The 133046-nt window shown below is 44.1% G+C and overlaps 18 protein-coding genes and 1 non-coding gene across 19 annotated transcripts; 8 read left to right on the top strand and 11 right to left on the bottom strand.

Moving 5' to 3' along the window:
* Positions 1-19491: 19491 nt before the first annotated feature.
* LOC122319767 lies at positions 19492-21995 on the bottom strand. Its single transcript, XM_043207494.1, has 2 exons — positions 21606-21995; positions 19492-20597 (listed from the first exon to the last, which is right to left on the bottom strand). The coding sequence occupies exon 2, from the start codon at positions 20507-20509 to the stop codon at positions 19535-19537; it is 975 nt and encodes a 324-aa protein (XP_043063429.1). The 5' UTR covers positions 20510-20597; positions 21606-21995; the 3' UTR covers positions 19492-19534.
* Positions 21996-45870: 23875 nt separating this feature from the next.
* On the bottom strand, positions 45871-46386 carry LOC108095492 (calcineurin subunit B-like). The gene has a single exon (XM_017196599.1). The coding sequence runs from the start codon at positions 46384-46386 to the stop codon at positions 45871-45873; it is 516 nt and encodes a 171-aa protein (XP_017052088.1).
* Positions 46387-54184: 7798 nt separating this feature from the next.
* On the bottom strand, positions 54185-54924 carry LOC108095509. The gene has a single exon (XM_017196619.2). It carries the CDS (start codon positions 54801-54803, stop codon positions 54231-54233), a length of 573 nt encoding a protein of 190 aa, XP_017052108.1. The 5' UTR covers positions 54804-54924; the 3' UTR covers positions 54185-54230.
* An 11317-nt stretch (positions 54925-66241) lies between these two features.
* LOC108095615 (RNA-binding protein pno1) lies at positions 66242-67167 on the top strand. The gene has a single exon (XM_017196780.2). The coding sequence runs from the start codon at positions 66340-66342 to the stop codon at positions 67051-67053; it is 714 nt and encodes a 237-aa protein (XP_017052269.1). The 5' UTR covers positions 66242-66339; the 3' UTR covers positions 67054-67167.
* LOC108095614 (syntaxin-16) lies at positions 67076-68499 on the bottom strand. Its single transcript, XM_017196779.2, has 3 exons — positions 68306-68499; positions 68106-68239; positions 67076-68041 (listed from the first exon to the last, which is right to left on the bottom strand). The coding sequence occupies exons 1-3, from the start codon at positions 68384-68386 to the stop codon at positions 67192-67194; spliced, it is 1065 nt and encodes a 354-aa protein (XP_017052268.1). The 5' UTR covers positions 68387-68499; the 3' UTR covers positions 67076-67191.
* Positions 68500-69126: 627 nt separating this feature from the next.
* Positions 69127-88514, top strand: LOC108095531 (probable E3 ubiquitin-protein ligase HERC2). Its single transcript, XM_017196658.2, has 11 exons — positions 69127-71447; positions 72386-72954; positions 73019-73567; positions 73763-74715; positions 74779-74935; positions 75005-76791; positions 76853-77226; positions 77916-85785; positions 86469-86952; positions 87381-87557; positions 87624-88514. The coding sequence occupies exons 1-11, from the start codon at positions 69527-69529 to the stop codon at positions 87774-87776; spliced, it is 14994 nt and encodes a 4997-aa protein (XP_017052147.1). The 5' UTR covers positions 69127-69526; the 3' UTR covers positions 87777-88514.
* A 750-nt stretch (positions 88515-89264) lies between these two features.
* On the bottom strand, positions 89265-90448 carry LOC108095513. Its single transcript, XM_017196623.2, has 3 exons — positions 90044-90448; positions 89460-89949; positions 89265-89326 (listed from the first exon to the last, which is right to left on the bottom strand). The coding sequence occupies exons 1-2, from the start codon at positions 90325-90327 to the stop codon at positions 89823-89825; spliced, it is 411 nt and encodes a 136-aa protein (XP_017052112.1). The 5' UTR covers positions 90328-90448; the 3' UTR covers positions 89265-89326; positions 89460-89822.
* A 545-nt stretch (positions 90449-90993) lies between these two features.
* Positions 90994-92738, bottom strand: LOC108095629. Its single transcript, XM_017196796.1, has 2 exons — positions 92557-92738; positions 90994-92077 (listed from the first exon to the last, which is right to left on the bottom strand). The coding sequence occupies exons 1-2, from the start codon at positions 92611-92613 to the stop codon at positions 91208-91210; spliced, it is 927 nt and encodes a 308-aa protein (XP_017052285.1). The 5' UTR covers positions 92614-92738; the 3' UTR covers positions 90994-91207.
* A 36-nt stretch (positions 92739-92774) lies between these two features.
* LOC108095630 (putative 60S ribosomal protein L33) lies at positions 92775-93336 on the bottom strand. The gene is made up of 2 exons (XM_017196797.2): positions 93137-93336; positions 92775-93071 (listed from the first exon to the last, which is right to left on the bottom strand). Exons 1-2 carry the CDS (start codon positions 93197-93199, stop codon positions 92943-92945), a joined length of 192 nt encoding a protein of 63 aa, XP_017052286.1. The 5' UTR covers positions 93200-93336; the 3' UTR covers positions 92775-92942.
* Positions 93337-94253: 917 nt separating this feature from the next.
* LOC108095501 (general odorant-binding protein 19a) lies at positions 94254-95295 on the top strand. The gene is made up of 3 exons (XM_017196607.1): positions 94254-94327; positions 94396-94563; positions 94999-95295. Exons 1-3 carry the CDS (start codon positions 94259-94261, stop codon positions 95200-95202), a joined length of 441 nt encoding a protein of 146 aa, XP_017052096.1. The 5' UTR covers positions 94254-94258; the 3' UTR covers positions 95203-95295.
* A 202-nt stretch (positions 95296-95497) lies between these two features.
* Positions 95498-96623, top strand: LOC108095500. Its single transcript, XM_017196606.1, has 3 exons — positions 95498-95710; positions 95776-95998; positions 96400-96623. The coding sequence occupies exons 1-3, from the start codon at positions 95527-95529 to the stop codon at positions 96482-96484; spliced, it is 492 nt and encodes a 163-aa protein (XP_017052095.1). The 5' UTR covers positions 95498-95526; the 3' UTR covers positions 96485-96623.
* Positions 96624-96918: 295 nt separating this feature from the next.
* On the bottom strand, positions 96919-97798 carry LOC108095506. Its single transcript, XM_017196615.2, has 2 exons — positions 97464-97798; positions 96919-97398 (listed from the first exon to the last, which is right to left on the bottom strand). Exons 1-2 carry the CDS (start codon positions 97764-97766, stop codon positions 97186-97188), a joined length of 516 nt encoding a protein of 171 aa, XP_017052104.1. The 5' UTR covers positions 97767-97798; the 3' UTR covers positions 96919-97185.
* Positions 97799-99214: 1416 nt separating this feature from the next.
* Positions 99215-100575, top strand: LOC108095597 (general odorant-binding protein 19d). Its single transcript, XM_017196762.2, has 4 exons — positions 99215-99414; positions 100033-100121; positions 100178-100314; positions 100374-100575. The coding sequence occupies exons 1-4, from the start codon at positions 99264-99266 to the stop codon at positions 100450-100452; spliced, it is 456 nt and encodes a 151-aa protein (XP_017052251.1). The 5' UTR covers positions 99215-99263; the 3' UTR covers positions 100453-100575.
* A 271-nt stretch (positions 100576-100846) lies between these two features.
* Positions 100847-103545, bottom strand: LOC108095596 (serine/threonine-protein phosphatase 4 catalytic subunit). Its single transcript, XM_017196761.2, has 3 exons — positions 103403-103545; positions 101687-102581; positions 100847-101620 (listed from the first exon to the last, which is right to left on the bottom strand). The coding sequence occupies exons 2-3, from the start codon at positions 102478-102480 to the stop codon at positions 101491-101493; spliced, it is 924 nt and encodes a 307-aa protein (XP_017052250.1). The 5' UTR covers positions 102481-102581; positions 103403-103545; the 3' UTR covers positions 100847-101490.
* Positions 103546-104085: 540 nt separating this feature from the next.
* On the top strand, positions 104086-106839 carry LOC108095607. The gene is made up of 4 exons (XM_017196771.1): positions 104086-104369; positions 104430-104574; positions 104632-105638; positions 106440-106839. Exons 1-4 carry the CDS (start codon positions 104193-104195, stop codon positions 106623-106625), a joined length of 1515 nt encoding a protein of 504 aa, XP_017052260.1. The 5' UTR covers positions 104086-104192; the 3' UTR covers positions 106626-106839.
* On the bottom strand, positions 106823-107833 carry LOC108095608 (putative hydroxypyruvate isomerase). The gene has a single exon (XM_017196772.2). The coding sequence runs from the start codon at positions 107702-107704 to the stop codon at positions 106907-106909; it is 798 nt and encodes a 265-aa protein (XP_017052261.1). The 5' UTR covers positions 107705-107833; the 3' UTR covers positions 106823-106906.
* Positions 107834-108331: 498 nt separating this feature from the next.
* LOC108095505 (serine-rich 25 kDa antigen protein-like) lies at positions 108332-112140 on the bottom strand. Its single transcript, XM_017196614.1, has 3 exons — positions 111985-112140; positions 109427-109645; positions 108332-109355 (listed from the first exon to the last, which is right to left on the bottom strand). The coding sequence occupies exon 3, from the start codon at positions 109267-109269 to the stop codon at positions 108595-108597; it is 675 nt and encodes a 224-aa protein (XP_017052103.1). The 5' UTR covers positions 109270-109355; positions 109427-109645; positions 111985-112140; the 3' UTR covers positions 108332-108594.
* Positions 112141-113748: 1608 nt separating this feature from the next.
* LOC108095620 lies at positions 113749-131820 on the top strand. Its single transcript, XM_017196786.1, is given in 4 exon segments — positions 113749-113918; positions 117038-117743; positions 127290-127475; positions 130913-131820. Coding segments are annotated over 3 exon segments (1512 nt in total). The 5' UTR covers positions 113749-113918; positions 117038-117073; the 3' UTR covers positions 131569-131820.
* Positions 131821-132498: 678 nt separating this feature from the next.
* Positions 132499-132709, top strand: LOC122319792. The gene has a single exon (XR_006245331.1). It is a non-coding gene; the product is annotated as a small nucleolar RNA U3 (small nucleolar RNA).
* The last annotated feature ends 337 nt before the right edge of the window (positions 132710-133046 follow it).

The raw sequence follows: 133046 nt of genomic DNA, 5'->3' as shown, positions 1-133046 counted from the left end.
AGTTCGATGGAGCGATGGCTGTTGGCTTCTGGCTGTTGGCTGTTGGCTGTGCGAGAATATGTGGTCATCTGCCGCACGAAAGTCAAGATAATTTATTGAATAACGTTATCGGATCACTTGGGAAGTTGTTGGCCTTGGTCGAGGGTTTTCATTAAATAATGAATAATTAACTAATAAAGCGGTCCTTGGCATTCACTGTCCGATTCAAATAGTCTTCCACTGGCAAGAGTTGTTTAATTTGTTAAAGCCTTAAGGTTAGTTCCACATAAATCAGGCATAAGCCAAACTGGGCTATTAAATATTTTAACTAATTGATACTTTCAAAAGATATAATTTGGCCTTTGCTTGTTTTAGTTTAGGAAAGTCTGCATTTAAAATAACAATTTTTATATTAATTTATCTATGTTTGCTACAACTACATGGTTTTATGTGAGACGAGTTGCAAATTTCATTTGGTCATGAGTATCTTGCATTTATTTTAAAGAAAATATGTGTTATGTGATTTAACTTTTACTTTTAGTTAAATAAAATGCATTTATTTAATTTCTGCAATTTATAAATACAACTAAATTTTAGCAGGTTATTATTATTTATTCGACTTTTCGAAGATATTTATAGAATTTATAGAAATATATTTTTAGATATATATGAACATATATATTTTACTTAGAACATTTTCTATTAATTGAATAAATATATATATAATATAGCTGTCTGCTTTTATCCGAATGATACTAAAACACTGACTTCGTGAATACATTTAATAAACCTATTTAAATTGATATGAGAAGGAATAGATTGAATCCTTCCTAATGCAAATTACACTCTGAAAGATGCTAAACAATTTCAATTAAGTTCACCGCTGATGGAGCTGATGGATAACCCGAAACCCCTGAGACATTTGCAATATACTCGAATGCCATTTGGAAGCTCCCTTCGATTTGAGGTGGCCACGATCGGTTTTGCATTTATGCCGGTCCAATGTGCGGCCTAATGCGCTCAAAATGGAACCGCAGGGTCGGCAAATTGGTCAAGTCGGTTCTTGGCCACGTAGCCAGCGTCTTGTGGCTGCAATTCCCGTTACCAATTCCAATGCCAATGGCAACCCAGACAACATCGATGTAGTATAGATTTGAATGTGAATGTGAATTTGGATGTGAGTGTGAGTGTGAATGTGGATGAAGACGACGATGGCGATGCAAATGGCAGGAAATGCGTGATAACGACCGGCAGCACACATAGAAAATATTGAAAATTTTTGAATGAGCCACACAGACAGACAGGGGAAGCGAGTCGATTCTCGAGATGGAAATGAATGCAGGACGAGGGGTAAAGGCTATATCCTGGTCATGCCTGTGATGTCTTTGTCGCCGGCAAATGTGGAGAGGGAATGGGGGAGGGGGAGGGGGAATAGGGAATAGGGGATAGGGGATAGGGGAAGGGAAAAGGGGATGTGGATGAGGATGAGGATGTTGTGAAAGTGTCGACACCAGTACACCGGTTAGGCCAAACACATTGCAAATGGCACATGGCACATGGCAGACGCTTCTCGTCCAGTGTCCTGCCTCATCCCATGCCAAGCTATCCCATCCTATCCAATGCTATCCCAACCTATTCTGCCACGCCTACCAGTCCACGGGGCTACCGCCTTTCCCGCAGAAGCTTTCCCAGTTTGTGTCGCCGTTCCGTAGTGTAAGGGAACGAGCATAAAGAACCGCAAAATCATGAAATGCAATAATGAAGGCTTCATGGTCGATCGCTCAAACACTCGCTCGCACACACACACACACACACACACACACTCACTCGCACACACCCGTTGCCCGATATAGTCACACAAAAGCGGAGCTCAGGAAGAAGGACGCAGGACGAATGAGGAAGGACGAGGGAGATGCGGCTGATGCATAGGCAGCGAACCCAGCAAGCCTCATGGATGAGGGCCAGGCAAGACGTGCAATCGACACGACTGTCAATACACTCAAAGAAAATGTGGCACTCAGATATATACATTGACTTTTTACGACTCAGGAACTACTTTCAACGGGTTTTCTCTTCTTTTGATTGCCTGTAACTTTTGAGAACCTTACAGTTCCGATTTATTTATCGCTTGTCATTAAAAACTTCTATGTGCAAGAAAATCTAAACATGGATCACATGTACATTAAGAAGCTCAACTTTTTGTAAGGAGAGTATCATGTTTTCTTGAATGAATCTTTCTCAAAATTATTATTTAAAAAAAAAGTTTATAAAATGTTATTAAATTAGTAAGGAAAAAACACTTGAGAATTATAAGGAGGGAATTTCAAGAGTTATGCTTACCCTCAGAACTTTATAATAGTGCCCTTAAATTATTTTATTTATCGCTTGACTTATAAATAATTGTACACAAGTTTTTTTTTGAATGCGTGGCGTGCGGCTGTGTGCGTGAGAGTATCCGTGGGGCGCCTTGCGAGTGTGCGAGTGTGCGAGTGTGTGTCTGTCGACACCACAAAGTTGCCATATTTAAAGCATAAAAGCAACATTTCCGTTTGTCGCATGCCGATGAAGCGACAGGAAAACAGAGCAGCAGGCGAAGCTGCGGGCAGGGTCGTTTGGGAGTCCTGGAATCGAGAGTGGAGAATGGAGAACGGAGAACGGAGAATGGAGAGTGCTGAATGCAGGACGAAGGATTGGAACGGGGGAAAGGGGGGAAGGTGAGGAACCAAAACTAAGCAGAGGTCGAGGCCTACCTCCTTTTGGGGCATGTGTGTATGAGTATGTGTGTGTGTGTGAGTGTGTGTGTGCTCCTCAATTTGTGTGCGTGCGCGTTGCAGTCATGTACAACATGCAACAAACGTGAGAAACTAAAATGAGTGCAATTTGTATTCCACGTTTACGTAGAAAGGCAGGAGCAGGAGAGTCGGAAGGGGAAGGGAAGGGAGTTCGGCCGGATTGGTTATAGGATATCTGGGATATGTGAAAAGGAGCCTCATCAAATCATCAGGCTACGATTCCCGACCACAGAGCGCATCCTTCGCCCATTTTCGTTTGTTGGGAAATTCCATTTTTGCCTCAATTGTCGCATAAAACTTACAGATTTCCACACACAAAACGAGCAGAGCGGAGCGGCTCTTGTCCTTGTACATCATTAAATTATATTGGGGCAGTTTCAAAAGAACAAAACTCAACCTGTTTGGGTCACCAGCAGCAGCAGCACCAGCAGCACTTGGGTCACCAACCATTCTCTTGGCTGTATTTCTTCCACTGTTCGTTGCAGCTGTTCGTGTGCCTTGGTAATTGTTTAAAGTAACTACAACAAATTGAAATGGAATGCCGGGCTGAGAAGACAAGCAGCCGAAATGAAAGAAGGCCGGCTCTGGGTGAAAACTGGAGGACCAAGTCAAAGACTGCATACCCTTCACCGAGTTGCGGTGACTCAGTGGCTTCAATTAGCCGAGGGAACTTGGTCGGGCTTGGCAAAAACCATCTCCACCTCCCAACTCTCTCTCCTTCTGTCACTTGGCAGCGTGGCGAGCATCATTTGGATTTAGGAATCATTGTCTGGCCGGCGTCGAAAAGAAAGTTCGAGGACTCTGCGCCGCTGCAGTTAAGGAGGAACCTCTCAACGAGGAGGAGCAAAAGGAGCAGGAGCACGAGGAGGAGGTGTCGCGTTGGGGCATAATAATTTCGAGCATTGTTTCCATTCCGTTCGGTGGGGCGGTGGCCTTTCATGTTATTTCGCTATTTTGGTCTTAAAATTAAAGGCCGACCCGGAGAGGCCTTAAACCACTCTGGGAAGCCGTTGGCTTGCCGTTCAGCTTGTTGTTGTTGTTGTTGCTGTTGCCCCCCCTCCCAAAAAACGGGCAGATCCTGGGCCACCGGAGACCGTGGCAGCCAGTCTACAATGCACAAAGCTCCTGCTCCTCCTCCTCCTCCTTCGATTCTCTGCAGCGCATTCATCCACGTGGGGATGTGGGCAGAAACGAGGGGATGCGGAGGAGGAGAGGGAGGGGTTTGGGAACGGGGAGTGAAAAGGGGAAGGGGGAAAGAGGAGGGGGTGGCAGCCAGGAGTCGGGAGTAAGGAGCCACAGGCGCTGTGCGTGCGATGAACATGAGCGGATCGTGCCCCGAGTTGAGGGAACCAACGACATTAACGGCAGCGCCGCGGCATCCCTCTACACTCGAAACAATTCGAATAACCTTCACCAAGAAACAATAAATATATACATATACAACTTGTACGAGAACATTTTCTACATTTTTAAAGGCAAGCATTCAAACCTTTTTCAAAATCATTAAACAAAAAAAACCATTAAATAAATTATTCTTGAAGTTCTTTATTACCTCTTAATTTGAATGGAATGGAATTATTCAAAATTTGAATTTATTTATGTGAAAATTAAAGACTGGTTTAAGCTCTAAACAAAAAAAGGTATTTTTACCAAAGGTTTTGAAAAATTAAGAATACAGAAGATAAAAATGCAGTTGAGTATAAATATTGATTGTTAAAAGAATTTTCTTTTTTTTATTTAAAAAGCAAATAAATTATGATAACAAAAAGTGCGTGAAAAATACGAAATTCATAGTGAATAATTAGGATAACTGCAAGTGGCAGTTGGACGTTAATAAATCAACCGTTGAACTGCTTTTTCGCTCAGTGTGCGGCGTGGTTTTGTGCTGGTCCAAGTCGTGGCCCTGGCATTCGCCAAACCGAAATCTAATTTAGTTCGTCAGGAGACAATGCCTTGTTCTCTTGTCTGTCACGCATCCTTTCCGCGTCTCCTTGCCGGATGGCTGGATGGCTAGATGGTTGGATGGCTGCAAGGATGCCAGTATAGCAGGATGCAAGGATGCCAGTACAGTAAGATGGCAGGATGCTAGGATGCAAGGATGCAGTTAAGCCAAAGACAAGTCGCCGGCGCCTTTCGCCTTCGCCTTTCTTTTTGTCCGTGTCGTCTGGCAAATGCCATAATTAAGGTGTCGCCTCAGTTAGACAAGCCGAAGCGATCTATTTCCCAATCGTCTCGATGGCTCTGGCTAAAATAAGAGGGGGAGAAATGGTGAAAGGGGCAGGTGAAAGGGGAAAGGGGGTGGTGAAAGCGGAAGGGGATGGTGTGTTTTTGGCCATGGGGCCAGTTTCAATTCCACTTATGCACAGCTGGGAGATTAAGATGTCGACTCGATGCGACTATGAAAACGGCTGATGGAATCCCTTAGCTAACCGCAGAGCCTCGAGCTTCAGCTCCTCCTGCTCCTCCTGCTTTTCCTGCTCCTCTGGCTAGAGTGCTCCACCACCTGGCAAGTGGTAGAATGGTTTTCGGGGCGGATGTAAAAATATACTAAATATAAATGCACATAAAAATTCAATTTCTCTAAAGTGTAGCTAAGCATGTAATTGAATTTGTAATGGGGAACATCGTTGAGAATATTGCTCCCACCCCTTTCTCCTTCTTATTTCCCCCATTCGAATTCACGAATTCACGTTAGCGAAATGTCTGTCCCATTGACAGTCGTACTAACTGACTAACTGACTGACTGACTGACTGACTGACTGAATGACTGACTGTTGAACCAACCGAGTACCTCTCGTATGCATGGGAGATCCCTGCTCCTGTTCCTCTGACGTTCCGCTGAGTGTGTGCGAATGAGTCATAGAATCGAGTAGGTCTGTGTGACATTTGACATAGGACTCCATTCAAATGCTCCACTTGGCCCCTCGAACGTTGCCATTATGTCTGCGTGGCAATTTTTCGCTCCTCCTTCGATTACAAAGAGGCCAAGGGGAACGCAAACCAAACACCGGCTCACTGAGATATAGATGTGTCTGCGGATGACAAAATTAATTTGTATTTTGTATGCACATCAATTGCTAATAAGAAAAGGGAAAGCGGAGATGCTGCATTGACTGGGAAAGGGGAATTGGGGGCTTAGGCTCCTGCTTTTTTCCCCTTTTCAGTATAAGTGATATATGGGTAAACAAGTAATGACATCGCAGCCGACAGACAGATAAGAGTAGTGCTAACTGACATGCTTAACTACTGAATTATGTGTATTACAAACTGAATTGCATTTCAATTTATGGCTTTATTGATAGATTACTGGACGTTGATAGAAAAAGAAATGAGAGCAGATGATTTTTTTTAATTAATGACTAGATTACAATTAATTACCAAGAGATTAGTTTTGTATTTCATCAAATTATAACTTCTGATTCTGGAGTAATCTTTTCTTTCACATTTAAAAAACATAATTTGTACTTTCGATGGCTTTTAATATGAGTAAATCGAAAGGGGAAGAAGCAGCTAAGTTCCATCCCTTTTCGTCCTTTTCCCAGCGGATTGCGCGCGTTGGGCGCCACTTTTTCATTTCGTGCCTGGGAATAAGCACCGAAACGTACTCATTAAACGGCTTTTCCGCTTTCGGTCATCCGGTCCGGTTTTTATTGGTCAATTAAATGCGACTTCTGTGGCGGCGGCTGCGGGCGAGTCCGTTTAAGAGCTGCACAACCAATCTCGAGGTCATCGCCGTCGCCATTGAGTCGCACTAAAAGTAGCAGCGCACAAAATGCCCGGGGACAGACGGGTCGATCCGGATGAGGATGAGGATGTGGGTGTGGGTGTGGATAAGGATGTAGATGTGGATGTGGATGTGGATGTGGATGTGGATGTAGATGTGGATGTGGGCTGGTCACGCCCCGTGCATCTGTCAATCAGGCAGTCAGTCGGTCAGTCAATCAGCGACATTGACAGGCCATAAAATTGGGCAGGTCAATCAATTAGTGAGTGACCCCGAACGACACCGACTCACTGGAGGGCCGGCGAACCAGGGCGAGGTGGGTCGATGGGGGCCTCGACGATCTTCGGCCTGCATCATTATCGCCTGTCGACGCCAGTCAGGACATGTCAGTTCGAGGACGAGGACGACGACGAGGACGAGGCACATCTCCACATCCACATCCACGTCGAGATACAGATACAGATTCAATCCAGAGACTGGCCCCAACTGCTCCATTGTCCATTGTCGACCGGCCATTGTCCATTGTCCACTCGCTTCCACTCGCCTGAGTCGGCATGTAAATTTCAGAGGGCCGGCTGCACGGAGCCCGAAAGGAAACAATTATGCTGAGCCAATGAAGCAAACTTCATCCGCCCTGTTGCCGTGACACGACTCCTGTCAGGCCGTGACACGCCGGTCCTGCTTCCTGCTTCCTGCTTCCTGAAGGCCTTCCCGCCTTACCTTACCTACGGCCTTACCCTCTGCAGCCATTTATTGAGGCACTTTGCAAAATAAACAAGAAAGAAAGTCGCAGTGGAGTAGCTCAACTAAAGGATATCCTGCACTTTTGTGCTATGAAATCAGAAATAATATCACAAATATTACAATAAATTACTGTACAGAAATTGAGACAAAAGGAATTCAGCTTTTCTGGCAAGAGTATCAAAGTATAAACACTTCTGCCTTCCATTGGAGGGAATGGGGAAACTCTTCCTTCTGCACGAACACACTATACCCCGTTCTTTTGGTCGGCGTGCAACGGGTATAATAAAATGAAAATTTGCTGCTTCCGGTCGAGGACGGGGTCTCCCAATCTCCTTTGCAGCGTATCCGAATCAGCCGCATCCGTGACCATGTCCGTGTGTTATTTCTGCTGCTCCAACTCCATCTCCATCTCCAACTTCAACTGCGACTCCAACTCGCTTCAGTCTGCTTTCTTTTCAACATAATTTTTAATGGGACGCAACGAAACGAAAAGTGAGAAGGCAGCAATGCACATTGGTCGCCATATGGTTAAATAAATCTATTTTCCCTTAAAGTAGATAATAATGTAATAATTATAGTAACTGGGACATATTACTACGCTTTTAATAACGAAGTCCATATATTCATGATTTATTTTTCTGTTAGGTTGTTAGGCTTTAAAAACTTTTAACCAGTATATACTTCTTCATTTTTTATATACCACTCATAAATCAGATATAAATTAGCAACTTTAAGGGCTTTTTATTTTTATTTACGAATCCAGAAAATGTTTCCATTTCTATTCTGAATAATTTAGAAACAGAAATGACTTTCTGGTTTCCACTGCACCTCAACCACTGTACGACTGTCACCAGTAACCGGTACACCCACTCCAGGACCTTCCGTCACCCACTTCCGCAGCCCAACTAACTGTTAACGTGCGTGTGGGTTGGGTGGTTGAGTTGGGTGGTTGAGTTGGGTGGTTGGGTTGATGGGTGGGTTGGATGGATGGGTGTGCGTGGAAATGCAAATGATGCTATCTGTGCCTGCCTGGTTCCCCATCTCCTCCAGCTCCTTGAGGCTCTCACTTATCCTGCCGGAGTCCTCCAGTTCCTCCTCCAGCTCTTCAGTCCTGATGTCCCGATGTCTCCACGTCCTGGCGTCCTGGCATTCTGGCATACTGGCATTCTGGCGTTCTGGCCTGCTTGACATTCCGCAGCCGTGCGCTCAGCTTACTTCGCAGAAAACTTTTCATTGCCGTTAAGAAATTGATCAAGTGAAAAGGTGAAAATTGATTTTGCTACATGTGTTGTGTGCGCCCCGCAGATCCGCCCTGCCGTATAAGTGTCAATTGTTTATCAAACAGAGACATGCGAGAGCCCAAGTGACTTTCACATGTACGCCCTGCTGACTTTTTACCGACTTACTTCGTTTAACTCTTACGATGAACATAAGGATGCGGATGGAAATGAGGATGGGGACACCAACTGGAATGGGGAACAAGAATGAGAATGAGAATGAGGATGAGGATGAGTCGGCCGTCTACGGGTGACTGCCTCTCTGGATGACTGACATATGGCGTGTCATTCGATTACGTTAATCAAATGATGCACAAACACAAGGCCACTCCCCATCACTTTCACCTTGGCCACATTCCCCTTGGCTTCAGCTTTCCTACAATCGCACTTGGATAACATGCGGCATGTTGCCACTTAGCAGCATAATATTCCTTCGGGCGGATGTTTCAGGACCTGTTATCCTTTTGCGCAGCACGCAGAAATTAAACTTGAATAAGACAGGACCCTAACTAAAGGTTAAGTTTCAGATGCCCACTTGGGAGCATTTTTATTTGGGAATATATATCTATATACGAGTATCTATCATTCCATAAATGTCTAATAGGCTTAATTTATGTTAAAAAAAAAAAACACATAAAAATCCTAGTTAGAATATTTGGATGCAAAGATTTGTTCATTTTCAATGCCATTTAAAATAAAGAGCCTTAAAAGGAAATGCAAAGCGTACTTAATGAGTACTAAAACTTTTAAACATTTTTCTCCAGAAAAGGTATTTTTTTTTAGCTGGCTGACTGACAGTAAAACTTCTTCACCACTACACATTTAATTTTTTTCAAGCTAAAATCTTATGTAACCGCAGAAAAAAGAAACGAAACTCGTAAATGAATCCCAAAATTAGGTTTTTATGTCGCTCGGGTATGAACATTGATGTGCGCACTCCAGTAATTACCTTTTCGCATTAAATTTAAATCAAAGCCTTAATATATGTATATTAAAATTTATTCATGTGTCTGAATCGGCACTTTTATAAAAAGCATTTTCGCACCATGTGCATTGAAGCGTAGTCCGCATAAATAGTGAACACCCTCCGAGAGCCATACATACGTCATCCGCCCAAAAATAGGAAAAAGGAAGAAGGGAGGGGAAAAGGGGGGGAAAAATGTCCTGGAATAGGCGTTAAATAGTTGGCATTTACCATAAACTTTGACCATGTCTAGATGGGTTCCACCATTCGATATAGACGCATTTATGAGGGCAACGGAACTGGAACTGGAAACCGAAACCGAAACAGAAACACATCCAGGGAGTCCCTCGTCCTTCATCGTTCATCGTTCATCCTTCGTCCTTCGTCCTTCGCATCCGTTATGATGATGATTATGGCCCAGCAGCTGCTGTGGGCAATATATGAAATGAAAATCTCAGCACCCGCACTTGACTCACTTTGGCCGCACAACTCATTGCTCCTCACGAGCCCGAAGTCTCAGTCCCCAAAACCAGAAGCCAGAGAACCAGAGAACCCCACCACCCACAACTTCCCCGTCCTCCATTGTTAAACGCTTTTTTATGGCCTGCCAAAATCATATTGAATACAAATGAAAGCGTGTCGGCTGTCCCTAGTCAAAAAGTGGAGGAGGAGTAGGAGGAGCAGCATATGGCCACCAGTATGGTATCGTTGTGGGTATTCCAGAATTGTGGGTTGTAAAAAAAAAAAAAAAAAAAAAAAAAGAAAAAAAAAGAAAGGGGAAAGAAGAAAGGGGAAAGCCCAGAAGAGAGCAATCAATTGCCATCCACATGCAGCCCTAAATGCAAAGTTCAACAACTGCGGATTGTGAATGGAAATCTTTTTGCCTGTTCTTTTTTTTTTTTTGTTTTTGTTTTTATTTTTATTTTTGTTTTTGTTTTTGTTTTTGTTCCACCTCGAATGGCAAATTGCAGGGTAAAACTTTATCGTGTAATCATTTTAAGTTCGCTTCCTTATTATTTTTGCACAACAAGTTGCAACAATTGCAGTTGCCTATGTCATTTTCCGAGTGCTTAGTGGTCCTTCGTCCTTCGTCCTTCGTGGCTTGTAGTTTCTCCACCACTTGATTCCTCACTCACAGTGGGTAATTGTTGCTGCTGCCGCTGCTGCTGCTTCAGCTGCCGTTGCAGCTACTTCTTAAGTTTTGTATACAACTTTTATGACACTTTGTCGTATTGTTTTTTGTTTTTTGTTTGGCTTCTGCCGTACTTTGCGGCGAACGTGTCATATTCAGTTATGTATTTATTTCTTGCCCAGTTCCTTGCCTCCTTGAGTTGCAGCTTCGGCTTCAGCTTCAGCTTCAGCTTCAGCTTCAGCTTCACATCCAGTTCCAGTTCCTTCACAGTTCGGTCTTTGAGTCTCCGCTTTCGGATTTGCCGCTCTCGAAACTATGCCCCCTTCCCTTCCCTTCCCTTCCCACGCCCCCCAAAAAAAAAATCGCCCACGCCACAAAAGGGTTGTGGCACAAACAGAGTTTGGGAGGCAGAAACTGAACAGAGTTTGGGGCAAAGGCAGCTGTCAGAAAAACGCTTTGAGCACGAATCAAATGCTTTGCCTCCACTCCTGATTCTTCACTTGCCAGCATTTATTTGCCTCGGAGAGGAGCGAGTTGAGCAATTTGGATCACAACAGCATGAAAAAGTGGGGGATTCCACGGATAGAAATGGAAGGCTGACACTCGAAGGTATTCATAATCGATTCGGTGTGGAAAATAATGCTTTTATAGTTCATTTGGTAAGGCATTTCTGGTTTATTATGGAAGGACAATACAAATTTAGGTGTATTTCGGGTAATGAAATAATGAAAACATGAGTTTGGTTCAAATAAATAAACACGACCTCTGCACTTCTTTTCTAAAAAAAAATCTCTTACTAAATAACTTACATTCGATACATTCATATATCATCAAATGTTATTCAATAAACATTGACGATCTTTTAATTAGTTGGACAGTCTAAAACACCTTTACTAGTTTTAGCAATCTTTCAAAGAGTTTCGGTAAAGATTTTAAATAAATTTTAATATAAATGTTTGCTATAAAGATTACAATAATTTATTATACACTTTCCCTCTCTCAGAGTTAATGTGCTATTAAAAGGAATTGTTTTAATCTGCTTCACATGAGAAAGAACTGCTGAATCTGTAATCCACTTATGAAATTGCATATGCAAAGCTTTTATTTCCACGAAGAGATTTGCAAAAAAGTGGTTCATAAATCTGAGCTCTCTGCGGTTGTAGGACCAATAGGTTGAAAAGCAGAGTGGCACACAATCAAAAGACTTTTGCAGCACTGGAAACACCTTTAACGATGTGATTACATCCTAAAGCTTCAATTAAGCCACAACTCGCATACCCTTGAGTTATTTAAACAGGGGAGTCGAGTCAGGAGAGTTAAGGGGGATGAAGGGGGATTGGGGAGTTGAGGGGGCTAAAATTCACTTACCAAAAGCGATTACACAGAAACAATTCAATCGAGCTGGCTGCTCAGTGCCTATCCGTGATCTCAGTGGGTCATAGTTTGCCGACCTGCGAACTCACAACTCCGAATTGAGAACTCCAAACGGCGAACGGCGAACGGCAAACGGCGACCTTTCCCCCGGCAAATCAGTGCCACCCTTGGGGATTTTGGCATTGCGATAAGGAGGTCGTCGAGTCAGCTCCCCAGTTTCCCCATCTCCTTTCTGCTCCTTCTCCTCCTTTTCTGCTCCCTTTCCTCCCTTTTGCTCCCTTTCCTCCTTTTTCCTCGTTTTCCTGCACTGTTGTGTCGCCTGTAAGTGCTCGAAAGTCAATTTTGAATTTAAAATACACCACGTAACGCAATATGTTGATCTTTTGAATACGAATGCGGCAGCCACATTTCGTTGCGGGGTTTCCAGTTTCACCTCCCGCACCCCCCGAAAAATGGCAGCACAAGCACAAATATCCAGACACACACATCTTTAACGAATTTAAATAAACTTTACTAATAAAATGTCGTTTACAAGTGGCAAGTGTCGAAGCTAACTGAACAACTGACGAACTGAATGAGTGACTGACTGAGTGACTGAATGAGTGACTGACTGACTGACAAGGTGGATTCCTGGCAGAAGTGGATGCATGAGTTGATGCCAACAACGTATTAATTTTGTGTATCAAAATAAACTTATTGTTCTGGCATTCTGCCCGCTTCCGTTGCTGCTCCTTCTCTTCCTTCCCCCTTTCCCCTCCCCCTTCTCTACCTCCAATCCCCCATCCGTTTGCCCCAAAAAAAAAAAAAAAAAAAAAACGAGACCGGCAGCAGAGAGACAAACAATGCAAAGAAGCTAAGGGGAAAATCTGGAGCTGGTTGGTTGGTTGGCTGCTTGGTTTACTGGCTGGTTGGGGTTACATCCGAAGCTATAGCTATAGCTACAGTTACAGCTTCCGACTACTGGAATGGAACTACAACAACAACAAAAACAGTAACAACAAACTACAACAAAAGCAAAAGCAAAGGCAACGACAACGAAACGGCTACGGCATGTATAAATATCTACATCACGTTCCAAGCTCGGAATGCCAATGTAAATATTTTCAAACTTTGATGAAATAATCAAGGTAAACAGTAAATGTCGTCGTTGTCGTTCTCGTTCTCGTCCAGGCTCTCATCTCCCCCAGCTTTGGATTCAGTCCCAGAACCGAAACCAGATTCAGAACCAGGCTCTTCCTTCGCCCGCCGACTATACACTGTGAAAAAAGAACACACTTGGTACATAACTATCTAATAAAATAAAATCAGATTTCATTAACATAATAAGATTTTTTTAAATATTTTTACAAGGTACAAAGTACATCCTTGATATTTTGAAATTCTATACTATCAAAAGAAACAATACATATTTAAAGAAAATTAAGAATAAGAGTAAATTGGGGTTGCATATAAAATCTTTTTTTTTTTTTTGATTAAAATGACTTTCACTTTCCGAATTCAAGGGTTTTAAAGAGTACCCATATATTTTTTACCTTTTAAAATATTCTGTACGTAAAATGTATTTTTTTTCTTCTTCATAGATGAATTTATCAGGAGCTAATTAAAATATTTTTTGATCAGAAACAACTATTAAAGAGGTTTTAGTTTTGAATACAAGGATAAAGACGGTTCCACTACGTCCCTTTGAATATGCTATTATTTCTTCAAGTGTACTTCCTTACGGGGAAAAGGGGCTTGGTTCAGTTGGTGGGGGAGGGAAGTGGGGTAGCGTCTGCGGCTCGTGTGGAGCTCAGTGTTGCAGGCGGATGCTCGCTTTTAGGCTCTTCCCCTGCCGACCGACCGACCGAGCGACCGAGCGACTGAACAGCAATTGTTTTCCCAGTCCGGCGGGCATGTGGCAACCGCCCCGAACTGACCATCCTGTTTGCTTGGCAGACATAAATGTTTAACTGCCGGACGAGATTCGGAACAGTGCCGACCGCAGCTGGGACAACTGCTGATGCAGGGAAAGTCACCGGAGCTGTGGTCATCCGGAGCAGATCCTGGCAGCCTGGAAGCATGGCAATCTGGATGCCTGGAATCCTGACCCAGTCTCCAGTTTCCATTCGGGATTCGTAGTCCCAACTTTCGGCCACATCGTCAATCACCCGGCTGACTACCAGACTTATGTTACTCCCGATGAAGATTAAGACGATGATGATGATGATGATGGTGATGCTGGTGAACATGAACCCAGCACAACCGAACCGAACTGAACCGAATCGAATCCAATCGAATCGCATCGAACTCTGAACTGCTGCTCAGTCGGGCGTGAGATCGTCAAGGCTGCTGGCGATAGCCCTTAAATTGCCACCTTCACACGGACTGGCCCACACATGTATGTGTGTGTGTGTGTGTGTTTGTATGTATGGATATATGAGTGCAGGTGGGCGGGAAAGCGAGGGAGTGACAGGCCAGAAGTCTGGCCAAAAGGGTGGACCTCAGTTGCTCACCTACTCGTATATCTGTAAAAATGAAAAATACTTGTGAGAAATATTCATACCTTAAGAGCAATTGTATTAATTTATAATTATTAATATTTTATAGACCTAGGGTTACAAAGTTTATTTTGAGTTCAACAAATTTCACACTCAAAGGCAGCCAAGTACCAACAGGGTTATGAAAGATTAATTGAGATGCTCTTGAACTTGTATAGTTTCAAAATAAAAAGCACTAAATCCTCTGCTTTAACATGAAAAAATAAGAGTACAATCTTCATTAAATGTGTTGCACTTTATTTGCTTTGTTTAATAGTTTATTGTATGTTAAGGTATAATAGACAAATGACATCCTATTGAATAATAGAGCTAAGTAACTACTTTATAAGCAAATAAGAAGAAATCCTTTGAATAGTACTACAAAGAGCAAAGGAAATGGCTCCGTATGCCTACTTTATTTAGTTTGTTTTCATAGTTTTTTTTTTGAATCTGATTAAATACAAAAAAGAGGTAGAGAGTCCACCTCAGCGGAAAACCAGAGCAGTTCGGTTCAGTCTGTTTCCTCGGGGGTCCCGGCGATTGTCACCTTGGCGCCTTCCAGCGATTGGGTCGCCGGGGTCAAAGGTTGGTGGGAAGGGTGACTGCGACTGAGACTGGCTAAACGCTCTCGCTTGCCACCTGCAACAGCAGCAGCAGCAGCAGCTATGCACACTCCAAGTTCACCGAGATAAGCCACCATAAATCTGTTGCCATCATTTTAAAGCGATTACTACAAATGGATGTGCACACGGCGTTGGCGAGGAAAACGGGAGGAAAACCCGGGGCGGGGGAGGGGGTAAACGGGGAAAAGCCAACGTAAGAGCGGATGTATGGAAAAGCATGTGGAAATACATCTGCCTCTATTTTCTCACGCTTTTCATACGTTTGCTTTTAGCTTGGCTTTTCCAGCGTTGTCATCGCAGTGGTCGAAAGGTAAGCGGAGGAGACCGATGGCAGCTCCATCGCCACACTAAAACAAATATCGGGCCAAAGCCCTGAATACCCAATATTCCGAAGTGCCAATACACATTTTAAATACAAAATAAAACAATCAAAATATTGTTGCAGTCTCACCCAAATGCCGAAAAGCGCACTTGGTTATCGAGCTCTTCTGTTGAAAATCTCCTCGTATGAAGTGTGCTTGAATAGTTGGTGGCTTGGAGTCTCGAAAAAGATAGTAGATACAGATAGTTACGTATATATATAGATAGATAGATAGCAGATAGTATTATATTGTAACACTTTCCCCTAATTCTTGCTCAACCTCCCCAAGCTATAAAACTTTGTATTGAAAGATGTTTATATTTTATGGCAGTAGATAACATTAATATACATTTCTAACCTTTAAGGTAGAGGTAGGAAATACCTGTAGTCCAAGAATCTTCCTTCGCTTAGTGTAATGATAGTAGAGGGAACCGAGTCCTGCCGCAGTAAAGTGTCCTGCAGAAGGGCAGCAAGCGAGTCTGGCTCTGAATATTGGCTCTAACGAGAGCACAAAACCGTGGGGCAACTACAATGGCAGCACCACTGAACAGAACTAAAAAAAAAAGTAGTCACAAAATGGGGAACCAACAGCAACAACAACAAAACCAACGATATCATCGGCAGGAGCACGAAAAAATTCAGCGGCAGCCAAAAAGGATAGAAAAAAGGAAGTGCAAGGAGACAGGAGCAACAAAACAACTGCACAGGACACCAAAAAATACAAAAAAAAAAACAAAAAGCGGAAAAAAAAAAACAGAAAAGCTCGCGAGTAAATTGCTCTGGCGAGCATGTGAGGCGTTCCGATTGCGGTACGTTGCGCAAACAGGGTGCCTCGAGTTGCAAGGACTCCTGCCAGGATGTGCAAATTTAACGGGAGTTGGGTGCCCCATGCAGAAGGTGCGACACTGCAACGCAATTAACACACTTTTTGCATTTCATGTGCTTATGTGTTGACACCTTGAAAATTAGGCGACTTATGTAGTTATTTTTTTGAAAACGATTTGCCTAATATCCAGTTTTAGGATGTATTCAGTTATTATTAAATTTTCAATAAGAAAACATATTAATTTTGGTAATTTCTATGACATTATTAAAGCGTTAAAAATGTTCCCTTTAAAAATAGACCTAAACCTTTAAAAATCGAAAAACGACCTGTCATACAACTTTACTTAATTGGAATTGGTTCTTGAGATAACTTAAGTTGGAAATATTGCTCCATAATATCATTTAAATTAAGATACTTCTTATCTTTATAATATTTTTTTATTTGATTACTTCTGGTGGAAATATATTTTAAATTTACTGCAAAAGTGGATAACGAAAATTCAAAACAAATTTGATATAGGCATGGCTATTGCCTGATTAATCCTAGCTAGCTTTTACACCATGTTTGATTATTGTAATATCAAAGTTGTAAAATTAATTCTATATTCCAGCAAAAGAAAGAAAGCAGCACTCACTTTAAATTTGTACCTTAAAGGTTAGGATCTAAAAAAGCAGGGAAACATAGGGTGAGACACCCTATTTGTGCGTGGTCAATTTGTCAATGTGTCAATGAAATTTAATGAGCCAATTTAAAGCTGCGCCATATTTATAAACTATCTGAAACGCAATTAATTGCCAGCTTCGGCTGCAATGAAGTGACGGGGCTGCAGGATCGGGATTGGGATTGGGATTGCGATTGGGATTGGTATCGCAGATTGGAATTGGGATCGGGATCAGGATGCCTTGTTTGCGCCAGTGCGATTGTCCAATTATCGTTCAAATCTGCAGCTAATTGTTGGGGATTACCAGTCCAAGTACAAGGCACAAAACAATTCCTGAATCCTAAAGGGAATCTCCTCCTCCCATCCACCAAAAAACTAAATGAAACGAAATCAAGTGCAATCGCACAGAAATGATGAAAACGGCGGCAGGCGAAGGAGGAGGAGGAGGAAGTGCGGCGGGTTGAATGGAAGCTCGGCGGGATGCGCTGCTTTCTAGAATTGATTCAGTGCAACAAAGTGGCAAAGTGTGCGGTCAGGAGAAGGTTGCACCAGGTGGCCCAGTTCCCAATAGGAGTGGCTAAATCCACCCACCACACCACCATCAACTAACCAACCAAGCAAGCAACCACCCAACCACCCAATCACCCAACCACCCACTTCTGTCTTTGAGAATGTCCGTGTCCGTGTCCTGGCAGTGCTTATGTTTGCATTCCTTTTTGGCATTTTTGCACTTGAATAACTTTGAAATATGGGATTAAATCGTCTCTTATGGGATTTCCTCGATTACAGCTATCATGGCCAGCGAGGGAATAGGCACTGGGGCAAATGGGGATGGTCAAGGGGGGGGAGGGGACTCTTGGGTGGGTGAACGCCCGCGCGAGGGTCGCCACTGAACCTGAACTCCGCTCCCGCCGACTTCCCCATCGAGAGCCCCTCGTCCATGGGAACCAAGTGTTGGGAATCTCGCCAAGCGTGTGGCCACTGGCCAGTCACGTCTGCGGACTCAGAGGGAACTGCACTGAGAGAAAGTTACAGCATGTTGCCAAATTGCAGTGAAAATATGCAGAAGTTAATGGGAAAGCTACAATGTTAAACAATCTGTTACCATTTCAATTTCACACATTACAAATGATCTAGAAATTCAGAAAGCCTAACTAAAGATTGATGCACCCTAAATAATATATTTAAAACTTGCATATATTAAAACCACTTTTTCAAAAATAAGACAGTTTATTGCTTAGTAAAATGATTTTAAAGGTTTCAATTAAAATATTTGTGGTACAAAAAACATTTCTGTGGAAGATGTATTCACTTCCGAAATGTGCCATAACTATTTTCTAAATCAGTTTCTTATGTTTCTTATGGCCATTAGTATTTCTGTTTTAATATACTTTTTTGAACCTCGAATCCATTAACCCCATTTCTCTCAGTGTAGAGCCTGCTGAGCCAGTGGAAGAATCAGCAGCAGCAGCAGCAGAAGCGGAGGCGCATCCCCAGACTGGACTTGACCAAAGCTAAGCAGTAAAACAAAGCGTCGAGCAAAAGCTTAACACTCGCACACTCACACACTTGCACACAGATAGAGACACACACACACTGGCACACTCACACATTTGGAATCGTAGTACATGAAGTGCGGGCAGCAGCTGCGGACTTTTCACTTGAACGCGTTGCCGCCGCTGATGTTGCTGCTCTTTCTGATGTTGCTGTTGTTGCTGCTGTTGCTGCTGCTGCTGCTGTTGTTGCTGCTGTTGTTGCTGCTGTTGTTGCTGCTGCTGCTGCTGCTGCTGCTGCTGCTGTTGTTGCTGCTGCTGATGTTGCTGCTGCCGCTAAGCTGCAACTTTCATTGCTGCCCGAAATGATGGAGGGTAATGCCCAGCTCGCCGTCTGTCAGTGGTTGGAGTAGCGGGGAAGTGGAGTATCGGGGGTATTGGGGTAGCAAGGACCAAAAGGATAAAACGGACTGCTGGAAAAAAAGGAACTCACTCAGAAGCGGACAAGGAAAGAAATCTGCTCGACAAAAAAATCGCACCATATATTCAACAAGAAAGAAACTTAAAGGCATTTCCAAAACAGCACTAAAAAGCGGGAGGTGAGGGGAGAATCACAAACCTATTGAACATCTAAGACACAATTCTTTATTTTGCCGACATAACTCATCAAAGTTAAAGGTAAATCCAGTGCCACTCACTTTATAAACTGTTTACTTGACTGCACAATTATATTTGGAAACGCATGACAATTAAAACAGCTTTATGTTTTATGCAAAAATTGTAGATTTTAAATAGTATGTTTTGAATCATTTTATACGTATTCAATTACATTAAAAAAAAAAATCAATCACAAATTAAAATATGTTTAGTGTTCCCTTAATATTCAAATATTTAATATTAATATTTAAAATACAAAGAAAAAGAATAACAATAGCAACACAAATGTTGATTCTGTGAGCCTGATTTAAAAAATGGTTATTACCTTTTATTCCCAATTAATATAATATACTAGTTGACCCGACAGACTTCGTCCTGTCAAAAAGATTTGTAATGTGGCAGTTTTTGTGCCTACGTATTTAAAAAAAATCTCCTAAACAGAACCGTCACCCTGTAATAGGGCGTTGTGAATAAAAAATAATTTAAGTGAACAACAGAAGGGTGTCTCTCATGAATAGGGAAAGAAAATATTCGCCAAACTGCTTCATTACTACTGACATAGCGGCCCATTTGGTATTGGGTAACTTCATCATTGGAATTCTCTGCACCAATTCCAATCACAGCCATATCACTCCCTTTGGTTACATATTTGCAAATGTATTTAATAGATTTCACTGAATGGCAAGATTCAACGTTGATGTGTGCTTTGAATGTCTTTGATAAAATGGGTGAATATGGAACAATCCAACGATTATCTATTTCAATATCTTGTTGATTTAATTTGACAATTGTTGATTTTCCATTGTCTGCTGTCGATCTGCGACGATACAATGGATAACCGTCATTACCAGTAATTGTTTCCGATATGAATGTCCGTGGATATCGTTTTGAACATTTACCATCAATCATACACGGAGAATTTTGATTAAGAGTTCCACAGGGACCATGTATCATGTTTTTGATAACTACCTCATGCAATCCAGGATCTACTTGTACATTAGGGATTTCAGCTGATATCACTGCATCAACTTCATTTGGCCTTATCTTTTCAACCAACCAAATCAAAATGTGTTCATGTGGCAATCCTCGTTTCTGCCACTCCACAGAATACATCCAGCAGCGTGTCTCACCAAACACATTATGTTTTACGATGAAATCCATTAAAGATTTTAACTTTTGTCTAAAGACTCTGGCTGTAATATCATGACGATCAATGGGTGATTGCCCAGAGAATAACTCCTGCTTGATTTCTATCCATTGCGGATTGCATGTAAATGTGATGAACAAATCTGCTGTACCATAATGACGAACATACGACATGGCATCTTGAGCATATTCGTGCATATGCCGTGGGCTTCCGATGTATGTTGATGGAAGAATAGTCATCCGACCGACATTCTGTGCATTTCCATCAGTATTAATCGCATCTCGAAGGTGAATATACTCTTCAGATCGAAGTTTGGTTTGATTCAACCTGATGAATGTTAATCTCTCCGTTTCAATTTTAACATACATGTCAACAACATATTTGTGATATAATCGCCGACATTTCAATTTGTGATTATCTTCATTTTCCCGAATCATTAGGCGGTATGAATAATAGTTCATTGAACTGACTTTTTTGTTGGTTTCAGAGCCTGTAAATAGATTTTGTTTTAATAACATCAATATAATGACTGAGATATTATCGCCAAAGCTAAACTAATATTTTAGTAACCTGTAATGGGATTTATCATTTTTATTGAGAAATCGTAGCCATCTTCACCTTGCCAAAATATAATGGGATATTGCAGTGCATCATATGAGCGGTGTGTTTCCTTTATACGTTGTAATTGATCATTCCGACGATGTAAAACAATATCACGGGATTCCAAGTTTTCTCCAACTACAATGATAGCAACTTCGTCAATAGTTGGTGCATTAAAACGTCTTGTATGTTGACCTGCAGGTGTTTTATCAGCTCTGATTACAATTTTGTGATTATCGGATGGCATCAGATCCAAGGCAGTTTTAAACAATATAATCAATTGATTTCGTTGATGAAATAAAGTTTGTAATTGTTCTACAATAGACCTCTTTACTAAATTGTTATGTGCGCAACGCAGATCAATTTCTTGTGGTGAGTTGCCCATAAAATAAATTTGCAAGAATTTGTTGTCGCTATCTGACACTGGTAACAGTGAACCTGCTCTGTGATATATTTGCCCTTGTATCTGTAAAATATGATGACTAAGTGATATATTTCGTAATGATTAAGAAATTGAAAAGATTAGTGACACATCTTAACTTTGGTGTATACATACCTTGAAAGTTGGCATAAAATTTTCCCGAACTACATTTGTTGCCCCAAATGAAGTCATTTGAAAACAATTGTTATATTGTTGGATATGTGTCAAAAAGTGTATAGATTCTGTTCCTATTCCTGAAACCAATGAGTACAATGGTTCTGGTGGTGGATCCAATGGTATCAATTTCACTTTACCATTTGCGCAACACAATCCTTTGGCTTCGTTTTTGTATTTTAATGCCTTACAGTTTGAGCAAACGTAGTTCATAGAACCAATAACAACACATTGGTAGTTACTGTAGTCAATTGACACATCGTAACTGAAAGCAGCTCGATTCAAACTTGCGCGATTATTAGTTGAATGTCGCGCTCGCGCTTCACGCGTTTGTGATATCCGAATTCTTTCACGTTCAATTACGTATTCACGTTCTTGTGCAGTACGATTAGATCGGTAATTAGACTGGTTTGTAGCATTTCTGGTTCTTCTACCTAAATTGCTTCGTCTTATAGCAGGCATTATTTTTTCACTACTCACAAACAAAACACTTTTTTTTATAAAAACTTTGATAAAGCAAACCTTTTTACTTAAAACCGAATGCCTACTGCCTACCCCATAAGAACGATTGCGTAATTACATACAACATTGTGTACATCTGTTAAGCCGCTAGCGACTTTTCCAGAAGGTTTTCCCATAATTTTCTTATGCTACAACCTTCTTCTTGTTCTAAGCTATCTCCCTACCAATTTTCAGCCAAATCGGTCAAGCCGTTTTCATGTGATGCGCTTACCAACACATTTTGCGATTCATTTTTATATATAAGATAAAGAAAATATTATACCTAACAATTGTTCTCAATTCTGATCTGAAGCCACATTTTCTGTTTACTTACAGCAATGTATTGTTTTGCGCGCACTTCGGATTAAACCTCAATTGCCACTCACTTGCAAGAACTTTTGCGAATTAAAGTTACGGTGGGGAAACTTGGGCTCGTAGTTCGATTTCCCCATCAAGTGGCAGCAGCAGAAGCCCGGGGGAATCGGGCACACTTTCGGCCAGGACGCGTGGCAAAGGTCAGGCGACTTTCCATGCGAATGCGAAAACTAACACATTGCCATTTCCTGCTCGGGGCACCACCCACCCACATCGCACCACCCACCGCCCACCACCCACCACCCACTAGTCTGTTGATATTGCCATTGCCTGCGGCAGCAATGAAAATAAATTTCCACCAAGATGACGACTATGAGGCGAGACATTGCACAAAGTGCTACACCAGAAGACCAGGCATCCTTCCGCATATGCACTGAGAGAAATTCGATAGAACAAAACTTGGCTAAAGCTAACAAATTAAATAATATAAATATATATAATTATTTGCCGGCAGTTAAAGGATATTACAATTTAATTACTTTTAGTTTTTTTAAATATTCTATGTGGTGTTAAATTTCGCGAAAAAAGAAATATCTACAAAAGCTGATCTTTTGGCCTAAAACAACTTATACATAAGTACAAAAAGAGTCAGTAGATTATTAGTTTAATAGGCAAAAATCTTTAGCAAATTATGTATAAATCAATTTTATTAATTATAATTTTTTTATTTAAAAACTCACAAATAACTAAAACACATTTTGGAAATTTCAATTTGATTACCTCAAAAAGTACACGCAAAAATACGAGTTCCTTCGATTTCAAGGACGTGATAAGTAAACTCAGCAATTCTCTCTGTGTATCTCCTCTCACACACACGCTGACGGAGAAGGAGACGAAGACGTGTGTGTGTGTGTGTGTGAGTGTCCCTTGGCATGTCCTTTAGCATGTCCATCTGGTCGTGTGAGTGCATTTGCCATTTTGGTTGCCGCTTTATGCGCAAACATTAAGTCAACACAATTTCAAATTTAGTTTTTATAGAAAATTGTCTCTGTCTGCACTCTCTTCCTTTCCCCCGCTTCCCCCTTCCCCCTTCCCCTTTCCCCTTGGACTTTCTCCCCCACTCTCTGCGCTTTTCCTAGCTCTCTGTGCTTTCTTTCAATTTGCAAAATCGTTGCCCGCACCAATTACCGTTTGATTATGCCCCCAATGTGCCGGAAAAGCGAGGAAAACCAAAGGAGACCGACGACGGGAAAGAAGTGGAGGAATGTCAGAGTCAGAGTCGGAGGAAAAGCGTGAGGAGTCCACTTCATAAACTGTTGACACTCCGTTTTCCCGTTCCCCCTTTTCCTATTTTCCCATTTCCCTATTTCCCATTTCCCCAATGCAGGACCCCTTTCCCCTTCCCCCGCCCACCGCTCAATTACCACCCCCCTTTTGCGACGCCCCTTTTTCCACGGGCAGCATGCCAGGCAATAATTAAGGCAAGTGCGCCTCCAGGAATAGCAAGATGCACACACCCCCACCCTCCCGCACACACACACGCTGGCTCACACACGTACGCACACCCACACACACACATTCCACTGGTGCTCGACTTAATAAATCCGAGAAGCCAGCATCGTTACACCGAGGAAAAATCCGGCACTTTTAAATATCATTTGAATCTGAATGTTCGGAACAATATTAAAACATTATTTTGTAAATTAACTAGGTTCTTTTTTAGTTGCTTAAAAAACTTGTGTTTATTGGAAGCTCATGATGATACATTTTTGTATTTAATTTTTAAAAGATAATATAAAAAAAAAATAAAAATATATATGTGTTAAAAGAAATATAACCCTTTGCGGACGATTCCTAGCATTGCATTATTCAAAACAAGAACTTCGTGTTTTTTTAAGTATGAAACGCACCAGTTCTTTCACTTTTTCGGTCTTGCAAGTCCCTTTGCCTACGAGTTTCTCGCAGTGCAGTGGTGCCGAGGAGTCACCAGTTCGAAGCCAAACCCAAAGCTGCCACATCAAACACTGCAAATATTTATGTCGCCCCCAGTTCCACTCCCCCCACTTTCCACTTCCACATCCATTTCCACTTGAGGATCCAGGCGACTCCCTTTCACCCGCAGAGGCATCAAAATGCAAATGCCTAAACGCTCCCAGGACGAAGGAGTTAGCGGGGGGTGGTAAAGGGGGGGGAAAGGGGAAGAGGGAGGAAAGAGGGGGAAAGGACGAACGTGAAACGCGAGGCCGCTGATTGCGCAACGCTCGAGCTGCGTTCAGCTCGAGTGTTGAATTGCAAATGCGTCAATTGTCAACTATGTGAGGCGCCTTTCCACCTCCTCCCCTTCCCCTCCCCCTTCCCCTCTTCCCCCTCCACCCATGGCCACGCCCCCTCACATTTGGATGTTGTAAAATCGGAATGGGAACGGAAATGAAAACGGCCTTTTGTTACAATTTCTTGGGCACTTTTCTTGTTCTTTGTATGCAATTAACGCTGCAATTTGTAGGAACAGATACCCCGCACAGTTCCCCTTCGGAATTTTTGTCTCACTTTCAGCCAGCTTTTGAGAGGAGGGGCGGGGAGGGGGAGGAGTCTCCCCCTTTTTTTTTTTGGCAATCATTATGGGATTCTGGCAACGGAGTGCCTGTTCGGCTGGGTCATCATTTTAACTTGCCTCCGTTGCAATGGCCAAGCAGAACTGCTGCCAAGTCGAGACTTAATTATTATTAAAGCGAACTCCGTCTAGCTTTAAGTCCCTAACCCTTTCGAGCCACAGGACACACACATGTTGCATTCGCGCCATTCAACAACCAACCCGGCCAAACAGACAAAGTTTTCCACTCAAAGGGCAAAAAAAATGTAAGGAGAGATATCCCATATCCCATAAAAAAAAAAATAGATTTTCTTGTTCCTCTGGCTGCAAAATAAAGTATTCGTTAAATATTTACGTTCCATGGGTTTTAATATATATGAAGTTGGCCCTCCGATATTCCCGCCTGCACCTTGGGGCAAACCACACACGCATATGGTGGAAAAAGTCGCTTGGTGGCTCAATCAGTGGGTGGTTCGGTGAGCGAGTGGTTGGGTGGTTGGGTGGTTGAGTGGCTGACTGATGGCCAATCAAAGGCCACTCACGAGCGGCTTAGCCGGCGACTTTTCTCCCCAACACACACACGCACCACTCACAGATTAGACTTGGTCCGGAATCTGAGTACTGAGTACTGAGTACATGAGTACATGAGTACATGAGTACTCTGCCCACTTCAGCCGGCAAACAATATGAGAAACCTAAATGATAACCGATGCTAACAATAGAAAAGTTCGCGGTAACTGCAGCGGTCAAGAGCGATAGTTAAACGGTCCATAAAATTGCTGAGTGACTTCACTAAACTAGAAAAGGGCAGACAAGTCGTGAACTTTGACCCAAAGACAGCTTAGCAGAATGAAATTAGTTCAACTTAATATAAACATCAAAACATAATCCTATATAATCGCTTTCTAAATATAATATTTAATCTATTTATAAACGAATAAACCCAATAAGGAAACTTTTGCCCAAAGAGAATTTAGCAGGTTGTAAATATATTTTTAATTGATAAATACATGAATATATTATCGTATTTCATTTATATCTAAACATATAACCTTTTAATATACATTCAATACTTAAATTTATATTTCTTTTAAAAAAGGAAAAGGTATTTGCATTTAAATTCAATATTCTTTATGAGTAACTCTCCGTTGAATGTTTAATTGGGCCCCAACAGCCCGACAATCATTACAAACTAATCCTATTAATGGAAAATCTTTTAGCTGTGCTTTAATTCCAAATATTAAATAATTGTTTCCCTCTCGCAAATGCAACTGATAGCTAAAAAAGTATTTGCACAATTTGAGCAGACATAACACACAGAGATAAACGGATTTGGTTGTTAATGCTGATCATTACCCATTGGCAGCATAATTCTACGAGGTCCTGCAGGTATTATCGATATATACTCGTATATAATACACAACATAGGCAAGCTGGCAACTTAACCTTCCTTTTGCCAATTGAATCCGTTTTCCCCTTTCTTGACCGCAATATGCATATCCTTACGCATACATGTACGTATATAAGTCCAACTCGGCATCCGCTTATCGCAGCTTAATAAAAAATCCAATCCAATTGATGGGATTCAATCTTTTGTTTGTGCCCTACCTTTGCTTGGTCCTTGCTGCAATTGATGTCCTTGTAACCCTTGTTTCATTCGCCATTGTTGTCCTTGTTGTCGTTGTTGTTATTGTTGTACATTAAGCTGGTAATAATTGTAAAAAGATTAAAGGGAATTTTAATTAAAAATTATATTTATTTGATTTAATTTTTATTGGCGCTTTTTAAAAAGCCATTTAACGACTTGGGGCACACACACAAAGGGATTGGATTGGCCAGAAGTGGTGTGGTGTGTGGGTGGTTTTTGGGTGGCTTGTGGGTGGGCGGTTTGGTCGCCTGCAGTCGAGTGGGTGGCACGCTGGGCGCCACATAAGTGTGAATTCAACAACGCAAGGAAATTAATCTTAAGCCGCAGACAGCGAAAAGCCAAAAATAAATCAACAATGCAATAATTTATCAGAAAATATGTGTCCATTGCAGTCTCTCTCTGTAGCTCTCTCTCTCCATCTCTTTCCCGCCTTCTATGTCCATCTCGCTCTGGCTTTGTTCGTGTGTGTGGGCTTGTGGTGTATGTGTGTTGGTTGCAGCGGGCAAAAGTATGCAACAGTGTTTGCGTTTGAATTTGGAGCGTCAGCAGAATGAGTCAGCCGAATATATCAAGCGTACGCACACTCACTCGCATTCCCACACACACACACACAAATACACAGATGCCAACACACATACACACATACAGCAGCAACCGGCACTTAAGTATCTGTAAAATCCACTGTCATGGCAACGCAATGGACAAAAACAGCATCCACATTCACACTTACACATGAGCATCATGGGCCCAACGGAAACGAGACTGTGGGAAAACGAAATATGAGCACCAGTCCAGGACACTCACTCTGTGTGTGTGTGTCAGTGTGTGTCCCTGTGTGAGTGTGTGGGTGAGCGAGGTGCTTGGTGTTGGTGCACACGCATGTCAGAACATGTTGCAGCTAGTGCGGCGCTCAGGTTCAGGTTGGTGGCCAGGCCCGTTGCCAGTTCATGAATCAGTAGCAGGACCAAGTCAGTTAGTCACTCAGCCTCACGGACGGACAGACAGCCATACGGACGGACAAACGGACAGACTGCCAAACGGACGGACAGACAGTCATGGGCCGGCGTTGGTCGTCAGTTGGCAGTCGGCAATCAACACCAACTCACTCACGCCATGTCCCACCAGTTCCGCCAGTGGAACACCCGTGCTCCCCGACTCTTGGACTCCTGGACTCCTGGATTTCTGGATTCCTGGATTCCCAACTCACCACTCCCAGCTCTTTACGCCCGTCTCAAAGCTGCCACCCAATGTGTTTGCGCATTTGCCTGGTTAAAATGTTGCTGCTTCATTATCTGGCTTGGGCAGCGCTGGCTCAGCTCCGCCGGCTGTTGGCTGTTGGTTGTTGGCTGTTGGCTGTTGGCTGTTGCCTGTTGGATGTTGGCTGTTGCCTGTTGGCCGTTGCCCACTTCCATTGCCCGTTGGCTGCTGGTCAGGTTGGGTGATGAAGGAGTCGCACCTACACTCGCCAAAAATAGAATTTGCAGCCCAGCTTGACCGTAAAGTGGGTTAACTATAGCCATTAATAGCAGAGTGGAGGGGTTCGTAGGATTTTTAAGCAGTGCTGAATCCTTACGAGTTATAGGTTTGCTGGTATAAAAGAGAGTTCGTGTATTAATATCGAATGTATTATCTTTATATCGAATTTTGATGCTTAAATTTAACAATTCTTGCAACAAAATACTACTACTTTAGTACTAGTACTACTTTAATTTTCGTTATGCTCTGTATTTAACTATTTCGATTATCTTAACCTAATAGTACCTTTTACTGTTATCATAAACTTGAAGAAGGATATCATAAAAGTCATTATCGCATTATAATTATAGAATTTAAATTTAATACACCCCCATTAGGCTTTAAGCCATAAATCTTCTCTAATAATGAGACAATTGTAGCTGAATAGATGTTCACATGACAGGTGACTAATGTTTCACACATATAACTAAACATTTATTACTGTACATGAAAATACTTAGAAATGATAAAGGTGTGTAATTTATTATTTCTTAATTATTACATAAATATTAATAATATTAACTAAGATGTTTTTGTATTCATCAGCCAAATTAAGCATTCAAAAGTTGAACTTCGCAAAGTGAATGACTAAATCATTTTAAATATGCAAAAAGATTGTTAAGGAGGATGGATTAAAAGTAATTGTTTTTAAAAATAATTAAATAGTATTAGAGTTGTTTTTAAACGAATTAACGAACGAAGCAGTTGGCTGTATTAATTTTACTAGTTACACTAACCAGTTTCCAAAGCTTTCTTCTGACCACGGAACAACTTATCATAATATTTGACATATTTTATACACACATTTTACTTCTATTAACGCAATAGAAAGTGATGACATCCTGCACTGGCTTGCAGGACATTTTGTTCTCGGTGTGCAATAATGTGGGAACAATTTGAGCACCTTGCCAGTTGCCACGGTCCGTCATCCCGTCATTCCGTCATTCCGTCATTCAGTCATCCAGTCATCTAGTCATTTCGTCATCCAGTCCGGTTTGCATCGCTGTCGTCCTTGTCTTTGTCATCGAGGGGCGCATCCTTGTCAGCGGTGTCCGTGCTCGCATGTTCATTCACCGTTCTCCATTCTCCATTCTCGATTCTCGATTCTCCATATACCCATTCTCCATGCTGCGATTCTCCATAACCCATTCTCCATTCTGCGATTCCCCATTTCGCATCCTTTTCCCTTTCCGCTGGCGTTGCACAAATTGCTTAAATTATGCAAAATATGCGCGCCGCATCATTCGGGCGGCTGCCGCTGCTGCTTTCGCTGCTCCAAATGCTCCCTTTCAATCCCTTCGATCCCTTCGATCCCCAAGCGTATCCTTGCCACACAGACACAACACCAGCAGCAACAACACCAGAACAACCAGCAACAACAACAATACCAAACAACAACAATGGCAACACTTTCAAATTCATTTTCGAAATTGATGAAAGTTGAGTGCCAAGTGTTAGAATGTGTGTGCGTGTGTTTGTATGTGTGTGTGTGTGTGTTCGTATGAGTGCATGTGTGTGACTATGTGTGTTTGGGGCCGACCACAAAATCCATGACGAGATCTCGACTTTGAAGTTGTTAATGGGATCGATTGGTATAGCAGGTGTGGTCTCCAATTCCCCCCTTTCCCCTTTCCCCCTTCCCCCTTTATCTTTTTTCCTCCCCCTTTCGCCCCTCCCCATTGGGGTGTTACTACCGCACTGTTCGTCCTTGTCGACGCCACGCTTTGTATTCACAAATCCAATCCAATTTGAGAGTGTAATTACATCAATTAAACTTAATCAAACTGTTTCAAAGTGAGAGCGCGACGCAAATGAAAACGAAAAGGAAAGCCGGCATTGGCAACTCGAATCTGCCAGCACAGTGGCACCGAAACTGTGCTTAAAATACGTAAATATTAAAAAATATATATATAAATATATTCTATATAATTGTATATATGGAATAATAATGATACCATGGCTAAAGACTTACAGACCAATCATTGAAAATACTACTTTTTTGGTGGGATAATGTTTTAACAATCCATTTGTTTTAAATTTTTGAAACAAAAACTAACCCAATCAACAAGATATTAAAATTCTATCACTTTGTTATAGACTTTATAGACACTTTATTTATTTATTACATTTATTAACTTCATTTTAGTGAACTATTGTACAAGTGACTATTTGTTAATGGTAGCAATTGGTAGTAAATCACAAAAATTTAATCGTACCATTTAAATTGTTTTATTGACACTAAGATAAGTATTTTATAATTCTCTCTATCTCTTTTGTATTTAATTGTGATTTATAGAATTATTTGACTGAGCTTGCGACTAATTCCAATTTATATAATTTCATACACTCGACGTGACACCTCCATGGAATTTGTTGTTGTTGCCGCTGAAGGTTTGTGCAAATTTGATTAATTAAGAGAGACGGAGATAAATGCCAGATGAGAGTGGCTGCTCAATAATGCAAATTAAATAATGTGTCTCAAAAATGGGTTGAAAAATATATTTCATTGATGGTTTTGATTTCTATCCAATGTGAGAATGCATTAATATTTAAAAAGGTGAAAAACTAAATAAACATTTTAGATTAATTACTGCTGATTTCCTTTCTAGTTTATTAACTGAGATGTGGCATTTGGTTATTTATGATTGCTCGGTTAGTTTTTGCTGATTTCTCTGCTCCTTTCCAATCAGTCTCAGTCAAAGTCCCCTTACAACCCAACCAACCCCCTTACACCCCCTTTTACCTCCTTTTACCCCCTTTTACCCCCCTCACACACTTATGAAAATTCACGTTCTCGAAATTTGCGCACACTAATTAAGCGCTGGCAACTAAGTAAAGTAACTTGCCGGCGACTGCGGCCCAAAAAGGCTGGCATATGATAGTGTCGAAAAGGCAGAGCCCATCCGAAAAGCCCAACAGAGAAACAGGAACAGGAGGGAGGGATTTGGGAACTGGGAACTGGGAACTGGAAACCCACTCGTCACCTCTTCGTCCTCGGGCATCAGCTTCCTTCGCCTTCGCCTTCATATAATTTATGTTGCATTTGGCTGGCTGGCATAACTTTGGCTCGACGCTCCTTCTTCGTGGCCTTTCCCCTCGACTCAACTGATTTTTACCCAGCAGACGGAACAGGAGTACGACTGTCAGTTAGTCAGTCAGTGGCGGGGCCAGTCACTTTGAGTTCCATATCAAGTTGCTCCCCTCCTGCCACCCGCCCACTTTCCACCCACTTTCCGCCCAAGTTGAGGCCACCTTCCACCTGAAGGAGTGGCGTGCGCCCGAGGTGAGATGGCAGAGAATATGGCACGTGACTTAAATAAATTGCAAAAATCTTTCTCGCTTCTCGCAGCATCCTTCGCATAGTTTGCCATTTTCCTTCAGCTTTTCTTTATTTTTTTTTTTTTTTTTTTTTTTCGGCAGACTCTTTTGCTACCTGCTACCTGCTCCTGCTCCTTTTTTCCTGCTCCTTGGCCTTTGTTGCTCGCCAAACGGCGGCATTTATGTAGACCTGTGTGTGTGTGTGTGTGTGTGTGTGTGTGTTTTGGTTGAGGAGAAGGCGTGTGTTTTCATGACTTTATTAGCAAGCAGCTTGAAAAGTTCCCTCGTCGCCACCTGTCGGCAGTCGAAAAGTTTTTTGGCACAGACACACATAATCAACACCTAATCAAAGTAATAGAAACTTATTGGATTAATCGCCGTGTAGAATTTCTATTTGCCGATCAAAGGCGTTTCCGTGATTGAGTGTCGAAATGTGGGGGCGACTTCGATGGCGATACTAATTATGCAGAGCTTCTCGTAGTCGCTTTCCCATTTCCCCTTCCCCCCCCCCCTCTAAAATCTCGGTAACCCCATTACCTTCCCCCTTTTCCCCTTCTTCCTCCACAAATCGTGCTAATCGTCAAAATTGGAAAATCTCCGACCGACGATGACAGCTGTCAACGGACGAATGACAATGGCGATGCAATCTAGCCATCAATTTTGATTAGGCTTCCATTCGTTTGCAATGAAACTGGTGACGTTGACCCACCCAGTGGGTGGTAAGTGGTGGGTGGTGGGTGGTGAATGGTGAATGGTGAATGGTGGGTGGTGATTGGTGTTTAGTGGTTGGAGTGCGGAGAACCAGTTGATAATTGAAATTATGCAACTGCTGACAACTTTGATGGCAAATGGCTTTGGCCAAGAACAAGGATAAGATGCAGGAAATCACGCGGCTCGCAATCGAAAGCACTCAAATAAACATTTTTAATTCCCACTCGGCAAACAATAACCACTTGTCTAGACAATATATCAGGGGCGGACGCAGAAAAAAATTTTGGGGGGGTCCGATCGAAAAATTGTTGTTGTTTGGGGGGTCCGATCAAAAATTTTTACGTTTAGGGGGGTCCGACCAAAAAAAAATTTTAGTTTTTATGGTTGAAAAGCCGTGTGCTGTAAGGAAATTTGAAAAAGTCTGAGATTTTGGGGGGGGGTCCGGACCCCCGGACACCCCCCTGCGTCCGCCCCTGCAATATATAGATAGAGTTCAGAAACTAACCAAGAAAGGAAGCTATAGCCTTATATAGCCTTGCAGGCATCACAAATGTCGAGCAAAATGCATAAAGGCTAAACAACTTTTCAGGAATGAAGATTTCTCTATTTATTTTTCCATATATTCACCGATTGTTCCTATGGCAGTTATATGATATTTAATTAAATTTTATGAAAATTACAGTCGTCCAATTTAAATTATTTATTTATATAACAATACAAAAATTAGCCAAAAAATAAAAAATTAGCAATGATGCAGTTCGTTAGAGAATCCAAATACAAACTTTTAGAGGTATGCCACTTTAAAATCTGATCAGTTTTTTGGGAATTGAAATATAATTTTTAGAGGCATTTCATTAAAATTAAAAAATATATGGTTTTTTAATATCCAACACTTGCTGGCAATTGTTATTTTGTTAACCCTCCGATACTTTGACTTTGTGCCCAGCAAACCTAGAATCCTCGAAGGACCAAGTGGACTTGGTCCGAGGCCCAGTGGACCAGTGGCCACCAGTGGAGATCCAAAGGGCCAATAGGCAGCATAAAGTGGATGGGGGACTTTCCAAATGCTGCATCAGCAGCTAAGTCTTCCGGCAGTCCACCAATTCCTCCAGCCTCATCTCATCTTATTTCATCCCATCCCAGCTCATCTCATCTCATCTGAACTCGTCTCGTTCGTGTCTTCGTTTCTGTGTCATCGCTGCGAAGTAAGTAAAAAATGTATTTAGACCAAGGCATAATTATACAAATTGGGATTGCAATTAAATTTAATTGTTCCATCGTTCTTGCGACTCTCTCGCCTGCATGTGTGTGCGTTTGAGTGTTTGAGTGTTTCACTGTTGCCGAGTGTTTGAGTATTTGAGTGTTCCTTGGCTGCTCGTGCCCCGCTGGCCCCCTCACTCGATAAAATGTAAAAACGTTTTGAGCACGAACCTTATCTTCCACTTCCACTGTCGCCCGAATCGCAGGACTCCTTGTCCTTGTTCACTCCTTGTTCGCTACAAGTGCGCGTAAGTGCCGTAAATAAAACAAGCTGAAATTATAACAGGCGGGCGGAGGGCGGAAGGAAGCCCAAAGGGGCACAACTATCCAGGCAGGAGGTCCAGAATACAGGATTCCCACATCCCCACATCCCCCTTCCCACTCCACTTCTCTCCTCGAAAAGAAAGGACCAAGCGAAACAAAAACATCTTTTAATGATACATTAGACTGGGATACTGGGCCTATAATGAGGCACAAAGTGTGGGGATACAAATCGCAAGAAACGCGCCACGTGCCAAAAGGACAATGGACCGATTTTAGCCAGGATATAAAGCCACCCGGGGAGTTCCGGGGATAATGGAGAGGAACTGCCCGGCAGGCCAAGAACACACAGCCTTTTCAAAAGGATTGTGGGCTCTGGATTCACCGAAAAGACAGTACTCACGAGATTCAACCATAAAAAGGTGCAATTAATTTATTTAAATTAAATGAATATTATCTAAAACTAAGTTCTACGACTTGCATATTTAAACTTGCATTTTTAAGTTGTATGCTTGTATACCAAAAATAAATATAACGAAGCAACTGAATTACCAAACACACATTTTAAACGTGTCCAATAAAATGAGGGATTCCTTATTACTATTAAAATGAGTCCAAGATGACCACATTGGTTACCTGAACACGAGATAAAAATTAAATATTAATGAACATACAGTACAAGATTCTCAGTACACTTTAAACAACAACCTTCATAATAACAAATTTCTAAGCAGCTTCCAAGAATCTTAGTATTAATTGAAATAAAAAATAATTTATTTAGAGAAGGGTATTATACAAAGTGTTTCCTAGGTTATCAGTGCCTACTTTTGAATATCAGTTTACAACTTGAACTGCTTTTATGAATTTATCAACGTTAAAGCTAGTGTTTTATAAGCCATACACGCATGGGTTACAGTTTTCTCGCAGTGTAGAGCTGAAGGAAACACCGGGATGCCGGCGGATGTGGGGAGCCAGAATCGGAGGTTCGTGGCATAATATCTTAATTATTTCTTTACATGTGTTTTAATTTTTAGTAAGCACTTGCTTCCCTGCAGCAGCGTTTCTGCACCGCTTGGAATTTCAGTCACGTGCTGCAACTAATCCCCAGCTCCACACGCGCCTGCCAACTCTGCCAGGACCAAAACCAGGACCAAAACCCAAACCCAAACCCAAACCCAAACCAGGACCAAGAACCGAGAACCCAGAACTGAGTAGCGAGACCAGGAGTTTCCAATGGCAACAGATGAGATGGGCACAAGGCGAACTCGAAGTCGAAGGACGAAGGACGAAGTACGACGGAGGAGGAGGTACAAAGTACGAAGACAGGGGCCAGGATGTCAGGATGCTCGCTCGCAAAGGTAAATGCCAAAGTAACTAACTGTGTATGCACTCGAGCAGTCGAGCCTGGCAAGGATTCGGAGGATTCGGAGGGTTCGGTTCGGTTTGGTCCTGGCCAAAGGAGCGGAGGGATATGCGAGTGATGGGAGGCAACAGGAGGACAGTCAGCTCATTTGCAGGCTGCCTCTGAATTTCTTGCCGTTTATGCGGGTTGAATTCATGCATTCGAAACAAAACGATTTCCTGCATTCGATTCCCCAATTTGTAAAAATCATTAAATACCATTAAAGCCTAACTGAGATTAAGAAAATAAGAAATTTAAAATTAGATAGCAATTAGTAAAAATATTCTGTTGTTTTATTATTTAACACTTTATTCTTCATTTCATTTATTAATGTTTTTAAAATGTTGTTTATTGACATAACAACTCATAAGCATTTAGAATGTGTTGATTGAAATGTTCCCTGTGTTTAAATGAGGCTTGAGTTATTATTATTATTTATTATTATTATTATTATTTATTATTATTATTATTATTATTATTTTCTGGTTGTTAATACGGGTATTGTTTGCTCTTAATGATTGTGAATTTGGGGCACGCATAAACTAAAGCGAGCTGTCGAGACCGACACTTGTGCCGAGTTTTCTCAATTACTCGGGCGAGGCTCAGGCTCTCGTCCTCTGCGTATGTTGATTAAACTTAAAAGGAGAATAGGAAACTATACGTCTGTGTGCGTGCTGGTGTGAGTGTCAGTGTGAGCGAGTGTGTGTGTGGAAGTGTGTGTGCCCTTGCCAGCGCCCTCTGTTTGTATTAATCCAACATAATTAAGAAATTTAATTAAAGTGCAGCACGCGCTGAATGCGGAATAGCTAGTTTGGCGAGAAGGGAAAGCCACTCGGCAACCAGTCTCCCGATCCGAATTCGGTTTCGGATTTGAATTCGGACTTGGATTCCGATTCGGTTTCGGTTTTCAAAATAGATTGGGAAGAGCAGTTTCTGCCACGCGTCACCCAAAAACTGGTGGGATCAGAAAGACTTTACCTTCTTGTCATACAAAAGATTAGCTGGCCAAAGGATATTTGAAAAATTTAAGGAAACCCAAAGACTTAATCTTAAATAATTATAGAAAACAAATAAAAGTATTAACTTGTCTTTAGGGAACTGGTTTTAAAATAGAAAAGTTTCGGAAGCTTAAATAATTTTAATGTTTGTACAATTTGGTAATAATTTACTTAGGCACCTTTTTTGTCTTTTTATTAGACGAAAAAAATTAGAACTTAAAACAAAATATATTTCCCTGATATAAATTCTATGTATTCTTTGACCAGACTATGAAGTAATACATTTAATCGTTTTAAGATTGGTTTTTTGGTTATTGAATGTACTTATAGTACATATTTAAGTATTTGATATTTTTATCGTGTATATTTTTAATCGCTTGTTTAATCGAAAATCTAAGTGTGGAAACAATACGAGATTTGTAATCCACTTGCTTGTTGAATATACGTTATTAGGACGCCAAACTTTCCAATCCAAACATCAAATTGTTCAATTTTAAAGTTTATGATATGTATTTTTTGGCTGTGGGCCAGGGAATCCTGCTGTAAATGACCAGCAAATCGAAGGCATCGAACAAATAGCGAACGAACGACTCGATTCGATTCGATTTGAAGTGATTTTTGTCGATATCTCATTGCAACAATTGCCGGAGTGTGGCGAGCATTTCCGTTGATTGTTTGACAAAGTTCCCCGGTGGCCGGGTCAAAAGTTGCCACTTCAGCGGTCAGCCGATGACCATCGCACATCGCACATCAGACTTCAGACATCAGAAATCCGAACTCAGACATCAGAAATCAGTACCCGAGGTCAGGGGTCAAAGATCAACGGTGGTGTTAACACCACGTGAGCGCCACGAGCGATGGAAAGGCAATCACTGGAATCTCGGACTCCCGGCTAACGAAAATGTGCGAAAATGTTGCCGTCACTTCTGCACAAAATATGCATAAATACAAACATAAATAAATGTCTGAATGGGCACACACACGCACACAGATTCGCACTCAAAAGCCCCCACACACACACACACATTCTGTCTGTCTGTATGTGTGTGTGAGTGTGTGCTGACAGCCTCCAACAACTCCCCAGAAACACCTCCCACTCCCACTCCCACCGCTCCATCCACTCTTCGTCCTTGGGCCACACATCCCCGTTGAGATTATCGCACTCCTCACTTGCCGAAAAAAAAGGTGGATTGAATTTCGGAAAATGTAAATATAATAATAACAATAAGAAATAAAGGAATATATAATTTTATTTTATATATAATATAAAAAATAATTTTATATACATATACATATATAATTCAAAAAAATGTTGTATTTACTTACAATTAATCAACTTTATTTTCAATATTTGCAATTGTGAACTTATTTCATATGAAATTTTATATAAAAAATCATTTTTCTATTTCTATTTTTTTTTTTTTTTTGTAATGGTTAGTGAGTATTTCTCAGTCGACTATAAAAGTCACTCTTGTTTATTTTCGTTGGGCATACGTTGATTTTTCCTGCCCCTTCCCTTCACTTTGGACTCCTTTGCTCGCCCACTTAACCTCCCGAATTTGTTGCAATTTTTTTAACCGTTGCTCTAAGTGTTTAGGAATATAATTCTTGCCCCAAATGATTTGCAGAGAATAATAGCCTTTGAAAGTCGCTCTCCATTTGTGTGGGCAAATATGGGATTTTTAAACATATAGGGGAATGTTGTCAGGGTTGGGCCGTTGTCAGGGTCGGGCCATCTCAATATTTCGAATATTCGTTCTAGAACAATCTGTTTGTGGGTGTCTAGAAACTTCTATCGGTCACTCGAAACTTTCCACGTGACTACTTATTTCGGGATTTCATTCTTCTACGCGTCGTTGCTCCGTGAAGAAAAAGTGCTCGAAAAAGTTTTTTTTACCTGGCCGAAAAAGGTGAATATCACAAGAAAACAACATGTCATCCGCAAGGTGAGCATAAAAATACGTTATATAGTTATGTTTTTACAAAATACTAAGATATAGTTTCATTGTGAGATATAGTTTGGCTATATCATACCATAATAGATTAATACCGCATGTCGTCAGGGTTGGGCCACTTGTGTAGTCAGGCTTGGGCCATCATAATTTTTACATTTTATTCGTGTATTTTCGATTTTTGTTGTAATATTTAAGTTTTTTGTAGCAAAAATATGCAAAATAAATTAAATAGATTTTCTTAAAAAAAATATTTCGATGGATTGAAAGAAGATGAATCATTTTTATCTTTTTCTTTAGTGTTTCTCGCTACAAACGAAAAAACAACTCTGAATAATTTTTTATTTACTGTAAAATCCCAAATAATTAAATAAATGAACAAAATAATGTCAGATAAACCTGAATTCAATTTTATTCCACCACGTTACGATATTGTCAACGATTTTCTGAAGGTGGCCCAACCCTGACTACATGGCCCAACGCTGACTACATTTTTTTTTTTTTTCAAACGCCTATAACTTTTTTTGTTTTTGTTTTTTTGTTCTCTTTTTTTGGTGAACACTTCCTCTTGCTTGTACCTTTCCAAAAATGTATAAACTTATTCTGAATTGTCATTGGTTCAGAAGTTATGGACATAGGTCAAAACATGGCCCAACCCTGACAACATTCCCCTACTTACTTAAATAAAGGCACAAAGTCAAAGAATTTAAATGTTGTTACACTTCTAAAGATGTCCATGGATTTTTTGCTCAGACTGTAGCTTACATTTTTCCATGGCTTAGAGCAATACCTAATCTACCTTACCTGAAAAATAATGTTTCCATAAGCTCAAGAAAAAACTTAATTATTTATAAGCGAAATACATATAATATATATATTTGGATAAGCGAAATAAAAAGTGAACAATTGCTGATTTTTATTATTTGAGCAATACGGAATTATTCAATTCCATTCTTGATTTTTGCTTTGCCTTTTTGTTGTTTGCATTAAAGTTACGCATTATATCTCCGCTTCTTCTGAATTTTTCTCCTAACTTTTCCTCCTCATTTTTCCTCCTCAGTTTTCCTCCTGCTTTTCACGTGTGTGTGAAGTGTACAATAAACGCGGATTTCACTGCCAATATTTGTCTGCAATCATTTTGGCCTGTCGGCAGTTCGTCTGTCTCTGTGTCTTCCTGTCTGTTTGACTATTCGACTGTCTGTCTGTCTGTCTGTCTGGCTGGCTGGCTTTTCTGCTCCCGAATCCTCTAAAGGGGCTGTCTGGGCTCGGTTCGCCACTTCTTTCAGCCAAACCAGACCAATAAACCCGCCTCCATCGGCCGAAACAAGGACGAGCGTGAGCAACCTTCGGCGAAACAGCAATATCAACGCATTGTCAGCGGATTAACCCCGCACAATTTCGCATCGATTTGTGGCCCTATTCATCGAAAACTCTATAAACCTATAACCCTTCAATGCATTTCTGAAATGATAACTCAAAATATATCTTTTATAGTTAAAGTATGTTGCTGTCAAACTTTCTTGACTTTAACAATGAATTTTAACGTGTCTAAAATCAATTTTTCTTCGTATTGGAAAAATATTAATTTAATTAAAAGTATGATTGTATTTACATTTTTAAAACATTTTTGTTAAACCTAATAATAATATAATTATAATATAATAGTTCTAGCTTTTTGACCTTGCAAATAATTTCTATAAAATATGGTGTTTGTTTAACCAAACAAAACTAACAAACAAAACTATTGCTTTAATTTTAAGCCCTATTATTAAACATTGTTCGTACGTAGAAAACTGCTGAAAACCCGATAGACAACCGAAGGTGTTTAAATCACAAGCACGCTTTTGTCAGAGGATTAATCCAGTGCTTAAAGTGGAGGTAGTATTAATATTTATTACTTGCACACTCGGTCCCTCTGCAGAAATAAATCTCGCCAGTTGGTGGAACTTAAAGCCAGTGTCATTGGACCTTAAGGAGTCCGAAGGAATAAATCACGTATAACAACTCGAAATGTGGGAACAATGGGGGAACTCTTTGGGTGAGCTACCAATTAGACGCAATTAAAGAATCATTACGGATTAGGACTCACAACTCCATTCGCATCGGAAAACAGACAAAATCTGCCACTCACAAAGTCCCATTCACAATTTGGCCCGCAAGGCTCCCAGTTTTTGGGCTCCAGGACAACTGGCAGAAGCGATAACTAACTAAATAAATAACATAAATTAACTAAATTTGTAGACAATTTAGTCTGCTAAGTGTAAAAGTTTTTTGTTTTCCCTGTCGCTGTTTTCATTTCAGTTTTTTTTATATTTTTTTTGCCTTTGTCATTGCTACTGTTTTTCGGTTGTTTTTCGGGTATTTGTTTTTGTTGTTTATATCGTTGTTGTTATTGTTGTTCTTTTTGTTTTTGGTTGCTGGCACTTTTGTTTGGCCAAAAGTGAAAGGGGGACTTTTGTGGGAGCCAAGTTTTTGGTAACGGTTTTGTGCATTTTTGCTGCTTTTTGGGGCCAAAAAAAAAAAAAAAAAAGGATACGCTTGGATCGGAGCGAACGGTTAGGTCGCTCTTATGTTACTGTTACCGTTCAAGGATGCGCCCATCCAGGACATCCAGAACAACCCGGACATCCAGGATATCCACACACCAACACACACACACACACACACTCACACACACATGGGAAAGAAAGGAGGGAAGAGGATGGGGCATGCAATGTTGTGACATCAAATGTTCATGTTAACAACTTTTCCAAAACTCAATGAGCTGTTGTTTGTGTTGTTTGCCGCCCAAGTGTGTGAGTGCTAGGATACACAGGACACGCCAGGACACCAAAGGGGGGTTAGAGGGGGGTTTAAGTGGGCGGGGGGACAGGCAGCCAGGCGCAAACACGAATCGAGTGTTTTGTAGCAAATAATTTTGCACAAAGTTCTCGCCTTAACGATTTGAACACATGTTAACATGAAGAGTAACAACAGTTGCAACTCCTGCTCCTCCTGCTCCTGCTCCTGCTCCTTATCCTTATCCTGCTCCTGGTGCTCCTTCTCCTCTTTAAATTCCAAGCCAAAGGCCAACAAGGATAACACTTCGACATGATAATAAATATGCCTGAGGCACCGAGGATGAGCCAAATGAAAGTGGCGACAGGTCCTTTGAATCGCTTTCTCTCAGAGAAAATCTCCGATCTCCTTGAAGTGAAGTGCCAAAAAATAATATTGAGCAAGGCATTCAAGATTGAACTTTATAATAGTTTCAATTATTAACTCCCAAAATCATTTACTACTAATTCCAAACTGTGACTATTTTATGAACAATTCTAACTAAACAGATGTGCAGTTTCACCTCTTTAAATGTAATTTAAACACATAATTCGGTATTCCGTTTTAAATTGAATGACAATATTGCCGTACAGCTGCCCAACAAATAACAAAAGTGGTGGCATTTGTACATATTAAGCCATCACACCTTTAAACAATTATTAAATTGTTCAAATATTCTCTCTGCTTATCATATTCGTGTGTTTGCAAATGGTTTTCATTTCGTTTGCATGGCCCTAGTGACACCACTATTATTTTAACCACAATTGTGGTTTAAGGCACTGCACCACCGACAGTGGTATAACATGTTCATATGTTCATGCGATGTCTAATAAAATGAAGCGCGAAAAATGTAAAATTCCGTATTCCGTATTCCGTATTCCGAGGCGTTGCTAGTTTTGGAGTGGCTGCCTGCCTCCTGGTTTCCTCCCTCCAAACCAGATGGATTCTCTCCAATCCCGGATCCCAATCCCCAAGCCCGAATCCTCCCGAAAAAAAGAAAAAACATTGCAAATTCGCATAGAAAATTCACACCAGCTCTCATCGGGTGGGAGTGAAAATTGCGTATTTGAAACACGTTTAAGCAGCTGCAGGAGCATAAAAAGGATAAAGGACTGTTGAGCAGGAGGATCCCTGCATCCTTGCATCCTTGCACATGCAACCTACCACCCATTTTCATACTCCTTCCTCCTTTTTTTTATTTTTCCAGAGCAACCGCGATGCATAAAACTTGCAACGAAGACAAATCGTGACACAAAATATGGCAAATTGTTAGCGAAATTATTTGGCAGGATAAGCCGAGGTGTGGGAAATCTGGAGGGGGAAGGAGGTTCTGGGGGGAGGGGGGAGGGATAACCACTCGATTGAGTTATGCCCGCGGCCCAGTTGGCCAAAACCAGCGGCTCAATCACTGATTGCCACTGCCTCGATTGATCAGCGAGGCAATCAAAGCCGCAGGCTCGCAGCTGCAACTCCGCTTCCCCGGGGCAGTGGCGCACCCAAAAGGGGGGGCAACTGCGGCAAGAAGGGGTTTCAATTAACCCACTTGATTACCAGCCAACAGGAAGTTCTTCACAAAGCCAAATCACGAACTACAAATCGGAGTCTATTCTTTATATAAAAGCGCAATGCAAACCGAAGTTTCGAGTTTGCAAAATAGCAAATATTTTAAAACAATACATTTATCCAATATAATAACAGATGTCAAAAAGTTTATAATATATTTATAATATCCATTTATAACTAGAATTTTCTTAATTCCAAAGTACGCAATTCTAATTAAAGCTTAGCTTTCATTAAATACTATTGAATCATCAGATAATCCTTTTAAAGAATATATATTCTTTATGTTGTAGCAAATGTTTTTTTTTTTTTTTGTATAAGATTTATAAAAGGTTTTTAAAATATCTTTTTTATTTACCTCTAAAAGTAAATATAAAATAAACACACAAAATTTTTACATTTAACAAAATGAAGAGAAGGGATTGCACAAAAACGCAGTGCTTAATTAGTTTTATACTTTTTTCATTATAACTTTCAGAATTCCGAAAAATTGTTCTTCATTTAATAAGCTGGCACAAAATAATAAATTAATTTATAAGTAACTAACTAACTGCCATGTTACGTAATCCAGTATAAACTTTACCCCAACTAACAAGTTTTGGTCTTATGATGCAAGGGAACAGGAACTGAGTAGTTCGTCAAGTGGATAAATGTATTCTACGCCCATGATGATGCGGCAAGCCCCTCCTCCTCTACCCCTCACCTTCACCTTTGCCCTTTGCCCTTTACCCTTCGCCCTTTACCCTTCTTCCTTTGCTCTGATCCTCTGAGTGGATGGGATGGCTTAGGCGCCACTTGAAGCCTCCAAGGAGGAAGCGATGGTAAATAGGTGGTAACACATCCTTAAATATTTACCCCTCCCCCTCCTCATCCGTTCCTTCTTTTTAGAGGGGGAGTGAGCTTTCCGGGGAAGGAGGGGAGGTGGATGTCTTGACCGGGTAAGCCGCTAAGCTAACCTTGTTACACACGCCGCATCCTCGCAGGATCCGCATGATGGTGTCGGCGGTCGGGAGAACCGATTTGCCATGTGTCAGGTGGCTGGAAAGGAGGAGGCTGAAGGAGAAGGTGGAGGAGGAGGAGCACCAGCCAGTGGAGCAACGTTAACAAGTTGCCCACCTGGGCACATGTGTGGAGATTTACTGCACAGAGGGGGGAGGAGAAGAGAAGGTCCTGGGAAGTCCCAGCTGTCTGGCTTCCCAGTGGATGCCAGCTGTCTGTCCCGATCCCAATCCCATTGGCTCCGCTCGCCTGCCTCCTTTGTCTTTGCCAAGGGACAAGGGATAAGGGAGGATAGGGGAGGATACGGGATGGAGGGATACGGAAATGGGGACAACTGACAGCCAGTTCCGCGGTGCAATCCCCCTTCCCCCTCCCTGCTTGCCACTTTACCCGTGCGCTTTTATTATTATAAAATACGCATGAGTTAGTGTGCATATTTCATGGATTTTGTGTATAAAAGGGATAAAAATGCAATCAGTCGCGAAAACCAGCAAAGTGAAACGGACATAGAAGTCGGTTGGAGGGGGAACCTCGGTGAAGTAGTCAGTTGCACCCACCCATTTTCACCTGCCATCCAGGCATCCAAGCATCCAATCCACCCAATTCCCAGTTGCCAATTCACCCAATCCACCCAATCCCCAACCAGCTGTCACCTGCAAAATCTCCGCGAAATCCCAGCTGAAATCTCCCTCACAATGCGATTTGTCCACACAAAAAGACCTTGATCCTGGCTAATTTCATAATGGAAATCTATGGGCAAGTGTGAAGTGGAATTCAAGGACAAAGGGGATATGGAATCATATTTTTTGGATTATGTCTTTGATTTTTAATTTGCAAAAATACCAATGGAAATTGCATTTTCAGCCTGAGTTAAGTCTGGAATTCGTTTTTGGTTGGATTTTGAATGCAAGAATTTATAATAAAGCTGTTAAATTTGTATCACTAGATGATGGCTTAGATTTTAAAAGTTAGTTTAGACATTGGAATCCATTATCCTAATAATTTTATAGATCCAAAGATCAACCCTTAACAATTAATTACAATATAGGAATATGAATTTGTTTATCCTTTAAGCGAATCTGCTTACCTTCATTGAGCCTTCGATTGGAGCAGGATTCCGCACAGGAGTTTCCAGTTCCCAAAACCAGACCAGACCGGAAATGTGGAGCAAATCAAAAGCACCTTTCAGGGTCAGCAGGCAATCCATGGAGTTAGCCACGTGGATAATCGAAGGCGTGTTCATCGCCTGGCCAATTACTCAATATGATGGATGGACCGGCAAGTGCTTAAATGAGTTGCCCAACCGAAAACCTCGAAGAGCACACTAAAAGGGGAGGAGTATGGGTTGAAGGGGGTGCAAGGGGGCTTTAGGGGGTGGCAGGGTCACCCACACACCCACACACCCATACACACACTCACACAGACACACACACGTGCGGAACCGTAACAGGTGACCTCAACCAGAGCAAATGAGCAAATGTCGGATTAAACACAACTTGCCCGGGGAAAGGTGAAAAGAGAATACTTAAAGGTGGGAGAAAGTTCGGTCCAAGATGGTCTACTTCCGTAGACAGAGCACTCGAAAAAAAATTGATACAGTTGGAAAATATTTGAAACACATAATACAAATTCACAATTTAAATAAAACCTTTGGAGATTAATTCGTTTCAAAATATCAGAGCTTAATTGTTTAGCCATCACATCATTACGTTTCTAAATTAATTTAAATTAAATTCAAAACATTTTTAAACGTTGCTTTAAAATAAAACTTAAGGGGTAAATAATATTATATAAAAAAAGACAAGTTCGCCAACATAATAGACTCTTTACAGACTTAAACATAATAATTTATTTATTTAGGTAAATATCAGAGTGAATTTGTTTAGCCGTCCTATCACATTATTTCCTTTTCCAACTTATATTTATTTAAACAATTTCTGAACGTTACTAACTTCAAAATTAAATTTGACCAAGAGTTTTTCATTAATTAATATTTTATTATTATTATTATTTTAAGTTATGTGTAAGAATATTTATCAGTAAAAAATATCCAAACAAATTGCACAATTTTACTTCAGTAACAACAAAATCTGAAGAAGTATGTATCAATTAGGTAAAAACGGTTTATTGATTTTTTGTAATAATCTATTTATTCTTTTTTTTTTAGCAATTATTGTAATAGGATTACCCCCATTTTTCGGCAGTGTCGAAATGGAGCCGGGGCATATGTATGCTGCCTGGTTAAGGACACAAAAGTCATGACTGGCATGAGAACGAGCTCAAGTGCCATTGAGGAGGAGTGCTCATATTCCCAGGCTTGCCACGCCCCCCTTTAACTCCCCCCAATACCCCCCGCCCAGCCAAAAAGGCGGCGCAAGTGCGCGAGTAAATTCAAGAAACAATTTTCAGGAATGACTTAACTTTTGCGTTTATGTGAAAAGTTTCGCAACGTGATGTTATGCGAGCGGCGAAAGGATATGCAATTCACTGGCATTGCAAGAGTGTGTATGTGTGTGTATGTAGTATGTAGTGGTAGTAGTATGGATGCGGATACGGAGTCAGTGGAATCGCAGCGAGAGACTCTCCTCGAGGTCGAGACCCCTGGTGATGTAGGCAAAGTCCTCGCAATCGAGCTTCTCCTTTTCGGCGAGGATCTGTTTGAGGCGCCAGCGCATCGAGCGGCATTCCCGTTTCGTTGCCGGGAGGCGGTCGAGCAGGGCGTGGCACTGTTCAGCGGTCAGCAGGCCATCGGCGTCCTCGTCGAAAAGGCGCAACATGGAGGCCAATTTCCGGTCGAGCGGTTCGGAGCGACGGAAGTGCGCCAAGCCGCGCACAAAATGCCGGAAGCCCAGCGACGGATGCAACATGGCGTCCACCAGTTGTTCCGCCAGCGGATGCGACGCCACCGGCGGCACCATCAGCAGTTCGCTGCGCAGGACTCGATCCTCCTGGTCGCGATCCAAGGACTCGTAATGTCCGTACAAATAATCGAGGCGCGCCAAAGAAAATCCCGTCTCCGCTTGGATTTCCAGCAACTCCTCCGCGGACAAGTGACGCGATGCAGCGGTGCCCATCCGATTGTTCAGTTATCCCTTATCGATTGTACTAAATATATATAGATATATATATATATATCCTTGCGGGATATTTTCCTGGGTGCTCGTTTCCTGTTTTGCTGTGTGTGTGAGTGTGTTTATATCATTGAGGAGCCGAACGATCGGTGGAGAAACGCCAGCTTCACTGGCTCAAAATGTTCGATCGGAAATTGGATCATGCCATTCCATTGAAAGTTTCAATCCAATGAAACTAAGATTTGAACTAAGTAATTAGTGAATGGCACTACCATATTACTTGGTGAAATAAAATCACTTATAGGGAAGTACTACATGGCTGTATTAATGAATGATGAATTAATTAATTAATAAATAGCACTACCAAACCAGCGTTAACAGAGCTCAATTGGTTTTCTTATTATTATTCATATATATAAATTAAATGAAAATTACACCAATAAGATAGTGTTTCATAACTCTAAATCCATTACTTCACTTCAATACATTTATAATACAATTAATACATTAAGTAATTAATTTACATGAACATTTTAAATTCCTCCATGATAAAACTTTAGTTACTATTCTTCTATAACTTTTTTATTTTGTTTGAATAAAAGTTCAACACCGTTGTGGCCCCTAAACTGACTTTAAAAATCACAACAAGCACATATGTAGTGGGAAATTAGTCAAAATGAAATGTATCTGCTGCTTTTTTGCTTGCAGCTCTTCATCAGATTGCGTTAATCCCTCGGATAAACAGGGGATATAGAATGAGAATGAGAAGGGTACGGATGAGCGGGCGTCTCGTGTCGAGTCAGTCATTGGAATTAGCTCACATATCTCCGCTCCACTCCCACGGAATGATAACATATAATTTTGAGTCGGAGCGCGGCGACACCTGACAGCCGCAGCTTCCACACCCGCGTGCCACTTGCCACTTGCCACTTGCCACACACCACTTACCCCTCGGCGGACAGACGGAGCCTTCACTCATTGTGGCATGTGTCAAAATTAATTTCGTAGGCAATATTTTGACGGGCTTTCATGCTAAGCTGAGAGGGTCACTCCCGTTCCCCCTTTCTCCTTTCTCCTTCCCCCTCTTGGAGTCTGGCCCACCCCCCGCCTCAAAGTTGCCGAATGTGTGGCATCATGTGAGAATCTAATGGTTAAAGGGTATGTGGGTATCAACAAAGAGCACAGATTTAACTTATATTAATCGCAATAAATAAAACAATTCTTTTGATTTAAATAGTTTAATGTTTAAATTCTTTGTTATATTGTACTTGTATTTCTACCTGTAGTTTTTCATCCTTAAAAATATTAATTGCCAATATATTTTATCCAATAAATCGCTTTTCAACAGAACTAACATCTTAAGTCCTGAAAGAGCAAACTTTGTATGTTAGTTAATGTGGAAGGATTTATGTGTGTATCCAAAAAATTATTCTCGTTAATTACGCTAGGCAGAAGGCACTAAACAGATTCCAGTGAATAAAAAAATTAAACAAAAAAAAAAGGATTTATGTTTTTCTAAAAATCATAGCATACTTTTTAGGGGCGATTGCGAATACCACAATTTCCCTTTTGATTTGTATGTAAAAGTATTTTGCATCCAAATCGGAGTTATTAGTTCCTATCCTATTCGGTTGCATACTCCTCTCGAATAGAGCATACCCTGTTAATCTGCGAGGTGATGTGGATATAAGTGGCCATGGGGTGTATCCAGATACTTTCCGTCACTAAATGCAAAGGTAACTTTGCCCTCAGCTTTTATTTCCCCCACTTGCCTTCGGTTTGTTTGGGTTTCGATACATTTCGTTTTGGATTTTGTTGCTACCTTTCCTTTTTTTTTTTTTTGGTTTTTCTGGCCAGTCACTGCTCGTCGAATCTGGGCAGAATGGAATTTTTTCCACATCATTCCGGGGATTGGGAAGCAAGTCGAATGCTCGGCGAGGAGGAGGAGGAGGAGGAGGAGGAGGTGGAACATCACTGCCACAATATGCAAATCTCATTGCGACGCATTGAAGAGACCACAAAAGCCAGGGTCTGATGCCTTGATAGCTGATATTAAAACCATTACTCCGATGGTGTCCTTCGTCCCATTCCAAAAGTCCTCGCAGCAAGACAACAAATTACAAAAATTAAGAGAACATTTTTGCGGATGAAAGGCATTTCGATGGCAGGGGAAAGAGGAGGAGGCAGGCGACAAAAGTGGCCAAGTGCCACGCCCCCTTCTCCGCCCCCATTTGGAGGTGTAAAGATTCCAGAATACGGACACCCCCCTTCGTCCCTTTTGTGTGTGTGTGTGTGTGTGTGTGTGTGTGTGCTTTATCCAGAGGGTGTGTGCAAATTAATGAAATTAAATCGTCTTTATTTGATGGCTGTGAGAACCGGAGAAAAGAATTCACTCGTTGTCACCGCAGGACGCAAGGCAAATATCCTAATGGAACGCCGACGGGGAAACAGGAGGGGGAGGAGTGCCTTTCTTTGGACTTTCTGCAGGTGTTCTTCAATGCTAGCAACATTGTTTAAAGCGGAGAAATTTTTGGGGGGAAGGGAGGGGAGGGGAGGGGAATGGGAAATAACAATAATAAAATTACACGATGGTCGTGGAAATAACAACAAAGATCAAATATTCAAGTGGATTTTAGTACAAGTGTATAAAAGAAAATAAATATATTTAGAAAGAAATCAAAATTATGGATTAGTTTCTAATTAAGAAAACATTGTCCAAAATCATCAGTAGAACTTTTGTGTTAGCGTATTGTGTTCCTAAGGCAAGTATCCATTGTTGAAAACAACAATTTCTCTCAAAAGTATGAGCTAGTATACAGATATATAATATATAAACACATTTGAAAAAAAAATCGAAATTTGAGAAAAAAAAACAGCAGACATTTATATTCCCAAAGTCAATGATTATTGATTTTTAAAAATAAACAAAGCAACACAAATCCTAATATTTCTTTAGCTTGGTGTACAGAAAACATTTGTTCTAATCCATTTTTATTTCGCTTGACTTTCTCAGCTCCTGAATCCTTTGTAGGAATACAGTTTACAAACCCACAACTTTATTTTCCTTTGATTTTTGGCTGCTGCAAGGGCATTCTGCCTTCGATCCGCATCGAATGTCTTCCCAAACCGATGGCTGAATTAAAAAGGAGCTGAAAAGCGGAAAATGGGACGGAGTGTGCGTATTGGGTGAACGCAGATTGCGTTTTCACTTTCATCATTGCATTTAATACGGGTGAAATTGTTTGGTGATGGGATCCGGAACGTGATGCGAATACCCAGAATTAATTGCAATCGGGGCGACGGCAACCAAGGAATCAAGCCGAATTCGAGGGAGACAGCCATCCTACAATCCAACAATCCTACAATCCAACAATCCTACGCCCATAATATCGTTGGATGCCCCACCACTCGGTGTCCTTTGTGCCCCGTCCTCTATTTCCCACTCTTCTGAATTGCCGGGAAAATGCACTGCGCGAAATTTAAGAAGAAAAAGGCAGAGGGAACCCCTTTTCAACGAGGGAAAACACTGTGCAAGAAAATACTTCCAACTACTTAACTCAACTATATAAGTTATATTTGTCTCTCAAAAACATTGACTCACAGCAATTTGGCTGCCGGCATAATCCAAATTAATTATGACAAATATGACTGGTCTGCATTTGATTTATTTAAGTACATATTTGGGCATTTAAGACAGATGTTGGCCATTTGTGCCTAGAGTCTTCGCCACAGTCATAATTAAAAATGGTTACCTTTCGAACACGCAATAAAGCAAAATAGTTTCGCACCTGTCGAGACGTAAAAAATAATACAAAAATATCTTTAACCTTTTGAAGTCGTTTTATTTTTTGTGCAGAGTCAAGATGTTTGAGCAACACGATTGGTTTCAATTGATGACTGTGGTCATGATGTGGTCATCAACGTGTGTATATTGTGTTTGTATTGTATTGAATAGAATATAGAATAGGTTAAATAATTAAAACAAAAATTAAAAATATATTTTATTTTTGCCTCAATGAAGAACTTCCTACATTTTGTAATTTCTTGTTATGTCTCCATGAATTTAAATGTATTTGAATAAAAAGAAAATAGTGTATCTTTTATAAAACATTGTTGAAGTCATTGTTTGTACTTCTAAAACAACATATAAATATCATTGCACAAATTATTTATTTACCTTGTTTACCTTCGGTTAAGTTTTTGATTAAGCACAAAACCTTAGTCAACGTACACAAATCATTTAAAGGATGGACAAATGGTGGAAACTACAAACTGATGATTCTTACAAAAAATCAACTCAATTGTGGCTATAATAAAGCAAACAAATGAACAGTGATTTTTGGCTCAGTGTTTCGGGGGTCGATGGTGTTGGTAAATGCTTCCACTGGCTTTCTTTTGTCGCTTGCCACACAAAAGCAGCGGGGCAAAGGACACCACAACAACACAACACAACACAACACCTTCACTCCGGCACCCCTTCCTCTTGCCACCTTGCCCCTTCTGCCACCTTACCCACATTGCCGCATCTCGATTTCCATTCCATTTCCGGCACCCGTGTGGGAATCGCCCGCTGATCTTTGCAAAAGGTGCCCAGCGGACAGCCTACCCCCCTGCTGCCTTCCGCCACCTTACCCCCTTCGTCCTTGGTCCTTGGTCGTTGCACACCCCAGCGGATCCAATGGACAACAGAAATTAGCAACTAGAATCAACAGACAAACGACAATTAACGGATGGGAATGAGCATGAGGGCAAAAGGCCGAGGCCAAAGGGGCGGATTGAGTGGAAATGAATAAGTAAGTGAGTGGTGGAGGTGGTTCGGGCGGTTGGTTGGGTGGTTCGCCGGGTGGTTTGGTGGGTGTCTCTATGGGTGGGTGGTTTCAGTTGCTTTCAGGGGGCTTTCAGGTGTTTTGGCTGTTTCGAAGGGGGGGAATCGCATCGCAAATTGTTTGGAACAAACGCCGCCGAACCAAACGGAAAAAGCGAACGGAGGCGGCATAGTGAACTGGTCCCAAAAACCGGAGAAGAAATGTGGAGAAAGGGGAAGAAAGGAGGGGGGAAAGGAGGGGGAAAGGATGAGAAGGGAGGCGGGTGTAACCACCACCTGGCGATTTGGTATTTAGGGCTTTCCCCTCTTCCCGTTTCCCCTTTCGGCAATGCCAATGCCTTTGGTCCATTGTGGTCGCTGTTTCTGAAAGGGGCAGCTAACACAAAAAAAAAAGAAAAAAATAGAAAGAATGAAAGGAAAGGGGTGAGATATGGATGGTGGTTCTATATGTCCAACCTGGCTGCTTTATTGTTCTTTTCCTGTGTCTCCTTTTGTGGGACAACTGCGGGCCACTTAAGCCTTTAAGTTTATCCGCAACAGCCGTAAAACAAGAACTGTTTTGAATTCATATTCCAAAGCAACGCATTCCATTCGATTTGTGATACTTCAGCAGAAGGAAGAAAATCCATCTTAGTTTGTAAAAACCTTATTTTAAATGAAAAGAATTTTTCATAAATTATATAAATATTAAAGAAAAATGTCGAAGGAATTTTATCTGATTATAAAAGTTTCCTGTAAATATTCAAACACTGTTGAAATCATTAAAACAATTTAAATACATTTTTATTTTTACTCCAACTGCGAACTATTTCCTGTGTTGCATAAATGGAGTCATCTTTTTTTATGAATTCATAAAATGTATGGGGAAAAGTAAGTTGGTACTTGAGTGACATCTCGACTTGTGGCACAAACAGCTGAATCCACAAGCAATGCTTTTGGCAGCAGTTTAACCACTGAAGCAAAAATAAAGCGGGAACACTTTGAAAACTACACGGGATATTCAGGGATGTGCAGGAGGATCCTTGTAGCTGCAGAAAAATCTGCAGTGAAAAATCTATTGCAATAGCAAACTTACATTTGTTAGATAATAATATAGGTAAGCCATAGCTTTTCTAGTAATTATCTTTGAAATGTTTTAGGATTCGATTAATCTGTATTGCCGTAAATATAAGTTGTTCACGAATGAGAAAGAACTCAAGGAACTAACTTAAAGTGCCACCCGCAGTCCTTTTGGCTCGGAGTTGCCCATCTCCTGCCTCCACTCGTCCCACGCGGCGTATGAGGAATGTAAAATTGCTCATACCGCCTGTGGTCCCGCATCTGAGGAACTGGGTGACAGTTGATTTGCCTGTCGGCAGTTTCAGTTTCCGGAGGGGAGTGGGGGGGGGCTTCTGAGGGGAGAGGGGAAGGGGGGGCACTGCAGGCACTGCAATTACGGCGACTAGAGATTTTTCTAAGAAAACCGCACAAGACGATGTCGGCGACTTTGGCGCCAGCATTCCAAAGTAAATTACAAACAAAAATGTTGCAACGAAAACGAAAACGCAAACGGAACCCCAAAAGCTGAAAACCACAACGGCCAACAAAAATGTAAGCAAAGAGGGGAATGGGGAGCAAAAAAAAAAAAAAAAAAAAAAAAAAACAGAAAACAAAGCACAGCGAAAAGGGCAGGGAAAAAAATCAAATTGAAAATGAAATGCAGGGGTGTCGGTTTGGTTGAGGAGGTTCAAGAGTCTTGGCGGCCAAGCGACTGACGCCCCGTCTTTCAGTTCCGAGGGCTGAACATCCATCCAGCTAGGAAAAGGACCTCTTCCTCCCAAAAAAAAAAAACACCCTCCAACCCCCCGCAAAACACCCCATTCCGTGGCCTTGCCTTGCTTATGCAATTTGGTATGTGTTTCCCAAGAAACCTTTGTTGCATTATTGCCGCAATTTGCAGAAGTGGTGACGTGAGAGCCATCAGAGTGCTGCGTCCACGAATATTGCCCTGCTGCACGTCGCCCTGCGTCCTTTTCCCTTCTCTCTTCCCTCTTCGCTCTTCAACCTAAGTTGAACCGAGTCCCTAGTCCTTCGGCCCTCGAGCCGCGTCCTCTTCGCGCTGCCCCTTCAGCCAGACAGCGAACAAATAACAACTAAGTTGGCAATTTGAAGGCGCGCGAGCTCAGCTTGAAGCGAGAAGGCCACTTAGCGACAGCGAACCGCAACTTGGATACCCTTAATTCTGAATACTTGCAAGGGTGGCAACTCTGCTTGTAGTACCTTCCTAAATAACAGGTGAATTTGTATCTTATTAAAAGGTTAGCGAAATTAACTGGAGTAAACAATTAATCATACTGTTAGCAAAACAATTCAACATTAATTATTGTTGGGCTGGGGTGGCAACCATACACATGCAGAGTTAAGTTGGTTGCGCCTAAGGCGAACTAATGAAAAAGCATTTGCACACACTTTTTTTCTTCTTTTCGCATAAACACAATTATGAGACACCTACAGTTTTTAGCTTTCTAATTGTCCTTCCCAGCGGTGAAAAATTTTTGAGTTTCTTTAGCGGCAATTGTAAACTAAAATAAAGAGATTAAAATGCTGCTAAACCTAAAAAAAAGCTATAAGGATAAAACACCTGTTTTCATTTTATTTGCTAAATTGTTATCTTTCAATTTAACTCCAATTTTGTATTATTTTCTTTTAAAAATCTTTTTATACCCGTTTTATCAATATAAGTGGAATATGAAAAGGCATTTTGGGGAAATTTTTACAAAATCCATATATGAAAAACGTACGAAAATATATGGTACTAAAATGAACTTGTTAAATATAAATATCCTAATCAAGAAAATGTATTTATAATACTTCCGAATGCAAGTGTTCAATAAACTCGGTATTTGTTGACTGAACCCACATCAAAACTTACAAAAGGCTGTAGATCCACAAGCAAATTCCCCATTTGAGCAACCAAAAATAGGTACCAGAAAAGAATTGATTTTACTTTTTATTCGCCGAACTTGAACTTTGGGTTGAGCGATTATCCCTGAGTGAGGGCGTAGGTCATGAGGGCCAGGATGCCGGCGTTTCCCACTGTGGCCACATGAGGGCCAAAGCCCTCGGCGAAGAGATCAATCAGAAGGGCGCCAAAACGCGCAATAATCGCAGTGACAGCCACTCCACCGTAGATGTGATTGCCATCCTTTACGGCCAGATAGAAAGTGGATGCAATGTTGCCGAGGAGAGCAAAGTCCTTCAGCGTCTTTGCGGAGCCATCCCACTCGTCACCGATCTTGCCGATCATGTCGTAGAACAGCGGGATGAGCGACAGGCCATGGACCATGGCCACTCCCGATTGGTCGGATACCAGGTAGAACTCGACATTCGCCAGCGGCAGCGGAATGACCTCCAGAATGCTCGCGGAGATCAGGAATGTGCGATCGCACTCGTCCGGCTCCTCGGAGAATGACAGCAGCAGGCCAAGCAAACCGTGGACTAAACTGAAGGCTGCTGCCAAATATCCGTAGGGATTGTCCGCCGGAGTTAGGGAGTACATCGCATAGCAGCAGGCCGCAATCAGCAGCAAATTAACCAGAGCTCCAGCCACCTGCATGGTTTCGATTCTATTTCACCCAAGTATCACGACCTGTGAAAATCACCTTCTACTTATTCCGAACGCTAGCACTGCTAATTTTGAATGTTTCTCGCTCGAGTCTGGAGTCAAAATGACCCGAAGTTGGGGAGCCCTAAACTAAACCTTTTCACGTAAAAGTCATGGCCAATTACTTACTTACTTAGAATGTGGGAAACTAACTAGATTGGACTGACTGAAAATTGTATTCAAATAGGTAAGGATTAGGAAAACCAAGAATGAAAACCGTTTCCAATTTGGTAATTTGAATAATTCAAAAACTGGATAATAATTCAGATATTTAACTTTAAGGTGTCACTATTTTATTACTTACTCAACTTAAAAACCACTTGATACTTCAAAAAATTAACCACTTAACTTTTTTTGATTTATTTGAATTATTTTATTGCCTTCAAACACTTTTTAATCTACAACATGATGATGCTTTTTTCTTAAATGCCTACCAACTTTAGTTTACTAAACAGTATTTGTGAAACTAAAAATATATGCAGACTGTTTTCCTATTTCCCTTTAGATATTTATGAAATTCCTTTTAGTTATTTCTTTTACCTATCCAGAATCCAGCTTCCCATCCTGATCCCTCGACCCAGAATGGCCAACTCAACGCAGGGTATTTGGGAGGCGAGCGAGCAACAACATCCGGATTCCGGAATGTGGAGCTCAGGGCGGCTCATCTCGGAAGTGGCTAACGTTGGCCACGTCGGTTCCGGATTGAGCCAGAGATTACGGGTGATTGGGGGGAGTCCCAAAGCACAGAGTTACCGAGTTACAGAGTTACTGAGTTACCGGGTTACCGTTTGCTTGGTTCTTCGGTTGTTTGGTTGGTTGTTTGGTTGGTTGGTTGGTTGGCCAGGCCAACACGAGGACATCGATCATAACACCTGAACGCAGTTCATAAATAACCGAGCCATGGTTAAATTTTGACCTGCAAATGCCCAACCAACCCCCCTAAAAATACTCCCCCAAAAAATGCCTTCTTTTTTTTTTTGGGTGGCCAGCGCCTCAATAAAACTGCAAAGTGCCAATTACAAAAATAACAAGTTAGCCGAGAAACTTATGTTGGCTTTCCGACTTTTCCGTGTGAGTGTGTGTGTATGTGTGTGTTTTGTTTGCCCCGATGCATTATTAAGTTTATACCAAGAAATTCGCAGAACTACCATTCTGTGTGTGTGTGTGTGCGAGTGTGATTGTGCGAGTGTGTGTGTGTGTTGGAGTGTGGCATTTAGCTGGCAAGGACACTTTCATGGTTTTCCAGTTTTCGTAGCAACTTTTTCCGTAGCACACTTTGGCCAGCGCAATGGCATTGATTGGCCTCGGGCATTTCTGTGTCGGACTGGCAGCAGGAGTCAACTAGCAGCTAACTTGATCCATCTGCAGGCCTCCAGCCAGCGATGCCAGCGAAACCAAGGATGCCAGGGAAGCCGGAGAGAGGATGGTGGGCAAGGCCAGGCAGCCAGGCAGCCAGGCAGCCAGGATGCCAGGCAGCCAGGATGCCAAGCAGCCAGGATTGCCTTGCTGCAGAATTTGCAGCACGGGTCGGTTGGTCAACTCAAATTGACTGCAGCTGGGGTCCACAGCTCGAGGAAGTTTTGCCATCGCACCCCGAAAACAAAGCCAAGTAGTGCCAACTTGTATTGTTCGCTGATCAGAGGGGGGGAAGTAAGAGAGGAAAGGGGGTAAAAAACGGGGGAGGGGTGGCTTTGAAATGGCCCAGGGATTAGGAAGCCAATGGGGAAAAAGGGGTTGGCAAAATATTGACGGGGGCTGCGGCATGACCAACGAAAATAATATGAAATAAATTCCAATTGAGCATCCGAGGAATGGGAACTTCAGTGGGTATTGGCCAAGATGAGTGGCCAACTAGCCAAGTAGCCAAAAGGGGGGGGAAAGTGGGCGGGAATGTGGGAGGGGGAGTTAGGCTTTAAGACTGCAAAAGGGCCGGCGTAGAACAAATCCGTACAAATTGAATAAGAACTCAATCTTGGCTACTGTGCGAACAACTTTCTTTGGCGCGGAGCAGGACGAAAGGTCCTGTGACCAAGACGGAATGATAAAAACACAAACACTCACACACACACACACACACACACATACAACCAAGATGCGGAAAAACAGAAGGACCTCTGCTACAAACACCACAAGCACGGTTCTCCCGACTAAAGGATACTTTTGAACTCAGCAGATTGACTTGAATGGGGAAAATAAGGGCAATAATCCCAAGGAAATTAAATAACGTTTCTAGAGATAAGGTAGTAAGCTTACAGCTTGTTGTTAATTTACAGATACAGTAGCAAATTGTAATAATAACATGGCTAGAATTACTTTTAAATTCTACCTGAACTGAATATATTTCAATATTATTCCAGAAATTTCAAATGTACTTTGAGTAACGTTTAATAAATATAAAATTGTCTCTTTGCAACCATTGGTTTTAGAGGGAGTTAAATGTAATCTTATAAAGTAATTATATTACAGTTAATCAACTATTTTTATATAATATAATATAATTTATATCAGAAGGTTACATAAACTAAACTTTAGAGTAAGTTATTTCAAATAACAATTCAAATAACATTGTCTTCTATTAAAGAAGGGAATTGTTTCAGATACCTTAAATCTATTTTATTACTCAAAACCGAATTAGGCATACAAAATTAGTAATATTCCATGTCCAACATTTATTTCAAACCACAAAGATCCTTCCAAACAGAACACACCCTTAAATCTCAGAGGCACTGGGCACGAAAAGGAATTGAATTGAAATTCCTTGGCAATTGTTTGTGTATCATTATGGTCATCATCAGTGGCCACGACTCTGTGTTCGACTGTGCGTGTGTGTGTGTGTTAGTGTCCGATGTTATTACTATAGCCATATCGATGGATGGGCGCGGCTTTAAAGCCGGACTCACTTTGCACCGCGGGCACGTAGCCATAACCTAACTCAAGATCGCTCGGCTTTAACTCGAATTTGGCCAGGATATTCAAGCTGGAGTGGGTGGGCTTCGCTCCGCTTTTGGCCATCGATTGATTTAGCTTTTTGGGGCGAGAATGCCGGTGCGGCTTTGTCGGCCTGTCAACGCACGCGGCACTATTAATTATCATGTTAAAATGTAATTAATTAAAGATGTCGTCAACGTGCGTTTGCACATAACTTTCAATGAAAAGTTAATAAATTACGAAGTGCCGAAAACGAAATTACAAACGCCATCAACGAGCCACGACAGCCGCAACAGCAACAACAAAAACAATAATAAAAACAATAACAAATGCAAAAACAGAAAACAGAAACAGTAACAAAAACGCTGCCAACAAAAATGATAACAAATCAAACGAGAATGTTTAACCTGCCCACTGACGTCCATTGATGTCGCCGTGTTCCGCGTGCTTCGTGTTTCGGAGGCTGGACAAAAACCACAGCAAAACAAATTAATAAATGCATAATAAATATGCGTAATAATAATGACTAAAGAAAAATCAGAAACAATAAATATTATTTGAGTAGCACGGCCCATCCGCTCAGGCGGCGAAATGAAAGGAGGATTTGGGGTTCGGGGGACTGGAGGATGTCATAAACGTTTATAAATGTTCATGTGCGTAAATAAAATCGTAACAATATTAAAACTGATGCGTTGCGCTATATTAAATAGACGTCTGAGTGGGAAAGTGGGCAAGTCACAAGGGAAAAGCGGCAAGGGAGAAAGCGGAAGGGGAGAAAGCGGAAAGGGAGAAAGCGGAAGGGGAGAAAGCGGAACGGTCGCTTTAAAATAATTTATCGCGTGCAATATTCACACACATGCTCAATACGTGAGCGAGTCTCCAAGTGCGTGACGCCCTCATATTCCGTGGATTCCGATTACCCACTTTTCGCAGTCGCAGTCGCAGTCGGAGTCGCGTACCACGGGGCGTATGGGTGATCTTTGCCAGCGAAAGCCGAGGCGTTACGCCTTCAAGCGAACATTTGTAAGCAAGTCAGGCAATCGCTTGCCCAATTAAGTGCAATGGAGCACCGAACGAACAGCCCGGCGAAGCCAACGAAACCCAGCAATCCCAACCCAACAATCCGGCAATCCGACAATCTGAGAACCCGGCTAAATACAAACCCCTGAAATGTTATCATAATGGCTAATTCGACAAAGTCAAAGCACTCGCATGAAATCCACAAAAACAGCGCGGTTCCGCCTCCCTTTTTTCCCCTCCTCGAATCTCAATTAAAAGCGGCAGGCACACACTCCTTTTGCAGGCAAATAAAAAGCCACTTGAACTCCTTGACTCTAAATCGGTCTTAAAGTGAGGTGGAAAATTCTGAAATTTTCTTTTGAGTATTTAAAGATTTTAAGCTTTATTATGCTATTCATTTACTGGTCCATTTACTAAGGACATTGTTTGTTTAATATTCAGATTTCATGGAAAATGTTGACGTATTTTAGCATAAGCGCCCCCAAAATATTTGAACTATAATTACCTGTTTACAGAATTTACAACAAATTTTGGGCAAATAATTATTCAGCGATAATCCATTTTGTGATAATTTGGTTTCAAAATGTATTTTATTTCGACGCCTCTTTATGTATTACGTTTCTGGGACAATATTTAAATTAAAGGGGCTATAATGTTTCCTTTTAAACATATAATGTTGGTTATAGAATTAGAAAATCAACAAAATTCCTTAATGTGCCTTTAAAATTAGCTTCCCATTCACAGAGAAAGTACTTTAATCCCTTGTGTTTTTATGAACTGAGGTACAATTTACCTGCATTATATACAAATGTGGTTCCTATTGAATAGATGCATCGCATCAGAAAAAGTACACATTCGCATTTATCTTGTCTGCGCATTTTGCCAGCTTAACTCTTTTCCCTTTTTTGTTTGCTGTTGTGGATGCACCTTTCAAGAAATCATAGCGCAACTCAGTTAAATTTGAATGGCGAACTGCGGACCCCTTCATGCACTGAAAATATAAATGGTTTATTCTCTAAGAGCATAAAATTCTGCTGAAAATAAGAATTTTAAGAAAAATATTTGCTTACTAAAAATTAAATTAAATATAATCGCAAGTGTAGCTTAGATTAATTTTATTTACCCTCCTGATTTGTATTTCCTTAAATTAAATGAAAACAACCGTGATGACTCTTTAAATAAATTGAAATTTACAATTAAGTTAACTAAGTTTATGCAACATCTAGCTAAAAATCAAAGAAGTTTCAACTTGCTAAACAAAATTGGGGTTTTGAGTTTGTAATGTCCGCCACCAATTTTTCATGAAAATAATCAGAGGCTATATTGATTTGCCTTTTCAAGAATTCCCGGGTCTAATGGCATAAACTAAATAAATATTTATATTTGTTTCGGTCCAACTATTCGACGCTTTAGGGCAACAGTGCTTAATTTGTGTACTTAGAAAACAATCTTCTATTTATATATATTTTATTTGCATGCTTAGTAGTTTTACCCAAATTGCCACCTCAACGCCCAACCAAAACAAAGCCCTAAACAAATTAAATGTTGTTTCGTGATTACTTTTATGGAGTAGGTAAACACTTCAGAAAAAAGGGTTAAAAAAGGGATCTATAATGAAATTTTCCCATTGTTTTTTAACCAATCGAATTAGTTTGCTTTTTTTATGTGTAGAATCAGAGAAAAAAGGTGATATTAAGGGGGGAAAAATGCGATGCGTCGCCGTTTATCAAATGCTTTGGAATGTTGTGAGATGTGCCCCTCGCACCCGCACTTATCTCTCGCCCCCCTTTCTCCACTTTCTCCCCTTTCTCCGCCTTGTCCGCCACTTTCACCCCAACCCCGCGCTTTTGCGGCGGAGAAAAAGCGCAAATCAGCCACAATTGCCGCTGACAGACGCAAGCATCCTGCTTTGGCTTTTGTGTGCGTCTTGTCACAGGACGTATGCCACGTGTGTGTGTGTGTACTGTATGTGTGTGTGTGTGTGTGAGAGCGTCACTTTGTGGCCGCCTCCAAAATCCTCCTGTTTCAGCTTTATCTGTGTGCGTGTGTTCGTGTGTGTTCGCTTGGCTTTGACATTATTTGTGCTGCAAGCTGACAGATTTTCGTTACGGCAGCTTAAATTGAATTTTGACATTTCTTTGCAAGCATATCGAAGTAGGCGGCCATCACTTGGCGTCCTCGGAAGTCCTGCAGTCCTGCAGGTATCCAAAAACAACACAACAACAAATCCAGCAATATACGAATCAGTTTGGGGAAACAAAGAGTCTCCTAAGTATTTCATAAAAATACTAATAAGCGAACTGTTCAAACGAAACAAACATTGGAGATTGTTTAAAAGAACCCCTCGCAGGTGAAAACGATTCCCCGTTTTTTTTATACTGAAGATAAGTACTTGGGTATTAGGTATTATTATGGATCACAAAAAAATAGATTAAACCTATTTCAAACTATTTTTTGCATTGTTTTTTCATACTTTGTTTTGGTTTGTAAAAATAAATACAAGTGCTTTCCATTCAAATAGATAAAACAAATAGTGTAAATTACTCAACTATTTGTAATAAATAATCGATGTTTTTTGTTTATGTTTGGATTCTGATGGTCATACCACATTTTTTTTTATATTATATACCGCCTAATTTATATTTTCTGTTCTGTTAATTACCAAAAAGTGTTTCACAAGCGTTTAATTCAAAATAAACCTGTACCTTATATTACATTCCGCATTCAATAAATTTAATTTGTATTCTCATATTCCAGTCGTACTCCAGGACTCCAGGACTCCACTCCTTGATTCGCAGGCTGGTCAAATTGTATTGGATGTTGGATTGTTGCGTGTCCACCTTAAAAATTAATTTCTCACGTTTCGCGTACAATTTGTATGGCCGGAAGCGTTTTCAATCCGTTTCGTTGGCCCGGCGTCGGCGACTCCTTCCAATTCCAATTGGAAAAAAGAGCTCGCTAATGAAGGTTTCATATTGCTCTCCGGGATCTGATGTGGCTGCTGCTTCGGCTTCTGCTGCTGCCGCCGCCTGTGGCAACTGGCAACTGTTTTGTGGAACGCTTTTTCGGCATTACAAGGGCACACAAATCGCCGCACGTAGCAGCAGCTGCCCCCTTCCTCCGATCCCCTCTCCTTTCCCCTCCCCTTTCACTCTTTTTGGCAGGACTGCAGGTCCAGAATACGGAGCACTTACACGGACTCGCCAGAGGCAACGACAGCTTGTATTCTTTGGGGTCTATCAATGGGAAATTTCGGGGAAACTTCATCTCGGCCAAGTAACACTTGTTGCCACCGATGTTTTCACACCTCTCTGTTCACTTTTGTTAGTTTGCTCTGCTCTGGCACAAAACGTTGAGCAGTTATAGAGTCTAGAATATATATTTTAGGTATTATTTTATATTTTTCATAAATATAAGTATTGCATTTTAAACTGTTAGGTTTTTTAGAAGAGTTTTTAAACAACAAAATGCTTAGATTCTTAGTAGATTTCTAAAAATTGGTTGCTTTAATTAAATAGTCATATATTTTGTATATATTTATCCTTCAAAATTGTATCCATTTACTTACGCATTTTTTAGGCTTAATCGAATTGAACTGAACTCGGGACAGTAATGCCAAAAACTGGCTGGCTTAACGCTAATTTGCAGCTTCCATTCGACTCAAACTAAAACTCGAACTGGAAATCGCACACTTGGGAGGAATGGGGCTCTGGAGCCCCCGAAGCCCCCATTGTCCTTCGTCCCTGGGAGTCGCACACATAGACATTCGGTTCGTATTTGGAGCGTGTAAAGTGATTTTTGTGCTGGTGTTGTTGTTGCTTTTGTTACTGTTTTTGTTGTTTTTGTTGTTTTTACTGTTTGTGTTTGGTTTTTGTTGTTTTTGCGATGCTGGTCCTGGTGGCGTCTGCTTTGGTTTTGCTCGGTTATTATTAGCTTCCACTGGACTCCGTGTTCTTGGGGATTCCCCGCCCCCTCTCCCTATTCCCTATTCCCTATTGCCCTCCCTTTCCCACTTTCGTTGCTCCATTCAATTCCTTGCCATTCCGTTTGCGTGTGTGTTTGTCCAAATTGCACAGGATTATGGGTCTTAATTTTATGATTGCTTCTTTAATCAGCCTCCGTAACTGCACGCCAATTACGTCCTGCTTCGTGCTAATTGTTTCTGTTTCAGCTGCTATTTCTGTTGCCGTTCTCTTCTTCTCTGTTTCTAGCCATTCCCCTCCGCCCCCCCCTCGTCCTGCCACGCCCCCTTCGCGAAGATGTGCCTTGTAATCGATGTGTGTTATTTGCGATTAGTCGAGCACCAAATGAGTTGAGCGCGGCGAGGGAATCAGAGCCTCACGTCACGTTTTCCACCTTCAGTTGAAGACGCAGACTTTTCTTTCGGGATTTTCCTTTAATTTGAGAGGGGAAGGGGTTCACTTGAGGTGATTTTCCGAGGAAGTAAGGTCAAATCAAAGGCCCATAAGATACCAGTTTCACAACTGAGAGTATTTAATTGTATGAAAGTAATTCAAAAATGTAAATAATATAAAAGCAAAACTTGTATTTTATTGAGCAGATCAAAAACAACTGAAGTATAAATGTATACTTCTATAATGTATTTAATTTAAATTGTGCTCAAATATATCCTTCCCAATATGTAAAAAACAACCAACTGTTCTTTTCTTTTTTTTTCCCAAAAATAAGGTAAACAATTTCGGAAATTTAGGTTTATAGGTTAATAGTTTTAGTTCTGCAACAACACTTCTCTGCCATACAAAAAAAAAAAAAAAAAACATAAAAAGACATGATATTGTTCTCTCAGTTATAATTCACTTTATGGCGCTCGCTTGCCTCTTCAAGATTACCACTGGTTTGAGTGGCTCCTCCTTCGTCCTTCGTCCTTCATCAGTCACTCCACCTCAATTTTGACGAACAGCAGGGCAATCAAATATTTTACATTCGTCCTGGCCGCAATAATTTGGCTGCGGAACACCAGAAAAAAAAAGAAAGAAAAAAGGATTCGGAGACACCCACACAAACACATGCCGCTAGTCAAAACTCATCCGCAAAGTAAAATTTGTACTGCAAGTTTTTTATTGGACCCTCTAATAATACCCAACAAGCGAAGCCAAGTGAGGGAAAGAAAGAAGGCGAAACGGGCCACGGTTAATCTGATTATCCTTTCGGGCACAGGACATGCTGCACAGAAACCAAAAACATATTACAAATGCATGGCAGTTTCATAATTTATTTAATTTATAATGTTTTACACAGGTCCCGTAGCCTTGCAAATAAATTAGTTGTATAAATGTCAATTACTAATAAAGCTAGATTTATTTTAATGGGCCACTTAATACTCAAATCTTGCTTTAAAATCATTTAATTTTAGAATTAAATATTATTTGTTAATAACTAAAAATATTTGTTGTGGATTTGCGAAGGTAAGGAAGGTTTAATCTCGGATTTTGTTTTATAATATATTCGCTATTTTCACACGATAAACATTTTATAACCCAGTTTTTCTATTATCTACGACATTATTTTTCAAATCAAGAGAAATCTTATGCCCACAATCATCAAAAGCTCTTGAATAAACATTAATTTTTAAAGGATCTAAAACTTAAGCAAGCTTCACATTAATAAAAATAAAGCTATTTTAAAATCCAAGTTCTTCACATTGAGCGTTGGGTTATTTTCTGTGTGACAGACACATAGATACTCGGTCGCCTTTGAGGTCCTGTCCCAAACATAACCTCAACTAATTATAACTTTGATGCAGTTCATCCAAAACCTTTGAAGCCCTTACGCGTGTATTTCGCGTTCTCATTTTCGTCGTCAGTTTCGGGGCGACGGCTACCAAGGACAACGCCGCCAACGTCAAAGGACCTCAAAAGAGGCGGTGGGCGGTGGGCGGTGAACGGTGGACGGTTTGCGTATGAGGAGCACCAAGTGGGCGTGGCAGGACTCAGCCTCATCAGCTGACCTGGGAACTCGAGAGAGAGGCGAGCGCTTTTAGGCGATTTTCCTGGCAAAATCATGTGCAGCCAAAGGCTTCGAGAGTCATTAAGTTTATTAAGTGGACGAGCAGATAACCCAAATGAGTGCATGCCAAATGAAAGCCAACGCTATTTGCACTCATATCGCCATCCGAGCCCACGATTTTTATGCACTCAAAAAAAAAATTCCACTCAGCTTGACAGTTAATAAACTTTCTAGAAAAAATGTATTTTTTAATACATAGTTTGAAATACAAGGTTAATAATCCTTGTTATGTGAATAAACATATATGATATAAAGTTAAAACTAATAACCAACCAATCAAGTTAAAAATAACTAACTAACTAATAAAATAAAAATGATCATAAAATAAGCCATTTGTGAAAAACAAAATTCATAAGTTGCGTTTCTAAATGCAACCTGAGTACCTGAAAAACTAAAGTTAAAACTAAATTAATTTTTGTAATGCATGACAAACTTTGGGGACTCTGTGAATATCATGCGTACTAATATTTACTCGGTAAACGGCAGACAAAGTTTATAATTTTTTTTAGTGTCCTTATTCAAATATCTCAGGCTCGGTAAAAGTTTTTCCCAAGAGCCCGAAAAAGGGACAATGGCGGGGGTGAGAAAAGGAGGAAGAGGAAAACGGAAGAGATAACAAACAAATTGCCAGTGCAATTGCAAACTTGAGATTATCGCCGCCTTTGGTGGCCGCATTACTCATACTTAACTTTACTTAACTCCACTTCGCCTTACTTAACTTTACTTTCAAGTGCAGGGGAAACAGGAGGCCTTGCAGCGCTTATCGCTGCGGCTGATGCAAAAATAATTTCCATTGTTGCCCAAGAAAGTTTTAATGGCTATAAGATGAGCGCTGACCTAGGTGCCCACAATTAATCTAAAAACTTTGCATTTGCCCCAGGAAGAAGTTTAATTTTCCCGCATACTCGATTGCAATCTTTCGATTACGATAATCGACTGAATGACTCAAGGCTATCTGATATGACACCTATAACGAAAAAATGCTGTGCACACTGTCACGCTTCTGTTCAGGGTAATTAAATACAATTAATATTTAAAACTGTTTTAAGATAATCCATATTACTGCTTTATTTGAACTATATTACGCGATTATAGGAATTCTTATTTGGCATTTGATTTAAAATTTTTATTTCAATTCTCTTGTCCTCAAAAACCCATTACAGGCTTACAAAAAACCAAGGTATTCCCAAAAGAACTACAGCAAAGAATATATGGGAATGATATTTTTAAAATAAAGATAATCAAAATGTTAGCTTTTAAACGATAGTACTGGATATAGTAAATACAACTTTTCCAGTTTAGGTTTTTTATTATTTCTGCTGTTATTTTTTTATTTTTAAATTTCATTACTGTGCCTTAAGGTAGGGCTCCCACAATATCGCAATGCATATCGCGTCAAAAATTATCGATACATTTATGTTTTGATATATTTAGAGCACGTGGACGCCAGCTGGAAATTATCTCGGAAAACAACGCAATTTGCCAGGAACCAGGAGCCAAAACAGATCCCATAATGGAGACAGAGAACATCAAGGCTGACGCCTTCGAGCCGGCGAAGAGGGCTCCCAAGCGCGGGGCAACGCAGGAAGACGTGGAGATGCAGGTGGACGAGGCGACCGGCATCGAGGGTCAGTTGCTGGTATCCACGCGGGCATCCTCTGCTCCCAAGGCGAAGAGGGCCAGGAGCGAACTGCGCAAGGTGTCCGTGCCGCCGCACAGATACTCCTCGCTGAAGGAGCACTGGATGAAGATCTTCACGCCGGTTGTCGAGCACATGAAGCTGCAGATCCGCTTCAACATGAAGGCGCGCCAGGTGGAGCTGCGCGTGGGCCCGGAGACGCCGGACATTGCCAACCTGCAGCGCGGTGCGGACTTCGTGCGCGCCTTCCTCTGCGGCTTCGAAGTGGACGACGCCCTGGCTCTGCTGCGACTGGAGGATCTGTTCGTCGAATCGTTTGAAATCAAGGACGTGAAGACGCTGCGCGGCGATCATCAGTCGCGTGCCATTGGCCGACTGGCGGGCAAGGGTGGACGCACCAAGTTCACCATTGAGAACGTGACCAAAACCCGCATCGTGCTAGCCGACAGCAAGATCCACATCCTGGGCAGCTACCAGAACATTCAGTTGGCGCGCCGAGCTGTCTGCAATCTGATCCTGGGATCCCCACCCAGCAAGGTGTACGGCAACCTGAGGGCCGTCGCCTCGCGCCTTTCGGAGCGCATGTGATCTTGAGATTGAGCAGGAGTAGTTGGGGTTTTTTTTTTAGCATTAGCAATAAATAATAAATATAACATGTATTCAAACATTTACAATATACACATACACACAAAAACACGGGAATGACGTCGACTAGGAAATTGGAAACTAGAGCTTGGTGAGGATGAGCAGCAGCAGCATGAAGAAGGTGACCGCCGCCAGGACGAGAATAACGCACATCTTGCGGTTCTTTCGCTGATACATCTCCGCCTTGTGCAGCTGCCGCAATCCCTCCGAGACACGCGTCTGCGTCTGCTCCACGTTGTAGTCGATGCGATCGAGCACGGTGCCCTGTTCCTGCACCATGTGCCCCAGATCCTTGAATATGTCGTTCAGGTCGTAAATGGATTTTACTATCTTGGTCACCTCCTGCTCGCGATGCTGCGCCACCCGCGAGTTCTCCTCTTCGAAGAGCAGGAGCTGTTGCTGCGTCATCCTACTGGCCGGCGGTCGCTGGAAGTGATCGTCGATGGCCTGGTCGTCGTCCTCGAAAAGGTAACTGTTGCCATTCTTGCCTTCCGACGACGCTGCCGGTGGCTGAAGGAAGTTGTCAAAGGAGTCGACAAAGTTATCGGTGCTCTGGTCACCCAGTTCCACATTGGTGAAGACATCGCCAGCACCTCCGGCGCCGTCATCGAAATACTTCTGCGAGCGTTCCTCACGCGAGTTTAGCTGCAGCAGGTAGGCATTCTGGCTGGCCCGGAACTTGACCGTCAGCTCCTGCAGCTGCAGCAGGGCGCAGTGCACCGCGTTGGCCGTGAGGCACTGCTCGACCTTGCTGCCCACTCCGATGCTAGAGCGAACGCACTGGATGTGCCGATGCGTGGAAGTGATCAGTTTTGAGACGATCTGGCTGAGAACCTCGATGTCGCACTCGTCGTCCCGCTGATCATCGAAGGCGGGCCGCAGGAGGTGCCGGGCATGCAGAGAGCCCAGCTCGTCTAGTTTTGGCTTGATCCTGTGCGGAAATATAGGCAATCGCTTAGAGAAGAACCTGCAGCCTAAACTACCGAATTACCCACTTGGACATGGTGTACTGCGCCTCCTCGAACTTATCCAGCCAGGCGGGAGGAGTGCCGTAGTCATCCTGCAGTTCCAGTCCCTCCTCCGCTTCGCGCACCGAGTGTTTCAGCAGGCGCTCCGCATCGCTGCCCCTCTGCAATCCGAAAAACCGCAACATATGTTAAGTCCGTCCGACTTTGAACTTTATCCTGGGACTCACCCGATCGTCGTAGTGGCTACGGTTTTTGGAGGCATTGTTTCGCATAATCACGAACACCTCCGTCAGGTTGCGCGACGTCATCGTCGCAGGCTGCTCCCAAGGACGAGGAGTGATTAATAATTTTGTTTAAGTCCGTGAATATTGTTTTTCTTCAGCTTCTGCCAGGGTTGCCAGAGTACCAGTGTATCGATATTTGTATATCTTCTGTTAGATCCCTTGTACACTACGGAAGGTTTCTTATCGATAAAGGTGGAAACGTATTACACTGGAATAACTTTATATGTTCTGTTAAGCACCACTCCTATAATTAATTTAAAAATTTTTTTTACTGGAATATTGATAATTTTTAATATTTAAATTTCCGTAAATGTGCAAATCCGTCCCATTGAAGTTGCCATTAAAATTGATTAAAATGCTCTACGTTGCCATATCGCTAAAGGCGCGATGAAAAGTTCAAAAACAGCATAACAAGTTAGTTTTCACAACACACGCTCTGAAAGGAAATATCTTAACTTATAGAAATACAAACAATACCCCCCTTGCTATGGGTCCTGGTGCCCAACTGTTTAACTACTGTTCTGCTGCTGCGTATAATACAATTTATCGTAATTGTAAAATGTTGTATTTTATATCAAATATTTTTTCCGCCCAATTAATTGATATTGTATACAAAATTAAAATTCATTACAAGTAAAAGCATATTCAAAATTTAGTTGAATTAATCATCCTCATCACATATATTTTTCACTTTGGCCAGTGCCCACTGTACCCGCTAAGTTCGCCAAGTAGTGACTGCCATCCCGTGACTCTAGAACACTGGCAAACAAGTCACGAATGACGGTCTAGAAACTATCGGCCATCGCTAAAGACAACTATTAATTGAAAAAAAAAAAACAGAAAAAACAGCAAGTGCAAATTTCGGAGAGTGCGATTGTAAGCGAATAATTCTGGGTGTCGTAACCCGCGTGGAATACCAAAATGAGCAGTGCGGAGCAGGATAACTACCGATTATCCTGATCCTGGACTCCTGACATTGTGTCCGTGTGTGTTTCGCTGTGTGTGTGAGGTCCGTGTGCCAGTGACGACATTGACCCGCCCCGCCCCCCCCACGCCACACCCCCTTCCCACTTTGCAGGGGAAAATGTGCCATGCCATTGTTGTTGTTTCTGGGCTGAGCTGGTCAGCGGAGCACTAGACACCCGATAAGCCCGAGAAAAGACCATGTTCAATCGCCTAGCAAGCGGTGGTGGTGGAGGAGCTGCAGGAGCAGCCAGTGGCCAGGGTGCGGGCTCCAGCCTAACAGCTCCACCACCGGCCTGTGCTCCGCCAGCAGGAGCCAGTGCATCCGGCTCTGGTTCTGGATCCGGTTCGGGATCAGCCCCGTCGCCCAGCCAATCGCCCGATCTCTACCTGCGCCCGCTGCCCTTCCTGGACGCGAAGTGGCTGCGCGCCGATCTCATCGCTTCCCTGCGCAACGTCGCCGATGGGGCGGTGCTTTGGAACCACCTTATCCAGGACTGTGAGCTGGTCTCCTCGCCCTCCGCCCCCATCCTGAATGCCCGCGGCCAGCTCTCGTACTTGGGCGACGATGGCAAGCACTACTGTGGCGCCCAGCAGCTGAAGTGCTCCTGCTGTCAGCCGGAATACTGCGGCCCGCTCTCCGCCTGCAACTGCGACGGCTGCCGGCCACTGGACTCGGATACGGCCATCAAGAAGCTCACCACACAGGCGGCCGCCCAGCAGGCGGCCCATCTCAGCCAGGTCACCGACATGGTGCTGAGCGGTTGGCTCTGGAGTCAGCCGCCGGCGCAGCAGGCGCGTCTGGACTGCCAGCGTTCCATGATTTCCGAGCTGCAGGAGCTGGCCCTGCGCTCTGCCGGCAACTGCCTGTCCGCCCAGCATCTTCGCCAGCAGCTCTTCGTCTACGAGCGCTACTTTGTGGCCCTGAAGCGGGAAAGGGAGCGCGAGCGCCTCGCAGCGACGGGAGGACAGTCGGCGGTCAACAGTAACACCACAACCAACACAACCAACTCTACCACCACCACCAACAACGCCACCAGCAGCACCATCGTTGCCATCAATGCCACCAATGCGGCAGTGGAGCCACAAATGCCGGATCCGCCGGAGCACGGAGCATTGGGCTTGGCGCGTGTGGCCACCCGGGCGGCACTCAACTTCAGCTTCGCCTTCCTGCGACGCGCCTGGCGCTCCGGCGAGGATACGGAAATGTGCAGCGAGCTTCTCAGTGAGGCGCTGGCTTCTCTGCAGGAACTGCCGGAGGCCACGCTCTTCGAGGCGGCCGTCGTCTCATCGCTATGGCTAGAGGTCATGGAGCGGTCCATCAAGTTCCTGCGTCTGGTGGCGCTCGGCGATCCGATGGGCGGTCGCTGCACCGCTCCGCTGAACGATCGCCACACGGCGCTGTGTCTGCTGCTGGAGCTGGGTGTGCAGAAGGGCACGCTGGCCGCCACGCTGGAGTGCGTGGTCCTGCTGCTGATGCTCTGGGAGAAGGATCGCGCCGGCAACGACAATCGGGATATGCCGCGCAAAACAGGAGCGCCGCTGCAGAGGATTCTGCTGCGCTACCAGAAGATCGGAGCCACCGCCAAGTCGGGCGGAATCGCTGGCGGGGAGCCCGGTGCTCCGGTGGCCAGTGCCACGGAAACTTTTCTGCGCTTTCTCTCGCTGCCCAAGAGCAGTGCGGCCATCGTGGACCTTCGTCGCGCCGCCGTCGTCATCATTTCCCACCTGGATCGCATGGTCCAGCCGCTGATGCCGCGCTGCCTGCTCCGCAATGGCCACGCCCCCGCTGCTGCGTCTGTTTCGGCTCCGCAGCAGCGGATCTATGCGCTGGGCTGGCCAACGCTCTCCAAGGATCAGCAGGGATTCAGCGCCGAGCCGACGATCAGCTGGAGCGGCGAATCCACGACTGTGCCCACGCTCAGCTGCCGGTTCCAGGTGAAGCAGGTGGCCTGCTGCGAGAGCCAGCTGCTCATCCTCAGCCAGGAGGGCAAGCTGCACACCTGGCGGCTGGCCAAGCCGGAGGCGGAGCCCCTGCCCATGGAGGAGGTCGCCCACGAGGTGTTCATCAGCATCGCCGGCCACTGCGAGGGACGCCACTTCCTGGCCATCGACAGCAACCGTAAGTAGAATTAGATGGCTTCTTGGGGGTAAACCCAAATGTAGCGATGATTTGAGGTAAAACTAGTAAGGGGTTCATGGAGTACTGGTCACAATACAGGGTTCAACTCAGGGTCAATGGTATTTCAATGCATTCAGTCCGGACAAAGAGTCTTATATCTGAAAGTTCTACGCACAAAGTTTTCTTTTCTTTGTCATACATTTCTACACGTAATATTATTTATAGAGGCATTTATTTAACATATTTGGAGACTGTTTTATTATTAGATGAAAACAAATGTAGTGCAGTAGGCATAAATGACTTTAATTTTAACTTGCCATTGAGGTCAGTTGTTCTAATTTGAAACAGAATGCAAACTACATGTTCCAATTACGTATCTTAAATATAAATGCCGCTCTGCAAATTCTTGTAAATGTTTTCTGCGTTTTAAATAGACTCTTAAATATATGACAAACATGTTATAATTAATTCCACGGAAACTCGCTTTGCAAATGAACAATGGGAAATTATTGCAGTAATATCTTCATGTTCTTTGTTTAAAGCCAGTTCAAGTACAACTTCAATTTCAATTTCAGTTGCAGTTTTAAGTTGCATAAACAAACAGTTTCCTTGAAGAGATTATTGTGTAAACAGTTGGCTGGCAAATGTTTATTCTACTTTGGACTCAAGTTGCATGTTCTGGTAGTCAAGGCTTTTGTTCTAAAGAATACTCTAAAAAGTCAACAGCATACATCTAAATTTGTATTAATTTTTGTTTAATTAAGTACCTAAATCTTCATTTTACTACTTTATATGTTGCTAAGGACTTTTTGCATGGGTTTTAGGATAAAAAAATGTAGCACACTTTTCAGCGAATCGAAATATTTGCTTTATGGGTCGTAACTTCTGAACCTCTTTACTACATATTTGAGTTACTCTCTAATGCGAACTCTTTGCAGACAACGCCTACTCGTGGGGCACTGGCGAGGACCACCGCCTGGGCCATGGCGACACCCACGCCCGCGCCGTTCCCACCAAGATCGCCGCCCTGGAGCAGCACTGCGTGCAGTCGGTCTACTGCGGATGCTCCTACAGCGCGGCGATCACCTGCGGCGGCAACCTGCTCACCTGGGGCAGGGGCACCTACGCCCGTCTGGGTCACGGCAACAGCGACGACAGATGTCTGCCCACCTTGGTGGTGGCGCTGGCCGAGCACATGGTGGTGGATGTGGCCCTGGGCAGCGGCGATGCCCATTCGCTGGCCCTCACGTCCGAGGGTCTGGTGTTCGCCTGGGGCGATGGCGACTATGGAAAGCTGGGCAATGGCAACTGCAACGGCAGCCTGCAGCCGATCCTCGTGGAATCCCTGCCCAGGGTGCAGCGCGTCTTCGCGGGATCGCAGTTCTCCGTGGCGCTGAGCAGCGAGGGTCAGCTCTTCACCTGGGGCAAGGCCACCTGTTTGGGCCACCAGCTGGTGGAGCGCAGCGTTCAGGGCTGCAGTGTTCCGCGTTTGGTCACCAGCTTGCAGGTGGGATATCCCCGATGATTATAGCAACTCGATCTTAGTTACTCAGTCTTCTCCTTCCTTGCAGCACAAACGCATTGTGGACGTGGCGGTGGGTGTGGCTCATTGTCTGGCGCTCTCCAGCAGCGGAGAGGTCTTTGGATGGGGCCGCAACGATAGCCAACAGGTGTGTCCGGCCTCCGTGTCCAGTGAACCGCTGCTGCGCACCCCCATCCTGGTGGCCCTGCCCACGCTCCCCGCCAGCGGAATCGCCTGCACGAGCAACCAGAGTCTCGTGTGGACCCAGAGCTCCCACCAGGGCGTTCCGCTGCGCGCTCCCTTCGTCATCGACTTGGGGGAGCCCACGTTCCGGCTGCTGGACCAGCTGCTGGGGATGTGCAGCAGCCAGGACAACCGGCAGACGCCGAACCAGGAGAGCGAGTGCATCGCCGTGGCCTGTCTGAATCTGGTGCGCCTGCAGCTGCTCGCCCTCATCGCCAACGGAGTGGAGCCGCGCCAGGTGGGCCTCGCCAGCGGCAGTCGCCTCCTCGGCAGCCTCAAGACGAGGATCCTCGGCTTGGCCGGTGGCAGCCAGGTGCTACGCACCATCCAAGTAGCCGCACAACAAGCTCTGCAGGTGAGTGAGTCAGTCCTACGTTCTTTATTATTAATATATAATATATTTATAGAATAGATAAAAATATGTAATGGAATTTTGCATTTTGTCATGCATTCCGTCATGACTGACAAAAGAAATATTTGTTTTTGTTTGAACAGCCAATAAATCCCTAAAAATTACCCATAAAAAACATAATTTAAACACTTTTTTTAGGACGGCTGGAGTGTCCTTTTGCCCACTGCAGCGGAGCGAGCCCAAACGCTCACCTCGCTGCTGCCTTCGGAGCCCGGACAGGCCTCCTCCGCTGGCCACCGCTTCATGACCGACCTCCTGGTCAGCTCCCTAATGGCCGAGGGCGGACTGGAGTCGGCGCTGCAGCACGCCATCCGGCTGGAGAGCAGCTCCTGCTCGGCGGACTGCGGGGATGGCGTCCACTTGCCACTGCTGCAGCTGATCACGCGACTGCTGGGCAACAATGCGGCGCTCTCGCAGACGCGACTCTCGCCCAATCTGGGCAAGATGCAGCAGCAGCTGCAGCAGGAGAAGGAGGAGGAGGAGCGCGAGCAGCAGCACCAGGAGCCGAGCACCAGTCCCAGCTTGAGTTTGCTGCACCGCTTCCAGCGCTTGTTGCTGGCCCACATCCACCAGGCGGAGCCGGAGGAGGAGACCACTGGCGCCGAAGCGCTGCTCCTGCAATACCTGCACGCCCTGATCCCCGCCTGCGTCAGCACCCTGCAGAAGGCCCACGAACTGGCGCAGCAGTGCCGGGAGCCGGGCGAACATTCCCTCAGCCAGCAGGTGGGCCACCTGGGTCGCGTCCTCCAGGCGGACATCTCGGACGCCCTGCTGCACGAGCTGCTGGTGGGTCTGGTGCTCCTCAAGCGCGACCGTCCCCAGTGCCTGGGTGGGCTGCGTTGGGCGCGCCTCTTCCTGCCCCTGCTCCGTGTCCTGGACAGACTGAATCGAGCTCTCGGCGAGGGAGAACTGCGCGATGGCGACGACATGGGCTGGCCCGGGATCATTTGTCGCGGCGGACCCAAGGGTGGTCCGCCACCCGCCGATGCGGAGACCCACTATGTGCGCAGGGCGGACATGGAGAACCTGCTCCTCGACGGCAGTCGCTGCATCATTCTGGCCGGCTACGTTTGCGATCTCAGTGGATACAAGTGAGTGGATTCTCAGTGGATATAACCATGTGATATGCTCACCTACTTAACCCCGGTTTTCAGTTGCGAATCGGAGGCACTGCGAGGCATTTTGGACTCTGGTCTGGGCAAGGATCTCACCGCCGAGTTGGGCAGTCAAGCGCACAGGAGCGCCATGGAGCACATACTGCAGCAGCACAAGCTGGGCAAGTACATGGCCCAGGCCGGCAGCGAGGAGAAGGTGAGCTTTGCCAGATTCCATTCTGTTCTGTACCTCAATTCATCCAATTATCAATCAATTCCCTGCTAGTCATCTGCCCCAGGACCCAGTAGGTTGACCCACTTCAGTTCGGAGTGCGCTCTGGCGCAGCTCCTGGGCCTGGTGGCCAACCTGATGTGCAGCGGACCCGCTCTGCAGCCGGCGGAGCTGCAGTGCCGCCAGCTGGACAAGTCCAGTCTGCTGAGCGGTGGCCTGCAGCTCCTCCAGCCGAGCAATCCCTTCGACGAGGAGAAGGGCGAGGCGCGCAGCAGTCACAGCTGCCACAGCACGGCGGGCAACACGCCCACGGAGCAGCCGCCGCCCCTGCCACTGCAGCAGCAACTGGCCACGGGACGCGGCAAGTCCCAGTTGCAGCAGCGAGCGGATGCCTTCATCGGCGGCTTGGCGGAGGCGAGACTCTCGGAGCCACCGGTGGCCGCCTGGCTGGCCCTCACCGAGCGCTACTGCAAGGCGCACAACCTGATGTGGCACCAGGAGTTCGCGACGGAACACCCCGTCCAGGAGCTGGAGCGCCTGATGAGCGCCGTCCTGATTCGGCATCAGTATCTCGGTGGCCTGGTCCTGAGTGCTCTGGAGACGCTGGAATCGCCGCCGCCGCGCCAGCTGGGCGAGATCATTCGGCTGGTGCACCAGGCCAAGTGGTCGGTGGTGCGCACGCGGCAGCAGCTGAACCGCAGCTACAAGGAGGTGTGCGCCCCGATCCTCGAGCGCCTGCGCTTCCTCCTCTACGAGGTGCGGCCGGCGATCAGTCCGCAGCAGCGTGGCTTGCGCCGCCTGCCGATCCTGCAGCGTCCGCCGCGATTCCGGATGCTGGTGCGGAGGCTTCTGCAGGAGTTGCGCTCCTCGCGACAGCCGGCGAAGCCGGAGGATCTGGTCAACGCGAGCATTCAGCAGGAGCAGGAGAAGAAGCCGCAGCAGGCGATGCCCAAGCAGGAGCTGGAGGAACAGGAGGAGGAGGAGTCGCTGCTGCGGCGGCTCAACGAGAAGCAGATCCACGGCGAGGGAGAACTGGATCCCGCCCTGATGCAGGACATCGTGGACTTTGCCCTGCAGGACAGCTGCGATGTGGAGACCGCGCGACGCGCCATGTACTGCCAGATGCAGCGCTACCAACTGCGGCTGGCCGGACTGCAGCTGGTCCAGCAGCTGCTCGAGCTGCACGGCCTGTTGGATGCGGCGCAGTACAGCCTGCTCAACGGATTCCTGGGACTCCATCTGAAGTCCACGTCGACGGGCGGAGGCGGAGGAGGAGGAGCCTCGCCGGGAACTTCGGGGAGCTCGCTGCACGTTCTCGGCCAGCTGAACATGATAAGTGCCTACCAGAAGGCCAGGCTGCTGCTCGCCCAGGCCCGCGTCCTCGACTGGGCGGTGCGGGAGCTGCGGCGTCTGGTCAACCAGGAGCAGCAGGGCCATGCCCGCGGCAAGGACAGCACCAACCTGGGAACCTATGTGCTGCTGAAGCGGCTGCCCCGCGCCCGCTTCCTGCTGAGTGTGTTCGGTCTGCTGGCCAAGGAGCTGGGTCCCAACGAACTCGGCCTGCTGATCAACTCCGGCCTGCTGGGCACCGTGCTGGGACTGCTGGCGCAGACGGGCGGCGAAGGCGCCACCAGCGGCCAGGTGCACGGCGAACTGAGCATCCTGTACGAGGACAGCGTGCTGAAGCAGAAGTCCAGCAAGGCGCAGCTGAGTGGTCCCGACCTGGCCAAGCTGATGAAGATCGGCACGCGGATCGTGAGGGGAGCGGACTGGAAGTGGGGCGACCAGGATGGCAATCCGCCAGGCGAGGGACGAATCATCAGCGAAGTGGGCGAAGACGGGTGAGTTCTAAATGGGATTTACTCACTCACTTTGCTTAACTCCCTTTTGCTTTTTTTTCAGATGGGTTCGTGTGGAGTGGTACACGGGAGCCACCAACTCGTATCGCATGGGCAAGGAGGGTCAGTACGACCTCCAGCTGGCGGACAGTGCTCTCAACGTGGCCTCGCCCACGGAACCGGAACGGGAGGATGTCTCCGGCAGCGAGGCGTCGCCCAGCAGCGATTCGCATCCATCGAAGCTGCTGCGCCATTGCGCCGCCAAGCTCCTGCAGATCCTGGCCGTGGGAAGTGGCCTCCATGGCGCCCAGCTGGACAAGCACGCCCTGCGCGGCATGACCAGCATGTTCCGGGCCATCGTCTACCCCAAGCCATCGATGGCCAGCATCTCCCATTCGCTGGGGTGGCTCAACCTCGGATTCATTCGCGCCATTTCCGGTGAGTTTTCATCCAGAGAATCCCAGGGAATACCATCCATAACTTCTATCATCTGAATCAGATTTTGGAGTGGCATGCCTCTAAAAGTTGTTGTTTTAATTCTCTGACGAACTGCATCATTAGTTATTTTTTATATTTTCACCGATTTTTTTTTTTTTTAATTTTTATGATACAACCCCTTTTGGAATTTTCAAAAAATAGTTTTGCTGAAAGTTGACCAAAATTTACTTATTCTAAGTCCATAATTTTTCTAATTTTAATCAGGAGTCAATGATTTTTCTAATTTTAATCAGGTTTTGAAGTGGCATACCTCTAAAAGTTTGTACATATTTAAATTCTCTGACGAACTGCATCATTAGTTAAAAGTTTATTTTTTGGCCGATTTTATTTCTATTTTTATGATACAACCCCTTTCGAAATTTCCAAAAAATGGGCTCCTGCAATGGACCAAAACTTAATTCTAATTAATTAAAATTAAATTAAAACTAATTCTAATCAGATTTTGAAGTGGGAGGCCTCTTAATCCGAAAAGGAGTACCTTTTCAATCATTGGGTTTATTATATTGAATATTTCTTTATTATATCCTGTTAATCTTTCAAAAAATGAAGGAAGTACGATATAATCCCCAATCCCATTCTCATTCCTTGATTCTAATCCTCGTTCCCTGCTCCATCTCTTCCGCTTCCAGGTGACTGCCCGCGCCTCTGCCTGGAGCTGAGCACGCCCGGCTGGCTGAGCCACTACCTTTCGCTGCTGGAGCAGCCGGCGGGCAACGAGGCGGGCGTGTACCGACAGCTCCACTGCCTGCGCCTGCTGCAGTTCATCCTGGCGCAGTGGGGCATCGAGGAGGAGCCCCGCATGCCCGCCCTGGTGCACCAGCTGTTCGCCACCCTGGGTCGCATTGCGCTCCACTGTCCCGGGGACGCCAGTCTGCTGCCCACGGCCGAGGGCAAGGCGCGCGTCCTGCTGACCGCCTCCCACTCGGGCAGCGTGGCCGAGGAGCTGGTGGCCCTGCTCCGGCGCCTGCACACGCTGCCCTCCTGGAACCCGGTGATCAACTCCTTCCTGGCGCAGAAGCTCTGCGTGGCCGCCGAGCTGCTGGCGGAGCAGTCGCCCCACTCCGCGCAGCTGGACAGCGAGCAGGTGTTCGTCCTAGGAGTGCTCGGGGCCATGGGTGGCCACGACCTGCGCCCGCGCGTCGGACTCCACTGCTTCCACGAGGGCAGCCACATGGTGATAGCCAGCTTCACGCCGAAGGGCCGCTGCCTGCTGGCGCCCGGCGGAGTGGGTGCGTCCGGTACGGGATTCGTGAAGGTGCAGCTGTCGGCGGTGATGCCCCACCTGGACCACAGTGTCTTCAGCCTGAGCCGGCTGCCCATGAACGAGATGCTGCTGAATGCCTGGACCGTGCTGCTCTACGGACCGGCGCAGGAGCTCCGGGAGATGCCCTCCAGTCCGGACGGTCGTCTGGACCTGGCCCTGCTGCGGGCCCAGCAGCTCCAGCTGGCGGTGCTCCACACGAACGGAGTGCTGTACCGCCACCAGGTGGCACTGCGTCGCATCCTCAAGCAACGGGCGCCGGGCAACATCTACGCCTCCGCCGACGAGCCGGATCGCAGTGATCCCGAGTCGCAGCAGTCCGGGGAACAGGAGCCGGAGCAGCAGCTGTCCACCGGAAGTGGAAGTGGCCAGGAGGCGCAGCTCCTGATACAGTGCATCCTGCTGAGAGCCACCCAGGCGTCTCCGGTGAAGGCCTGCTATAGCTACATGGACCTGGCGACCGCCGCTCTCAATTGCGTCCAATCTCTGGCCACCCAGGCGCACCAGGAGCTCAGCGATGGCGGTGGCGTGGCCACCAGTGCGTCCGCTCTCGCCACTCCTCCCCAGCCGACGATGGTGCACGGAGTGCCCGTATACAATGTGGCCAGGAAGGAGCAGAAGCCACCGGAGCCGGCTGAAGCGAAGTCCAAGTGGCCGGCGGCCGCCACGGATGCCCAGCTGATCAACCAGATCATGGAGATGGGATTCACGCGACGCACCGTGGAGCTGGCACTCAAGCAGCTCTCGCTGCAGGCGGAGATCATGCCCACGCCCGAGCAGATCGTCCAGTGGATCCTCGAGCATCCGGACGTGTGTGCCAACACCATCGAGGAGGATCCCCTGCCGCTGGCGACCGCCGCCGCCGCCGCGACGCACGATCCCGAGGCGGACTCGGACAACGAGTGTCCCAGCTCGAACTCCACCACCTCGTCGTCGTCCGCCTCCTCGGACACCGTGGAGGGCCAGCCGGCGGCCGGAGGCAGTGCAGCCGCCTCGCCGCCGGTGAAGTTCGAGTCGCGCAAGGACTTCCAGACCGCCGATCTGTATGCGCTGTATGTGCGCGGCCTGGTGCGTCCCGGGATGACGGTGCGCTGCTGCCGCGACTTCGAGGAGATCAAGCAGGGCGACATGGGCACCGTGCTCATCGTGGACACCGAGGGACTGCACGACCTCAACGTCCAGGTGGACTGGCGCAACCACGGGAGCACCTACTGGGTCTGCTTCGTCCACATCGAGTTGGTGGAGGCGGCGCAGGCCCAACACCAGCCACGCCCACCGCCCATCGCCGTGGGAGCAAGGGTGCGACTGCGCACCGCCGCGATGCGGTACGGAATGCTCTGCCAGCTGAGGCTGGGCCGGAGCCAGGGATCAGCGGCCGTCGGAGTGGTGAGTGCGGTGCGGAGCAAGCAGCTCACCGTCGACTTTCCGGATCTGCCCGCCTGGCAGGGCCACATCAACGAGGTGGAACTGGTGGCCCCGCTGCCCCCCGCCGCCGCCTCCACTGCGCTCGCTCCCCTGGGAGACTCCTCCGCCGTCGCCGCCGCCTGCGGCCAGGTGGCACCCAGCGACCTCATCGACGACTGGTCGCGATGCATCCGCTCCCTGACCGTCAGCTCCAACGAGGCGGCGGCCAAGCACCTGCTGAACGGGAGCAACCAGCCATGGCAGAGCTGCTCCAGCGGACCGTGTCGCCATTGGATTCGCCTCGAGCTGCACGATCGCATCCTCGTGCACAGCCTCACCCTGAAGGTCAGCCCGGAGGATCACTCGCACATGCCGTCCCTGCTGGAGATTCGGGTGGGCGAGTGTGTGGACAGCCTGAAGGAGTACACATGGATCCCGGTGCCGGCGGGAGCCAGCCGGGTGCTGCTCATGCAGCAGGTGCCCACCTACTATCCCTGGGTGGAGGTGGTGGTCAAGCAGTGCCAGAACAACGGCATCCAGTGCAAGATCCACGGCCTCAAGTTCGTGGGTCGCCGCCAGCAGCCGGACCTCCAGCACATCCTGGCCAACGCCCAGTTCCTGGCCAGCGAGTACAGCACGGCCGTGGGTCCGGGATCGGCGGCCGCCGGAGCAGTGGGATCGGGAGCAGCAGGGAGCTGCGATCCGGGAGCTGCTCCCGAACAGGATCTGCCCTGCACCGTGATGGTGTGGGGCCTCAACGACAAGGAGCAGCTGGGCGGTCTCAAGGGGTCCAAGGTGAAGGTGCCCACCTTTTCGCAGACGATCAGTAGACTGCGTCCCATCCACATCGCCGGCGGCTCCAAGAGCCTGTTCATCGTCAGCCAGGACGGGAAGGTGTACGCCTGCGGCGAGGGCACCAACGGACGCCTCGGCCTCGGCGTGACCCACAACGTGCCCCTCCCACACCAGCTGCCCGTGCTGCACCAGTACGTGGTGAAGAAGGTGGCGGTGCACTCGGGCGGCAAGCACGCCCTGGCCCTCACGCTGGACGGGAAGGTGTTCTCCTGGGGCGAGGGCGAGGACGGCAAGCTGGGACACGGCAACCGGACGACACTGGACAAGCCGCGCCTGGTGGAGGCGCTGCGCGCCAAGAAGATCCGCGACGTGGCCTGCGGCTCCTCGCACTCGGCGGCCATCAGCAGCCAGGGCGAGCTCTACACCTGGGGCCTGGGCGAGTACGGCCGGCTGGGTCACGGCGACAATGCCACCCAGCTGAAGCCCAAACTGGTGGCGGCCCTCGCCAGCCGAAGGGTCGTCCAGGTGGCCTGCGGCAGTCGGGATGCTCAGACTCTGGCGCTCACCGAGGATGGAGCGGTGTTTTCCTGGGGAGACGGCGACTTCGGGAAACTGGGACGCGGCGGCAGCGAGGGATCCGACATGCCGCACGAGATCGAACGGCTCTCGGGGATCGGGGTGGTGCAGATCGAGTGCGGCGCCCAGTTCAGCCTGGCCCTGACCCGGGCCGGCGAGGTGTGGACCTGGGGCAAGGGCGACTACTACCGCCTGGGCCACGGCGGAGACCAGCACGTGCGCAAGCCACAGCCCATCGGAGGACTGCGCGGGCGGAGGGTCATCCACGTGGCCGTGGGCGCCCTGCACTGCCTGGCGGTGACGGACGCCGGCCAGGTGTACGCCTGGGGAGACAACGACCACGGGCAGCAGGGCAGCGGGAACACGTTCGTGAACAAGAAGCCCGCCCTGGTCATCGGACTGGATGCGGTGTTCGTGAACCGCGTCGCCTGCGGCAGCTCCCACTCCATCGCCTGGGGACTGCCCAATGCCACGCTGGACGAGGAGAAGCGCGGACCGGTGCCCTTTGGCAGCACCAGGGATCCCCTGGGAGGAAGTAGTTTGGGCATCTACGAGGCGGAGGCGGTGCAGAGTCCCAAGCCGGAGGCCAAGCCGCCCAGCCTCACCAGTCTGAGCGAGAGCCTGGCCCTCGAGACTCCAGCTGCTCGACAAGCGGCCCTGGGCCATGTCCTGCGCGCCATGAGCATCCTGCAGGCCAGACAACTCATCGTGGCCGCCCTGACCAGTCACAGCAAGGTCAACTACAAGGAGCGGGGAGTCGCCGGCGGCGGAGGAGGAGGTGCCGAGGAGGAGCAGCTCACCGGAGGAGCACTGGCAGGAGGAGGAGGAGCACCCGCTCCACTCGCGGAGACCATTGCCCAGGGAGGCGGTGAGGCGCCCGCCGATGCCACCGACGCCGCTCTCCAGGAGCACAGTCCCGATGCGGCCATCGATCTCCTGGCTGGAGGAGCAGCGGGATCTGGAAGTGGATCTGCAACCGGAACAGGAGGAACAGGAGCAGGGATCTCCAGTGGAGCTGTCACACTGCCACCACTCACAGCCGGACCGCTGAGCGCCTTCCAGAGCCTCACGGGCTCCCTGTCCATGTCGGGATCCCTCTCGAGCAGCGCCCTGCCCCAGCACAAGCACTCGAGGATGTCGGCCAGTGCCATGTCCGTGATGGCGGCCACCATGACGCAGCAGGAGGAGATGCTCTCGCACATCGGCCAATACGGCCACGGGCTGGACGACTTCGGTGGGCTGCTCGGCGAGGCGGAGGCCAAGAGCCTGGTGGAGCTGCTGAAGCTGGCGGTCTGCGGACGCTGCGGACCGCCGAGCACCGCCCAGACCATCGCCGACACGCTGATCTCGCTGGGAGCTGGAGCACCGCCGGTGGCGGCCATGCTCCTCGAGACGTGCATCACGGAGCTGGAGGATCTGTGCACGTCGCGCCACTGCCTGGGCAAGCTGCCCAAGCCGGTGATGCAGGAGAGCAGCCACCCGTACGTGGACAACGTGAACGTGACCGGCGTGGTGCGGATTCCCGGGGCGGAGATGCTCCGCCTGGAGTTCGACAGCCAGTGCAGCACGGAGAAGCGCAACGATCCGCTGGTGATCATGGACGGAACCGGTCGGGTGCTGGCCATGCGCTCCGGCCGGGAGTTCGCCCACTGGGCACCCGAGATCCGGGTGCCGGGCGACGAGCTGCGCTGGAAGTTCTCCTCGGACTCCTCGGTGAACGGATGGGGCTGGCGCTTCTGGGTGTTCGCCATCATGCCGGCGGCGACGCTGGGCGAGAGTGGCTCCGATCGGGCGGTGCTGTCGCAGCCCTCGATGGCGCTGGTCATGTCGCTGCTGGACTCCCGCCTGGCTCCCCGCCAGCCGAGCGTGCTGCTCCGCCTGGCCTCCGCCCTGGCCGCCTGCTCCCAGCTGGGCGCCCTGACCACCGCCCAGAGGATCTGGTCGCTGCGCAAGCTGCACGCCGTCCTCCTCCTGGACCAGGCGCCGCGTCCCCAGGATCCGTCGCTCTCCGCCCTGCTGCAACCGCTCATCCCGGAGCTCCTGCGGCAGTACGAGTACGAGGAGCCGCAGGTGCGCGGTGGCATCCACCTGATGCACTCGGACTACTTCAAAACCCTGGCTGCCCTCGCCTGCGACATGCAGCTGGATGCCACGCTGCCGGCCAACTCCGCACTGACCACTTCATCCTCGACTGCTGCTGCTGCTGCTGCTGGAGGCTCCTCCTCCTCCGCCGCCACGGGAGATGTGCACAAGTGGGCGTGGTTCAAGCGCTACTGCATCGCAGTGCGAGTGGCGCAGTCCCTCATCCGCCGCACGGAGCTGCCGAGAGCCTTCTGCCTGGAGGTGCGCAAGAAGTTCGCCGAGATGCTCCCGAGTTCGAATTCGAATTCCAATCCAAATGGGAATCCCAATGGGAATGCAAATCCCGGTGGCCAGTCCCCGGGAGCCTCCATGCTGAACTCCACCACCTCGCTGTCCTCCAGCACGGCGAGCAATGTGTCCCCACCACCGGGGAATCAAAGTGATCACCAGGATCTGCACTGCCACGCCCACCAGCTGGAGTCCACCAGCGGCACGCTGCTGCACGAGGACCACACGCTGTTCCAGGCGCCGCACGACGCCCAGCTGCTGCAGTGGCTCAACCGACGACCGGACGACTGGGCGCTCAGCTGGGGCGGAGCCAGCACCATCTACGGCTGGGGCCACAACCACCGCGGCCAGCTCGGCGGCCTGGAGGGGAGCCGGATCAAGACGCCCACGCCCTGCGAGGCGCTCAGCCTGCTGCGTCCGGTCCAGCTGGCCGGCGGGGAGCAGTCCCTGTTCGCCGTCACCCCGGACGGCAAGCTCTTTGCCACGGGCTACGGTTCCGGCGGCAGACTGGGCGTGGGCGGCAGCGACAGCTGGGCCATTCCCACGCTCCTGGGCTCCCTGCAGCACGTGTTCGTCAAGAAGGTGGCGGTGAATTCCGGCGGGAAGCACTGCCTGGCGCTGACCACCGAGGGCGAGGTGTACGCCTGGGGCGAGGGCGAGGACGGCAAGCTGGGCCACGGCAACCGGATGAGCTACGACCGGCCGAAGCTGGTGGAGCACCTCAACGGAATGAGCGTGGCGGACATCGCCTGCGGCAGCGCCCACTCGGCGGCGATCACGGCCAGCGGCCATGTGCTCACCTGGGGCAAGGGACGCTACGGCCGACTGGGACACGGCGACTCCGAGGACCAGCTGCGACCCAAGCTGGTGGAGGCGCTGCTCGGCTATCGGGCCATCGACATCGCCTGCGGATCGGGAGACGCCCAGACGCTCTGCATCACGGACGACGACAACGTTTGGAGCTGGGGCGACGGCGACTACGGGAAGCTGGGACGCGGCGGCAGCGACGGCTGCAAGCTGCCCTACAAGATCGAGAGTCTCGCCGGCCTCGGAGTGGTGAAGGTGGAGTGCGGCTCCCAGTTCTCGGTGGCGCTCACCAAGTCCGGAGCGGTCTACACGTGGGGCAAGGGCGACTTCCATCGCCTGGGCCACGGATCCGTGGACCATGTGCGTCGACCCAAGAAGGTGGCTGCCCTGCAGGGCAAGAAGATCATCTCGATAGCCACCGGTTCGCTGCACTGCGTCGCCTGCAGTGACTCCGGCGAGGTGTACACCTGGGGCGACAACGATGAGGGTCAACTCGGCGATGGCACCGTCACTGCCATCCAACGACCGCGTCTGGTGGCCGCCCTGCAGGGCAAGCACATCGTCAAGGTCACCTGTGGATCGGCGCACACTCTGGCCCTCTCCACATCGCAGTTGAGCGAGCGCCTGCGTCCGCTGCCCAATCCTCCGCTGGAGTACGACTTGGTGCGGGATCTGGCGCCGGAGGCACTGCACGCCCGCCTCATCTTGCTGCACCACTTCTCGGAGCTGGTGTGCCCCTGCCTGGCCATGCTGCCCATCGCGGGCGATCTGAGTCTGGGCGCCCTCAAGGACGTGCTCGTGTACAACATCAAGGAGGCGGCGTTCCGCAAGGTCATCCAGACGACAATGGTGCGGGACAAGCAGCACGGACCCGTCATCGAGCTGAATCGCATCCAGGTGAAGAGGTCGCGGAGTCGCTGCAACGGACTGGCCGGCGTCGACGGGATGAAGAGCGTCTTTGGCCAGATGGTGCAGAAGCTGCCGCTGCTCACCCAGGAGGCCCTGGCCCTGCCGCACCGCGTCTGGAAGGTGAAGTTCGTGGGCGAGAGCGTCGACGACTGCGGCGGCGGCTACAGCGAGTCCATCGCCGAGATGTGCGACGAGCTGCAGAACGGCAGTGTTCCGCTGCTGATCAGCACGCCGAACGGGCGGGGCGAGGCGGGCGCCAACCGGGACTGCTTCCTGCTGGACCCCACCCTCGGCTCGGTGCTCCAGATGAACATGTTCCGCTTCCTCGGCGTCCTCATGGGCATCGCCGTGCGCACCGGCTCGCCGCTGAGCATCAAGTGAGTAACCGAATCTAAGGGGGGAAGCTTTTCCCTTTTGGATCTTCGATATTTCAATGTTTTTGGTAGAAGGATCAGCAATCATTTCCCATTTTATTTTAGTCAGATTTGTGTACCTTTGGGTTTAAACTAAAGCCATTTGCCTTTAAATATTGAGGAAAGGATTTCTATAGCAGTGGTAAAATAGGTAGAGCACCTATCCGATGGAATTTTAACTGATTTTTTGTTTATTATATTCGAAATTCGAAAATAGTTATCCGAGACTCCAAACCTAACTTAATTCAAAGTAATTTGAATTTTGCATTGGGTTTTATTCAACAAGAATTTAAATACATTTATAAATAAATGATTTTATATTCTTGAATAAATTCAAGAGATAGATTAGTGTAAAGAAATAAAGTTCCATCGGGTAATAAGAGTTATATATAGAATTTGTACACACTACATCTAAAAGATTTAAACACAATAGAAAACCATAGAAACACGCAATTTAGATTTAAATCCAACCATTTCAACCATTAGATAAAATAGATTATGCTCAAAAAATAGAATCTTGCAATTGTGATTTCCTTATGGACGATAAAGTACTTACTATATTTATTAGTATATATATTTTACCATCTTTATATAACTTGTACTATCCTTGATCAAGCAACCTAATATTTAAATCCCTGCCATTTCAGTTTGGCAGAGCCCGTGTGGCGACAGCTGACCGGAGAGGTGCTGCGACCCACGGACCTCACCGAGGTGGACCGCGACTACGTGGCCGGGCTGCTCTGCATCCGGAACATGGACGACGACCCGAAGCTGTTCAACGCCCTGGAGCTGCCCTTCTCGACGTCCTCGGCCCGCGGACACGAGGTGCCGCTGTCGACGCGATACACGCACATCTCGCCCAGAAACCGGACGGAGTACGTCCGCCTGGCACTCGGGTTCCGGCTGCACGAGTTCGACGAGCAGGTGAAGGCGGTGCGGGACGGCATGTCCAAGGTGATTCCAGTGCCTTTGCTCTCGCTCTTCTCCGCCGCCGAGCTGCAGGCGATGGTCTGCGGCTCCCCGGACATTCCGCTCGGCCTGCTCAAGTCGGTGGCCACCTACAAGGGCTTCGATCCGAGCTCGGCCCTCGTCTCCTGGTTCTGGGAAGTGATGGAGGAGTTCACCAACCAGGTGAGTCTGCTATACATATTCGCATTGAAGCCAGCATTTCAATTTATAGGAAAGCATTTGATCTAAGAAACACAGAAAACATAATACACAGAAAGACTTTTTGATTTTTAAAAAGGTTTATTATTGTTTTCGAAATTAAACTTTGTTTGTTGTATAATTTATAAACCGAATTAAGAAAAAAAAAGTGTTCTATTCAATGAACGAAACTAGGAGTTTATTGAAAGGATTTTAGAAAGTCATTGATTATTGATTATTGTTTTAGAAATTAAAGATCATTTTTTGTACGTTCTTATTTCACTGAAGGAATAAATTCATTCAGAGTAAACAGGAGGTTTAATTTTTAAAAATGTTACTAAATTAAAATCATTAGAAAATGTTGACCTTTGATATCTTGGTATTTAAACTAAACCAACCTAATAACATTCCAGGAGCGATCCCTGTTCCTGAGGTTCGTGTGGGGCCGCACCCGCTTGCCGCGCACCATCGCCGATTTCCGGGGACGCGACTTCGTGCTGCAGGTGCTGGAGAAGAATCCACCCGACCACTTTCTGCCCGAGAGCTACACCTGCTTCTTTCTGCTCAAGATGCCCCGCTACTCGTGCAAGGTAACTGTCATTAGATACCATTTAAAGATATTAAAACTAATGCTCAAATGATGTATATATATGCAGGCTGTGCTGTTGGAGAAGCTGAAGTACGCCATCCACTTCTGCAAGAGCATCGATACGGACGAGTATGCACGGGTGGCCATGGGCGAACCCACCGAGGCGACCGGCAGCGAGGACAACAGCGACCTGGAGTCGGTGGCTAGCCACGAGGGCTGATCCCACTGACCGACCGGCGGCCCAAACTGAACCGACCTGCTCCCCAACCAGAGCAGCTAAGCAATGAAACCAAATACCAAAATAATCGAACAAAAAGAAGAAGAAACAAGCAAGAGTCTTGGAAACCTGGCGAATCTCGCAGATGTTTAGGATCCTCTCACCCACTAGGACACACGAAGCCTTCAAAGTTAAACCCACTCACGCGACACGTACACATATATACACCTATAAACATATATTTTAAACTAGCACTTCAAAGCGAGCGAGACGGCAGATCGAGCGAATGAAAGAGACAGCGAGAAAAAGAAAGCGATGAAAGCGAAAGAGACGGCGAGAGAGCAAAAAGAATATACGATCGATTGATCGCCAAATGAAACCAAAAAGCAAAGCGTTAAAGTTATTTCCATATTATATTATATATATATATATTTATATATGTATATATATATACATATAAATTTAAATATAAATGTTAGTTGAAGTCCACTCATAATTATACACAAGGCTTAAACGTTAGACGCAATCCCATCCATTCCCATCCATCCCTTATCCGAATCCGAAATCCTGCCCAAAAAACAGTTAATAAGCTAATTGATAACCCTAATATAACAAAAACAAAACACACGGCTGAATCCGTTTCTAATGAAGATCTATTCAAAAGTTAAATGCGCCCAAAAGGCGCCGCAAAGAAAACTATCTGAACTAAACTGCAGCTAAATAAAATATTATGAAAACCAATATATCGTTTTTTTATCACGTTTTTGTCACTATTCGCTTAGAACATTCGTACCTCATAAAACATTTTCAATATTCCATAAAAAAATTCCCTTACAAATACAAATTTCGCGATCTTAGGTCAAAATTTGTTTACAAAAATATTTCAGATTGCAAAAAGTTCGTATAGAAGGATTATACGGGCTGGATCGGCCGACTGTACTGGATGGCTCTCACACGAGAGATTAAAAAAAATTATCAGACCGTTGTTTTTGATTAGATCAAAATTATATAAGTATATCATATAGCTGCTATAGGACAGATCTTACAACTATTCTTACTATATATTTTAATATAATATGTTCCTAGTTGCTTTGAATTATTTTTTAAATTGATTTTCATGTACCTCAAGTTCAGTATTTGATAAAATTTCTTTTTGAATTTCTTTCATGTCCTTGAATACTTTCAGATTTTAACTGTTGCTCTTGATTTCTTTTTTAAAAAAGCTAACCTACCATAAGTCGTATTTTTCATCTTAATATTAATAACTTAATTATTTAGTGTCTAATTGGTGTACTCACTGCGAAAAAACCTTCGTGCACTGCAATCTTTCGACTTCTTGAAGTAAGATAATCTCTGCCACCACTTTATCCGCAACATTTACACTTTACACTTTACCCTGAAATGAAATAAAAAACAAAAAAATATAATAAGTAATTTGTTGCAATTAATAATAGTTAGAATGAATTTGGTTAGTAAAATAGGTATTTACCTCTTTGGGTTATTGATTCAATGCATCTTGAATTTCACTCCAAGTAGAAAGGTATAGTCATCACCTGTAATGAAAAGAAGGATTTCAAAATATTAGTTCAATTATTTAATACAAATTAATTATTTAAAAATGAAAAGAAGGATTTCATAATATTAGTTGAAATATTTAAACAAACTAATTATTTAAAAAATACTTACCCCATTGAGATGATGCACTGCATTGTGAAGTGGAGTTCAATTGAAGATTACGCCTTTAATCCTTGATCTTGCAGCCTGTTCTCCAGTCCATTTTGGTGGTATCAGCATATATCTCCGGTAACCGCATTCTTACAACTATTCTTACTATATAATATACTATGTCCCTACTTGTTTTCAATTATTTCTTAAAATTGATTTTCATGTACTTCAAGTTCATTATTTGATCAAATTTACTTTTTGAATTTCTTTCATACTTAAATACTTTCAGGTTTTTAACTGTTGCTCTTGATTTCTTTTTTAAAAAGCTAACCTACCTTAAGTCGTATTTTTCATCTTAAAATTACTAACTTAATTATTTACTGTCTAATTCAAGAACTCACTGCGAAAACCCTTGGTGCACTGCATCCTGATGACCAGCTCCAAGTTATAAGTACAATATGATGGTGTCCCCAATAATTTTCTGCAACCAGTCGCATAAACATCAAAAAACCTGAAAAAGAAATAAAATAAATATTTAATTAAATTATTGCACTAAATTTACAAAAGGCCACGTCATCACTTAATTTAAAAAAAAAAGTACTCACCGCTTTAGGTTTCGATGCATTGCATCCCGGAGTCCACTCCATACAGGAAGGTGTCGGCCACCTTTAGGTTCATGCCAAGTCAGGTCATGATGCAGTGCATACTCCACTCCGAGCAGAAGGATGTACCAAACTCCATGCCAGGTCAAGTGATGATGCACTGCATCCGGATCCCGCACCAAGCAGGGAGGCATCTGCCATCCAGAAGCCCATGCCGAGTTGGGCCATGATGCACTGCATCCGGAAGTGGACTCCAGTAGGAGGAGTCGACCCATGATGCACTGCATCGGGGAGTGGACTCCAGTAGGAGGAGTCGACCGGATACTCTCTCTGCCACTCTGGAACCACTTCACCAACACACACGCACACACACACACTTCCAGAGACCGGAGGGAGTTTCTCAGAGAAACTGCCGGTCATCCCGGAGAACTGAGAATTTGGCCAAAATCAAGGGGTATCCCACTACGAATCAGCCAGAACCACTTGGGAATTATAGGTGCAAGAAAACGAAAAAAAAAATTAATTATCATTGTCACTGACGTGGCTATATTAATGTTAGTAACATTAAGTTAACATTACATTTACATTATATTAAATTAATATTAAAATTAACATTATATTAACATTAAATTAACATTTTATTAACATTATATGGTTTTTATATTTTATTTTTTTTTAAGTTAAAAATAATTTGTTTCACTGCTCTTTTTCCAAAACAAGGGCAAATTTAAATAAATTTATATACATATTTTCATGTTTACTTTGAGGCTCATTTTTTATACCCTTGCAGAAGGTATTATAATTTCAGTCAGAAGTTTACAATTTTTTTGAGAATTTATAACCAACACCAAAGCTTAAAATTTTTTTGAACGAAATTAGTTCAATCTTACGTATTTATTTCGTACTGAGAATTTGGAAAATTCCACCCACTCAAATACTTAAAACAAAATAGCTATTTCTTCAGTGTTTATTTTTTTACTGAGAATTTAGAAAATCCCATTTGTTTTTTTTTTGAGAATTTCTATAAACACGAAAGATTAAAATTTTTTTGAACGAAAGTAGTTCAATCTTCAGTATGTATTTCGTACTGAGAATTTGGAAAATCCCGAGAGGTCTGCCTCGGAGACCAGTGGCAACCGATGGAGTCCCGTCCCAGTGGCTCGCCACTCACTTCTCGTCGCTGGTGAAGTACAAGCCAGAGGCGAAGCCATCGCTGAAGGCGCTGTACTCGGCGGACTCCTTCGGCTGGTCATCTGCATCGGCGGCCTCCTCCGTTTCTCCCGCCGAGGTTTCCTGACCACTGTTGGTGGGCACACAGGATCGGGGGGCAGTGCGCCGCTTCAGGGGCGTCTCGTCCCCGTTCTCGTACTCCTGGCCGTCGTCCCGCTCGTCCTCCTCCTCCAGCTCGTCCGCCGAGACGCCGGCGGTCTGGGCATCGCCAGCGGTTCCGCCACCGCCACCGCCACTCGTGTTCACCGCCGCATTGCCCATGACAATGCCATAGACGCCGCGCAGCACCCGGTAGATGGCACCGTGGACTTGGGTCATCACTTCGCTGACCGGACGCACTGGCTCGCCCTCCGGCTGCAGGTACTGGTGGTATTGGTACGGCGGCTGGATCTGCTGCCCGCGCACTTTGTTGCTGCTCTGCTTGACGGCTCCCTCCGCACGGCGTTGCGTCTCCTCGCAGGGACACTTGCGTCGCGGAGCTGCGCCGGCCCCTCCTCCTCCTCCTCCAGAGGATGATGGCGGTGGTGGCGGCGGCGGATCGTCGCGGCAACCGTTCTCATCTTCCTCCGCCGCCCGACGCTGCTGCTCCCGATCGTACTCGCTCATCGCCCGCTCCGCCTTCTCCCGGCAAACGGAGCAGTCGGGATCCACGCCATAGACGCCAATGTCGCCGTCGAGTGCCGACTGGTGGTCCGATTCGCAGCTGCACTTGCCACTGGCCAGTTCGCCGGACGACTTGCCCGATCCGCGGCGCATCCGGTAGATGATGAACAGCAGGGCCAACGTGGCGTATGTGGCCTTGGCCACCTGAGTTATTCAATAGGTTTATAGTTATGCCAGTATAATATATTAATCTTTTTAATATTAAAACTTGCTCATATTTAAAAAAATTTAATTAATTAATGCATGTATAAAAAATCAATTAATTTATAAAATGATTCTTACTAGACTCATTCAATAAAAAGTAAACAACAAAATCTGGGATGCAAGCAAGATATTTAAAAAAAAATGAATATTTTCTGTAATTGAAATTAAATCAACTAAATAAATTATTGTTTATTCCGGTTGGAAACCCTAAACTGTCAACCAATTCATAAAGTATTAATATTTCTTATTTAAAGTATAATAAAAAATCAATGGAATGGCAAAATACGTGTTTTAGATTCTAAACCTTGTTCCAACCTTATCCGACTTTTGAAAAATGTTAATAACATTATCGAATTGTATTAGAATTGCATTGATTGCATTATAAATTACAAGTGTCTGCAGATGATGAGCTCTCTTACATTGGCGCGTCCATTGATGGTGGTCCCATTGAAGTACTTCTTGAAGCCTTCAGCCATCGTCTAGATTCTGGAAGCTGGGAATCTGGGAAGTAGGGATCTTTGATTGTGTCTCGGTGCGAGGTGTGTATATTTTTAGCTCCGGGAGCGGGCCTAAACAAATAACAATGACAGGGAACGAAGCTCATAGCCAGGCCAACTAAACTTAAAGAAAAAATTGATTCATTGTCAAGGTTCGAAATTTATTGACTTGACAAAATACAGGAGTTTTTGGAAAGTCGTGAACTGGGTATCTGGAAACTGGGGATTCTTGGGGGAATCGTTCCTGTCGGGTCGAAGGATAGTGGGTATGGATCTGTTTTGGGATCTGTACTTGGGTGGGATCGCCTCTAACCGTGAAGGAAGGCCTGCTGGCAGCCCTTACAGTAGAGCTTCGCCTCGCGACGCCTCGAGTTGCGCTGGTGCATCTTGACCAGGACGTAGACCAGTCCCACCGAGGCCCAGGTGGCCTTGGCAACCTGTGGGTGGTTGGACTCGGAAATGGAGGGATCCCAAATATATTTTGAGGCTCTGGGTTACTTACGTTGGCACGACCACGCATCGTTTGGCTGTTGAAGACCTCGTTGAAGTTGAACTGTTCGGACATCTTGAAATCGATTTGGGACAAGAATTCCACGCGATTGGGAGCACAAGGTTAAAATTTTGATACGACTTTCAACTTATATTCTTGACCGGACTTCGGACTGTGCTTTGAATCGGAATTGAAGTCACTCAATCGACAAGGCCTTCCCTGACTTGTTACCAATCGACCTATTTTAGTTTTAAATTTTATTATTATGGGTGTAGTTCTCTAAGAAAATGGTTTTAGTTACGTCTTTGTTCATTCCTTCAACCCATAAGATCTATAAAGCAAATATGAACCCTTTGCTAAGGTAGTAAATAATTTTTGTAATGATGCAATTTCTTTTTTCCACACGCAATATTATCTACAGCCTCAGCAATCAGAAAGAATGCACAAATGAAATATATTTACCTTTCAAATGGCTACTTGCAACTAATTTAAATGGTAATAAGGTACACCTACTCATTTCTTATACACTTTGGGTGGAAGGGTATATGCCATTTTGTACATTCTTAGAGCTCCATTAAAGGTTTTAAGAACCAATGGATGAATCCTTGGAACGGGTGAGCTACATCTGCCAATCCATATTAAGTTCTGAGAATCGGAACACCTTTAACAAATGATTTCATATCTCTGAGGTATTCTACAAAAATTATATGAATAAACTCACAATATAACTTACAGAGTATCTCTAGCAAGTCTTCTTTATAACGCCTACATGCCCATTCAGATGTGATATCATATAAAGGGAAACCGCCCCCACAGATCTCATATTGATGTCACAATGGGATTGACCAAAGATCTCGCATCCAGAATCCCGCCTCGCATGTCACCTCGCATGGCGATCCCACACCGAACTGTCAATTAATGTGGCAAGATTATAGCTTCATTCAGCGAAATGTCCGCCCAGACCCACCTTCGATTTGATATGGAAATAACCGAAGGGGCGGAGGTTTGTGCTGACCCATAATTCCCACACCCACTTGCTCAAGGGCTAATCCGATGGCAAGTTATTTGCATGTCGCCAGTCGCCTATAAAAGGAGTCGCTGATGGGTCGGAAATCCGCAATATCGTCTCAGAGAATGGAGTTCCATCTGCTGCTCGTTTGTGTCGCCATATCCTTGGCATCGCTGCCCAAATCGGAGGCAGGGGTAATCTCCTCAAACCACTTGAAGAATCTCATGGAACAAGATCAAGGATACTATCCACATACTTTTAGGTGACGGAGGAGCAGATGTGGGCAGCCAGCAAACTGATACGCGATGTCTGCCTTCCCAAGTATCCCAAAGTCAGTGTGGAGGTGGCCGACAATATCCGCAATGGGAATATACCGAACAACAAGGACAGCAACTGCTATATTAATTGCATCCTCGAAATGATGCAGGCGGTACGTACTCTTAGTTATTTTTTTGTTACAAACTGCGATCAGAAAAGATGAGAGGTAGTATTAGATACTTATTGATATTATAATGAACCGATCAACAGATTAAGCATTTAATAAAATCTTAGAAATGATAAACCAATATCGTTCAAGCTTATCGAACAAAGTATTTCAAAGAAGAGTTAATACAGATTTATGATGGTTTATTAACTCTTGTTTAAAATGCTATTTTTGCCACTTCTGAAACAAATGTTCAGTACATTTTAAAACAGAACGCAGATATTGAAAACAATAAAGTTTTGTAAAGTATAGTTATAAAGTATTTGTACAGAAAGTTAGCTTTCAATGCTATTGCAGTTTAAATGAACTTAATTAAAGTGTCGAAATACAAAACCTTTCAATTTGATTTGCTCGACTTATCTGTTTGTCTTCCCACGCAAGATCAAGAAGGGCAAGTTCCAGCTGGAGTCGACCCTCAAGCAGATGGACATCATGATGCCGGACAGCTACAAGGACGAGTACCGCAAGGGCATCAACATGTGCAAGGACTCCACCGCAGGACTAAAGAACGCTCCCAACTGCGATCCCGCCCACGCCCTGCTCTCCTGTCTCAAGAACAACATCAAGGTGTTTGTGTTTCCCTAGGAGGGATTGTGCTTCATCCCATTAAATAATAGTGTCACTAATCCCAAAACAAAAACCAAATCAATAAAGGTTAGCTCCATGGGTTCTACTTCATTTTGTGGATCATTTTGATTGGGCTGCAATGGAATGCAATGGAATGGAATGGGTTGTGGGTGTGGGATGGGCAGGGCTCGCATGATCCGCCCCAGCAATGTCATGGTTATCTGAGGGAGATCTACAACCGAGGTGATTTACTTGTACCGGATGTGCCGAACACGATAACGATGGGTATAAATCGCACGGCGGCGATCCCTGGCCGTCCACTTTCCACAGCGAGCCGTGAGTATGATGCAGTGCAGCCGCATGATTAGGATGACAAGAACGCTGACGACCCTTCTGGTGGCACTGGCCTGCGCCGGAATCCTAATGGGATCCGCGGATGCCGAGGAGGAGGTGTCCATGACCGTCAGCGAGGTGGTGGAGTTGATAGAACCCTTCGGCGATAGCTGCACTCCCAAGCCACTGAGAGGTAATACAAATCATTCGTGGGCTAAGTACTCCACCCACTTCATCATTCGAATTCCTGATTTGCAGAGCACATCGTGGAAATGGTGCTGAACAAGGAGGACGCCAAGAAGGAGACCAAGTGCCTCCGCTTGTGCCTGCTGGAGCAGTTCGAGCTGATGACCAAGGAGCAGTCGCAGTTCAGCGAGGACAAGACCGTCGAGATGATGAACATGATGTTCCCAGATCGCGAGGAGGATGGCCGGCGGATCACCAAGGTCTGCAACGAGCAGCTGAAGGCGGAAACGGACAGGTGAGTGTGCACCAAGAAGGGATTATCATTACATCTTTAAGAATTTAATTCATTTAAGCATTTACATATCATCCGAATACCTTAAGTATTCAGGGAAATCTAATCTATAACGATATAAGAGTATAATGAATATAATATATTATAATATATAACAATTTTCAGTATCTCATAGTCATCTTTAAACATTTTTGACTGGACCATTTATATAACTGATCGCGTGTTTAATGAACAAGAGATTACTAATTTAACATTCCTTAGGGAACAAGAGTTATTATTATTTTATTTTTATTACTTTATTAGTTTGTGTAATTACTATATATTTATATATATTTTAAACGAATTACTGCTTAAAAAAGCGGCACTAATTAATATTGTTTATGTGGTTTTATTTATTTATTCAGGTGCGAAGTCGCCCACGGAATCGCAATGTGCATGCTCCGCGAGATGCGCTCCTCTGGCTTTAAAATCCCCGAAGTCACTGAATAGACCCACTGGGTTGGAATTCTATAATTCTATCGCATGCTCTCCATTATTTTTTTTTGTGTTAGTACAGTTCAATTTAATTAGAAAGAGTTCGAGAACTTGTAGTGGTTCCCGACACAAATAAAGCGCCCAACCAACGAAACATTGAATATTTATGGCTGGGATGGGATAAGTCGGATTAACATACCTAATAAGTCGTTTATGAATATGTTTATTCCCTGGCAAAGGCTATTATATTGTTTGCATTCAAACTCTTTTATCATTTGGTTTAATTGAAAAACAGCAGTACAAATAATGATACCGAAAGTAACTATTTTATTACTTTTTTTTTTATTAAAGAAAAGTTTCCACTTCTAATGGTGCAAAAAGGTTCAAGATTTCTCTGTATGCACAAATTTTAGACTAATTTTAGACTGTAACATTAAAAACAAAAAATGTTTGAAGTATATGTTTATTTCAATCAATAACAAATGTCAAAAAAAAGTTTTAATGCCAACTCGTATTACAAGTAACTTAAACTATCAACAATTTTCAATTTTCACAAAAAGTCCAATTAGGTAATTTTCAAAAATATTGTCTCAAATATTATCCAAATTCCTTTGGTGAATGTGGTAATGGTGCCACTATATATATGTAGATAACTATTTTCCAGAGATCCCTGGAGACTCCTACCAGACCAATTTTCTAGAGATCCCTGGAGACTCCTACCAGACCAACTTCACATTGTTGCGCTCCAGCTGGCGACCGATGCACTGATTGAAGAAGAAGGCTGCTTCGCAGGGATTCTTGGACACGATGCTCCTGTTGCAGCCCTGGGCCATGCTGCAGCTGATGGCGATGGCCATCTTGTTGTCCATGGTCACCAGACTGGTCAGCTTCTCCACCTGGCCGATGTCCAGCTTGTCGTTCTGGTCCATCTGCAAATGAATATTACAAAAGGGGATTGCTTCTATCCTGCAATTCCTATTGACTATCCACTGACCAGCTTGATCTTCTTGAGCACGCACTCCGCCAGGCACTTCTCCTTCTCGCTGGGATCGGTGACCCTGATCAGCGGACGCTGGTCCTTGGGCAAGCCCAGCTTCTGGACGCACTCGCTCCTGGCCGCGTTGATCATCCCCTGCACCTGCGGCAGATTGCGATCGATCACCGACCAAATGGTCTCCGTTCCGCTCTTCGGCAGCAGTTTGGTGATATCGAAGGGTTGGCCCTGGCCACGGATGCAGTGCATCTGCAGCAGAGCTCCAAGCAAGACGGTGATCAGCGGCACAGTGGATGGCTTCATCGTCGTTTCTGTTTGCTTGCTTGCTCTTTGGGTTCTGCCTCTTGGCTTATATAGTGGCTATATGGTGGCCCATGACCTTACCATCTTCTGCACGTGGGCTCTCTCCGCTTCATTTTGCTGATCACTGCGATTTTTCCCAAGTCAAGTTCATTAGTTCAGTGTCGCCCACACAAGTCACGCTCGAAAGACGATCTTTCGGATCGTTAAAACTACCCATCAAAGTGTCAGTTCACTTCAGGTAGTCACAATCGGATTGGAATGAACCTTTAATCTGGAAACCTGTGGAGGAACTTCAGGCGATCAGTCTACTTACACCCATTTATTGTACAGTATACCCTCTCAGTAGTCCACTTGGGTATATAGTATGCCATCTTTATTCTTTATTTATACTAAACTAGAATAAAATGTACAAGATTCATTTGCTACTTCGGCATGAGAGTGGATAAGCCAAAGTTCTTTGTATGTAACTATTTCTGCTACAAAGCCTTAAATAATTTCTTTTAAATAAAACAGACTGTTACTACCTCATTTTCATGGCTGATTTAACATGAATAGTTCTTAATTTGTTATTATTTAAACTATATAGACTTCCTACTTGTTAACGTAATTTTGCTGCGGATCTTATCGCACCCGAGTAAACCTTCTTTAGGCCAATTGCCATAAAAAAGTGATCATGCAACATGCCCACACGATATTGGTTATAATCCAGTTCCAGCTGTTGGGATCCAAAGGGGGATTGCGTGCACTCAAATTTCCGCTGAATGGAAAAGCAAACAGCCTGAAAAACAGATTGCCAACGAGCGAATCAACTCAGAAAGTTATCGAGCTAACAGACAAACTGGGAACTCGGAAACTCGAAAACTGGGAAGCCGACGGGCAGATCAAGGGTATACTATGGCCTAAACGGCCAATTTGCCCCGTTGGCTGTCAAAAGCAGGCTCCCAAACTACCTGTGCATGTGCGCTATATGAATGCATATATAATAATATAATAGCTTCAGACACAATCACTCATCTCGCACCCGGAGAGCTGTTGATCGATTTAATTACAAGCGGAATTTTGCATTTTCATTTCCATTTCGATTTTCACTGATTTGCTGTCTGATTTCATGCCAGTGACCAATTAGGCAGTTAAGTGGAGAGGAGATCGCTGGACGATCGCCCAGTTAGGCGGCGTGTGGAGTGTGGAGTGTGTGGAGTGTCACTTGTTCACACGATGCCCAGTCGAGGGCATCTCCGGCGGAGATCCCGTCCAGCGGCGGCGGCGGCGGAGAACGGAGAACGGAATTGTGGAGTGTCATGTGCTGCCCATGTAGTTCATAATTGCGAGTAATTGCCGGAGCTGCTTGAGACGCGGCTGGAGATCGCCGATGGATTTGATCTGCCAAGTCAATCACGGGATCCCAGCCTCAGGTTTCCCCCTATAAAACGACGACGTCGTCGCTGATTTGCATCCAATTCTCAGTTCGCTCGTCGCACCGTTCAATCGCAATTCGAAATGTCGCGTCCGGTTAGTCTGTCCGTCGTGGTCCTCCTGGTCCTGGTGTGCCACCTGGGAGCCTCCATTGCCAAGCCGCACGAGGAGATGAGCAAGGACCACGCCGCCCAGTTGGCCAACGAGTGCAAGGCGGAGACGGGCGCCACCGATGGTAAGTTGTCCTCATGCTCCTACAAAACTAAAAATAAAAAAAACCTAAACGAATTCAATGACCCAAAATCATTTTGAAAATAATAGAAGGACAAAAGGATATTTATCAAGTCTTCAAAAATATTCAAATTAAAAAAATTCAGGTTAACCTACGAACTTATGGATAAACTTTTATTTATTATTTATATTTTATCTTGTCTTTTTGGAAGAGTTAAAGAAATTTAACTAAGCAAATCAGTGGACCGAATTAAATTATTACGTTGATGGAAATACTTACATTTTAATTAATTGTTTTTCTCGAAAGTTTTAAAAACAAAATCAACGACAAACATTCTAAAATGTTTAAACCGAAAAAAAATTATAATTTGTATTCTTTTAATTTTATTAAAACGTTTAAGTTAATAAAAGGATATCAAGAGGTTAAAAGATGATCAAAAGCTCTGCATTGAAATTAACATTGGACGGCAATAATTTATAATTGAAGAAATAAATATTATAAACTTTATAGTGGAAAAAAATGGAGCAGCCTAATAAAGAAATCAAAATTATTTAACATCGCTCACTTGTAAAAATCAAAACCATATGTTTCATAAGTAGTAACGATTGCATTCCTCCGCAGAGGATGTGGAGAAGATGCTGAAGCACGAGGAACCGGAAACCCACGAGGCCAAGTGCCTGCAGTCCTGCGTGATGAAGAAGTTCCAGATTGTAAGTGCTGCTCCGGCTGGTTTGGCAACAGAGTCACCATCTCCGCTCCATTGCAGGTGGATGAGTCCGGCAAGCTGAGCAAGGAGCACGCCCTGGAGCTGGTGAAGCACATCAGTAAGCCCGACGCGGAGAAGGAGGACGCCCCCGCCGAGGTGGTTGACAAGTGCGAGGGGATCGAGTTGCCCGAGGATCAGTGAGTGGTGCTCCCTTGAGTACTTTATCGTCCTTCACATCCTTCGTATCCTCTTTTAGTTGCGAAGCTGCTGTTGCCTTCTCGACCTGCATCTACGAGCAGATGAAGGAGCACGGACTCGAGCTGGAGGAACACTGAGGAGGAAAAGACAGACTCTAGACCCCTGCTGAACCCGTTACAGAATCACAAACGCCCTTCTATTTTTTCTATGTGTATACTATGCCTAGTCGTTAAGTAACCGATAAAGCGAGAAACTGCAAATCACTTCTCTTCTTGATTTTGGGATATGCATTTGGAAAAATGCAATTACTCATTAAACACGCAACTTCGTTACTCAGCTTACAATTTTTATTTATAATTATAAGTATATATAATTTTATTGTATATAATATCCCAATCTGGGGTGTATTTAAAACGTGTCCTTACAAACTCGGAATTACTAAACAATATTTATCGTATCTGGTTGCTTCTTTAGCTGCTTTCACGTAGAGAAATTCCGTACCAGGCATGAAAAGTCGCGCTCCAATCAATAAACATTTTGACGACTTTTCGCATTTAATTCCTTTCTAATTGTGTCGCCTTTACGCGACTCGACGGTCGATACATAGCTTATTGCTTTAACCTACGCTTATATAAATAGTGCGTCGCCCGATCTCAGGGAATTCGCGTAGAAGAGAAGGCGGCTGCCGGTGGGTCTGCAGACCGTCTGTCTGCGCCAGGCGAATTCGAAGGAGTCGCGGACAAGGGTGATTAATCCTATTAGTTAGTAGCTAGATGCGACGCGCAGGTTTCATACGCGATCCATGATATTGATCTCTACACACACTAGATGACTTCCACGGACACCTAACAGCACAAACAGCCATCATAAGATCGCAAATGGTCAGATTAAACACAGATGGAAGGTAAAACGAATGTTAAAAAAAAAGATATCCAAGTAGTTCTAAAGAACGTAAAATCTGGAAATGAATTCGGAACAGTAACCGGTTGCTTTTGGGTTCGCTTGCCGCCGGTTTGATGTGCTAGCTTGTGTTTATGTTACAATCGTTTTTCACGCACTTGCAGCTCGCGTTTGCTTAGCTTAGGCATCCTGGCAGTTTTGTTTTCCCTAGATGATTTGTGTCAGCCACCAGTGGGTACCCACTTCCCCGTGGAAGCGGCGACTGCGCTCTCGTCTTAAAGAAAGTAGTCTGCCTGGGGCTTCTTGGAAGGTATGCCGCGACTCTCCTGCGGAGCCGCCTCAAAGATGACAAAGTCGCGGTGCAGGTACTCGTTCAGCTCCAAGATGGCAGCCACATTGCCGCAGCTGCAAGTAAGGAACACTTTTACTTGCTAAAACAATTCAAGCTGCAATCGCAGGCGGATGACTCACCGATAGCAGTAGTTGGGTGCCGACCAGACGGTCAGGACGGTTTCGTTGAAGTGCCATTTGAAGCCCTCCATCACCAGCTGGTGCGCACGGCATATCATGTCGATCTCGTTGGTGCGATTGAACTGGGAGACGACGTCCGAGCCAAAGAGGTAGCCAGCGCCGCGCGGCGAAACGCCCCAGCCGGTCTGATCCTCCGGATCGCTCCAGAGCAGATCGCACATGGGGCCGTCGTGCGGCACCTCCTGCTTGCGATCGATGCTGCGGATCTGGTCCAGGTACTGGATGGACGGCGACAGGCCGCCGTGCACGCAGAATATCTTGCCGTCGATGATCGCCGAGAGGCTGAGGTAGTCGAAGATCTCCGTGCAGTAGCGCCACACGGCCGTCGAGCCGTACTTGCGCAGGCACTCGTCGTAGAAGCCGTACACCTGCGTTATCTGGCGCGACTCGTGGTTGCCGCGGATCAGCGTGATGCGATCCGGATAGCGCACCTTCAGCGCCAGCAGCAGCAGGAACGTCTCCACGCTGTAGTAGCCACGGTCGACGAAATCGCCCATGAAGAGATAGTTCTTCTCGGGCACATCGCCGCCCACCTTGAAGAGCTCCTTCAGGTCGTAGAACTGACCGTGGATGTCGCCGCAGACGGTCACCGGCGAGTCCACACGCTGCACATTGCCTTCCTCCACCAGGATCTCGCGAGCCTTGGCACACAGGGCCTTAACCTCGTTCTCCTTGATGATCTCGCAGCGTTTCAGCTGCTCGATCTGGCGGTCCAGGTCGCTGTAGACAGACATCTTCACCCGGAGGATGGCGGCAGCCGAGGCAACGGGATAGCGGTGAATCGGACTGCTGGCGTTGACGGTGCGGGGGAAAAAAACGTTTCTCGTTCACCGGGCTGAAATGGTAGTGGTTGTGGGTTTAGAACGGTCCAAGGAAAGATATGGTTTAATTAGTTCCAATTCGCAATGTTTGCTAAGGCAAAAATGGCTTTTGATTTTAATTCCTGATTTTCATTAACAAAGTGTTCTTGTTCATGTGCAACTGGGCGGGTCTTTCCATGCAGAAAGTGTTCGGCGATCATCCGAGTCGATCCAGAATGTAATAAAGCACAAGCAGCACAAGTTTCATTCTCAGCTAAAGCGTGTTTGTACCCATGTTTTTTTAAAAGTCGGTAACACATTTTCAATAAAACAATTATAGGGAAGGAGCTGCAGGTACTACTCATAATATGCAGGTAATCTGACTAAATTTAAGAATTAGCTTGGCTTTCACGAATTGTTTACTTGGATGAAAACTTTACATTTTGTGACAGGACCAAGTACATAATAAACAGGGAATCTCTTAGTCGAAAATTTTTCCGTGTTTATGTGTCATTCGTTGGTTTCAAATCAGATCTCTTCAAAGAGTGTTGTCATCATCGTAATTTTTATGAAATTAACGCTCATAGCAACAGAAGGGTATATAATTAGCAGGGTATGTGGGTATGGAAGAAACAGGGCATTTATGAGTCGACTTTGGCGTTTTCTTTTTGTTTGTGTTTCGGTTTCTGCATGCGCTGTGCGTCTGTGTGTGCGTCGGCTTTGTGCGGGTATGTAGGTGTGTGCATACGCGCGCGTCTGTGTGTGGCTTGTCGCTGGCCTTTTGCCGCGCGCAATTTCCACCGTCTGTCGCGCTTTTCTCCGCTTTCCCGACCGTTTTCCGGCCAACGCAACTTACTCAGCGCAATGGCGGGCTTTCTCGGCAATCCTAACGCTGGTGGCTCGGCTCTCGAACTCGCGGTTCCGTAAAAAAAATGCACATTAATTTTTTGGCAACCGGGATCTGCTAGAGCTGGAACAAAGAACAATGTTAGAGCGATACTATCGATAACTGCGGTAGAGCCGGCCGCGGCAGAGGCTAGAGCTGGAACCAAGAGTATTTTTTCTCCGATACTATCGATAAGCGGCAATATTTTAGTTACCGGGGCGCCAAGATTTGAGGACATATTTTTGTTAATTGGCACAAAATAAACACTTTTTAGTAAAGAAATGTGTAATGCGCGCACTATAATCCGACATTTAAGGCTCGATACTTCGTAAACGGTGTGAGATATAGAAAAATTTTAGTTAATAAGTTTTTGTTTTGGGCCTATTAACAAAAATATGTCCTCAAATTTTGGCGCCCCGGTAACTAAAATCTCATCCGATAAGCTTGATGCCATTTTAAATCGGCCAGGTTTCCAATATATATTCGTTGTAAACCATAACTAAAATAGGAAAATGAACATCTTTAGCATTTCCTAAAGTTTTTTATGACTGCAATGCTGGTATCATTTCGTAAAGTTGTTAATAATTAGACTGACTTGGAGTTGCCAGACTTATTCAGCATCATAAGTGGTATCATGATTATTTCACTTGTACTTTCATTGTTAGTCCATCACTAATGCATTTCTCATATAAAATGACGCCTCCACCGCCAACAAATTTAAATACAATTGTGAAATTGAACCATAACGCATTTAAGCGCCATGACTACCTTCGGAGCTGAAGTGGATCAGGTTTGGCCAGCGGTCATCGGAGATCGTCAGCCACTAACTGATTTTGGACGTAAATTGCTAAAAGATTGCCGGCAGGTGAAGAAGCCTGTTGCTGGTGATGATGATCTGCGCGAGCTGATGGACAGGTCTAGGGAGTTTCCCCTGGAGGTGGGCTAAAACCGACCCATACAGTCAGTCCCTCCAAATCTGATTTATATTGCCTTTTAGTTTGGCGTGGAGAGCGTCCGCGTAAAAAGGCAATCTCCCCAGCGGATGGGCGCGATTAACGAGCAGGTGTCCTCCGTTTATCCGGTGATACATGAACGTACTCTGGGCCTCTATCTGCAGTACCTGGAGCACAAGTGTCGTTGGGGTGGGTCTACTTGCTTCGCATCTTAAATCTCAAAGTTAACTATTTATGCAATTGTAGGAAATTCCGTGGAGAAGCCCATCTACCAGCCTCTTTCCCTGTGCGGGTTTGTGCAACGCCTGCTGGAGAAGCGCTGCGCCAGCTTCTTTGCCCGCAATGACAAGTTCCTGCTGCTCAGTGGCGAGACCGGTGCCAGTGGCTTCGAACCGGTGGGCACCCCGGAAGAGAAGGCACCTTTAGTGCTAGCCAACGTGCTCAGTTACGACGACGTCAAGCTGTCCGCCCTGCTCTCCGTGAGTTCCCACACGGAGTTCATCAACGAGGGCGAGCGGGCCAATTGCGGACGCGTCGATCCGAAGTCCAAAACTCTGCAACAGAGCGGGGTCATTGTGGGCATGATTGGAGCCCGGCTGTCGCGACGCAATCTCATGGAGTTCCAGGACATTGTGATAGCACGCCAGCAGAACACTGCGGAACGGGGCTACGGGATGGCCTTGGATAAACCAGCCGGAACGCGGGAAGAGGATTATCGGCGCCTGTGGCGCGGATTCTATGCCACACGTGACCTCATTCACGGCGAGGCCACCATTGACAACCGGCGGTTTGGGCCCTCCAAAAACAAGCAGGACGTCTTCGACAATCTAGTGATGAAACGGCGCTACGCCATCAGCTTCGATATGCTGCTCCTGGAAGCGCAGGCGAGGGCTCAGCAGGTCGGCAAGCTGACCTACATCCATGTGGTGGGCTTCGGCTTGGGCGTATGGAAGGCGGCTCCCCAGCAGGAGCGCATCTTTCTGGAGGCCTTCGAGCAGCGCATGCGCACGCTGGGAAAGCGGCTTAGTAACGTGGGACTTGTGCACTTCTCCTGGTTCTCGATCACCGACTGCGGCGGCTTGCGAAACGGGTCGCTGGTGAAGATACCAGGCCATCCAGCAGGCGGCATCAGGGTGCTCATATCCAAGCGCAATCCGGCACAGAAGTTGAGTGACCCCGAGCACGCGGACATGCTGCTCGTGGTGTCCTACGCATGGGATGGTAACGCTCTGCCTGGAAACGAGTTTTGGATGGTGAGTCATTCGAAGCTTCACGGCAGGTTTTTGACTGCAGTGCGGATACCTTTATTACACCACTTGTTGAAACTAAAAAAGAAAAGGAAGAAGAATTATTCCGACTCTGAATATATCGGCATATGAAAAAAAATAAAAGTTGCATATATGTACGTACCATTAGGATAGGACCATCAGAAACTGAAAATCTCATCTCGCTTGCATAGCAGTTTTATCATAAATCTTAAAATACGTTTAAGGGCGTGTTATATAACATTATCTTGACAAGCGCTAGCCACAAAATCGAGATAGGAGTAGAATAGACAAAAGAGTCCATGCCGAAATCATAATAGTTTTGCGGTTTTGGGGCTATTAAATGTTGGTTTAATGTTAGTATGGGACGAAAACCCAGGTTAAAGTTAGGCAATACTTAATGAGGACAAACATTATCAGTTTTGTTACTACTACTGTAATAGTAGTATGTATTAGTAATCTGAATTTACGTTTTTACTCATTCTAAATGCACTCCGAGCACCTTTTCGATTTATAATCAGTAAAAGTTATTGAGAGTTCAACCTTTGGGAAAAGTGAGCTGGCTTTTAGCTAATGTTTTACAAGCAATCAAATACATCTTAAATGGGATTATTAGTGCAAGTCTTCCGGGTTTGATCTTTATATTGACTAGGTTATTATGGGTGTTTGATAAATTTTTCTAAATAAACAAAACGTTTACGTATCGTCCAATTTCTGAGGACCTACTCGTATAATCAGATTTAAATTCCCTCGCTACTATGCCTTGGTAAACCCTTTTTTCTGTTCTAGAAAATGCTCAAGTCCACGGGGGACTCCTCGACGGCCTGCTCCACATTGGTGGCCGAGCTGCATAATCCGCACATCAACACGGTCTTCTGCAACGGGAGCAACCTGCACATCGCCTCCCTGGAACATGGCGTGCTCCACATTGCAGAGTACGCCAAGCGGGTGATCAGCAGCCAGAGTGACACCTAAAGAGATACGCGAATCTGTCGACTATCTAATCTTATCTAATCGTGTGTGCGTAGCTACTGTTCTTTCCACACTTGCTGTAGGTCAATTCCGTGACCTTTTGACGGAAGCATGACAAGGATAATCCCATCATATAACCATTTTAAAAATAGTTTAAAGCAGCTAAGAGCTTCTCAAAACATCAAATGCAATAAAATAGGTACATTGGTTCAACCAGCTTTATGTTTTGTAAAAAGTGTAAATACATGTGCGTAAATGCAATCCTTGGAGTCCGCTTGATCTGATCAGAGTGTGTAGCCCAGCTTGGAGACCCATCCCAGTCCCTCAACAGTTGTCGTCTTGGGCTTGTATTCGCAGCCCACCCAGTCGTTGTAACCGAATTCTTGGAGAGCCTTGAACACGTAGCCGTAGTCCAGTTCACCGGAGACATCCGGTTCGTGGCGATGCGGCACCTGGGCGATCTGGAAGTGACCAATGAGGGCCTTGTACTCCTCGAGCGTCTTGGACACGTTGCCGTGCAGGTGCTGCAGGTGGTAGAGATCGGCCAGAAGCCGGATGTTCTCCGCTCCAACGGCGGCCAGAACTCCAGCGGCCTTGGCATACGAATTCATGAAATAACCGGGAACGGCGTACTTGTTAATTGGCTCGATCACGCCGACCATCTTGCTGGCCTTTAAGCTATCGGCGGCGATCTTCAGGTTCGAGGTGTACGTTTTGGTGTAGTCACTCTCCTGGCCACCCGCCTTCAAGAGTCCAGCGGTGAGATGGATCTTGCCGCAGTTCACCTGGCGGGCGAACTCGATGGTGGCATCCAATTGGCTGCGGAAGAGCTTCTCCGATCCTGGAACACTGGTGGAACCGAAGCGCAACTGGTCGTCGGTTTTGTCGAAGGCCAGGTTCACCAGGCTGACCACCACGCCCGTCTCCTTAACGGCGGCCACCACGTCGCCGGTTTCGCCCTCCGGATAGGGGATCTCCACCGCCCGGAATCCGCTTTGGTGGGCCAAGCGGATCCGCTCCGCGATCGTCGCCGCCCTCTCCGTGAACAAAAAGTTCAGATTCGCTGCGAACTTGAGTGCCATGTTCCCTTCTTCGCCCGGTGCTCCCTCCGCTAATCTCCGCCTGCGTTCACGCTCGGTAAACAACTAGGAACACGATCGAGATTACCCGTTTTTTATATCTAGCGACTTTTGATACGGCCAATGTCATATGGAAGAGCTTTTCCCGACGGAAGCTCTGCGGGAATTACACAGCTGCTGTCAAGATAATAGCACTCGCAAATTCGTTAGTAATTTGAACTTTTTTACACTAGTTTTTTTTTAGTTTAGTTTCCTAACACTTGCTTTTTTCATAGTGGATGTTTAATAAAGGTTTTCATAAAAAAGTGTAAAATATGTTTAATACCTAAGCAGAACATCTGCATTAAGACTTTGCATGACCAAAAACCTTTATTCGATACAAAAACTAAAGATAATACGGAAAGCAATTTCTTTTTTAAACTTTTAAGGCAAGGTTTATAAAATGAGGAATACATATTTTAAACCTTAAATGTTCTTATTTAAAACATTGCAACTTTAACAAAAATTAGCGCCCTCTAGCACGCTCGCGCCATCTAGCGGGGGATTTAGATAGTCGTAAATTTTCTCCCTCAATTTAAAATTTTGTTATTATTTTTATTTTGCAAATATTCCAATAAATAGTTTTTAGAGTAATTGGCATGTAATTGTATTTTAATAAAATATGACAAGCCAATTGCGATTTAAAACAGTACACTGTTATAAATTTATAAGTAGAAATTATAAATTTGTACCCATTGAGTAGCCAAAGATAAAAACCTAATGTAACGCTTATACTGATAATTTTGGAGGAAGGCCAACTCAGCATTATAAGTCCTGGGACAAGACTTATCGCGGTCGTCCTGCCGTGAAGCAACTTCCATTGAGCTGAGCATTGAATGGAGCACTGGCGATCCTTAGTTGAGAATTAGCTCCCTCTTTCGCTTCTCGATAAGCTTCTCATTTCGCTTCTCCTTTGTCTGCTCCATAAACCTCTGACCTATCTCCAATGCCTTAACTCTTGGCTTGGGCTTTGGTTTTGGATTCGCCTTCTCCCTAGGTTTCTCCTTAGGTTTTTTCTTCGGATGATCATTTGGTTGCCTCTTGGGTGGCTCCTTCAATTGCTCCTTGGGTTGCCCATTGGGTTGCTCCGTCGGCATATCACCCCTGGCGTTGCAATCCTTACCACGCTTTTTAGGCATGGGAATCCTGCTGGCAGTCAATATGAAAGTTTTCTTCTGGGCCACCTTTGTCTCACTGTCGTCACATTTGTCACCTGCCTGTTTGGAATCATCTAGTTGGTCCTTAACACTCTTTTCAGATTCTTTGGGAATTCCTCCATCTGAAGTTTTTTCAGTCTTCTTAGTTGGGTATGGAATCTCACTCAGATTACTTTTTACATATAGTGACGCTATGGCTTTAATTAAGCCGCTGTTCAACTTTACACTTTTCCCTTTTAACACAGTTTTTAAGGCTTCCTGGTTTTGTTGCATCTGTTGTTCTAATAGTAAAACCCGCTCTCTAACACTTAAAAGTTTCTCCGAGTCCGTCACAGTTGGCACGGTTGCATTTGTAGTGCAACAGGACTCCATCACAGCGTTTTGTAGTGACTGTACTTTAATTTAACAACTGTGCTGTACTATAATTTATCACCTAACCAGTACTTCCTAAATAGTTCCTATGATGTATTTGGAATAGGGTAAGTTAAATCAGCAAGTGCTTATACTAGATAACTAGTGGGTTACTCACCTGCTGAATATAATTAAATATAAATATTTAAATGTTAAGCTGCTGATCCTGTCTCCTTTTACTCCTAGAGTGGAGCAACTCTAAAATAATCCTGAATGTTCAATATAATAGTAAACCAAACTTCTAGAAAACCAATTGAACCAAAGTTGTAACTTGTTTAATTTGTCAAAATATAGCGCATAGTCCTTATTTTTTTGATTTTGCAGCACGGAAAATTGCCTTGGGGGACATAAATCGAAATAAGAATACAATAATGCTTAACAATATATTAAGAAATTTTAATTTTTGTAATTATTCGGGTGTAAATAATTAATATTAGAAAGAACTGGCCTAATCATCGAAAAACTAGCCTCAAATCTAGCAGTCAATTGCAGCTGACAATCCAATAATCATTTGCTGCAAACAATTCGAAATTGTCGTCCAAAAAGCCGAAAACGAGGATTAGTGAAATTGAATTGGTTTGTCCAACGACCAGCAGAGAAAATCGGAGGACCCCATGTGGGCAATTTAAATACCGGACTTCTCGGAAAATGTGAAAAATAAAGAGGCATAAAGAGCATATCCAGCACACAGGACACGACATTCATTGTGTGCGAGTGTTTTGGTCAGAATAATAATAGAACAAATAAATTGCAAAAATATCCTAAATGCGGAAGGTGCTGCACCGAAATGTCCAACTGTTTTGGCCCATTTTAATTCCACTCCCGGAAATATTTGCCTCCTCCCAAACGCATTTTCCCATACGAAGCGTAAGCAAAGCAATTAAATTTGTAATATTCCGCAAACGAGTGGAAAGTGCAATGTGCATTGTGCAACCTGCCGCCACATATGTGTGTCCTCATTGATTAGCCAGATGTTGTTTTTGCATCTGGCCTCTTTGGATTTTAAATTGATTGCATTCAGCATAGGAATAGAAATTGGATTGCAGACTCGAGCATCAGCAGAATTCGACTGTCATGGCAGTTGGCTTCCATTAATGAGAAAATAAACAATTAAAACCGAGAATGCGTTTCTTTGTCCGAAGATTAACATGAGATCAAATGCCATAAATAAGGCAGCAGAGGGTAAGCGCTTCGGTAAATAAAATTAAAGCTATTTCAGACACTTTAATACTTCAAAGGTGTTTCAGCTGAAATAAGCAGTTGTATTAATGATTAAAACTTGGGAAAGGTAAAATATAATCTTAGATATGCAATTTAATGCACTATTCCTCAGCGACAATGGAAATCTATCTGTGAGTTCTAGCTGAAAGTCGTATAATTATTTTCAGTTAGCAAAGGAACCATTGTACTATTAAGTATAGTCATTAAGGGGTAAAAAGGGAAAATGGTAATTACCCTCTCTTCAAAATACAAATGGATACTCGCAGTCGGACGCTTTGACTAAAAGTTAAACGTCATCGGGGCATTTTATTCCACTAGAATCCAAATTCAGATGGATTTGTTTACAACTGAAGAATTTTCCTGCTTTCAAAGCAATGTTTTTGCCATTTTAGACCGACTGACATGCGGAGATGGAAAACAAGAGCCTAGGTCACATATCAGTCACAGAATTGAATTGAATTGAATGGGATTTAGTTTGCCGCTTTTTCTCGAATCTTATCCGTGTTTGTTTAGCCGGATTCGATTCGATCGAACATCGTGGGGCATTGAACAGTTTGGAAATACATCGAGTGGCACGTATTTTTCTGGCAATTTGCATCGCATCGAATAAAACACGAATATATTACGCGATTTCCTGACCGACACTTTCCAACAGCATTTGTTGTTTTTGGCATCGAGAAGTGTGAAATACATCAGCGCAAAGCAAAAAACTTGACCCACCCGATTAATTTTCACGAGTGAAATTCTTTTTTTTACGCTACTTTTTTTTATAAATTGTATTAAAAACTCATTTCTGTGTGCTCTATGGAAAACTGTATAACGTGTCTCCAATAGATAAAAAGGGATGGCGTTCATGATAATGAATGATAAATTGATAAACTCCATGAAAAAAATAGACAAATGTAAACGCCAGACAAAATTAATTGCACCGATTCTAGCTGATACCCAACAATTAATTTAAAATACCAGCAGATCTAATTGCCCACTAAAGAAAGCATTAAATGCAAAAAGATGAATAGTTATTGAACTATTAAATTCCAAAACCATAAATTATAAATTGAGATTCGCTATGAAAAACCTAGTTTATGATTTAAACGTCACTTCAGTTCTAAAATGATGCCGACTTTCTTACAACTTAAGAACTTCTCTACTTGAAACGCAATGTTTTAGCCAATTTGAAGGTGGCAAACAAGAGCATAGGTCACACATCAGTTACCAAATTTAAGATAATAGGGGTATATCTCCCCATTTGTTCTTAAATTTATCCAGATTTTGATGGCAATTTGCATCGAATCGAATCGAATCAAACCCGAATATATTACGCCGGTCTCGACCGACGATTATCGACCTCGTTTGTTGTTGTTGGCTTCTTCGAGAAGTGTGAAATAAATCAGCCAAACAGCCAAACAAAAACTTGACCCACATTAGCAAATAGAACCACAACAATGGACTTACCCAATTAATTTCCACGAAAAGAACCCTTTCCTCGACGGGTTTGGCGCATTTGTTTCGATGTAGTTCTACAAAAATTTTACAAAAAACTTATACACTTGTGCTTTATAAAAAAAACTGTATAAAGAGTTGTGTGATTTGATGTTAGCTCCTAGCTTGTCTAGATGATATAAGCATTTGCAGGTATCTTAAAAATTGACATTTTATTTGGAATTGATACAAAACGCGTTGTTTATATGATTGCCATCTTCAAATATCAAATAAACATACATTTAATTTATACACATTACAAAGTTATAGGTAGAACAATTTTAATCTGCCGAAATGCTTAGAGCGAAATAAATATTTTTATTGGCCCAAGGCATGCTTTAAAACTAATTTAATTTGTGCTTGAGAATATAACAATAAGAGATGTGTGACCCACAGAAATCACTGTTGTCCTTGTGCAGCTGTAACATAAAACCTTTTTATGTACTTTATACTTGCTGAAAGATTACGTGTACAACAGGAGGAAACGATATATGTAGTTGATTGCGTCGACTAACAAACACCTTTTGCTGCGAATTTATTATTTATCATATATTATAGCTTCTCAGATATTAACGTTCATAGCAATGGAAAGGCGGATACGCCCAAATACAGTATGCTATACCCTTTTACCCTTCAAGTCGCGGATATAAAAAACAGTTGAATTGCTGTAATTCCAAACATTCCGACCGTCCTCTAAAAACTCATATTGTGGATTTTGTGCCTCTGCACTACTATATGTTTATACCACAACAACGCACTTACGCGATTATTTTCACGAATAGAATCCCTCCTTCAACAGGCTTAAAGTATTTGTTTCGCGGTTGTGTGTTTTATAAAAATTATATAAAAAAAACTAGTACTCTTGTGAGTTAAAAAAACATATTTGTGATTCAAATTATTTATGCAATAAAAAAGGCATTAAATAAGGAACTCACTTGTGCGAATGTTAAATTATAAACTCACATTTAAAACATATGCGAATGTTAAATTATAAACTCACATTTAAAACATATTACGTGCAAATACATATGTAATTTCAAACGAAGTTTTTCAGTCTTGGTATTTCGAAGTGTCAAGTGCTTATAGCGAAATAAGGATTTAAAGTGGCTTTAAAAACAGTTAAGTTTTTGCCGGGGAGTGCGTTGTAATAAAAAAGGCATTAAAGAAGGAAGTGTAAGCTAGGTAAACATATGTTCCCCTTGTGCAGTTCCAAAATAAAACTGTTTTATGTGTTTTTTACATTCGAAAGGTATCCTGTTGATTTTCCGCTCTGATTTATGAACTTATGTATGTATTTATTACCTTAAAGCGTATTAAATTTTAGGACTTTGCCGTGTTGAGTGGGAAACTTAAATTATACCTTTCCCAAATGCAAATAATAGGGTTATAGTCCTTTTAATTGAAACGTGTATTTAATATATATTCAAATATCGGGTTAAAGTTATTCCAAATTCGTGAGCGGACAATCCAATCCGATTTTGTGGAAGAACCCGCTTGTATTGTCGGCGGATTGAACAAAGGAATGGATTGTTTGTCTTGCACAATAAATAACGAATTTCTTTTGAATTTCCAGCATGGCGAGCGGAGAGCGCCACTTCCTCTCCGCTCTTCCAGTGGCGCCGGGTGCATTTTCTCTTTGGGGTAAATTGCGGGAAATTATGGGAATTTCCCTGGCAGGCGGCCAGTCTATAAAAGCCAGCTGCTTTTGGCGCTCGCGTCACAAAGGCAGGCGGACTGCCGACGCGAAAGTTTCGAGCGGAACGGCTAACGGTGAACGGCGAACGGTGAACGGCGAACGACGAGTGACGAACGACGAACGGTTAACGGTCAAAAAGGACGAACGGCGAAAAGGACGAAAGTCGATTAGTAAACCGCCATTCCGGGCTGCCCGCCGATCCTTTATAACGGTTCGTTGGCGTACTCGCGCCTTGCATTTTTTTTCTCTTTCTTTTCCTGTGTCCTCCTCGTTTTTTGTTTTTTGTTTTGCCCGATTTACAGCGAGCAAAACCAAAAAGAGGAACAAAACAATAAAAACGAAAAACAAAAAACAAAAACACAAAAGTGACAAAGTACGCTTCACATTTGGATGAGCATCATCGACACATGAAACAAATAAGGACGCGCGCTTTTAGCATTTAGCATCCTTGTATCAATAGAACCCACCAAACCAAACCAAACCAAACCGAACCAATCCAAGCTAAACCAACCAAGCCAAACCATCGTAACCAAAACCAACCGAACCGAACCATCCTAGCCAAACCACCGGAAACCCATCCAATATCCATTCCCCAAAACTCCCTTTTCGATTCGGCGTGCACTCCACCCACTCCCACTCTCCACATGGCCAAGAAGCGATGGCTTTTTGGGTGCCAAGTACTACGCACAAGTAAACGTCATCATAACAAGTTTGCAAAATAATCAAGGGAAATCCGATATTTATATAAATGTGTAGCATTCCCTTTATGCAAACACGCTATGGGCAACTTTGTTAGACGCTGACACTTAAATTCTGTCTTAGCTGTTATTTTTAAACAGGTGGGGTCTTCTCCTCTTTTCTTTTTCCATTTTTCTTTATATAAATACACGGTTGAATTACTGGGGACGCGCTTAATCAAATGAGTTAAGATAGCTTTAAGCATAAGCAAAAGTTTTAAGTTTTAATATATACGGGTTATACCCGAACTCAAGTTACAATCCTTTCCACATTGATGATTATTTTTGGAAGAGAGTTTGTGTTGTGATGATGGAAAGCCACGAAATTTCTGGCGAAAGTTTAGAACTGAAAAATTCCTTCATGTAATCCCTAAAAATATTTTGCTGATAACCTTCAGAAGAAAATAAAAATTAAATTCCTCCAAAAACTATGTTTGAAATTCTCTTTAAAACGTGGTAAGCCAAAATTAGTTTTTAAGCTGGCGAATTCCATAGTTTACTATGCAGTAAATAAAAAAGGTATTAAAAAGGTATTTAGTTGACTGATAAAAATCTTTATTAAATCCTTATCAAAAAGAATACAAGCTTGTCAGAGAAAACAAAGTAGAAAAGAAAGGACATTGCCTTAATCCTTTTTTTTGTTACAAAATACAAAATAAGTTTACAAAAGACTTTGTCGGCGGAGATTACGAGCGAAGTGTTGCAACCTTTTAATTTGATTAAATTCCAATGTAAGAGAATACAATTAATTATCTTAGGAGTAATTAGAAAGGGCTGCAGACCCATGTTTCCTGAAAGTAAATTAAGCGATTAGGTTTTCGGTCACACAACTCTTTCAACACGTTAAATTTTGCGACATTTGAGCCTTGACTTTAATGGGAAACCCTAAGATATATGACTGTATTTCCTTACACTCCGCAAGGAGAGGCGTTTAAATGGTTTATTTTGACTTGCAAATGAAAAATGTAGTGATTTAAATTATTCATGGTCAGCGGATTAAGGCCGGGAGTTAAATCATTCCCTTTGGATGTATTGAATCGTTCGCTCCGCACGGAGAATCGTGCCTGTCCATTTAATTGTGGTCTCTGGTGACCAACGGTTGCCGGGGATTGTGGACTGGAGGATTGGGTATTGGGGGATTGGGGATTGAGGATGTGGCGATTGTCGAGTGGCGCTTCCTTTCGCTTCGATTCGATTCGATTCAATTCGATTTGTCGTAATGAAGCTAGTCCACGAGTGTCCCATGCAATAGTTAACATATTTTTATTGCCTGTTGTCGCCAAAGTGTTCCCCCCGCCGGATTCGCATTCGCATCCGTTTCCCCCCATCCTCTATCCTCCATCCCTTTATTCCCCATTCTCAATGCTCCCCATCCCCATTCCCATCTCCATTCTCTATTCTCCACTCTTCCCATCTATATCTACATATATAGCCATCCGCTATATACCCATCTGTATTCCCCCGGCAGTTTCGGTTTCAAGTGCCATTGGAGCTGAAGCTCCCTGGATTGCTCACTTGATGGAGGGCTGGCCGGGCCGGGCCGGGCCGATTCAATGTTTGCGCTCTTGCGTGGCCAACAAGTGTGGGTATTGGTACAGGGATTTGAATCGCTATTGGGAGGTCAAGAGCTGCTCCATTCGGTACGTGGACAGCGGACCAAGGGCTCTCGGACCGACCCCCGTCCCCCCGAATAAGTTGCTTACATCATTTTGGGGAGCAAACGGTTTTTATTTTTCGGGGGGGAGAAAGGCTTCCAAAAGTCATGTCCTGCAACACGGTGCGGTTAACAAATCCCGAGTAGTCAACGATGACGGGAACAGTTCGTAAATACGGATGAGATTTCGAGATGGAGCCGTCTCCATTGTACGTTGGGTTTATGTGCCCCAAAACTGTGGAGTGTTTTCAGAGAGTGGGAAACAACGAGCCAACGTTGTGGGTGCAAAGGTCAACACATTAAAAACAACATTAAAGCGATCCATAAACATTTTTATTACTTGTACTTTTTTTTAAAGCTTCTGTAACAGTTTTTGCTGCTGAACAGGATTTTTGGGGCTTAATACTCTTTGTTTAAGATTCCTTCCTTAAGTTCAGCAGAATCATGTAATTTAATTTAAAGAATGTTTTTAATGGTTGGTTTTAGAGATAATATTAATTTATGTGTGGTTGTGTTTTAATGTTTTTAGGGCATTCTTTAAGGTCCAATAGAAACCAGAATAAATTCTTTAGTTAAGTGCTGGACCTGCAGCTCTATTGTCCTTCGTCCTTAAGGCAAATCCCTGGCCAACATCCGGTGGGGAATGGCACTTAGCACTTGGGAGTGGCAGCCTCACAAGGGTCACGATCGCAATCAATCGTGGTTGGTCAAACTTTCGCCTCCCGAAACTTTTACTTTCCCCCCCACATACACTCTCTAATACATACACACACTCTCCCTCTAATACACACACGCACACACACACGCATGCGAGCACACTTGGTGTTTGGCAAAGTGATTCATTAAAGCAATTAGTCCCGAGTCCAGAGTTTGCAGTCCAGTGACCAAAAACCGCGGCTCGGGACAAACATTTAGCAACACTTCTCTTGCAAAAAGCAGCCGGCATTCCACGAGCGAACGAGAGACGACCACCTAATGCTCATTGAAATTTACGATTATGCTGCGAAATTATTAAACAATATGACCGCCAGAGGAGTCAGAGGAGCCAGAGGAGCCAGGCAACCGCCACCACCAGTCGAAACAGCCGAAACACCCGGAAAAACGGGAAAATCCGCGAAATCCAAAAAAACCGGAAAAGCTGAAAAAGCCGGAACGGCGAACGGCGAGAGCGTGAAAAGCCAATCCCCGGGCAATCAGCTGAGGGCTCTGCTCAACCGCACCCTGTCGAAGGTGGCCGGCGTCAATCCCGCCCGCCAGCTAATGATGCCCAACCTGCCCCTCTCCGCCTTGCTGCTCCAAACGCTCGAGGCGGCGGACATGGCCCACGGCCAGGACATCGATCATCCGACCCGTGGACCCACTGCCACCACGGATCCCACAGCGGTCGATGAGCTGCAGCTGAGCAGTACAGTGTTCCCTGGGAACGCCACCGGGATTGGTCCGTTGGCGGGTGGCGGAGAGGGGGGAACGGAGGCGTACCTGCCGGCGGGCAACCTCAGCGGTTTCATCGAATCCTCGACCACGGCGGTGATGAGCACACTGCCCACCAGCAGCATGGCCAGCTTTCAGGCCCAAACGGTGGCCACCTTCATCGCGGCCACCGGCACCAAGAATCGCCCAACGACCATCGTTGTCTACCCAACGGGTGAGTACCAAGAAAAGTCCTTTCAAATTTACCACACACTTCAAGGATAACAGCCATGTCCTGCTGCCTTGCTGCCTTGTATTTTGTTGGGGGAAATTGAAATTACAGGAAACAACATTTTGGGTAAATGTGTCTCTTCAAAAACAGCAAAAGGAAATGGAAAATTTGATGAGTTTATTTTACAAATACATAGATACTTTTAAATGATTTCTTCAAGAAGTGTAAGAACTATTTTATTTATTTATTTGGTTCTTGATTTTTTTCTATTTCCAGTTAGTTGATTTTATTATAGACTATTTTTATTATTATTACAAAATCTTTATTTACTTAAAATATATATAAATGTAATCTTTACATTAATCTTTATTAAACTATTGCAATAGAAAAGAAAATTCCCAAATTTTAAACATTCAAAATGTCTCCTTATTTTATCTTTCAATGTTTATTTGTTCGGATTTTCCATTTATTTTAGCAAATTGAAATTTCGAGCCCTTTGTTTTGAGTTGATTATGGTTTTTGTTTTGAGTGAGCGAGGGTTTTATTGTTAGAACCACGCACTTCAGGAAGTAATTGCTGTGCATAAGCTATGCATTTCATGAATTTTTGAATGTGTGAAATCAGAATAGCTTCCTGTTAATGCGCAGCTGGCTAATAAAAAATGCATAAGCGCCTCGCAACCTTTAAGTTGCCTTTAAACAGAGGGAGTGAAAGCCACCAAAGCGTTGATAAAAGATAAAATGTAATTTCTTAAACAGAAAAGCAACAGCGCAAGAAACTCGTAGCGCAATTTGCTGCGGATTCCATCATTTTATTGCGTAAGTTAGTATAATTGCCTTTTTTATGAGTTTTGTCAAATATCAAGATACGCAATTTTTCCACAACTTTTTTCTGTACGAGCCTAGAAGAAAGCTGAATGTCAAGATTTTTATTTATAAGGCATACAAACTTTTTAGTAAAAAATAAGTTACAAACAATATATATTTAATTGCAATTTAATCTGTAACTACAAAAATGGGAAATGTGGAATGGGATTGAATTAATTGGCATATTATATAAAATATAAATGTAAAATATGTTGGTCAAGAAAAACACCACAAAATATCTTGATAATTCTGTAACCGAATGGCTGACTTGGATCTCTAATTTACCTTTTAAGGATGCGCTATAAATTAAAATTTAAGCACATCCTCTTGCAGTTATTTCTTCCTTTTTTCCGCAGTGAAAATCCGGTATTCGTGGAAGGTGATACGTTTAATTAGCAAAAGCAAAACAATTAGCTCCCCAACGGTGTGTTTCTTACTTTGTCGCAACGCGTCCCTTAAACGAAAGGACTTCCGAACTGCCTTGAGTTAATTAGGGACTTTGCAGGATAAAGCTGGAGTCGCAGGTCCTGTCATCCTCAGTCTTCCCTCCCCCTTCCCTTTCGGAATACCACTCCCAATCCCCATTCCCATTCCCTTTTTCCATTCCGAATCCCATTCCCTTTCCCACTCTGAATTTCCATTCCCAATTCGCCGGTTCAGTAATCAAATCAGTGCAGTCAGTCAGCCATCGAGGTCGCGTGCCGGATCCTTTGGAGATCCCGGGAGGAACTGGTAACCAGGATCCAGGACCCCGGACCCCTTCCCAATTGGGAGGGTGCAGCCCTCCTCCTCCGTTCCAATTAGTTGCCTCGTTGCCGGCGTTAATTTGCATGAGCTGACAACCGAGTCCTCATTATCCGCATTGACTCCAATCTCCTTCGGCTGGCGCGTCAACTTATTTTTTATAGTTTCGGTGGCACGGCGAACGGGAAACTTTGCTTGGCTTTCGCCAAAGGCACAGGCCAATCCAAAAAGTTGCCCCCAAGAAACACACACACACAGCTTCGCACATTTTCCCTGCCCCCTCGGCAATTAGACAAGTCTAAGTCGCAGTAATTGCAAAGAGTCGCACTCGAATATAGCTGTTGATTGTTCGAGGCAAGTGTCGCCATCAGTTGAATGGAGTGGGTGAAGTGGGTTCTGGGGGAGATTGGGTGCCAAAAGGGGGGAGGCGCCAAAGGGGGGGTTGGTTGGGAAGGTTCTTGGGCCTCCGCAGCTGGCGCCAATGTCACATCGCCTCGAGCCGCTCACAAATTAGAGTCTTAAAGGCTGCACGGCAAACAAATAATATTAAATGCAGGCGGCAGCAGATCAGCGCGGGGTTCCCTCGTTACAAATTTCTTGTAGCATACTTTTTTTTAAATACAAATTGTATGTCATTTTTCAACCGAGCGGGGGAAACTTAGCATCCCATTGCCTCAACCCCATTGCGGATTTTCCCCAGCAAATACAGGAATCCCAAGAGTTCAAGTTTCGATGTGAAATACTTTATGAAAAACTTTGTAGTTTTCAAGCAAGCAAATGGTAACTTAAAATTTAAATGGGTTTTAAGGGATTTTACCTTCGGCTGAAACAGATTTCTGGAATTCGCCCAGGGGAGTGAAATCACCCGGATAATCCGGCTTCAGTTGATTTTAAAATCCCTTCTTCAAGTGAATCCGGCTTCTGTGACTCGAAGATATGACTTTCGGCTGGAATTCCATTGTCTGCGAACTCTGACACACTTCCGACTACATTCTTGTTTTTTTTTTGGGCTGTCGAGAAAGCGAAAAAAAAAAATGTTATATTAAAATTGATTTTAATTTTTTTTTTTTTTTTTTTTTGGTGTGGTGGTAGGCTGGCGTCTTTATTAAGCGAATGGCTTCTTTATCACACTCCCAAGGCTTCTGGGCCCCGTCGAAATTTGTCGACAACATTGTCGACTTTCCTGCTCATCTTATCTGCTCCGAAACCCCCAACCCCCCTTTTCTCCCCCTCCCCCTTTTTTCCCCCGCAAACATCTCATTTCCCCAATCCATACGACAATCAGATGTATCTGCACCATCGACATCCTCGGGGGGGCGGGGACATCAATGTCAGCGCCCTCAATGGCCTGTGGGCGTGGCACTCGAGTGCCGCCACCTCGTCAGTTCGACACAAGATACAACTTTTCGTCCATGCTGGCAAACACAAAAAAAAAAACACAAGAAAGAAAGCTAGCTTCGCCGAGCCGAAGTCTTTATACCCTTGCAGTCATCACAAAGTCGAGCAAATGCAAAATGCCTAAAGGCCAAACAACATTGAAGTAATGACTATTTTTCTATTTATTTTTCCATTTTTTCATAAAATGATATAGTGATATAGTCGTTATATAAAATCAATGAAACAAAATTACTTTAAAAGGCATGCCACTTAAAAACCTGATTAAAATTAGAAAAATTATTAGATGAGTTATGAAAAATTAATGTTTCTTTGCCCAAATAACAGACAAATTACCCCATTAAAAATTGATGGTTTTCCTAAAACTATTTAAAATGGCTAAAAAAAAACCCAGTTTTTTTGCAATATCTCAGGAAGTACTCATCCAAATGTGGAATGGCATACATTGTTGAATTCGTAATAAAATTCTGATTTCGATGATATAAACACCAAAAAAAGTTGAAATTTTGCCATTTTTCGCAAAAAATGACGATGTTACCCCTTATGAAAAATGCGAAAATTGGCCAAAAATCATTTTTCTTTAATCATCCAAAAAGTGATTGGGCTCGTTAACTGTGGTCATAAGGTGCTCAAAACAGTGTTTGGTTCCACTGTAAGTCACTAATTGGCCTTATTACAACCAAAAAACCACTCAAAATATAGTGTTTTCTACCGGAATTGTCAACTGATCTTTCCCAAATCAGTTTTTATGAACTTACTTAAGGATCAGTAAAATAACAATAAATTTTGCATTCGGTGGCATGAATTGCTGGGCTTTTCTAGTTTCCAAAACTATACTTTGTTTTGCTGTAAGTTGTTTCTTGCCCAAATAACAGACAAATTACCAATGGAAAAAGTTTTTTTTTTTGCCCAAAACTACAAAAAATGGCTTAAAAAAACCCCGTTTTTTTGCAATATCTGAGAAAGTACTCTCCCAAATGTGGAATGGCATACATCGTTGAATTCGTAATAAAATTCTGATTCCGATGATATAAACACCCAAAAAAGTTGAAATTTTGCCATTTTTCGCAAAAAATGACGATGTTACCCCTTATGAAAAATGCGAAAATTGGCCAAAAATCATTTTTTTTTAATCATCCAAAAAGTGATTGGGCTCGTTAACTGTGGTCATAAGGTGCTCAAAACAGTGTTTGGGTCCGCTGTAAGTCACTATTTGGTCTTATTACAACCGAAAAACCTCCTAAAATATATTGTTTTTTTTTTAACAAAGTGGTCAACTTATTTTTTCGAAATATATATCTCTATATATAATATTATATAATGGGGTCTAAGATGCTTCCTTCACTGCGTTGCAAGCTGCTGACTGAAACTAAAAAACCCCCTGCAAGGGTATGAAAACAGAAAAAAGAAAAAAGAAGGAAAACAAAGAGATTCGCAGAGGGGGAGGAAAAAAAAGGAGAAAAAAACTTGGCCATTACAATTTCGCCAACAAAAAGTGCGTAAATTCATCCGATAAAATGGTGTAACAGGAATGCGATGTCCTTCAGCTCCATTGATAAGTTAACAATGCATTCTACTTAGCGCGACACTCGATTTCGTGTTCCCTTCGCGATGGGAGTTCTCGTTTTTCATTCAGATAAGTCGAGGGATGCTTTTTTGCCTCCAACAATACTTCAGCATTTCCTTTTTTTTTTTGCTTGCCCCAAAACTTTATTTGGGTATCGGGTTTCTTGAATAGTTACTACATAAATTCGGAACCCATTCAAAGGGAGACTGGATTTAGCAATAGGGCGGCTGAACAAGTTCGATTACCCCACTTGAATTCAATAATCCATTTCTAAGCAAAGGCTTAAATTGCAATTCAAAGTTTCCGTTTCGATTATCCAAATTATATTTGTAAACAGATAGCACAACAGATTTCTCCTCTCGAAAGCAAACTTTATCATTCGGTGGGTGGAGTTCCGTCCTGAAATTCCACTTTCCGAGTGTTTTCCATATTGCGAGATGAATAATTGTACAAATTACCCGAATTTGAAATTCAAATTCTACTTCATTTGTTTTCCGAATGGAAATTCCCTTTATTTCCGCATTCCGCAAGCTTAAAAGCTAAAAACATTTATGTTGTTTTCGGAGTGTATACATTTCATTTGCACTAAAATTTAATTTTATAGAAATTATAATTTCCAATTGGTTGTTGAAAAGCAAAGTTATTTCATTTAATTTACATTTATTTTTGTGGTGAACTTATCTCGCTTTAAGTTACGATTTCGAAGGGGTTTGGCTGCAAGGATTGCTTTTCTTTTTGGAAACATTTCATTTTCACAAAAATAGTATTAGATTTAATTTCATTTACATCTAATCTTCTGGTGAGCTTATCTTGCCTAAGTTTACGATTTCGAATGGTTTTGGCGCTGGGGTTCTGCTAATCTTTTTGGAAATCTTCAAGGACTTTGGCAGGCATTCGAAATTACTTGTATTTAAGTTGGGAAACCGCAGGACCAAAACCACATGCTAATGGTCACTCCGAGTGCGTTAGCTTACGCCAGAGTCCCGTCAACAACAGGACAACAGGACAACAGCACGACAGGACACCACCGACTTTGACTTTGATCCGAGGAGCTAGCTGCAGCCAGTTCGAATCAAAGCGAAACTTTGGGGCGCCATTAAATGCAAACTATTCACTGATGGAAACCGACTACCGACTTCACCGACTACCGACTCCCATCTACCGAATACCGATTCCCAACTCTCGACTGAAAATGCCTGCGGACTCGAAAGTTGGCCCACTTGGACCGCCTCGAGTGGAACCGCAATCAAGCTCGAGTTGACTTTGATGGGAATATCTTCGAACTGGAGAAATCACTTTGCGCCACAATATATACTATATACCTACATACATATATCCCCCATATATATACGTATATATTTATCTGTTTGTATGGGCCGCACATTTGTGTGCTTGTGGTGGATCGGCTCTTTGTTTTGTGCCACCGATGCTCCTTTGTAGCGCATTCCACCGTCGACGTCAAATATGCAAACATTTAATTTCCATTCAAAGGGCGCGTCTGTCTGCTCGGGCAGAGGCATTATTTTTATTGTATTTATTGAATATTTCAGGCATCAAACGACGCCTGATGACTGGGCCTGAATGGCAGGAGCTCCTCCTTCTCCTTCGAGGCTCCTTCGAGGCTCCTTCTTCCTTCTTGCCGGCAAACTAAAGTCTCCCAACACTCCACGCCATCAATTTGTGTAAATTTGAACTGTCACTTTGAAGGCGTTAATTGGATTCAGTGGCGCTGGCTCTTCCCCTCCAGAAGAATGGAGCGGGGGAGGGGGGGTCCTTCGTCCCGAGTAAAGTAGACCCATCCAGAGAGCTGATAACGCGACAGCACACACTTCCCCAGTTGCGCCCCTGATCGAACTCGGATTTAATCGAATAATGTCGTCCTGACATCAAGTGCTCACTTTTGCCCCGACGCCGCGTTTATCCATCCAAGTTTAAAAAGCAAACTCGCAATGGGGGCAAACTGTATTGCTTTTTTCGGGGACAAACACAACCGCTTAACTGGAGCTCCGTTAAGTTCCGTTCAACTCAGTTCAGTTTGGTTTAGTTTAGCTGTTTGCTTATTGAACAGCGTTTTCAATTAGAATTTTACCTAAATATTTAATTTAACTTTGATGGTAATTCTCCATCGTTAAAAGTTCATTTTCCCAGCTGGGGAAACACTGAATTGGTTTTTTGGGGACAAACATTGTTGTTCTTTTTTAAAAGCGTTTTTAATACCTTTTTATTTTTATATTTAAAGCACTTATTTAAAAAAGGAGATTTCCTCACCTGCTTTAGGGGAAATATCTTCGCAAAACTGGGATTTAGTTTGCTTGATAAAACATGCTTTTTAAATAGAATTTAATAAAAATATTTACTCTTAACTTTTTAACATTAATGGCAATATTTTATGGTAACTTAAAAACTTAAGGGTTAGACTTTATTATTAAATGGTCCCATTTCCTTTCCTTTCCTTGCAGACGCACTTGAAAATTAATTATTTCCACACCATTTACAATTAAAAATCGCCTACCAAACAGTAAATCCACTTCCAAATTGGCTTTTAACGAATATGTCCACTCACGTGAGGCATTAAATCGTATTTGCCTTTAATAATTAACCCCTTAACAACCTTGTTGCTTTACCTTTGCACAAACGAAACACGGATTCCTCAAATGAAATTTATTAGAGCATTTCATTTTCGCTTTGCCTTTGGCTTGTTGCTTTTATGCTACTTTTTCGACAAACAAAAATTTGGGCCATGGATTTTGTGACTTAGATTAGAGAGCATCCGTTTTGCAAGGCCGTTGGAGAAGGGGGGATGAGGAAGTGGGTGGCGGTGACTTATGAGTGGTTGGGGATGCCAAATGAGGTCGTGGGGCCACAGGATGATGGCATTGCTGTCACTTGTGGGGAAGTTCACCAGGTTGATCGCCACCGCAGATCCTAATAAGATATGTAAAACGAAAGAGTCGCTCGTTGAGGGTTAAACTTTTACTTTTACTTAAAAACTCTCTTTATATTTAACCATTTTAAAATGGTATTTTATGTGTATTTTTTTAATTTTATCATAGAATATTAACAATATTATCTTTTTAAGATTTGCAGATGTGGAACTAAGATCTTGAGTTTAACAGCATTTAAATATAGGAGTTTTTTTAGTGTAATTATTTTTAGATGTCATAGAAAATTCAAATTGCTTGATTTATTTCGCTTTATATATATTATTTTTAATGCTTTATTCTTTTGAGTCTCCAAATCCAGAAAATAACCCTTTATTTGCTTTAAATTCGGTCTTAAGGATTACAGTTCCTCAAACTAATGAAGCATCCTGTGACACGGAAAACATTTTAAGGAAAGGAACGTGTTCAAACAAGGTTTGTTCATGTTGCTAGCATAAATGTTTTCTTTGCTAATTATTCTTAATGGAAAAGACGCTAAGGGGGTTAAGCTAAACAGTGGCAGATGCAGATTCGCCTCGACTTGGTTTATGACTGTGAGCCGAAATTAAACAGCCAGACGGGCGAATCGTTAACGGGGGAAAATGCAAATGGCGCTGGTGGAATGCGCCCCAAAAGCCGTTCGGCATACAACCAACCCACCAGCCAACCCACCAGTCAACCCACCGACCCACCAAACCCCCTTTATCCTTCGAAGGCAGCCGCTTCAATATAATTTCGAGCCCTCATGCCCATTCCCATTCGGGGATCCCAATTCCCATTCCCATTCCCCAAAACAGTCTGCGCAGATAAATGTTGCCTACTTTCGGGCGAATTTGAGGCCATGCAAATGAACCGGAGATGAGTTTCGGAATTATGAGTTTGCGTTGCCCATAAAACCACCCATTAAACCACTCACCATCATCGCATTCCGCATTCTCCCCACTCAACACTCCACATTCAACGAACTCAACACTCCGCAGTCGGCAGACGGCACTCAGTTATTGTGATAAAATAAACATATAAATAAATAATCTTGGGCTTGGGTGATGGCATTTCTGCGGCTGACCACAGCAATTAGGCAAATATGTTGCCCAGCCCCGATTTTTTTTTTTTTTTTTTGGTTGGTTGGTTGGTTGGGCCGTTGACAGGCCAGAGAGTCGGGCGATTAACATTCGTGCATCATTTGGCAAGGACGTTTTCAGTGGGGCTGGCTGGTTGGTGGGTTTTCGGTGGGTGGTTGGGCGGCTCAAAATGAGGTGGGACAAGGTCACAGCTGAAAAGCTGAGGAGGCAGCGGGTTCGGTGGGGTCAGCAATGAGTACGGTTCGCCCGACGTTGAGTGAGATTAAGTGGACTAGGATGCCTTCGTCCTCCGTTCGCCGACGCCGGTGGAAGCAGGAAATTCCCAATAAATTTCGGGTCAAAATATTTGCCAAGAGATGGGCCAGGTGAGATAGAGCCAGCCAGGTACGCTGATGCCAGCAAAAAAAGGAGCAAAACGACCGAATAGCAAAGGTCGTGTTCTACATGACGACTTAAATGTAGATAAAAAGGATAGCCGAAGCCTCTACAATTTAAAAAAGGATTAACGTTCAGCATACTGCTTATATTTGCAGATCCTTTTTGCGACTGGAATCTAATTGGTTTGAATTTTGTATGAGATGTGAACTAAATTCACTTATTCGCTTTGGAAAAACTAATTAAAGGTGGTTAATTGACAAAATGGCAAGGCCACAATTTTTAAGTCAAACGACCTTTTAATATCCTACAATTTAAGCTTTTAATTAAATGGAAAGTTGAAAATAATTGGTATTAATATAATATTAGTTATTTAAGCGTTTTTTACTTGATAAAACCTACAGTCAAACTTTGATAAATAAATCAACAACAATATTGTTAAACCCTACACTAATGATATAAATGATATGATATGACATGATATAATTTTTAGATTAACCAATAGGGACAAGACTATAAAGCTGATGCTCTCTAAAATAAATATCCTTTAAGGCTACTTTGCAATTTCGGCTAATTATTCGTGCAATTTGTCGTTCCAGTTTCACCCGAGTCGATCGTCATACCGATCGTGTCGTGCATCTTCGGCTTCCCGATCCTGGCGCTGATCGTGATCTGCTGCCTGCGGAGGAGGGCCAAGCTGGCCAGGGAGCGGGACAGGAGGCGCAACTACGACATGCAGGACCATGCCGTCAGCCTGGTCAGATTTAGTCCAATACATAGGCTTAGTGAGTTTGGGTGTCGTGTATATCTGTGTGTTCAAACGTTTCCTTCTTTCTGCTCTCTTTATCGACTCTAATTGGTTTGCAGCCACTGGCAGATCGAAGGACTGTCGATTGCATCCCTACTTGCATTTTTTCAGTATAGTCATCACTGCCTCAAAAAACCCACCCACTCACAAGCCCACCTTCCTCGAAAATCACTGTATGCTCCCCTTGGCTTTTTCCTCATTGATATCCATACCGCTTTCCCTCCACATTCCCCCGCTTTCCCTTTCACTTTCCCCTTAATCTGTGCCGTGTCGTAGTCATTAATACACCTGTCGACCATTGTTCTGCCTGCCTGCATAAAAGGATGTTAACATCCACAAAAAGATGGCCAAGAGTCCGGCGCACCATCAATATCATAATCATTGTTTTTCGAGTGGCCCGCATGTCCGAGAAGGACCTCGTCCTTTGCCTGAGCAACTGAATTGCCATTGCCATTGTCAGTGGGCAGTCAGCAGTCAGCAGTGTCCAGTGGCCAGTGGCCAGTGGCCAGTGGCCAGTGCAGAGTGAATACCAAAAATAATCCACCGAAGCTGATTTCGAGCACCCGGTTGCATTAGCAGACCAAAGGAAACACTTAGAGAAACCAAAAACTTTTGGAGTGTTCTGGAATTAGAAAATCAAACCTCCTTAAACTAATATTCCCTTTTAAATAAACAGTTTCTAAGTTCAAAAAGTTGTCCTTCATTTAATAAAATGATTGCACTTTTATTATTTTGACTAAGATCAGGAAAAGCCAATATTTTAATGCATAAATAAAAATTTCTTAAAAATTATTTCGTATGTCTGATATAATTGAAAATTTTGAACCATTATCACTAACCACTTTGCAAGTCATTTGTCTCAAAAAAAAAAAAGTGATTTCTTTTTTTAGAATGTCATCAACAAAGCTGATAAAAAATATATGTGTGTACATATTGCAGAGAGTACGAAAAATGATAGCCAAAAAATATGTCAGTCCGGTTGTATCAGCTTTACGAAGGTTTTTATTTTGGTTTCTTTGGTGCACAATATTTTCCATAAAAAGCATTTTTTCGATTCATTGCATTTTTCATGTTTGATGTTGTATGTATTCAGAACGGATTTAAAGGGGAGTACAAATTCAGGTCACCCACTCCTCGTGTTTAAAACTGTCGAATGAATTTAAGTCCTTAGAGGAAAAGATTTAATTTTACAATATGAGTCACATATGCCCACCGCCTTCCAAAGTTAAGTTCAAAGAAAAGCGAAACTTTTAAAAGGCTCTAAGTCTTAGGCTTCTCGAATCGGTTTAACGATTCCAAGAGATATTTCCCATTCAGATATACTCGTAGTCCTTCTTGGGACAGCAAACAGTTTCAATTTAAAATTCCGGAAGGCGTGCTTCCACCAAAAGGATTGAAGGAATGCAAACAACAGGGAACGTGAGCTGGGTGAAAGGAGAACACCTTCACTGGGAGAAAGTAAGGCACCAACACACACACACATGGGCATTTATTTGTGTGTGTGTCTGAACTGCTTTACAAGTGTCAAACGAGAAGAGAGAAAGAGAGAGAGAGAGAGAGCTCTGCCTGCATTTGAATTTGCATAGCATACCTTTGGGCGCTCGCAGCCCTCTTTTCATATCACAAAATCAAGTGGGCGGAGCAGGGGGGAAGGAGAAAGGGGAAGGGGGAACGGGGGGACAGGTGCATGAAAACAAAAACAAAACATAAGGGGAGCTAGAACCCCGCTATTTTAAAATTGCCAACTTGCCAGCACACCCCCATCACAACCAACCTTTTCCCCCACCTTCACCTCTACCCCTTTTGGAGCTGCCACGCCCACAAAAACCCGACTGTCGTGTGAGAATTTCCATGCTTTATGCACGCACGAACACGCAGAAGCATTTTTATAACTGTAAATTTCATATTCAGAACGCAAGGAGACGGGCAAAACAAGCGAAACTGCCACTTTACATCCCATGGAGAGGCTCTCCGAAAAAAAACGCCGGCCAATTCAGCCCTTTTCATTAAAATTGTACGAAACAAATGCAGTCACATTTTCAAAATGCTTTACTTTATATGAGTTTATTTCTGCAATTTATTTAAATCACACAGGCTTCTAGTCGGAATCCTTTTTGGCGAGCACTGAAAGGAATCCTTTGTTCACTTCACGAGGTGAATTTGTTTAGAGAACATTCAAATATTTTTCTTCAATATAAAAGTAAATTAATTCCAGCAGTTAAGTAGCTTTGTTCGAAAGTTGGTTATTTTCTGCTCAGGAGTAAAAATAATTAGCTCATAATAATCTCAAGTCGTTGTGCTAAAACTCAAGTAAAAACGAAACTGTGCTTGTAAAACCCTTTTTAAATTTTATGCATAATATTTTCTTGAAATGTTTGGCTAGCAGTGTGAATTGGCAACATACATGGGGTAACCTTTTGTTCGCGGTGCATCTCCTCAGCGATGATGATGATCAAGGTAGAGTTGACGAGGTCGTCAGAAGCACAGGTCGTCCAAAAACAAGAAAACAGCGGTAACCGCAAACTACGCTTGTTTTCGGTTCTTGGCCCCAAAACAACACATATTTACCGCACGCCCTCCAGTGGAGCATTCGTTTTTTTCGTTTTTTTTTTTTTTTTTTGGCACACATTTTTGCAAAACAATTACACGTCACCGCAGAAGCCTCCGCCTTTTGTTCCCTCAAAACTTCTCCTCTCCACTCGGCTTGCACACAGCATTTTTGCCAGCCGACTCGTATTTGCACTTCTTTACAGCTCAATAAACTTTTCAGGGCTGAAAATAAAATGAGTTAATGTAAATCCATTTGCCTGCCCACCGCAAAAAGTTAAACAAAATGCATTTCCCATTTCCTCCCCCAAATTAAGAGCGAAAAGCACTGCTTGCATAAGGATAAACACATTTTATTGAAAAGAAATATTTATTTTGCGATTCCCCCCTAGTTGCGCTTTTATTTTACATTTTATTTGCATGGCAAGCCACACACATGAGTAGATTTTCCCATTTTCTATATTTCATAGCAAGCACACTATGGTATTAAAGTGTAAATGAATTTATTAATATTTCTGCTTGTGTAGGGAAGGATTTCCCCACTGAAACTGAGTTTAATTTTGACAAATATCAGCTAAAATATGAGATAAAAGCAGCGCTTTTCTAGCTTGGCACTGATATATTTTCGAAGCTTTTGTCATCCAAGACATCAGATGCGATGCCAGTAAATCACTTTTTACACCACGATGACTAAGTTGATTGCGTGACACCTGCACATCCTTCACACATTTGAGTTCATTCCCTGCGACATCATCCGCATCCCAGTCAAGTCCTCCACTCACGTTTCGCTTCGCTTTTCGATTCTGGATAAGAACGATTGACTAAAATAGACACTTGTTTCCAATGCATTCACGAAAACTTTCACAGATTACCGATCGTCGCGAGCTATCAGTCTACGTCCTGAACGAAGTCTAAGCCAGGGCTTCACCTCCCTGGAGCTGGACACTGTGCTGGAGGAGCGATGCAGCGACGTGGAGCAGACCCAGACGGAGATGTTCAATCCGGAGTCGCCGATGGACACCGCCTCCTACAAGATGTCCTTCTCCTCGAGCTAACAGTTAGCCAAGCAGCAGCCGGAGCACCCTGCTCCGCCGGCCACCAATGAGTTGGCTTCAGCTGAGCAGCAAACCGATTCTCAGGAGCCGACGAAGGTTCCTCCGGTGGCCAAACCATCGCAGCTTCTGCCTCCACAGCCTCAGCTCCGTAAGACGGCGAGTGTGAGGGATGATCCGGCCGCCAAGCGCAGGAGTCGCCTCCAGGAGATTCGGGCTGCCAGTAGCGGAGGAGGAGGAGGAGAAGGAGCCGCCGCCGCCGCCTTTACCAAAAGGGAATCCAAACGGGACCGTCGGCGAGGTGCTGCAGCAGGATCGAGTAGTGCATCCGGAGGAGGTTCCCCTGCCATGCGGAAATCGCACTCCTTGGACGCCGCCGAGAGCTACTCGCTGGCCAGCATCCAGGCTCCACTCTGGGTAACTCTCACCAACGCCCGCACCATCGACGAACTGGCTCAGCAGAAGATGTGAACTCCATCCCCAGCTGCATCCACATCTGCAACAGCAACTCCATCTCCATCTCCATCTGCAACTGCATCCTTTAGTCCAATATCCATCGCTCGCTTAGCACAAATCCCACAGAATCCCCACCCCGCCCACATAGGAAACCTGTAAATGTTTAGATGGAAATTCGAATTAATGTGTAACGCAAAAGAGCTACTTGCATCATTAACCAAAGCTAATGATTTAATAAAGTTTAAAAGACCAACAGAAATAGTAAGAACCAGGAAAATATTAATAAATTTTAAAAATCAAATTTAAACAAATATAAGTGCTTTTGACTGGATGGGGAATAACTTAAAATAAATTTATCTTTGGTTTTTGGTTATGGTTATGAAAATGAAAATGATTTTTAGGTAAAATACAGCTTTTAGCCTAATATAGACACTCTTGATTATAATGGACAGAAAAAAGATTTATCCACATGGAAAACAAGTTGATTTGTTTTCCCAGTTTACTTACTGCCTTATAATTAAGCAATGGTAGCATAGCATTTATGTTGATTTATCAACAATTAAATTATAGAATGAATCGAAAATGTACAAAATATAATTCAAGTAATTACCAAAATAGGCAAATAGATTTTTAATACCATCAGTTTGCACCCGTAGAAATATGAAAAATAATTTATGATTCAGAATAATAAGAAAACAATAATGTTCATCATCGGTGAGACTTGAACCCTAAACCTTCTGCTCGATGGGCTAACACACTCCCTGTCGGCCACAGTCGGAAAAATCATTCTGCTGCTATAAATAAATGTGTGGGATAGGTCGTGACTGAAAATGTGTTATCACTGCGCATGTTTAGTTTTCATTTTCTATTTTTTTTTTACATAAAATTCTCAACCAGTTCTAGCAGCGGGCACACCAAGGGGTTAAAGCCGAGCACTGGAACATTAAGACTATACTTCACAGGATCATTTCTGTAGTCAGTCTTCACATACTTTCACACTAGCTGAAAGCCAAGTGCACCCGCGTTGATGAGTTGGATCGTTCTATCCGGCAGCGTGAGGATTTGTCCAGCTCTACTTTGTGGTGCATTGCATCACTTAAGAGCTTGGGCTTCGATGATCGCTCGGTTTGAACGGGTAGAGCGAATTCTGAGTGGTGCCCCCTTTTTATACGAATCAATATAAATTAAATAAGAAAATAGCTTTTGTTTATAATCTTCAGTGATAATATAAAAGTAACCTACAGGTGGCATTTGCAGTAGCATCAGCTTCTGTGTTATATAATTCGAAATCGCATCACTTCACTGCAACCGGAAATTCCCTTTTTAAATCGCAATATATATTTGTATTTACAAAATATATTTGATATTTTTTTATAAAAACAAATATAGAAATCATATACATACCTCGTTAGTAGAACACTTTTAGAAGAGAAACTTAATGATATGATTTCTGATTTTTAAATATTCTTTAAGATTGAGTTGACCAACCTAGA

Source organism: Drosophila ficusphila, unplaced genomic scaffold (genome assembly GCF_018152265.1).
Source record: "Drosophila ficusphila isolate 14025-0441.05 unplaced genomic scaffold, ASM1815226v1 contig_198, whole genome shotgun sequence".
Taxonomy (NCBI): Eukaryota; Metazoa; Arthropoda; class Insecta; order Diptera; family Drosophilidae; genus Drosophila; species Drosophila ficusphila.
The sequence above is the reverse complement of the archived record's forward strand: the minus strand, read 5'-3'. Positions and strand labels throughout refer to the sequence as shown.

Bases quoted from the DNA above. Each gene is read 5' to 3' on its own strand.
- LOC122319767 (XM_043207494.1), bottom strand. From the start codon at position 20,509: ATGACTATTCTTCCATCAACATACATCGGAAGCCCACGGCATATGCAC.
- LOC108095492 (XM_017196599.1), bottom strand. From the start codon at position 46,386: ATGGGCACCGCTGCATCGCGTCACTTGTCCGCGGAGGAGTTGCTGGAA.
- LOC108095509 (XM_017196619.2), bottom strand. From the start codon at position 54,803: ATGCAGGTGGCTGGAGCTCTGGTTAATTTGCTGCTGATTGCGGCCTGC.
- LOC108095615 (XM_017196780.2), top strand. From the start codon at position 66,340: ATGGAGACAGAGAACATCAAGGCTGACGCCTTCGAGCCGGCGAAGAGG.
- LOC108095614 (XM_017196779.2), bottom strand. From the start codon at position 68,386: ATGACGTCGCGCAACCTGACGGAGGTGTTCGTGATTATGCGAAACAAT. The intron at 68,240-68,305 runs GTGAGTCCCAGG...TTCGGATTGCAG, and splicing joins GTAGCCACTACGACGATCGG to AGGGGCAGCGATGCGGAGCG. The intron at 68,042-68,105 runs GTGGGTAATTCG...ATTTCCGCACAG, and splicing joins GCGCAGTACACCATGTCCAA to GATCAAGCCAAAACTAGACG.
- LOC108095531 (XM_017196658.2), top strand. From the start codon at position 69,527: ATGTTCAATCGCCTAGCAAGCGGTGGTGGTGGAGGAGCTGCAGGAGCA. The intron at 72,955-73,018 runs GTGGGATATCCC...CCTTCCTTGCAG, and splicing joins GTTTGGTCACCAGCTTGCAG to CACAAACGCATTGTGGACGT. The intron at 73,568-73,762 runs GTGAGTGAGTCA...CACTTTTTTTAG, and splicing joins CCGCACAACAAGCTCTGCAG to GACGGCTGGAGTGTCCTTTT.
- LOC108095513 (XM_017196623.2), bottom strand. From the start codon at position 90,327: ATGCAGTGCATCATGGGTCGACTCCTCCTACTGGAGTCCACTTCCGGA. The intron at 89,950-90,043 runs GTGAGTACTTTT...TTTCTTTTTCAG, and splicing joins ATGCATCGAAACCTAAAGCG to GTTTTTTGATGTTTATGCGA.
- LOC108095629 (XM_017196796.1), bottom strand. From the start codon at position 92,613: ATGGCTGAAGGCTTCAAGAAGTACTTCAATGGGACCACCATCAATGGA. The intron at 92,078-92,556 runs GTAAGAGAGCTC...TGAATAACTCAG, and splicing joins CCATCAATGGACGCGCCAAT to GTGGCCAAGGCCACATACGC.
- LOC108095630 (XM_017196797.2), bottom strand. From the start codon at position 93,199: ATGTCCGAACAGTTCAACTTCAACGAGGTCTTCAACAGCCAAACGATG. The intron at 93,072-93,136 runs GTAAGTAACCCA...AACCACCCACAG, and splicing joins CGATGCGTGGTCGTGCCAAC to GTTGCCAAGGCCACCTGGGC.
- LOC108095501 (XM_017196607.1), top strand. From the start codon at position 94,259: ATGGAGTTCCATCTGCTGCTCGTTTGTGTCGCCATATCCTTGGCATCG. The intron at 94,328-94,395 runs GTAATCTCCTCA...ACATACTTTTAG, and splicing joins TGCCCAAATCGGAGGCAGGG to GTGACGGAGGAGCAGATGTG. The intron at 94,564-94,998 runs GTACGTACTCTT...TTCCCACGCAAG, and splicing joins TCCTCGAAATGATGCAGGCG to ATCAAGAAGGGCAAGTTCCA.
- LOC108095500 (XM_017196606.1), top strand. From the start codon at position 95,527: ATGATGCAGTGCAGCCGCATGATTAGGATGACAAGAACGCTGACGACC. The intron at 95,711-95,775 runs GTAATACAAATC...CCTGATTTGCAG, and splicing joins CACTCCCAAGCCACTGAGAG to AGCACATCGTGGAAATGGTG. The intron at 95,999-96,399 runs GTGAGTGTGCAC...TTATTTATTCAG, and splicing joins CTGAAGGCGGAAACGGACAG to GTGCGAAGTCGCCCACGGAA.
- LOC108095506 (XM_017196615.2), bottom strand. From the start codon at position 97,766: ATGAAGCCATCCACTGTGCCGCTGATCACCGTCTTGCTTGGAGCTCTG. The intron at 97,399-97,463 runs GTCAGTGGATAG...ATTCATTTGCAG, and splicing joins TGCTCAAGAAGATCAAGCTG to ATGGACCAGAACGACAAGCT.
- LOC108095597 (XM_017196762.2), top strand. From the start codon at position 99,264: ATGTCGCGTCCGGTTAGTCTGTCCGTCGTGGTCCTCCTGGTCCTGGTG. The intron at 100,122-100,177 runs GTAAGTGCTGCT...GCTCCATTGCAG, and splicing joins TGATGAAGAAGTTCCAGATT to GTGGATGAGTCCGGCAAGCT. The intron at 100,315-100,373 runs GTGAGTGGTGCT...ATCCTCTTTTAG, and splicing joins ATCGAGTTGCCCGAGGATCA to TTGCGAAGCTGCTGTTGCCT.
- LOC108095596 (XM_017196761.2), bottom strand. From the start codon at position 102,480: ATGTCTGTCTACAGCGACCTGGACCGCCAGATCGAGCAGCTGAAACGC. The intron at 101,621-101,686 runs GTGAGTCATCCG...CCTTACTTGCAG, and splicing joins GCACCCAACTACTGCTATCG to CTGCGGCAATGTGGCTGCCA.
- LOC108095607 (XM_017196771.1), top strand. From the start codon at position 104,193: ATGACTACCTTCGGAGCTGAAGTGGATCAGGTTTGGCCAGCGGTCATC. The intron at 104,370-104,429 runs GTGGGCTAAAAC...ATTGCCTTTTAG, and splicing joins CTAGGGAGTTTCCCCTGGAG to TTTGGCGTGGAGAGCGTCCG. The intron at 105,639-106,439 runs GTGAGTCATTCG...TTTCTGTTCTAG, and splicing joins CTGGAAACGAGTTTTGGATG to AAAATGCTCAAGTCCACGGG.
- LOC108095608 (XM_017196772.2), bottom strand. From the start codon at position 107,704: ATGGCACTCAAGTTCGCAGCGAATCTGAACTTTTTGTTCACGGAGAGG.
- LOC108095505 (XM_017196614.1), bottom strand. From the start codon at position 109,269: ATGGAGTCCTGTTGCACTACAAATGCAACCGTGCCAACTGTGACGGAC.